Source organism: Triturus cristatus, chromosome 1_1 (genome assembly GCF_964204655.1).
Source record: "Triturus cristatus chromosome 1_1, aTriCri1.1, whole genome shotgun sequence".
NCBI lineage: Eukaryota > Metazoa > Chordata > Amphibia > Caudata > Salamandridae > Triturus > Triturus cristatus.
Genome location: NC_140579.1, coordinates 19,807,875 through 19,924,411, shown reverse-complemented (window position 1 = coordinate 19,924,411; position 116,537 = coordinate 19,807,875). Strand labels below are relative to the sequence as shown.

Here is a 116,537-nt window from a genome sequence, read left to right as displayed (position 1 = left end):
CTATCTAGAGAAACGATAGAGACTATCTACGAGGAGTGAAGTAGAGAGTACAGGGGATGGGCAAGAGTTCAAGTAGCTGAGAGGAATACTTTGGGGGTATTGAGAGATATATTGCTGGGATGATTCAGGCGAGAATGACATGAGCAGGTGCGTAGAAAAGAACATGAGGGATAGGCAAAAGGGAAAAGAACAGAAATGTGTGGTGGACAGAGCTCCTGGGCGATGGCGTCAATACCTTGAGTGAAGAAAGACCCTATAGGAATCCAGGGAGGGTGAAGAATGGGATTTAACGTCATGGTTAGACCTGGGCGAGTATCCGATATTTGAAAAAATATGGACATTTCTGTCATTAACGATAAATCACAAACTCGGTCGCTCACGGCGCCACACGTAAGACATGGAAGTCTCACACATAAACATGGTAATGGCACACCACAAGCTCGACAGCCCTAATGCAGGAATGGTGTTATTAATTCCAAGTTTACACCATTGTCTCTAAATAACAACAATGCCTCGACAGAGTAACGCCAATGTCAAATCATGGAAACATCTTCGATAAGAGCTCTTCTGTTTGCAGATGTAATATCGGCCGAACTCGACGCGGAGGTATCGGGGCGCTATCCGTGAGCACCGGTCACCTCACAGAAGGACACCCTGGTATTCTTTGTGGTAGGCACGGGGTGATTCACCGATATGCCCCGAAGGACAGAATGCTGCCGACGCTCGAACGTGGGCCCCAGCTCCAGCCGTAGGGCCACATCCTCTCGGTGCCACTGCAGACAGCAGCACATCCCGAGCCTGAATCTATTTAAATGAAAGATGAGAATTCCCGCCCTTCCACGCAGTTCTGTTGTGTTTCTTTACCCCACTTCTTAACAAGTTCCCATCCAGCCGTTAACAGAATCTGAACGATTCGAATCGTGGACCAGTTCGCAGAGACTTTTGGCGAGGGTTGCGTCGCTCTCACGTTCCCGTTGGGCGCCGAACAGCGCGTGCTGCTCATAGAGAGGGTTGAACCGCACGCGTCAGGCATGCGCAGACTTCATTTCCGTATTCATACTCTTGCCTCATTGATGACGTCAGGCTGCCTGTCAGTGTCACCTTTACTTCCGCGTCTTTTAACCGGCGGTCTGAGTGAGGTTCACGGCTGCCTCCTACCGCTCACCGCGGCTGTCCATGCCTGGAGGTCGAAAAAATCCCGACATTGACTGAGAGGGCGTCTCAGCAACAGCATTGGGTGACGATTATCTCTGTTCCTGGGTTAGCTGTGCACAACGAGCCTTGCGTTGCAGCAAATTAGTATTCCTGTATTTGGGGTAAAATAATAATGATCTCTTTTCCCAACTGTCAGAGTTCACAAAGAATCACATGTTTTTAAATATAGGAAAACATCACAGCGAGCGCCTACTGAATGCTAGGATAAACTCGTACAGATAACATGCTATTTTATTTTTCCAATATAAAATGTTAGAATCCTCTAACATGTAGAGGCTTTTGGGGCGCAGAGTTCTTTATTTTATTATTAGGACTGCAAGGAAATCCACGCGTCCTCTTCAATTATAGCTTAAGTTTGGGCAATTACAAAAAACGTATATACGAAGTAGGTAGTAACGTAAAACGTTATTTGTAGGTGTCAATTAACCTCCATCTAGTGAACCTTGGATTTACTCATCCCAACCCTTTCCTTGCCTAAGTATTTGAAAAGCCATTTGCCACGAGGTATCCGCCTCTGCTTTTGGGGACTGTCAGCTTTGTAAGCATGTCATTAGGTGTCAATCATCATTGTCGCCTGCTGTGCTTTGTAAGATGTCATTAGGTGTCGATCATACTTGTCGCCTGCTGTGCTTTGTAAGCATGTCGTTCGGTGTCGATCATACTTGTCGCCTGCTGTGCTTTGTAAGCATGTCATTAGGTGTCAATCATAATTGTCGCCTGCTGTGCTTTGTAAGCATGTCATTAGGTGTCAATCATAATTATCGCCTGCTGTGCAAGCATGTCATTGGGTGTCAATCATTATTGTCGCCTGCTGTGCTTTGTAAGCATGTCATTAGGTGTCAATCATAATTGTCGCCTGCTGTGCTTTGTAAGCATGTCATTAGGTGTCAATCATCATTGTCGCCTGCTGTGCTTTGTAAGTATGTTATTAGGTGTCAATCATCATTGTCGCCTGCTGTGCTTTGTAAGCATGTTATTAGGTGTCAATCATCATTGTCGCCTGCTGTGCTTTGTAAGCATGTCATTAGGCGTCATTCTTAATTGTCGCCTGCTGTGCTTTGTAAGCATGTCATTCGGTGTCGATCATACTTGTCGCCTGCTGTGCTTTGTAAGCATGTCATTAGGTGTCAGTCATAATTATCGCCTGCTGTGCTTTGTAAGCATGTCATTGGGTGTCAATCATTATTGTCGCCTACTGTGCTTTGTAAGCCTGTCATTTGGCGTCAATCATCATTGTCGCCTGCTGTGCTTTGTATGAATGTCATTAGGCGTCAATCATCCTTGTCGCCTGCTGTGCTTTGTAAGCATGCCATTCGGTGTCGATCATACTTGTCGCCTGCTGTGCTTTGTAAGCATGTCATTAGGTGTCAATCATAATTATCGCCTGCTGTGCTTTGTAAGCATGTCATTGGGGGTCAATCATTATTGTCGCCTACTGTGCTTTGTAAGCATGTCATTTGGCGTCAATCATCATTGTCGCCTGCTGTGCTTTGTATGAATGTCATTAGGCGTCAATCATCCTTGTCGCCTGCTGTGCTTTGTAAGCATGTCATTCGGTGTCGATCATACTTGTCGCCTGCTGTGCTTTGTAAGCATGTCATTCGGTGTCGATCATACTTGTCGCCTGCTATGCTTTGTAAGCATGTCATTAGGTGTCAATCATAATTATCGCCTGCTGTGCTTTGTAAGCATGTCATTGGGTGTCAATCATTATTGTCGCCTACTGTGCTTTGTAAGCATGTCATTTGGCGTCAATCATCATTGTCGCCTGCTGTGCTTTGTATGAATGTCATTAGGCGTCAATCATCCTTGTCGCCTGCTGTGCTTTGTAAGCATGTCATTAGGTGTCAATCATAATTGTCGCTTGCTGTGCTTTAGCATTCCCATGGAATCGTTGTGTGCATCATGAAGCCAGGCGGCGAGAAGTTGTCGACCTAAGGAGTAGGGCACTAGCCAGACCCTGCCGTGCAACACTTCTTGTACCTATGAGCACTCCTATATTAATAAGTGTTTACACGTTAACAGACGCAGATCTTGCAGGCCTGTTAATATTGCGAATCCCACTAATTCCAATAGGTGCAGCAGTCCTATACAAAAATGTCCAATATGGGGTTGATGAGGTAAAAGGGCTGGACATCAAACAAACTACGTCTTTACGTAGACGCTTGAAAGACAAACTGCTGCTTATTCGTTTAACACGGAGATTGGAGTTTACTTTTTTGTTTTCTGACTACAAAGTGACATGATTTAAAAAAAATAAAATAAACTATATGGCAACTTGCTGTGTGTAACACAAAAGGCTGTAGGAAGTCCTTTTTCCCTAACACAATCACATTTAGATACATGTAAATGTACAAACATTGCAAAATATACCAGCAGTTAAGAAATCACAAATGAAGCACTGTTTTTTGTAATTCTGAAGTGTAATGGAAGCAAAGATTTTGAATATGATAAAAACAAATCAAGGTAATTTTCTAGATGTGCAAATTAAAATTATTAGCAAAAAACCTGATTTCCACGCATTGTCGTTTTGTGTGCTGTCTAGTTTTAGCAGAAAAATTGCACATCTATGAACATTTAGTGGCCATTTCAATGAAAAATGTGCTGTCTGTAAATGACAGGGCACCACCACATCACGCGTTATTAATATATATGCAGCAGTTTGCTCCAAAATGCACCACTGATTCCATACCACTCACTTCCCACTTTCCTGCCGAATGGTCGTGACTCACTTGCTGCACTTGTTCTTTGTGTGGCGCTTGGATTCCTAGGACGTCTGTGATGTAACGTTGATGGCAGTACTCCCACCTGAACATTGTTCCAGCACCACTGGATCTTTACCTCTGATGCAGATTTTAAGAGCCAGAAACTGCTAAGCCAAAGTCTAAACTTACTCCTTCCTGCTTGCACGTTTTCTCAGGGCCTTTGTGTTCCAATGCAGAGCATGAAATTGCAATTTTGCTTTGCTAATCTATTTAATTGCCATAATTGAGGTATCGAGTCTCACCTGACCTAGTTCTGTGAGGGGAAATGCATAATGTTAACAAAAACAGCATGCCCTGCAGTTACTTTGTTCTAGAATGACTACGTTTATCTATCGATCGATTTATCTTCCATCTATCATTACATACATGTATGTTTAGATTCATTTAACGTGACGTGTTTAAAATAGTGTGTTTCTAATTTTAGCTTATGAAAAATATAGCACACGCCATTGCGTTTTGGTGTTAAACCGGACAGAGAAGTGGACATTCATGCAGTGGTTACATGCACAACGTATAACCAGCTATCCTGGGCTCAGGTGTCCGCTTTTCACTTTAACAACTTATTTTAATTTACTGGGCCCCACTTTTCATGACTGATCGATTAGAGTACCTTGAACTAAGTCAGTTCAGGATATGCAATATACAAAAGCCATAACTATATGTTATATCGGGCAATAATGTTGCTCCATGAATAATAACAACTGGGCATGTGTACAGTGCATATACGAAACTGACACAACCTGCTTCACTAATTGAAACTTCTTCAGGACATTTTAGGTGGGGCATTCTAGAATGTTTCCAGGATATGAAAACTATTACTTTTAATAAATGTAATTCGATGCAGTGGTACGATCTACTATACTAAAGTAAATCACACATGTTACAGAAATAACTTTTTAAAATATTTGAAACAGTCTTTCTTATTTTTACTTGACGTTTTTGGAATGACTTGCATGGAAGTTCTTATGATGGCTCAGCTCATACTTTTGGCCCTAGGGCTAAGCCACACCTCAGGATTACCGCAGTCTCAGCTCACTATGAATTTGCTGGTTTATACACCTGTGGAGTCAGTGCGCCACATCCAACTGGTATACATTTATTAAAACCTTAGGAAGGTATGCTGCCTTGCCCGGGCTTCACGAAGGTGCACCTCCTGTGAGTTATCGGATGCTGCTTGCTTCTCGTAGTCGGTGCTGCTTGATTTAAAGCTTTAGTATATTGTCTCTTGTAAGTCTCCAATTGTACCGCTTGCCTTATGTTGTCAGCAATGTTTATTGAAAGTAGACTGGCTGCATTAGGACCCCCTGCTACCAGCACATCACTTGCTATGGACTTTTTCACACCCACAGGCCCTCAACACGTTGCTTATTTTGGGTCCTCAGAACTACCACTTCTGCAAGTCATCAGTTGTACTGTTCGTTCTTGGTTCTGGTCACCAGTGCACCATTTATAGTAAATATTCATGGCGCTGCATGCAGTCACCAGAGTGTTGACAGTAGTCTGTGCAGGACAACAGATGAACAGACGAAAGATAGTGGGATGTGACCAGGGTGGCATGAGGGGACCGGGTGGAGGGATGGTGTGGCTATGAGAAGGGAGCCTCATAATGCCCATTCACGTGCCTCAATGCTTTATATTTGGGAGGATACAATGCCTACACTGTAAGCCTCTTTTGTTTTTGGTTTGTATTCTCTATTTCCTTGATTGATTTCATGTGAAAAATCGAATAAAAAGATTTTCCAGAAAGTAGTGCGTGCGCTGCATGCAGATGATCACAGTCACATAGCATGTGTGTTGTCTACTGGCTGATGGTTACAACTTTTCTCTGTTCGATTGTAGGTCCCATCATTCAAGGTCTTCCTGGAATTGCAAGTCCTCAATAAGCAACGTGCAACGGTCAAGAGCCTAACAACAACATGCCACGCATTGATAACGACATAAAGCTAGACTTCAAGGATGTGCTACTGCGACCTAAACGCAGCACTCTCAAGTCGCGTAGCGAGGTACATGTCCTTGACATTCTAAGCTTTTACTGAAGATTATATTGCACCTATTGTTGTACATGTATTGGATGGGCACTTCACTCAGCATCTGTGGCTTGTGCCCAAACCATTGATCTCTTTTAAGGACGTTCTGGGTTCATCTTTTTTATGATGGATCAGTAGGAAAGGTAATATACACAGTTGGGTCCTGGTATTGATGACACAAAAAACGTATTAAAGTTACTAGGCATATTTCCTTAGTAGTAGTAGTAGTAAAAGTCTAAGTTGTCTTTTTAATAAAAAAATAAAAAGTGATACACACGCAGCCTGAGTGAGACCAGAGTAAACCTTGAGTATTCAATCCCACTACTCACTGAAAGTCAAACCCTGAATTAAGGCCCGTGGCATTTTCGTGAGCTTGCAGCGTATCTTTCATTTTAAAGCTGACTGGGGAGAACCTTTATTTCTTTCCTAATATTGCATATTGCGTTTCAAAAATGGATTGCAAATTCATTATACCTTGAGTCTAGACGTATTTTTGTGAAGGGCTTATTGTGATTCATCTTGAACTCTCTGTGGTTTTTGATGTCTTATCCTACTCGTGAGAATATTCAGTTCTGATTGTAGCCATGCAGTCTGGCAGTGGTGGGTGTAATGATGGTGGTGGTAGTAGTAATGACGATGGTAATGGCTGGAGTAACAGTTATTGTAATGGAGGTTGTGGTTACGGTGGTGTTTATGATGGTTTTCATAACAATGGTGGGAGTGATAATGGTGGTGGTAATGATCTGAAAAGAAACCGGTGAAAGCACTTGGGTGGCTATCCATACGTCAGACTCCCGTGCAGGTACTGACCAGAACATTTAAAAAATCCATACAATGCATGTATGAGATAAAGAATTGAATGTGTAATGATTGCGTGTATTTTTCAGATCTACAATAGTTCCTCATACATTGCCATGTAAACACTTCGTATACGATAGAATGATATACAAAGCAGCCAATGGCCTGTGGTGAGAGGTAATAGTCTTCTTAGTGGAACTAAGGCCCACTCCATGTGTATTTGAAAGAATTGGTCACATTATGTATTGCATATAAAGTGCTATCAAGCCAGACCTTAACTGTCCAACAACTGGTCCAACATACATTTAAATGATAAATGGTAAGCCCCCTGGGCTACCAATAGTTGTTAACAGCCTCCACTGACATACGTCACCTCCACTCACGATCTATGGGGAACTTGACACATTTCAAACATGTCTTGCACTGTATTGGAAAATATAAATACAGATATAAATGTAACACTCGCCAGTGTATCCCATTTAAAAATCAAGGCACACAAGCCAGTCAAAAACCCTCATTTTAACCTCAACATGATAAAGCTCTCAATGGTGAGCCCCATGATACCATCAGAATATACAACACTCACCATTATATCATAATTACAATCTCAGGAATTTACAGTCATCAAAATCGTATCCACACTAAAACCCTGCGAACATTTGGCTCCAACCAATATATCCCAGTCGCAACTACAGGAAAGGTGGCAAAATATTCAGAGCTGCACTAGCAGTGGCATGTAATGACAGTATTTTTAACAGAGCTTGACGAGCCCCACATTCCAGGAAGCAGTACAGTGAAAAGTGCTGTTTGCCCCTGTACACATTCATTGCTGAGACCCCTTGAGGAGACAAAAGAAAACAAGGAGTCTCAGATGTTTCCCCCACCAGGGTCCGCAAACTGGCAAGGACCCTCCGGACCTGTGAATGCGGACATATCCTCTTGTAATCTGATATAGAAATAGGCGAGGGTGAAAGGCAGGCTGGATTGGGGACAATGGCTCAAGCAATGGTAATGTGCTGCTCTTATATTATTCAACAAGACTCACATCTGCTCCTTCATATAATGCTGATGTGAAATTTCAACCGCGTTGTCTTCTCAGCAGCGATTGTCTACCTCGGTCAGGAAAACCATTCCAGACTTCCGGTTCCGGTCTAAACTAAACATAAAACCAAGAACATGTAAATTCCGAATCATAACCGTATTTATGGAGTGCTGTGGAATATGTAGGCAGGCAATACCACAGGCTCACCTGTGAGCAACGCCTTGAATCGAGAAAGATATTCAAAGGTATATTTCAAGAGGCTTCAGGAAAATAAGTACAAATAAAATGACAAAAAATGAAAAACAGGAAAACCAGGCAAACAGTCCAGCGGTATTGGGGGGGGGTAGGACCAGGAATCTGCCAAACATTTTCTCGATTGTTCCTGTCCCTCTCTCTCTGTCTTTGCAAGTGCTTATCCACGCACTCTCCCGGAGTTGTGGAAACAGTATTGCCCAACCCCCCATCTCTGGATACAGAAGAAGCTGTTCACGTCCCTCTCTCTCTGTCTTTGCAAGTGCTTATCCATGCACTCTCCCGGAGTTGTGGAAACAGTATTGCCCATCCCCTCCATCTCTGGATACAGAAGGAGCTGTTCACGTCCCTCTCTCTCTTTCTTTGCAAGTGCTTATCCATGCACTCTCCCGCAGTTGTGGAAACAGTATTGCCCATCCCCCCCCATCTCTGGATATATTAGGAGCTGTTCATGTCCTCTCTCTCTCGATCTTTGCAAAGTGCTTATCCACGCACTCTCCCGGAGTTGTGAAAACAGTATTGCCCATCCCCCATCTCTGGATACATTAGGAGCTGTTCACGTCCCTCTCTCTCTGTCTTTGCAAGTGCTTATCCACGCACTCTCCCGGAGTTGTGGAAACAGTATTGCCCATCCCCCCCATCTCTGGATACAGAAGGAGCTGTTCACGTCCCTCTCTCTCTATCTTTGCAAGTGCTTATCCATGCACTCTCCCGGAGTTGTGAAAACAGTATTGCCCATACCCCCCATCTCTGGATACAGAAGGATCTGTTCATGCCCCTCTCTATCTTTGCAAGTGCTTATCCACGCACTCTCCCGGAGTTGTGGAAACAGTATTGCCCATCCCCCCATCTCTGGATACAGCAGCTGTTCATGTCCCTCTCTCTCCGTCTTTGAAAGTGCTCCATGCACTCTCCCAGAGTTGTGGAAACAGTATTGCCCATCCCCCCCATCTCTGGATACATAAGGAGCTGTTCACGTCCCTCTCTCTCTATCTTTGCAAGTGCTTATCCATGCACTCTCCCGGAGTTGTGGAAACAGTATTGCCCATCCCCCCCATCTCTGGATACAGAAGGATCTGTTCATGCCCCTCTCTATCTTTGCAAGTGCTTATCCACGCACTCTCCCGGAGTTGTGGAAACAGTATTGCCCATCCCCCATCTCTGGATACATAAGGAGCTGTTCACGTCCCTCTCTCTCTATCTTTGCAAGTGCTTATCCACGCACTCTCCCGGAGTTGTGGAAACAGTATTGCCCATCCCCCCCATCTCTGGATACAGAAGGATCTGTTCATGCCCCTCTCTATCTTTGCAAGTGCTTATCCACGCACTCTCCCGGAGTTGTGGAAACAGTATTGCCCATCCCCCATCTCTGGATACATAAGGAGCTGTTCACGTCCCTCTCTCTCTATCTTTGCAAGTGCTTATCCACGCACTCTCCCGGAGTTGTGGAAACAGTTTTGCCCATCCCCCCCATCTCTGGATACAGAAGGAGCTGTTCACGTCCCTCTCTGTCTTTGCAAGTGCTTATCCACGCACTCTCCCGGAGTTGTGGAAACAGTATTGCCCATCCCCCCATCTCTGGATACAGAAGGAGCTGTTCATGTCCCTCTCTCTCTGTCTTTGCAAGTGCTTATCCACGCACTCTCCCAGAGTTGTGAAAACAGTATTGCCCATCCCCCATCTCTGGATACAGAAGGAGCTGTTCATGTCCCTCTCTCTCTGTCTTTGCAAGTGCTTATCCACGCACTCTCCCGGAGTTGTGAAAACAGTATTGCCCATCCCCCATCTCTGGATACATTAGGAGCTGTTCATGTCCCTCTCTCTCTATCTTTGCAAGTGCTTATCCATGCACTCTCCCGGAGTTGTGGAAACAGTATTGCCCATCCCGCCCATCTCTGGATACAGAAGGAGCTGTTCACGTCCCTCTCTGTCTTTGCAAGTGCTTATCCACGCACTCTCCCGGAGTTGTGGAAACAGTATTGCCCATCCCCCCATCTCTGGATACAGAAGGAGCTGTTCATGTCCCTCTCTCTCTGTCTTTGCAAGTGCTTATCCACGCACTCTCCCGGAGTTGTGAAAACAGTATTGCCCATCCCCCATCTCTGGATACAGAAGGAGCTGTTCATGTCCCTCTCTCTCTGTCTTTGCAAGTGCTTATCCACGCACTCTCCCGGAGTTGTGAAAACAGTATTGCCCATCCCCCATCTCTGGATACAGAAGGAGCTGTTCATGTCCCTCTCTCTCTGTCTTTGCAAGTGCTTATCCACGCACTCTCCCGGAGTTGTGAAAACAGTATTGCCCATCCCCCCATCTCTGGATACATTAGGAGCTGTTCATGTCCCTCTCTCTCTATCTTTGCAAGTGCTTATCCACGCACTCTCCCGGAGTTGTGGAAACAGTATTGCCCATCCCCCCATCTCTGGATACAGAAGGAGCTGTTCATGTCCCTCTCTCTCTGTCTTTGCAAGTGCTTATCCACGCACTCTCCCGGAGTTGTGGAAACAGTATTGCCGATCCCCCCCCCATCTCTGGATACAGAAGGAGCTGTTCACGTCCCTCTCTCTCTGTCTTTGCAAGTGCTTATCCACGCACTCTCCCGGAGTTGTGGAAACAGTATTGCCCATCCCCCCCATCTCTGGATACAGAAGGAGCTGTTCACGTCCCTCTCTCTCTGTCTTTGCAAGTGCTTATCCACGCACTCTCCCGGAGTTGTGAAAACAGTATTGCCCATCCCCCCCATCTCTGGATACATAAGGAGCTGTTCCTGTCCCTCTCTCTCTGTCTTTGTAAGTGCTTATCCACGCACTCTCCCGGAGTTGTGGAAACAGTATTGCCCATCCCCCCATCTCTGGATACAGAAGGTGCTGTTCATGTCCCTCTCTCTCTATCTTTGCAAGTGCTTATCCACGCACTCTCCCGGAGTTGTGGAAACAGTATTTCCCATCCCCCCATCTCTGGATACATAAGGAGCTGTTCACGTCCCTCTCTCTCTCGATCTTTGCAAGTGCTTATCCATGCACTCTCCCGCAGTTGTGGAAACAGTATTGCCCATCCCCCCATCTCTGGATACAGAAGGATCTGTTCATGCCCCTCTCTGTCTTTGCAAGTGCTTATCCACGCACTCTCCCGGAGTTGTGGAAACAGTATTGCCCAACCCCCCATCTCTGGATACAGAAGAAGCTGTTCACGTCCCTCTCTCTCTGTCTTTGCAAGTGCTTATCCATGCACTCTCCCGGAGTTGTGGAAACAGTATTGCCCAACCCCCCATCTCTGGATACAGAAGAAGCTGTTCACGTCCCTCTCTCTCTGTCTTTGCAAGTGCTTATCCACGCACTCTCCCGGAGTTGTGGAAACAGTATTGCCCATCCCCCCCATCTCTGGATATATTAGGAGCTGTTCATGTCCTCTCTCTCTATCTTTGCAAGTGCTTATCCACGCACTCTCCCGGAGTTGTGGAAACAGTATTGCCCATCCCCCATCTCTGGTTACAGATGGAGCTGTTCATGCCCCTCTCTATCTTTGCAAGTGCTTATCCACGCACTCTCCCGGAGTTGTGAAAACAGTATTGCCCATCCCCCCATCTCTGGATACATAAGGAGCTGTTCACGTCCCTCTCTCTCTGTCTTTGCAAGTGCTTATCCACGCACTCTCCCGGAGTTGTGAAAACAGTATTGCCCATCCCCCCATCTCTGGATACAGAAGGAGCTGTTCATGTCCCTCTCTCTCTCGATCTTTGCAAGTGCTTATCCATGCACTCTCCCGCAGTTGTGGAAACAGTATTGCCCATCCCCCCCATCTCTGGATACATAAGGAGCTGTTCACGTCGCTCTCTCTCTGTCTTTGCAAGTGCTTATCCACGCACTCTCCCGTAGTTGTGGAAACAGTATTGCCCATCCCCCCATCTCTGGATACATTAGGAGCTGTTCATGTCCCTCTCTCTCTTTCTTTGCAAGTGCTTATCCATGCACTCTCCCGGAGTTGTGGAAACAGTATTGCCCATCCCCCCCATCTCTGGATACATAAGAAGCTGTTCACGTCCCTCTCTGTCTTTGCAAGTGCTTATCCACGCACTCTCCCGGAGTTGTGGAAACAGTATTGCCCATCCCCCCCCATCTCTGGATATATTAGGAGCTGTTCATGTCCTCTCTCTCTCTATCTTTGCAAGTGCTTATCCACGCACTCTCCCGGAGTTGTGGAAACAGTATTGCCCATCCCCCATCTCTGGTTACAGAAGGAGCTGTTCATGCCCCTCTCTATCTTTGCAAGTGCTTATCCACGCACTCTCCCGGAGTTGTGAAAACAGTATTGCCCATCCCCCCATCTCTGGATACATAAGGAGCTGTTCACGTCCCTCTCTCTCTGTCTTTGCAAGTGCTTATCCACGCACTCTCCCGGAGTTGTGGAAACAGTATTGCCCATCCCCCCATCTCTGGATACAGAAGGAGCTGTTCACGTCCCTCTCTCTCTTTCTTTGCAAGTGCTTATCCATGCACTCTCCCGCAGTTGTGGAAACAGTATTGCCCATCCCCCCCATTTCTGGATACAGAAGGAGCTGTTCATGTCCCTCTCTCTCTATCTTTGCAAGTGCTTATCCACGCACTCTCCCGGAGTTGTGGAAACAGTATTGCCCATCCCCCCCATCTCTGGATACAGAAGGATCTGTTCATGCCCCTCTCTATCTTTGCAAGTGCTTATCCACGCACTCTCCCGGAGTTGTGGAAACAGTATTGCCCATCCCCCCCATCTCTGGATACATTAGGAGCTGTTCATGTCCCTCTCTCTCTATCTTTGCAAGTGCTTATCCACGCACTCTCCCGTAGTTGTGGAAACAGTATTGCCCATCCCCCCATCTCTGGATACAGAAGGATCTGTTCATGCCCCTCTCTGTCTTTGCAAGTGCATATCCACGCACTCTCCCGGAGTTGTGGAAACAGTATTGCCCATCCCCCCATCTCTGGATACAGAAGGAGCTGTTCATGTCCCTCTCTCTGTCTTTGCAAGTGCTTATCCATGCACTCTCCCGGAGTTGTGAAAACAGTCATGTCCCTCTCTCTCTATCTTTGCAAGTGCTTATCCACGCACTCTCCCGGAGTTGTGGAAACCGTATTGCCCATCCCCCCATCTCTGGATACAGAAGGATCTGTTCATGCCCCTCTGTCTTTGCAAGTGCTTATCCACGCACTCTCCCGGAGTTGTGGAAACAGTATTGCCCATCCCCCCCCATCTCTGGATACATAAGAAGCTGTTCACGTCCCTCTGTCTTTGCAAGTGCTTATCCACGCACTCTCCCGGAGTTGTGGAAACAGTATTGCCCATCCCCCATCTCTGGATACAGAAGGAGCTGTTCATGTTCCTCTCTGTCTTTGCAAGTGCTTATCCACGCACTCTCCCGGAGTTGTGAAAACAGTATTGCCCATCCCCCATCTCTGGATACAGAAGGAGCTGTTCATGTCCCTCTCTCTCTGTCTTTGCAAGTGCTTATCCACACACTCTCCCAGAGTTGTGGAAACAGTATTGCCCATCCCCCCATCTCTGGATACAGAAGGATCTGTTCATGCCCCTCTCTATCTTTGCAAGTGCTTATCCACGCACTCTCCCAGAGTTGTGAAAACAGTATTGCCCATCCCCCCATCTCTGGATACAGAAGGAGCTGTTCATGTCCCTCTCTCTCTGTCTTTGCAAGTGCTTATCCATGCACTCTCCCGGAGTTGTGAAAACAGTATTGCCCATCCCCCCATCTCTGGATACAGCAGCTGTTCATGTCCCTCTCTCTCTGTCTTTGCAAGTGCTTATCCACGCACTCTCCCGGAGTTGTGGAAACAGTATTGCCCATCCCCTCCATCTCTGGATACAGAAGGAGCTGTTCATGTCCCTCTCTCTCTATCTTTGCAAGTGCTTATCCACGCACTCTCCCGGAGTTGTGGAAACAGTATTGCCCATCCCCCCCATCTCTGGATACAGAAGGATCTGTTCATGCCCCTCTGTCTTTGCAAGCGCTTATCCACGCACTCTCCCGGAGTTGTGGAAACAGTATTGCCCATCCCCCCCATCTCTGGATACAGAAGGAGCTGTTCATGTCCCTCTCTCTCTGTCTTTGCAAGGACTCATCCATGCACTCTCCCAGAGTTGTGAAAACAGTATTGCCCATCCCCCATCTCTGGATACAGAAGGAGCTGTTCATGTCCCTCTCTCTCCGTCTTTGAAAGTGCTTATCCACGCACTCTCCCGGAGTTGTGGAAACAGTATTGCCCATCCCCCCCCATCTCTGGATACATAAGGAGCTGTTCATGTCCCTCTCTCTCCGTCTTTGAAAGTGCTTATCCACGCACTCTCCCGGAGTTGTGGAAACAGTATTGCCCATCCCCCCCCATCTCTGGATACATAAGGAGCTGTTCATGTCCCTCTCTCTCTATCTTTGCAAGTGCTTATCCACGCACTCTCCCGGAGTTGTGGAAACAGTATTGCCCATCCCCCCCCCCCATCTCTGGATACAGAAGGAGCTGTTCATGTCCCTCTCTCTGTCTTTGCAAGTGCTTATCCATGCACTCTCCCAGAGTTGTGAAAACAGTATTGCCCATCCCCCATCTCTGGATACAGAAGGAGCTGTTCATGTCCCTCTCTCTCCGTCTTTGAAAGTGCTTATCCACGCACTCTCCTGGAGTTGTGAAAACAGTATTGCCCATCCCCCCATCTCTGGATACAGAAGGAGCTGTTCATGCCCCTCTCTATCTTTGCAAGTGCTTATCCACGCACTCTCCCGGAGTTTTGAAAACAGTATTGCCCAACCCCCCCCATCTCTGGATACATTACGAGCACCAGCTATTGTTGGTTCAGAGAATGGTGATTATTCTGGGTATGGGAAAGAGCCTGGTTACTAGATATTACTGGATCCAATATGGATTAATACTCAATAACCGTAGCAGACCAGGGAGCGAAGTACCTTGTGGTCCAGGGCCACTCTCCTAAAATATTTTGTAGCTAAAGTAATGTATATTATTTAATGTGTTCTATTTCAAGCCCATTGGGGCACCAGTATGCTCTGCAGCAATGCATAAAACAAATGTGGGCCTTAGTCTGTGCAAACACTGGCTGTCACTAATTAATGTACATTTGAACCCACCAGCAAAGCCATTGACTTACAGCTGTCAACACGAAATAACACTCACTCACTGATCTCACCCCAAAACACATTGAACATCTTATACTTGCATGAGTGTTGGGTGCCAAATACCAAGGGCTTTTAGCAAGAGCCCATCCCATCATCCCCAAAATAGTGACCTCCAGCCACCCCCAGGATGACTGGCCAGTGTCCACTAGATATTTGTGTCCCACTCCAGGATTGGCAGCAAGCAGCTTGCATATGGACCGTGCTCAGTGAAATATTTTTCTAAGATGGCAAGCAGCCTGGTACCCGCCACCGTGGCCACCTGATACCTGGCGTGCACACAAAGAAAGGTTTCAACTGGAGAGCACACTAGTGTCAGACATCGTTATTTGGCACAGGTTGACGGAGGGCAGGATCTGCTGATCTCGGTAACCAGTGGAAGGTGGATTGGCTTACTAGGTCATCAGGTTGCTTCATGAGCTTGCACGTCTTGAATGTTCCTAAATGTTCAGTTTCTGCTTTATATACCCCATCACAGGTGGAGCTTACCCGATCCTACACCTTCCTGAATTCAAAGCAGTCCTACAATGGTATACCCATCATAGCTGCCAACATGGACACAGTAGGCACATTCGAGATGGCAAAAGCCCTTTGCAAGGTAATGCATTGCCTCCTAGGACAGGATGCAGATAGAATGTTGGTCTCGTTTACGTACAGTCATTGGGTGCCAGGCAGCAGTGCCTTAAGATACCTCTGCTTTCTTTCCACAGTTCTCTCTGTTCACGGCAATTCACAAACATTACTCTGTTGAGCAGTGGAAGGAGTTTGCTGTCCAGAACCCTGACTGCCTGGAGGTGAGCGTCAAACTGAAGGTGTCCTGTAATCACTGAAGCAGATTTATTTTAAGCTATAGAGCTTGGCAGAACTCGCCTTTCTATACAAGAGACATCAAGGCCCTGGGATGGGATTGGAACAGGTGCGATTCTCTGACTTAACAGGTTCCAGAAATGGCTTTGAAAATATTAATAACAGTATAGATTGACTATCAGATCAGACGAGCCCCCTCCGCCCATTATTCCTCTTTAGGCCCCGCTGCAGCTTCAAGCTTGCCGTGTCTGACTGAATGCGTGTTTGTTTGTGAAGTGGCCTGCGCTGGCCGCTCCGATCTAGGCACGGCCCTTAACAACTACTAAAGCCTCTGAAATAATCCATTCATGATTCAACATAGAACAAGCACGCACTATAAATACGAGCAGCTAGCTTTGTAGCTCTAATTAAAATTAATCAGTGCTTCTAATTACATTTGCAGGTCAACAAACCGGCAAAAACATAATCCCAAAATTGGGAAGCGCACTCTGGATAAAGTTACTCTGGTGGAAGCATGGGAGGCAGGGCATGTTCCTTCCACTATTTAAATGTCCAGCTATATTTTAAAGAAAGTCCTTAATTCTGAAGAATGGACTTTAATAAAATTGCTCATTCATTCAGACAGATTCTAGAAGAGAACATGGGCATATTGTTAAAGTGATTTGTCCAAGAGCACACACTTAGGTTAGAGAAGCTGGAATCAGAACTGACTCCCCATTCAGCAATTTAGCCACCCAGACAATCTCAAGCCCGGTTTAGTCCTCGCACTCAACGGGTCCTCTGCTGCAGGGAGGGCTGGGCAAAGAGACTCTGCAGGCATTAGCTGCGAACGAATCCAAAACCAGCTAATCACATCATGGAATTAGCAAATAAATATTGCGTCAAACTAGCTATAGCTAGTTCCAAGTCATTATTTTACACGACCTTGTTAATTTAAGAAATGTTCTCTTCTCACCCGAGCCTTCCGCTGTGACTGCACACTGCACTGCAGTTATACTTTGCGCGCCAGTGCTTTCCCTCCTGAAGGACAAACATGAGCCAACACGAACCACTGCTGCATGCTCAATACCACAGATATGAATTCGGAGCTGCTGCTGTGTGGACAAACTCTTCCACAGCTCACTCCCTTAGCTTCCATTGCCCAATCAGGAGGCTTCAACATAAACAGAACGCAAACATGAAGGGAGTGCCTCAGTTGTTGTTGCCACCCACTTCACGTTGTCGATGTAGGCCAGCCCTGCCCCTTACCATTTAGTTCAACAGCGCTCTGCTGAAAAACGCCTGGGCTACAGCATAAGCGCCCAATTTGGAAGCTATCCATTGTTGCTTTTTACGGCCACTCCCATCATGGTGACATCACTCTCCTTGTGCGTGCCTTGAGGGCGAGCAATAGCCCTCGCCCCCGGCCAACACATGCGCAGGAGGACTCGTCTCACTCTGACCTCGTCCTCACCCCTTCCTTTACATAAAAAAAAACTAGAATTTGCACGAAGCAGTGAGAGCTGAGCGGAGCGCTTTAAAGCTGCTGCTCCACATGGTGTGCATTTCTCTCTCTTCTCCCGGCCACTGGTAGGGCAATGCCCCTTCGCCCATTAAAACCAGCCGCCACTGTACTGCATACTCCCCGCATCTTGTGTGTCTGAGAGTGCTGTGTACTCCTAGAAGCTGGTCTTCCTAACCATGGCTTTTCTCGTTACAGCATATTGCGGCCAGCTCCGGCACGGGACAGGCGGATTTTGAGCAGCTGGAACAGATCCTGGAGGCCATCCCACAGGTGCGATACATCTGCCTGGACGTGGCCAACGGCTACTCTGAGCACTTTGTGCAGCACGTGAAGGACGTCCGTGCAAGATTCCCGCACCACACCATCATGGTAAGTCTCTTCCCTCCCTCTCTGGGTGCACTGCGCCCTGTCATGACGAGCGCTTTCTTACACACCTCTGTCGAAATGATTTTCTTTTTCAATTAATTTTTCATTTTTTCTAAATGTCTATAGGAAGGCGTTTTTGCCTTGCCATCCAGGGCCGGACTGGGAACCAAAACCAGCCCTGGCTAACTGCTCGGCCAGCCCCCCTGTGGGGGAGGAGGGGTACGGCCGAGCTGTTTGCAACGGCTAGTTTCGGCCGATTTTGTTACAGGGAACCGATATTGCCGGCACCCGTTAACAAAACCCGCCCTCACCATAGCGGCCCACCGGAGAAATGCCCGGTGCCCGCTACGGCCTGTCCGGCCCTGATTAAATCCGTGAAGTGTCCTTGACACTGTAAGAACAGATGCCCACCACCATAATGGTGCCATAATATGTAACAACTCACCAATGCTATGTACAATAATTTATCTTAAGCCGCAGATCCAATTGCAACTGTTCTGTATTCAATTCCTCTAGTATCTGGTCATAGAGACAGATCATGTATAAATAACACATTAGGCACTAGACCAAATATTCTTATAGGAGTAACCAATTAACTAAATCATACCTATGTCTCCAAGCCATTCCACAACAGGAGTTAGTATAGTTAGGAAATCTGAAAACAAAGTAAATCCGCAATATCGGCGTGTGACCTGTAAGTAAATAACTGTGACAAACCCACATAATACTTTAAAGTGCTCAGTATATACAAGTCAATGAAAGGTCACAAAAGAGCGTACGTATAAAGCTACTCTGAGCAACTTAGTATACCATTGCTCTAAAGGGAAATTATTAAAAACCTCCCATATTCCATGGGGCCTCTATATTTGTGATCGTCAGGCTGCCAGACGTAGCACCAGAGATGCTCGAAAAGTATTCGAAGTAATCATACGTGCCACTCTGCGGAAATTTCACCAGATAATTCCTCATTCAAGTAATCTTCAGTTAGGCTAGCCCTTGCCAGGAATGCCTTAGCTATTGAAAATATCAAAATACAAACGGCAATGCCATATCTTTAACTAAAGTTAAGACAATTATAGGTGTGCAGCGCGTTTTAAGCAGAAAACAAATTGACGCAAAGTCATCAGATAACAGTGTCATCCCTATTTGCGTGACACACACCAGGGCGACCAGAGTCCTCCTGTATATTGGATGCATTAGAAGTACCTCACCTTACAAAGATGATGGAGAGTACTTCCATCAGCTTGTTGGCGTCCGCTAAGGGCTACGAAAACGTTTGTCCTAAATACCGGACCTAGATCAATCGGTAACTGCCCATACCAGCGGGCAGTCGGATACATTGGTTAGAGCATTCTGTACTATTCAAAGGCTACAATATTCCGTAAACGACTGTGTGCCATCTCTCCAAGGGAGAGGGTGTTAGCTCATGATCGTTAAAATGCTGGTCGCCATCTTGTAATGGAGACGCTCGATATTAGTATGTATGAATTAGATCGAACAGTCTGTGTTAATCAAGTGCTACATTATTCTGTCGGTGACCATGTGCCGTTTCTCTATAATAGGGGTATTAGCCCATCATCGATAAAAGACGGTCACCATCTTGTAATGGAGAGCCGTGATACCAGTATATTGGTCCAATCTTATCTACGGAAGAGAAACCTGATCAGTAACCACATAAACATAATCCTTTGGGTATAATCCGAAAACCTAATGCTTTGGGTATAGTAAAGTGTAGGGTGTAATTGGATGGTCTACATTCCATATCACAGATTTATAGGATCCCTTCATTGGCGAACTAGCAGAAGTACCATCTCCAATTAAGTCAGCAAACGATTAAATAGGAGTAATGGGACATTAGGAGATGAGAGTCTTCTGTACAGGGCAGCATCTTACATCAGCCAGGCTCTCGCAACTCCAGAGGGCACATTTATAAGGAAATGGCACAGAGCCGTGCTGCAGCAAATGTTGCAGAGCCCCACTGCATCGTTTCCAAAATGTAGGGATGCGCTGTACTTACAAGAATATGGCGCACCCCTGTGTTTTCCCTAGCTCTGGCGCTAAAAGTAGCTGCCTAATGCCAACACAGATACCCTTGCACCATAGTGCAAGGGTGCCTGTGTTGCAGAGATGATGGTTTGTGTGCAGGAAGGTGTCCTCTCCTGCACAAAACCAAACATTAATGGATTATTGCTCTTTCTATGTGTGCTGCAAAAACAATGAGAAATAAATGTATTTCTCCTCGTTGCGGCAGTCCAATGTCTGCTTTTGCATGTTGTTAGTTTTTGGAGCTGCCTCAGATTCACAGATCCTTGTAAATCTAGGGCAGCATTAAAAAGCAATAGATTTAGCTGCGGAACGCCAACAACAACACGCATTGCACGCCCCTTCCACGCAAATACCTGGGTGAAATGGTATCCTATTAACAAAGCAGTGTAAGCCATGCAAAGTGGTTTAACACCGCTTTGTAAATATGGTGCAGGGCATTGCGCCACTGGAAAGTAAAAAAAAGTGACGTTCCGGTGGCGCAATGCCCTTGCACATATGGCCCGAGTCTTCTTGGAGTACGTTGCTTCAGCATTCAACATTCAGGCCTTACTCAGTAGACCGGTCCAAATTATATACTATTTGTGGTTATCTAACTAACTAAACCTAATAAAACTCCTGCCCTTCCCACTCCTACCTTTTTCACTTAATGTTGCACTTTCTGTTCTAGGAATATGCTTTGTGGCATCAACATGTTTGAGTTCTGTGTTCAAGCTATTGACACCACGTTATTTGTGTACTGGGTCCTCTTCCCCCTCTAAACTCCCCCTTTCCCGCACAGTCCAGGTCCCTGCACTAGAGAGGGAAACCACTCCCATATCCAACACCTGTCCTAGGTCTGCCACAGGGACAGAGCACAGCAAGTCTCGGGGCCTTTTTCCCTGCAAGGACAAGAGTGTTGACGGAGCGTATTATTATTCAGTAACAAATGGACTCTTGCCAGGCGCCGCACTCATTCTGTGCATTGTGTCAGAGCTCCTTTGTAGTCGTTGCTGGAGAACTGGGCAGTGTTGATCTGTGAAATGTATGTGCTTTGAGTCAGAGTCAGTGTTGCAAGTGAAAGTACTGTAGCCTCGTGCAGCCCGAATATTTCTATGTATTATGAACAGACCAGATATCTGGAATTTAACTGTTCTTTTCACTCTGGGTTACTTCTACGCTGTGAATCGGTTTCCGATTGCATTTTCCAAACATTAAAGTTACACATTTAATGCCACATTACATTTTACATAGCAGTGGTGTTTGTTAACTGCAGCAGCAGATGCCAGGAAAACACGCAGCATCAAACCACCTGTTTTGATTAAAAATAGGTGAGATAAATTGTTTCTTCATTGCCCATTCTTACTCGTGGCATCTCTGAAACAAGCATTTGCAATGCAATAGGTCTCGCATTTATAAGAGTTTGAGCTATTGCATTGTAAAATTACAATGACTTTTATTTATGTTTTGGTTTTAAAACAAATAAAAGGCATTGTCATTTACAATGTCAGTAGCATAAACTCGCATAAAAGCAGTGTGCGGCGTGCAGCAGTGTGCGGCGTGCAGCAGTGTGCGGCGTGCAGCAGTGTGCGGCGTGCAGCAGTGTGTGGCGTGCAGCAGTGTGTGGCGTGCAGCAGTGTGTGGCGTGCAGCAGTGTGTGGCGTGCAGCAGTGTTTCGTGTAGCAGTGTGAGGCGTGCAGCACTGTGCGGCGTGCAGCACTGTGCGGGGTGCAGCAGTGTGCGCATGCAGCAGTGTGCGGCGTGCAGCAGTGTGTGGCGTGCAGCAGCATGCAGCAGTGTGTGGCGTGCAGCGGCATGCAGCAGTGTGCTGCGTGCAGCAGTGTGCTGCGTGCAGCAGTGTGCGGCGTGCAGCAGTGTGCGGCGTGCAGCAGTGTGTGGCATGCAGCAGTGTGTGGCGTGCAGCGGCATGCAGCAGTGTGTGGCGTGTAGCAGTGTGTGGCGTGTAGCAGTGTGTGGCGTGTAGCAGTGTGTGGCGTGCAGCAGTGTGTGGCGTGCAGCAGTGTGTGGCGTGCAGCAGTGTGCGGCGTGCATCAGTGTGCGGCGTGCAGCAGTGTGTGGCGTGCAGCGGCATGCAGCAGTGTGTGGTGTGCAGCGGCATGCAGCAGTGTGTGTAGCGTGTAGCAGTGTGTAGCGTGTAGCAGTGTGTGGCGTGTAGCAGTGTGTGGCGTGTAGCAGTGTGTGGCGTGTAGCAGTGTGTGGCGTACAGCAGTGTGTGGCGTGCGGCGTGCAGCAGTGTGTGGCGTGCAGCAGTGTGTGGCGTGCAGCAGTGTTTCGTGTAGCAGTGTGAGGCATGCAGCAGTGTGCAGCAGTGCGTGGCATGCAGCAGTGTGTGGCGTGTAGCAGTGTGTGGCGTGTAGCAGTGTGTGGTTTGTGGCGTGCAGCAGTGTGTGGCGTGCAGCAGTGTGTGGCGTGCAGCAGTGTGTGGCGTGCAGCAGTGTTTCGTGTAGCAGTGTGAGGCGTGCAGCAGTGTGTAATGCAGCAGTGTGCGCGGCAGTGTGCGGCGTGCGGCAGTGTGCGGCGTGCAGCAGTGTGCAGCGTGCAGCAGTGTGCGGCGTGCAGCAGTGTGTGGCGTGCAGCAGTGTGTGGCGTGGTTTGTAAACAACAAGAAAAGTGGACATCAAAGGAACGGTGGGAGGGAACGAGCATATGGGGTGTGAGTTATAACGAAAGGTAATTGTTGTAAGAGGGGATGCAGGAAGTGAGGCCGAGCGCGCGCTGGCGTAAGCAGACTGCTGGTTTCAAGTCCGATGCCAGATGGCAGCTTCGCGCTTGAATGCCTCAAATGCACTGGCCATAAACTGCATTCCTAAGGTCTTGTGCCCCTTACTAAATCTCTCTGAATGCGTGAGACGGCGCACGCACAGGAAGTAGCTGGTGGCAAATGGAATGCGCGTGGTTGTGCGTGTAACCGCCGCCTGGGAAGCCTTTGGGAGCATTTTCTGAAGCCCCTACATAAGTCTCGCTAAGCGATCGCTTACGCGATAGCCAGGCGAGACCTAAAAAGAGGGCTGTCAATAAGACGAGCAGTTGTGCAATTTAGCTATAAAGGATAAGCCTCTCTTTTCAGCCAATTTGGTAAGTTTCAGCCGTGGTAGAGGTCAAATTACCAGATGATTGGCAAAAATAAGACTGAGGATGCTGAATACATGGAATTCAGCCGAACCTTCTGTACTGTAAGAGGCAAATCACCTCACGCCTGTTTCTTTAAATTTAATACTGCACTCCTGACGAGTTGCAATCAAGAAACCGGTCCAATGCTACATCAGCTGTGCCCATGTATCGAGTTTCAGGATTGGTCTTTGCAGTACAGAGTGTGTTTTTGTTAACGATGATTGGTGTTACGGCAAGGCGGTATTTGCGCAACCTACATGTTTATTGTCTGCCCATGAGTTCCACCTGCTGCTCTCAGTTTCCAAAATACTTAGCGGAGACACACACACAAATTTGCACACTAAAATGTGGGGAACTATGTACAATATCCCTTGACCTTCCCGGGCAGCTCTGTACCCCCGCACACCTGCTCCCCTCCACTCTCAGTTTACTTTCCCTCCTAGCGCCGTGTGCAAGGTTTGCTTCACGCTGTGCGTTATTTAATACCTATATGAAGCGCCTACACTGCCTTCTGGGCGCACCTTGGCTAGGGTTACATGCTTTGGACTACGCTTGCTTGGTTTCTCTGCTTCTGAACAAATAGCACTCACCTGCGGGCAGCAGACGGGGGGAATTAAATTACATGGGGTGCCGTTGAGCTGCTCTCTTTCCCAGTCCCTGTCTCTCTGGCCTCTGAGATGCCTCAGCCTGCCTCGACCTCGCCTGCCCTCAGAGGAGTCACGCGCACTTTTTCCCAATGCGCATGAGCATCACTACCAGGCAGCAGACCCCAACCTAATAAAAACAGCGGCACGCAGACGCGGAGGCCGTGACATCTGCGCGCGCGTCTACATCATCATGGTCCGGTGACAGGTCAGGTGGTGTTTACAGTTTAATAAATTATAATGAGTAGGACGGCGGCCTGCCGCCTGATCATAGTAGCATGGCCTGCCTGTGCTTCCTTAAATGAAATTGATTTGAAATCGGCCGGCGGACACGCGTCGGACCACCAGCATGAGAATCGTTGTGCTCACCAGGCCTCAGTCAGGTTGACAGGCGGCCTGATTGTGCTTAATTTAGGTTTTGGTCACTGTGTTCTGTTGTTGGGGCCGATTTGGACCGACCGTGACTCGCGATCGGCCCCAACAACAGAACCGGCCCCCTGTCACACCAAACCGGCCCCACACCCCATCCAGCATACCGGGGGATTGCCCGGTGCCCGGAATGACCAGTCCGGCCCTGTTGCCATCACAATCCCACCGCAGACCACAATGGTGACTGTTCTCTGTTTTAGCTCTGACAGTCATTCAGTGTAACTTTCCACTCAGCATCTTTGTACCATGGCCGCCCCTTTGAACCCAGAGTGCCCCGTTCATCTTCTGCAGTTGTGTTTTTTGCGCAGATCAGGATGTTTTACAGACAAAAATAACACTTCAGAAATAGCGTAGTGTTGTAAAAACACTTAAAATAATGCAATCTATATTAAAATATCGAAATGTAGACAGCTCTAGGAAGAAATGAGAGATGCTGCATGCAATAAAATCAACTACAGGCCTTCTGCCATCATCATTTCACTGCATAATCCACAACCTCTGTCTTGGACTCTGCTGCCTTCTCCTCGGCATATGTCGAGCTCTGTTCTAGAACACTGAAAACGGCTGAGGAACCATCTATCTTCGTTGCATTCAAAGTCTTACGAGCTTTCGGGAAAGTCCCACAAATAGAAGAAGAGTAAGAAGTCGAAGAGGTCTTCGACTTAATTTCGTCTTTCGAAGTCATTCGTCGAGACGAGGGAGCATTGTCATTCAAGGCCTGGCTCCACGGTTGGGCCTGCACCTGGCTGTCTTCACACCTCCCCTAGTTTCCTGTAGCTGGGCGACCCCTGCCCATCTGTGCAAATTTTATGAGGCCATGCACCTCATACTTGGGCGGCCCATCCCCACTGGCATGCCTTCCGGCCCTTGTGGGTTTGGGAGGGGCCCACACTGATTCCCCGCTGATTGGACCTCCCTTGGTTCCAGTTGCGCCCCTCAGATCCACTGATGGATCTGGGCTTGTGCCAGTCGTACCACCTTGACCTTCCCCGCCACCGGTCTCCATGTCAACGGTCCAGGGGCCGCTGTCTCCATTCTTATCCCTGACTCCGACACAGAGCCGGATGGGCTTCTTCCGACGCGGACTCTGGTGCCAACTGGAACCATTCCCTCCAGGCTGGAGCCTGAGCCCTATTCCTATGAGCTACGACTTGGGGAAGATTGGGAGGGATCACTGGATCCTGAGGAATACCAACTCCTAGACCCTGACATTGACTTGTGTGCGGAATTGGCAGATACCAGCGGACTGTACACCTCTTCAGATACTGACTTGGTCTTTCCTGCTACGGTGGCAATGTAGGAGGGTGCCACATTTGCTATGGTGGTGAGGAGGGCAGCCGAGGTCCTGGACCTTCAGCTGCTCTTGGTGCTGGTCAAGACTAAAGTCTTGTTGGAAGAGTCACCCCGTGAGAGGCACTTCTCCCATTTAACAAAGCCCACATGGACGTCCTAATCAGGTCCTGGTCCAAGCCCCTGCATGCACAGGGGCTCCTTTGAACAGGATAATTGCCCACCGCCATCACTCCGTTACGCCCCAGAGGACTCTTCTTTCCTCACCCAACACCCCACCCCAGAGAACTTAGTGGTCCAAGCCTCCACTTCCCACATAAATCAGGAGTATTCCCTACCATTCCACCGGATGGGAAATTCAAGAGGCTGGACACCTTAGGCAAGAAATTGTTTTTTTCCGCCGGCCTGGCATTGTGGTTTGTTAACACAGCATACCTTTTAGGCTGTTACTCCCAGCCCAGGCCATACTCTATGGCTGATGGGAGGGATGCAGCTAAGTTCACAATCGTAAGAGGGCTGGATACGATCCGTTAGTTAGGGTGGTTTCTTCGGTGGCCTTCAGGCGCCGTGCCTGGCTGAGGACAACTGGCTTTTCACTGGATGTCCAAGCTTCGCTTATGGACATGTCCTTTTATGGCTCCCTTCTCTTCTGAGAAGAGGCGAAATCTCCATTGGAGAGCTTCACGGACATCAGGGCTATGGCCAGGTACTTGCACTTTTCCATGGGCCCCTGTCATGCTCAGTCCACCTTTTTATCCTTTCTTCGCCACTGTAGGGGCTTTCAGCCGCGCCTCTACCCGCCCAGCCACCAGAACCTGCAAGCTCCCACTTTCTGTGTGCCCGAGGATGTGGCACCCACAGACCTCGTGGGTCAGATAGCCAGAGGTCAGGCCAGCCCACCACCCCGCTGTCAGCCGCAGCTTACAACCGTCTTTAGTTTGCTCTCCAACCATCCTGGGCAACCAGTGATGGCATGATCTGCCATCACCTGCACCACTGGAGGTAAATAACATCAGACTGCTGGATTCTCCAGATTGTCCAGGTGGGGCAAGTCCCTACCCTTCGTGATTACTCCTCCCTCGATGACACCCTCTTATGACAGGCTGACCATCTAGCTTTACTTCACCAGGAAGCAGCAGCTGTCTTGGCCAAGAGAGTTCTAGAGAGGGTGCCATCATCAGAAGTAGTCATGGTTGCTATTCCCACTACTTTCTGGTGCCCAAGAAGGACGGAGGCCTTCGTCCTTTCCTAAACCTGCATCCTCTCAGTGGGACCTCAACCTAGTACGCCCCTTTCTGATGTGCACTCCTTTTGAGCCACGGCATAACTGTCCTCCAGGCTCCTTATTATCAAGACGGCCTTCCTAGTGGCAATCACATCTGCCCGTAGGGTCAGTGAGCTCCAGACTTTGTCATCTAAGTCTCCATACCTAAACATCTTCCCAGACAAGATGGTCATTCGCACTCGAGCTTTCTTTCTAACAAAAGTTGTCACTCCCTTCCAAGTACGCCAGTTCATCACTTTCCCTACCTTTTACACTCCGCCACATCCCTCTAAGGAAGAGGGGTGACTTCATTGTACCTGAAAAGAGTGTTGCTTTTCTACCATGTCTTTTCGAAAGGGTCCCGGGTGGAAAACCAACTCTTCGTGGGTTATGTCGGAGCAAAGAAGGGGAAGGCTGTATAGAAATGGACAATCTCCTGATGGGTCACGCTCTGCATTAAAATCTGCTATGCACTGGCCAAGAAGCAACCCCTGAGGGTTTAGCATGCTCATTCCACCAGAGGTAAGGCTGCGATCACTGAGTTAGCATGTGGAGTTCCGGTCCTGGACATCTGCCAGACAGCAGCGTGGGCTTCCCTGCCACGTTCACTACTGGCTGGACAGTCTGGTCCTTCAAGATCAACAGTTTGCTTGTTCGGCCCAGTAGGACTTTTAGTGAGAAACGGTTCTGCACACACACCTCCAGGGAGGTATTGCTTGGGTTTCTGTTGTAAGGGAAGGAATCTGCCACTAGAAGTCTCTATCAGATGAACAAATTACTTGCCTTCGGTAACTCCTTATCTGGTAGAGACTCTATCTAGCCGCAGATTCCTTAATCCTCATCGCTCTGCAATTGGATGATCGGGGCTCTAGTTTTCTACACCAGTGGTCCATGTTCTCCGTGGCTCCATGCTCCTAGAAAGTTGCAGAAAGAAACTGACATCAGCACGCTGGGGTGGTGACTATATAGGCACGGCGCACGTCACTTCCGGTGCAGATGACGCCGAATATGCACCGCAGAGCCGAGCGACGCCAACTACTGGCGCACAGGGGTACTGTTCATGAAACCTGTCCGGATCTAGTCTGATACCTGGAGATAATACTAAGGTAAGAATTCAGCAGCTAGTTAGTTTCTACCAGATAAGGAGTTACCGAAGGTAAATAACTTGTTCTTCACAAATCAGGTGGTGTGCAATTTGAGCATCTTGGTTTGCCAACTTACCTTGGTACGTCGGGCCCCATATTGCCAACTGTATACATTCATCAAATGGTCACAGAAAAGGACCTACGGGAAGACGAACCGATGACGCCAATGTGCGATTGAAGGACCGATACGCTTAAAAAGATGGGACACCACGAAGAATTTTAAAATCGTGTACCCGATTCGGGGTCCTTTCCAGATTTGGATACGGATGAAATAGGAATACCTTTGTGACCTTTATAAGATATAGTACTGAAAGATATATGGAATACTTCTGAATAAATACCGGATGTATTGTGGCTCTGTCTTACATCTAGAAGGACTTTAAGGTGTTTTCTGCGGGGTATCGTCACATAAGAAGAAACTGTGATTACTCCCTATAGCAATAACAGCAATTATTGTAAGTCAATATTATTCCTTCATATAGAAATCCCAGGTTTTGAGAACCTGCGATATGAGAAGTAGCGGGTCCTGATGAAGGTGGTCTCTACGTTTTCTTATGCCACCGAAACGCGTTGACCAAGTCTTTTTGGAAATCCTACAATTATTGTAGTAGCTCCCTCTTGGGGGTTATAAAGACTGTTTTACAACTAAAAAGCGCTAATTGGGACAACTATTGAGATCTATTTACAGGATGTGTATGGTATGTGGATGTATGAAAGAATAGTATGAATGTTCAGTGTTCTCTTCCTGGGTTCTGTTTTGGAAAAATAAATTTTGTATTAGGGAATTGACATAAATAATGTGTAAAATATAATGATGATGTCATAAATGAAGATTGATTTATACGTGGGAAAAAAATGATATTATAAAAAGAGGAAAATACAATAAACAGGAGTAAAAGAAATAAATTGAAGTGGTAAATTGGTGTTATTTGTTGGTAAGCCCATGTTGACTTAGATGTTCTATCAATATTTTGATTAAATATAAGAAATTAGAATACAGGTCTTGAGGGAGCATTACTTGTTAGGTTGTTTATTTCTTCCCCTCTTCTCCCTGACCTTTTGGAAAAGTATTTTGTTTAGAGGGGGTCCCAATATTTCTTGCATCACAGAAAAGGAGGAAGCCAAGTCCATGGATTATAAGGTAACAGGTTCCGGGTGTGGGCACATGCCCTCTGGCTTTTATGTTGCTTTGTGTTTGGCACAAATACACAATTCAATCCTTGTATCGGAGAGCCACATGGAAAGGAAGGTGGGAAGGGAGAAACATGAAAGAGAAACCTAACTGCCTTTCTTAACATCTGCTTTCTAGAATCAAGGAGTCCATGTGCAGGTTTACATATTTTATTAATTTTGCTCAGTAACAGCTGTGGTTCCATCCTCCACTGGGCATGATGTCCCATAAAGAAATAGATTGCCATTGATCTGAGAGGCTATTTCCCAGTGGTATTTGTGTAAGGAGAAGAGGGACATCTTACTACTAATAATTAGAAATAGGAAAGAAAAGTACTTGTAATTTCAAAGGATTATCATGTCAATCTCAGCCCCATATCCATACAAAAGGCCCCTGATCAAGCCACTTAGAAACAAATAATGCAAAGTATAAGAGGCACAAATCTTGCACCAGCAGATGAAAATTCTAACTAACAAGACAAAATAAGGAAAAGTAACCAGCAACTTGGAATTTGTACTAGTGCACATTCAGATCCTGTAACTAAAGGGCATTAATAAAGGCCAAAAACCGCTTGTAGAACTTCATCAAATGCATGCAAGAAACAAGAAATACCACCAGTCCAAAGGTTGCCAGAGAAAGAGCAAATCAAACAATAGGATATTTTAAGAAGTTGGATTATTATTTGATGTGGGTGACTACTCCCCTCAAGGAATAATCGCAACCCTTGTCATCGTGAACCCTCAAAGTCACTAAATCAACCGGCGCTCAGCTCCCTGGTAGCTATGGAATAGAGCAGCACCCAACGATAATGAAGTCAAGATGCAATACGATAAAAATCCCATACAGAATTAGAGGAAAAGAGTACAATTTATTAAACAAAATGACACCCAATGACAAAAATCCAATAATGGAATGCGGCAAAATGAATTAAAAAAACGATTTCAGTAGAAATAGTGTCTAAAAGCACAAAGCTCCAATGGTAGTCAGTGGTTGCAGTAGACTAGGATAAAGGCGCAATTTGAGGATGACTGATGGCGCATGGGTCTTACACACCAACTAGGTTCATCCTAGTCAAAGGATTTCCCTTTCAGCTTGGTGCGTTATGGCACAATCCGCCACAGGAGTACAATTCTAGGACCCTGTGGAGGTGCGTGGAGGCACACATGGTATCCGTCAGCTGCCACCAGCAGGGTGAAGTCCAGGTGCTGTGTCCTAAGGTCAGCCGGGCACTGCCAGGAAAAGGCTTCTTGTAACTTGTTGTTTCCCTGTAACTTGAACACAAGGTTAGCCTTAAGACCCTTACAACTGGGAGCATGTCCAGCCCTCCAGGCTCCTCTCCGGTGACAGACAGCAAGCCCGGTCCTCATCTTCCGCAGATCCAGACAATGTTCTGAAGTGGGTGCCTGGATGTGCCACCTTTAAGCCTGGCACTAGCTACTGGGTGGGAATGTCTCATGCAGGGGCGTAATCAAGGAAAGGGACCTCTGTAGATTTTAATAACGTAGTAAGAAGTGATCCAGAAATGGATTCCTCTTTTGTACTTCAGTATTTTACAGCTTTTAGCAATCCGGCAAATTTGCTTACCAACACTGTTCTAAAAATGAATCCAACTAAAGTATTGGAATTTTAAACCCACCTGACATCACGATGACATGATCAGTCTTAACAGTTCATCGTGACCCTGAGCTGCCAGACATCACCACTCTGCCACAAGCTGACGCTTGCTCTCCATGAAGTGTACGTTGATGTCCCATGTCCAGTGTTCAAATGAACAGTGAGCCTCTAACCCATCGACTCGTCTTCGGCTGCCTCTTACGATATGGATTTCCAGAGCACACACGTATATTGATGACATTGTACCATTGCCATGATTGCTCTCACACTGTCTCTTGGCACGCAGGCTGACGTTTAAGACGCCCTCCTTTCCTTCCTTTTTCCAGGCTGGCAATGTTGTGACAGGAGAGATGGTGGAGGAACTCCTGCTCTCGGGCGCTGACATCATCAAAGTGGGGATTGGCCCAGGTATGAGAGACCTTCCCTTGTGACACTCTTGTAAACTGTGTCCTGCTCTACCATCTTTGGCCCAGAGTCTCCACACCAAGATATATCCAATGTGACACTAATACACTTTTCTCTTTGTGCACAATTCACACTGTGACCTTTGCTTTTCTCATGTACAGGGTCCGTTTGCACCACACGTACAAAGACCGGCGTGGGCTACCCTCAGCTGAGTGCCGTGATTGAGTGCGCTGACGCCGCCCATGGATTGCAGGGCCACATCATCTCGGTAAGCGGTCAGGGCTTTGACACAAGGGACCTTCTTGGGTCTCGCATCTAAAGGTGTTTGATGCAATATCTACGCATCTTGGGGGTCTTCATTGAGATTCATAAATCTGGAATATCGCCCCCCTATTTACAGCGTGCTAATATAATTTTTTGAAAAGAGTAATTTCTGTTTTAAAAATAAAATCATTTTTTGAGCTAATACATTTTCTTGTTTAAAACCAAATGTTGACATATCTTCTATCCTATTTTAAAAGTGGAAGGAAACCTGGTGCTCACTCACCCAGATTGCAGTGTCAGCCGGGTTGCTTCGCCGGTTATGTTTGTTTTACTTGATGTCAGAAATTCCACCTTATAGGCCGCTTTTGAAGTACACATTAAACTTGCATGCTGTCTTCGAAACCTATTATTTGAATTGGCTCCTTAAGGCCGACATACAAGAAAAGCTCATATGATTTCAGGACTACTCTCCCTGTTGCAGAAAATGTGGACCATATAAGTACACAAAATAGGTACACCTGCCCCAGTATAAACCATTCCGTACTTGACACCTGTCCTAGACACCAAACAAGCAAGAATATATTCTTCATTGGAATACCATCCTCTCTGACCTAGAAGATTACAAAAAATGTCATCCAAGTAAACCCGGAGTGCCTTGCACATTTCTTCCCTGCTGGCTTTGAAAATGTCTTCTTTGCCCATCAAATGTGAGGCTCATCTCACCTCTCCAGGAAAGATTTTATTACCAATGGTCTCCGATTTGAAACTGGGAGATGTTGACACTGACTAAAACATTCGTACATTCTCTCTTGGGGAGTTCCCTTTCACAATTTTGCCACATTTCAGCCCATTCGGCCAAGATTTTACCAAGTTTAAAAAACATTTGAAAACCTAGTTTTTCTAGCTGTTGTGGTGTTTCTGTGCTGGCTCGGCGCCGAGATATATCTCCGGGTATGATTTGTTGCGCTATTACAAATAGAATTAACATAACATGACAGTGGATATCTCAATGGGATAGGGGGCTCACGTGAATCTAACAGTTCAAGTGACGTGGTTAAATAGAGCGAAGACTAGCCACATCACGGTGCTGCAACTGAGGGTCATCCATCTAGCCCGTATGATTCATACATGCAACACAACAGGCCATTATCTGAACAAGGAGGTTGTAACAAGAGTCATGACCCGCTTGAGGGAAGCTCTGCAAATCACAGCAGTTTACCCACAAAGCATGTGAGCTCAGCAGAACTTCCTTTACTGGTAAACAAATAGATCTGAAGTGACAGCCTGGTCACAGACATGTTCAGTAAGTGTGGTACTCACCAAATCGACCTCTTTGCTCTAGGAATTACCTTTAGATGACATTTATACTCCCAATGTTTTGATCAGCTTGTTCCTTTCATATGCATTCTCACCCTCCCTCTCAATCTGAAAGTTCCCATCAGATTCAAGCAGACCACGATAAGGCCGCTCCTCATAGCTCTGGACCTGCTTAGCTAGTAATGATGCCTGCATCTGTTTCAGCAAGGAGGAGCTCACAGGAGATCACCGTGATGTCCTCATCCTCTCCCCAGAGTTCCCTGTAAGTCCTCTCCTTAGCCCTTTTGTTGCTGAGCTTGCTTCTGAGTATATGCACTATGATTACCTGAACCTTTTTCCAGTATGGTTGAACATCCTGAAGATAACCAAACACTCAGATGAGAATACGTGCACGTAGAAGAGTTTATGTGGCCAAATGTGACTAATACATTTAGCAGCCTTAGCAGCATTTAGAAAATTCCCACCTTAAATGTCTCACTTTATCATTCTAGTGATCAAAGATTTTTTTTTTTTTAAGCGTTAAAGTTAGAATCTCCTCCAGTGAGAAGGCTACACCCATGCCATGCCTTTTTGGAAGATAATAACCGGTCAAAGTCAGTTTGACCTCCATTTTCATGTCTGTACAGATCAAGACTTTATCGTTTACTGTGATTGGAAAATAGTTTTTCTAGTAACTGTCACATAAGTCAGAAAGCTGAGTGAAATACAGGATCTGTAAATTTCTAAAGATAAGGAACCCCTACAATTATTTTTCTCCCTGTGTAATAAATCAGACGATTTGTCTTCCAGTGCATATCTTCAAATCCTACTTCTCCAGTCAAGAAATCACTTTACGCTTTTCATATTGAAACAGCTATTATGTGTTGGTTGACAAAGCGTCAGAAAAAACAAGACACCTATTTCCTAATACGACCTATTGGTGCAGGCTAAGTTATGTCTTAGTCATTCATTGCGATGCGTTACCACAAGCTGCTAGAACAGTCCGTGTATTTGCTACTGATTGCTTCTATTTCCTTACCACATTTGGCACACTAGTAGGTCAAGCCTACCTGCAAAACTGTTTTGTCACTTTATCTATTTTATTTTCACTGTTCCACTCTGTTCTTTTATTGTGACCCTCCACCATCTTGGATAGTGGGATTGCTATTCTATTTTGTGTTTATAAATATCAATGGAGATTCCATGATTCAGAAGTAAAAGTAACTTTTCCCATACTTCTATTTCACCGTTGCGTCTCTATTTACTGAATTAAGTAACCACTCCTTCCTCTTCCTCAATAAACCTAAAGAATTGCTATCAGGTCAGCGATTAAGATTCTTTTTTTTCTCTGGACTGACTGACTTGACACAGCACTAAACTCTGGGACAGCGAAGCACCTTAACTTTTTTATAGTAACCGTGTTAAAATTCCTCTTCGGCCAAGTGATTCCCATCTGCTACATTTCCTGCCTCTCCTCCCTTTCAAAACAAAAATGCAAGAAGGTGTTTCCGCCTGAGTTTAAATGCATCTCTTTTATTTTAATTTTGTTTCATTTTCAGTGAAAATACTGATAATTATCCAGTATTGGGGTATGTTTCATAGATTCACATGCCTGAATCATTCCCCATCGTCGTAGTGGGAGTCCCACAGTACATATAACAAAGTAGTAAATATTTTAAAACCATAGGCTATCATGGAGGTACCCATGCATTCCATAGCCTATTAGCCTCCTTTTACAAAAAGGGCCAAACTCAAAACACAACCAATCAGAAGCCGACACCCTCTAGAACCTTCCCAAGAGAGGCTGAATCCCTCAGATTTTCACTGCACGTCATGTGTAAGGGAGTCTTCCTGACCTCTGCTCAGTTTCTTCAACTTTTCCAGATAAGTTTATTCCTTAAACTTTTGATAAGAATGTCTGACAAAAAAGGATTGTTTAGAGCTTGCAAATCCTGTGGAAAGAAAAGGGTGCATGTGGATGATACCCACAAAGATTGCATTTATTGTCTCTATCCCAACCATGAGACAAGGCAATGTAAAATATGCCGCACTTTCTCTACAAAAACCTTAAGAGATCGAGAAGGAAATCTTCTATTGTGGCTAAAACTGTTGAGAGCAACACGTCCTCCAGATCTCATAAGAGGCCCAGGTCGCCTGAGAGTCAACCTGAGGAGAAAAAGCAGCATTCCAAAGGCTCTCACCTGACTATCGAATCTCAAAAGCAGGCGAAAAAGCCTAAGGTCTCCTCAGATTGGGGTCCCTCATTCTTCAGGGACATCAAAAGGAAAACAGGACTCTTCTAGTCATTCTAAAGGAAAAATCAGGCACAAATCTTCTTCGGCGTCAAATTCACCAGCGACGCCTATTACTTCATCAACGACGACGACAGTGACTTTATCGTCGTTGAGACCGTCGACGGCGTTGACTACATCTACCGCAAGTGTCCAGGGTTCCATTCCGTCGACTTTACCTCTATCGTCGACGATGACACCGTCAACGAAGACACCACAGATAGAGTTCATCGTCGACGAAAATCTCGTCGGTGGCAAAAACACCGACGACGACTCCATCGTCAACGACCCCTCCATCGTCGGCAGTCCCTCCGTCGTCGACGACCGCTGCATAGTCATCGACAATTCCACCGTCTACGGCTATATCGACGACGTCTCCGTGGACGACAATAATTCTACCGTCGACGACAGCTTCGTCGACGAAAACTAAAATTTTGTCTGAAGGTCCTTCAACTCCATACCTGCTATCTACGCAGCTGGAATTTAGGACACCAAGGATTTCACCATTACCTTCCAGTCATCTTTTGGATGTAGAGGATTCTGAGGAGGATGAGGGCCAGTTTGGGACTGCACATAGCCTTCTGAGCTCAACGACGATGACTATGACGATGAGGGTCAATATTATCAACACTAGCCAGTCCCTCCTGTAAAGTACCACCAATACAGATACTTTGAACACCACAGACAACCGCCTGCTCAGTTTCCACTGACACTTGTAGTAGACCTGCAAAACATGTTGGCGGATTATAAAAGGAGGTTTCCTCCTCAGTGTCAGTGCCCCCGCCTCCGCCTGTAACTCCTCCAACACCGCTACCACCGCCTCCTGCCACACCCAGGTTAACACCACGACCCGTGATTACTATGCCTCCCAGAGATGATCCTGCCTCCTCTGAGGAAGAGCCTGAGGAGGTAGAAATCCATGATCCTCCTCCGCCCACTGACGAATGGGACAATTATACAGCACCAACACCGTCCCCCCAAACTCATCGTCCTTCACACTCCTGTCCAGAGGATATTGGAGGTTTCCACAATATTATGGACAGAGCCACTACCAGATTCCACTTACCCACAATTGTAGAGCAATCAGACTGTTTTCTGTACGATTTTAAACAGAAATCTAGGAAGACAGTCTGGTCAATACCAATAATTGATCACATTTGGCAAGAGGGTGTCAATGTGATGAAAATGCCAGCTTCTGTGGTGCCCGCGCTTCCGAGACTTGATAAAAAATATAGGGCCCCAGAAGACTCCTGCATGTCTCACGGGTCATCCAAAGCCTGACTGTGATTTCACAGGCAGCCCAGAGGCGTTCATAGAATCCTTCTACTCTCATCACATCTCCACCGGATAAGAATGGTCGACGTCGCGACTCCATCAGAAAAAGTTTTTCCTCAATGACCGCAATCACTGCAAGAGCTTCTAACACTCTATCCATATTGGGACAATATGATAGACAAATGTGGTCCGATATGGGGACAATGAAAGACCATCTTCCGGATGAAAACAAAGACTAATTCAATAAGATACTGGTGGAGGGCGAAAGAGCAGCATCAGAAATAATAGGTATTGCAATGGACATTGCCTCTACCAGCTTCCGGCAGCTAGCGGGCGCGGCCGTCCTCGGGCGCCAAGGATGGCTAAGGGCAACAAGCGTCCGGCCAGAAGTACAGTCAAAAATTCTGGACCTGGCCTATGATGTCGACAGCCTCTATGGGGCTCACATAATGAGGCTCTTACCGCAATTAAAAAGGATACAGATACTGCCAAAGCGCTAGGTACACTTCTATACCGTAAGGTACCCTTTTGGAGAGCTTGAGGCTGTGGTTTTTCAGGATACAGGGCAAATTACCAACGCGCCCAGACTTGTCAGTCTTACCAGCCTCAGTATAAATAAGGAGATCAGCAGCAGTCTTACCGCCAATCTGCAACGGCTGGTTTCTCTAGACACGGCTCCAGATGAAAGACAGGGGCACAGGCCCGCGACTCCAATCGCAAGCAGTGATTTCAACAGGGTACCAGTTGCATCTCCCTTCTCCTTAACCGGTGCGAAAATGTCAAAGCATATTCAACAGTGGCGCAACATCACATCTGACAAGTGGGTCCTAGATCTAATCTCTTATGGGCACTCTTTGGAGTTTACCCAAATACCTCCCAATACATCTACACTCCCACCCCCCACCCACCCAGGGGATCGCACCCCCCTCGTCTTCACTTACGCAAAGATCATGCTCCAGAATGGGGTTTTAGAAAGGTCCCTTTTCCTCAAAGGAGGAAGGGTTTCTACTCCCGCTTTTTTCTTGTTCGCAAAAAATTAGTAGAGTGGAGGCCTATCATAGACCTCAGGAAACTAAACAAATTCATAAAAAGTCAAACATTCAGGATGGTCATGCTATCCGACATCCCACGATGCCTCAACAGCGGCGATTTCATGACTTCATTGGATCTAGAAGCCACATGTTTATTGTTCACAGTGGCTGGTACCCACTATCAATTCAGAGTCATTCCATTTGGCCTCAAATCAGCCCAGGAACTTTCACGAAGTTTCTGGCTCCGGTGGCAGCAGCTCTATGGAACAAAGGTCATCGGGTATTCCCATACCTAGAGGATTGGCTGCTGAAGGCCCCATCAGCTCGTCTAGTAAAAGCTGCAACAGACTATTCTTTAACCCTGTTCCAGAATCTAGGGCTCTCAATAAATTACCAAAAATCATCCTTTCACCCAAGTCGGATACTGACCTTTCTGGGAGCCAGTTTGAACACCGTTCAAAACAAGGCCTTCCTCTCTCAGGAAAGACAACAACGACTTCAAGCATTGGCACTCAAACTTTCCAGAGAAAAGTGCATTTCTGTGAGAGTGTTCAAGTCTCTGCTGAAATTATGCTCTCTTCATAATGAGATTTAGTGCCACTAGCTCGCTTACAAATGAGGACACTCCAAGAGGAATTACAACGCCAATGAATTCAAAAAACCAGATCGTTCGACGATGTGGTAAATATAACACCACATATGAAGGAGGCTTTCCAATGGTGGGCACAAGAAACCCATCTATCCCAAGGCCTATCCTTTCTCCCGCTTACTCCAGACTACATATTAACAACAGATGCCTCTTTGGAAGGCTGGGGAGGGCACTAACAAGACTTGCAAGTTCAAGGGAAGTGGTCCACTGCTCAACGCCAAATGCACATAAACAGGATGGACTTGGAAGCCTTTTTTCTCTCCCTTCAGGCTTTCCTGCCTCGAATCCAGGGATCATCGGTGTTGAGCTGCATGGACAACAACACAAGCATGTTCTCCCTCAACAAGCAGGGAGGCACCAAATGCCTATCTCTCTCACAGGATGCCCAACAGTTATGGAACTGGTTGACACTACACCAAATTTCCCTAACAGTGGGACATTTTCCAGGTCTCCGGAATACCTTGGCGGACGCTTTGAGCAGGACGAACAGCAGTTGCCACAAGTGGGAACTGGAATAGAGCCAACTGGACAGAATATTAGCACTCTTGGGAAAACCAGGGCTGGACCTGTTTGTGACCCAGATCAATTCAAAATGCCGATATAATTGCTAGATCCTGTGCTGACCGCACCAATAAGACTTACAGACTAAAATGGAAGCGTATTTGTCTTTGGTGCGAGCGTAATAACGTACATCCTTTCCTCTCTGCTGCAGAAGAGGTTTTGCCTTATTTGCTTTCCCTAGCGAAATCTGGATTGGCACACTCTTCAGCCAAAGTTCATCTCACTGCTCTATCTGGATCTGGACGATCACCTAAATCTCTGTCCTTATGGTCCTCAAGAATTGTGCAGCAATTTATGAAAGGACTGTTTCGAACTCCACCCCCAGAATGGCATTTAAATGTGGTATTATTTCAACTGCTAAAGCAACCCTTCAAGCCCATCCATAAGGCAGACATTAGGTACTTGACATGGAAAGTAGCCCATCTCTTGGCACTCGCGTCTGCAAGAAGGGTTAGCGAGATACAGGCTTTCACTATATCCCATCCTTTCCTGTACTTCACTGAGGAAATGGTCATTCTTAGAATGAACCCTAAGTTCATCCCTAAGATTCCCTCTCAGTTCCATTTGAATGAACCTGTCGTGTTGAGAAGTTTCTTTCCTAATCCTTCAACGCCTGCAGAAAGCGCGCTCCACACTCTGGACGTAAAGAGATGCCTTATGTTCTACTTGCAAAGGACTAAAGCTTTACGCAAGTAGGATCAGTTATTCGTAGCATTTGGACAAAGCTGCCAGGTTGTTGCAATTTCTAAAGCTACTTTCGCCAAATGGATAGCAAGCGCAATTCAATTTTGCCACGACAAGGCTGGTAAGCCTTTATCAAGACCTGTAAAGGCGCACTCCACTTGGGCAGTTTCCACATCAGCTGCGCTATTTGCCGGAGTGTCACTTGAAAAGATCTGTAGAGCTGCAACGTGGAAAACAATGCACACGTTTACGCAGCATTACTGCCTGGAGTCTTCACAGCGTGCCGAAACATCCGTGGGACAGGTGCTACGAAGCCTATTTCAATAAAGGTAAGCCTCCTTAAACGGAGGACTTATTAAAAAAGGATGTTGCAGATTGAGTTATATATGTATTTATGGTTTTTCTTAACTAATACCCGTAATTTATGCTCTGTTTAGTATTCAAGTTTTTGCGGTTAATATTAGCATTACTTTGAAGACTATTATAGAAAGTTGTATATGTATTCATACATACTCATATGCTTATGTGTGTGTATATGTGTGTGTGTGTGTATGTATGTATATATATATATATATATATATATATATATTATACACACGCAAAGTCCACAGTTACCCAAAGGTGCGGGGCACACTCTCCCATCAGCGCATTCAAATTCAGGCAAGGAACAGGAGCATCCAGCACCAGCAGCGCCTGGCGCGTTTCGGGCTACGTCCTTCTTCTGAGGCTTGCTGCTTACTCAATGTCTGCCAACAAAAGGACTCCAGAAATACTCCCATATTTATTCAGATATTGCACTCGGGTGAGCATAATAACCACAGAGCCTTCTGGGGATTGTGGTCCTTAACATAAAACCCCAGTGGGTCGCCAGTAGGTAGTTGTAGTTAGGACCTAGTTTCCATAGGAGAAGCGTTTTTTGTTTTCCTAATAACTTTGGCGCCGGTTAATGAATATTCGAGAAATTTTCAAAACTAGTGGCCCGCTCCGGTCAGCTTCTGTCTTGGAAGTTTCGGGGTGATTCGTCAAGCTGGGGCTGAGAAAAAAGGTGGGTCCCAAAACCCGTTTTCCCCATGTAAATTTCTATAGGAAACTTTAGATAAAGCTACAGCCCGAACTGCTGAACAGAATTACACCAAATTTGGCAAAAATGTAGATCTTGGTTCAGAAAGAACCCTTTTTTTTAAATGGTGTAAATCCGTTCAGTAGTTCCTGAAAAATTAGAAAAAGAAAAGGTTTGACATCTGTCCTCCATAGCAAACTTTAGACAAAGCTACAACCTGAACTGCTGAACGGAATTAGACCAAATTTGGCAAAAAGGTAGGTCTTGGTTAAGAAAAAGCCCTTTTTTTAGGTCTCGCCTGACCCAGCGCATGCGCTGGTCTGGCGAGACTTTTTGAGAGGGATCCAAAAAGTGCTACCAGGCCAGCCTAGAGCTACAGTGCATGTGCGCGCGCGCCGCGCTTGACCGCGATTAATTCCACTTTCGCAGCCGCACGGCGGCTTTGATGTTTGATCGCGATCACTTTCGCGGCCGCAGGGCCGCTTGGCATAGCCAATAGGTCTCGCTTTTGGGACCTTTATAAGCATTTAGTTATGCAACTGCTGCATGGCTAAACACTTTTAAGGTCCCAAAGGCGAGACCTATTGGCTATGCCAATGCTTGTTTTAAAATGGTGTAAATCCGTTCAGTAGTTCCTGAGAAATTAGAAAAGGAAAAGGTTTGATATCTGTTCTCCATAGGAAACTTTAGACAAAGCTACAGCCCGAACTGCTAAACAGAATTACACCAAATTCGGCAAAAATGTAGATCTTGGTTCAGAAAGAGCACTTTTTTTTAAATGGTGTAAATCCGTTCACTAGTTCCTGAGAAATTAGACAAAGTTTCGATATCTGAGCACCAAGGAGGGTTCGCAAACCCTCCCGGGCACGAGCGTCACTCTGATTGGCTGCCAACACTCCAAACCAGGAAGTGTTGGCAGCCATCTTGTGGCTTGGTAGAACCAAGTCACAAGAAAACAGTAAAACAAATATAAACAAGCATTTGCAATGCAATAGATCTTGCATTTGCGAGAGTTTAAGCTATTGGCATTGCAAATGACAATGCCTTTTTATTTCTGTTTTGAAAACCAACACGTAAATAAAAGGCATTGCCATTTACAATTCCAATAGCTCCGACTATCTCAACTGCGAGACCTATTGCATTGTAAATGCATTTTTAAATTATGTTTTGCAGTCCAGATAAAAACACGTCTACCAGTTAAAACTGGCCTCTAATAATGGATGTTTTTACTGCATATGTGGACACCTAAATACATATTTACGTGAAAAAAATAACTATCGGTGTGATGGTTAAATACAAATATCTATAACTATTAGACACTAATTTACCAGGTTCAAGATGCAAATAAAAGCGAGTGGAAATCATCCAATAACAGCATAGTACGATTTCAAGATACTCTAAATTCAGCAAGTGAGTCAAAAATAAACAATTTCAGCTATCAAACGACAATTGATAGCAGGAAGTGTAAATAATACACCAGTTGTCCTCCAGATGTGAGGGGTGAAAGGTCAAAACGTGACCCAAAAAAAATGGGACTTGCAAAAATAGACATGCAATAACACATTTAAACAAGAGTTGCAAATTAGATACTTTGAGTTAAAAGTGAAACACTGCTCATATGTAGGTCAATATCTTAGATTTAGAACAGACTGCATAAAGAGTGACTTTGTTGAAAAAAAGGATCAAATGAAGGATTAGAAGTAAAACAAGCGTGCGCCTCGTGCTGACAGTAAAAAAAAAAAAATGTTTTTAAAAAGTTGTGCAGGCTGCGGGAGAGAGAGGAAGAGGGGTGCACCCGCGAGTGGTGCGCATGCGCTGGGGAGAGCAGTCTGCTTTTATTCAAAACACATACTCGTGCTTGTGGCGCGCCGCTGCACACTCCCGCAAGGCGTATGCCGCCACAAGCACGAGTATGTGCTTTGAAAAAGAGCTGCACGATGGCTAAAGGTCTCCTATTCAGCGCATGCGCGCTGCGTAGGCGAGACCTAAAAGCAAGAAAAGGGGGCAGGGTATAAACACTCTGACCCCCTAGGCCTGCTCAGGGGGTCTCACAAGGACCCCCAGGGCCAAAAAAAGCATTTTTAAAAAATAATTTCAGCGGAATTTGCGTTGGAGTGGCGAATCCTGCCAAAATTATAAGAAAAATGAAGCCCCCGGGTGGGCCAGGTCCCGCGGGCATTGTCAATAAATAATAGAGAGGGCCCGCGGGGGCCCCTGCAGCCCCGGGGTCCGGCACCTCCCCGGGGTTATGTTGATTATGTGCGGGTGGCTCGCGACCCCCCCCGCAGCCCCATCCACTGCCACCTCTCTGGGGCTTGTTAAAAAAACTATTGCGTGGGGGGGTCCGCCACCTCCCCTCATTAAATAAGGGTGGGGGGGCCTTGCGAGCCCCCCCAAGCCCTGGGGACCGTCACCTCCCTGGGGCTGTCAAAATTAATTAGTGTTAGGGGCTTTGCAAACGTTGGAAGCCCCTCCTAGAGGCCTTGATAGCCCCGGGGACCGCCGCCCCCCCCCCCCCCATTACCAGTGTATTGTGGGCGCACGAGTTCTAGGTAGCTCAACTAACTATAACAGGCAAATTTCTCTGGTTTTATATGAGTCAAATGTCCAATTAACTATAGCGTCCCTGAAACCTATGGTTTTTTTCAGTGAATTTCTAAGGTTTTTTTAAATGCTAATTCCTGACTATAATGTCTGTAAAACCTATGGTTTTTTTCAGTGAATTTCAAAGGTTTTTTAAATGTTAATTTCATATGTTAATATTTATAAAACCTATATTTTTTCTGTAATATTTTGCAACTCTATTATCCTTCTTTTTTTATTTTTTATTTTAAAAAAATTACGTAATTTTTTATCTTTCAAAAAAAGTGTGTGTGTGTATGTGTGTGTATATATATATATATATATATATATATATATATATATATATATACATATATATCCAAACGCTAAGACACGGAAGTCTGGAGCTTCTGACGTGGCGGTCCTGGATGGGCTCCGTTACCCTTGTATCGCACACGCACACTTTCGCAGTTCCGAAAGTAATACCAGGACACTCAGGATTCTTTGAAAAGGATTTACTGGGCTGTGTAACGCCTCACCAACGCGTTTCGCTTGATAGCTTTTTCACGGTGAAAAAGCTATCAAGCGAAACGCGTTGGTAAGGCTATCTAAATAAGTTTAAAGTGTGTATGAGAGCAAGCGAACATCTAAAATATTTTCCACATTTTAAATATTTCTAACTGTAATAACCTTATGGTGAATATATTTTCTCAAAATCGCATCGGGTGCGGTCTCCTTGCGCGCTCGGTGCGCGCTTGCCATGTGACCTTAAAAAAAAAAAAAAAAAAAAAAAAAAAACTTGTGATTGGTTCATAACATTTCCCATTGTAACAGTTGGAGGACCCCACCCATTTTAGTCATTCTCTCTACAGCGTTTGATGAGACACCTCTTCTGCTTACAGAGCTTTTTTGAAAACTTTTTTACTGTGTACACATATCTTCTAGTACACACAACATGCAACGATCATCTTGAGCAATAATCATGCTCTGTACAGTAGCCTTCCACGTGTGATAGCCATGCATCTGAAACGTTACATCAAAAAACAAATGTGTGTTACACGATGCCCCTGGTGTGTGTGTGTGTGCGCATATTGTGATGCCTTTCGGCCTGGGTATTGGTGGCTTGAAGGGTTATCATCAGCCACGGGCAAAGTGCACATCCTAGATCACATGTGACAAACAGTAAAGAGTAATGTGTAGATTTGAGTTGCTGTATGCTCTGTTGTCAGGCTTTACCAATATAATAGTGTCATATGTGTGACTTTCAGATTAACGTTTGACATGCATTGCTTGACTTGAATGTGCGTTATCACTGTGTATGACGTAGCCTCACTACTGATCCTCCCTCCATCCGAGTACATTCACATGTGTGCGCTTCGCGATAGCAACACTTTCAATAATACCGCACACCATTGACATGCGTGTCTGCGCATATCCACAAGCTTCACAACGACATGTGATTGTCCATTCAATGTTTTCGGACAGCATCTCATTGGCTATAGTTGCCGCCCTCCCGGTACATGCTACATTAATGTAAATTGCGGATTGTGCGATGTCAAAACTGCAACAGGGACACACATGTACACTTCCTGCCCAGGCAGGAACTGAACAACGCCCAGGTCCCCGGAATAATTATTCACACCCCTACGCTGGCCTGGCGTACGCAAGCCCAGCCCACTTTGCGTATGTTTTAATAGGATAACGACTACGCCACCTGTCCCAGTTCTTCCACACTGCTTCAGATGATGTGGCCGCATCCACCTTGCATATCACAATGCGCAATTAACAAAAAAAGGGATCCATGAAGTGTACATCATCCTGGCAATCAAAACTACATCTGAATTGTGAACCCTACTGTCCCTCGTGTTTGGACACAAACCAATGACAGCAGGTGAGCAGTGGGGCTGGGTGCACAGGGGCTGCAATTGAGCGCGGTGCTGCGGAAGGGATGGGGTGCATCACCCTGGGTGCACAGGTGGAAACAAGCGATGTTGCCGTGCGTGCGTAATGATGTGATCTCTGACCTCATTCAGTCACACCTCTGTCTCATTGTAAGGACCTGCTGGACGTACTGTAGGCCTGAGCCAGCGGGCAGCGCTGCCCTACAGACACGTGGCATTGGCTTTTAGGACACTGTAGTGAGCTCCTTACTAAGTGTACATGCACACAGGCTCCCACCACTGCATTACACGCGCACATTATGCTTCTAGCATGCGCTCTGTTCATTTGTATGTGAACGGTGGCATAATATTATTATTATTCTCAGGCACTCCAACTCCTCTTTGAACCACGATTACCACTAACAGTTGGTAGATTGTACTTCAAGAAGGAAGGATGCACTCAACTGGTGTTCTCTCTTAAGCTTGAAATAAACCTTCATTTACCTTAAGACGTTTCCACCATTATATTATCTCTCCCTTTTCAGACACTGAGTTAGTTGCACGAAAAAGCACGCAGCAGGTGCTCAACCGGTGCTGATGCTCTGGCCTTTCTGACGCCTTCCATCGTGGTATCAAGACACCGTCCCAGACCGGAGACCTGCTGTGCCACCCTAAGAGCGGCACCCCGGAGTTGGAGCTTGCACCGGCACGTCGTTGGACACACCGGTTGTGGCAGGTGAGCAGTGAAGCCTCGGTACGCAGAAGCTGCAATTGAGCACAGTGCGGGGGAAGGGGCTATGGTGCAACAGCCTGGGTGCACAGGTGCAGACAAGCGATGTTGCCGTAGATAATAATATAATCTGTGACCTCATTCATATCTCCGTTTCATTTGAAAGACTTGCTGGACTACACTGTTTCTCGCGGACCCCAGCATCCCAGACACACAGGTGACGGCAGGTGAACAGTGAGGGCTGGGTGCAGTACGCCGACGCTCTGTCTCCTCCTCCCTCTGTTCTTTTGACTCTTCTTCCCTTACTCCCTTCCACCCACTCACTCTCTGTGCCATTCTCACTTTCTTCCTTTCATTCTGACTAACTTTCTTTTTAGGTCTCGCCTAGGCAGTGCGCATGCACTGCATAGGAGATCTTTAGTCGTCGTGCAGCTCTTTTTACAACGCACATACTCGTGCTTGTGGCGGCATGCGGCTTGCGGGAGCGCGCAGCCACGCGCCACAAGCACGAGTATGTGCTTTGAAAAAGAGCAGGATGCGCAATCACGCACCCGCTCATCGCCAGTGCACTCACTCAAGCGCCTTTGAGCACCACTCGCCTGCTTTCTTTTATTTTCTTTTAGCGCGCGCGCACACACACAACTCTCGGGCTTGTTATTTACAAATTCTGTTTATTTTGATGTTTTTAGAGCGCCTAGGTGGCCCCTTATGAGAACTTCAGGGCGCGTGCTGGTATTTCCTCTTTTCTGATGCCAGCTCATGAGCGCGGCTTAAGGCTGCCTCTGGTCTCATGGGGTGAGCCAATGGTGGTGAGTTTTAGGGATAGAAACCTCATACTGTGAGCAGGAGCCAGTGTCACTGGGCAGGGTGCCTTGGGTCAGAGGGCAAGGAGCCTTTAGTCTCGTGCAGAGGGTGCTTGCTTGAAACATACAGTGCACAGGGCTTTAAGTGGGCCGGATCCTTCCTGATTGTAGACCTGCCAGCAATTAACATGCATTTGCAATGCAATAGGTCTCGCATTTACGCGAGTTTGAGCTATTGACAATGCAAATAACCATGCCTTTTATTTTTGTTTTCGTTTTTTAAAACATCAATAAAAGGCATTGTCATTTACAATGCCAATAGCTTAAACTCGCGTTAATGCGAGACCTATTGCATTGCAAATGCTTGTTCTCTTGGACATGGCACACATACTTATGTTCCTTTTTTCTCTTGCAGGTTTTGTACGCTGCTTCCGGAGGAGTCCCAACCACTTCTTTCATGTTTTACTGTTGTTCGAATGAAGTTACGTTTCCATTTATTTGTGTTTTTGTAATAAACGTTTTTTTACCAATAAGTGAGTGTATGGGTCTTCTTTTTCTGACAACACTTGTCTGTAGTTTATTGTGAAAATCGGGGGTTGATAGGAGGTTATGAGGGAAAACATTTTTAATTTTGCGGTGCACCTACCAAAAATAAACCAACACACTATTACATAAATGAAGCCTGGGTAATTATACAATGGCAAGAGTTCTATGAGTGTATCACTTTATAACACCATGAGTACTGCCCGTGTGATTTCAGAACCAATAAGGCACTGCCTAGGGCCACAGAGGCTTCAAGGACTGGCGAGACCCACCCTGCGTATTTAAGTAAAGCCCCGGAGGTTGCCGATTCCCGGTCTTGACTTGGCCTCGAAGACCCCCGAACAATTCGTAAACAATACCCGGGGAGGTGTCGATCCCCTAGTCTGAGAAACCTCTTTGTGCCCTCCCGCGCCTAATTTACATATGGGATTAAGGTCTCCAGTGCTGCAGAGACCCCGCAATGTAATAATAGGATTGACCCCGGAACATTACCCACCAGTGGGCTCATTTAAATGAACGGGTGAGACCCCGCGTAATTTTTTTTCCCTCCATTTTTACCATCCAGATCCACTTTATTGAAGCGATACGAGGTTATCCTCCTCTTGCTTCAACGAGTTAAACAAGAATTTACTATCACAGGGTGGAAGCAGTGCTCCCGCCCTGTAATCGCAAACATAAATGTCTCGTGGATGCACACCCCGGGACATTGTATGACCTGCGCCTGGGAGGTGGCGCTCCATAGGGCCATGATGCATTGGTTAATGCGTAACTACAGAATTAGTATAAACGCATACTAACACTACTTGCCCACATGTAGTACAGCAACCAGAGTGTAGTGAAGAGGCAGAGGAAAACCAAAATCAAAAAATATAAGTCCTACCAGAGGTAGGTTCACATAGTTCGATCAGCTGACTACCCTGGGATGAGTCGAAATGGCTTCACCAATAAAACGTGTCTTCAGCAGAACGCAAGCAAGATCAAAATCTTGGTGAGTGCTGCCTTCTTTTTATCTTCTCCCGCTCGTCGCCATATTTATATAGTGAAGAGAAAGACAGCAGTGGGTCCGATAAGTAGATTTATTGCAGGAAAAGAAGACCGCTTAAACGGCCACCAACAGGACCAGACAGCAAGGCAACAGTCTTCTCCAGCACCGTGTACAAACTCCCCAAGATTCCCCTCATGACAGCCCTACATTCTAACATTACATACTTACATTATAGTATCATTACATACTAACATTCTACTGTGACTTACATTGGAATACTACACAGAGCACATGACTTTACAGCAATGAGCTCATGGTTTAATCCCCGAGTCTTCAGACCAGTAGGAGTGAGTAGTTTGCTTCCCACTCCCTGTATAGTATGAACGCATACTAACACTACTTACATAGTTATACTACAGCGGCCAGTATGCTACAGCGCCCACAGCCCATCACTTTACAAAAATCGGGTCGGTTTGATCCCCGAGTCTTCACACCGGTAGGCATGAGTACTTCGCTTACCATGTCCGGTATAGTATAAACGCACGGTAAAGGTCAGTAGTTCGCTTCCCACTCCCTGTATGATATAAACGCCAACTAACACTACTTCCACAGGTATCCTACAAACACCAGAGCACATCACTTTACAGCAATGACTTCACGGTTTAGGTTCTCGGTTTCATACCAGAGTGTAGCATCTCATCTCAGCACCATGTCACTCTGAGCAACACCGCACTTTCAGACCGGTATGAGTGACTACTTCGCTTCGCACTCCCCCACAGAGGTTACAGTGCTCCTATCCTCCTGTTTCCTACTCTTTTCACCCTTTTTCCCCCTTACACTAACAAAATGGCTGCCAACACTTCCTAGTTGCAACCGCTCGCACCGCTCGCAGCCAATAAGCCGTAACTCGTGCTTGTAACGCGTCAGCCAATCAGATAGCAGAATTCCCAAATATCGATATCTGTAAATTTCGATATTTCTCCAAAACTATTGAACGGATTTACACCAAATAAACAAAAGCGTACTTTTTAGACCAAGACCCTTCTCCCTGCCAAATTTGGGGTAATTCCGTTCACCCGCTCGACCTGTAGCCTTGTCTAAAGTTTCCTATGGAGAAAACACGTTTTGGGACCCCCCTTTTTTACTCGCCCCTCCATCCCTTGACGAATCACCCCCAAACTTTCAACATAGCAGCTGATATGAACAAAGAATTAGTTTGGAAAATTTCATGAAGATTCATCAAATGACGGCAAAGTTATAAGCAAAACAAAAAATGCTCTTCCTATGGAAACTTGGTCCTAACTGTAACTACCTACAGGCGACCGCCAGTAGGTAATGTATACATGGACGAGACGGCTTACTATCCTGATTCAGGCATGTGAATCTATGAAAGAAACCCCAATACTGGATAAGAAGTAAGTTACTTACCTGTACCTGCAGTTATCCAGTATTGGTATCTTTTATAGATTCACATGCAACCCACCCTCCTCCCCGTTGAGACTCCTCTGTATTACAGTACTAATCACACTTGTACTGGAAAATCTGAGGGATTCAGCCTCTCTTGGGAAGGTTCTAGAGGGTGCAGGCTTCTGATTGGTTGTGTTTTGAGTTTGGTCCTTTTTGTGAAAGGAGGCTAATAGGCAATGGAATGCATGGTTACCTCCATGATAGCCTATGGTTTTTTTTACTATTTACTACTTTGTTATATGTACCGTGGGACTCCCACTACGACGACGGGGAATGATTCAGGCATGTGAATCTATGAAAGATACCAATACTGGATAACTGCAGTAACAGGTAAGTAACTTAATTCTTATGCCCTTTAGAATGACTTTGGTCTGTACATCAAAGAAAACATTCTATATTTAGGAATTTAACAAACATAACTACAATAGAAATCTTAAGATTACAAGTGGCAGCATTTAAATTTTTTACATTAATGTTTTTGTGAGAAAAATGTGCATACTCCTCCAGTCCTTTCTCTTTCTCCCTTAAGTAGAAACTCGCGCAACACTTCTAAAGAAACATGAAGAAAAGCACATTGTACATACATATCATTGTAGAAATGCCAAATTAAGTCTCTCCTCTTGTCAGTTCCAATGCAAAATCAACTGCTGTGTGAAAAGTTATAAGCTTTCATAAACTACATCGCTTGCCATGCCCATTAAAAATCAACTCTATCGCCATGTGCTCAGTCCCATGAATATGTGAAGATTGAGCGCTGGTTGTGCCGCTATTCTGATTTTAGGACTTTGTCTGTGCACTGCATTGATTTGCATGTGTGCTTGTGAAATTTCTATTAGGCAAACCGGGTGTGTGGGAGGAGGTGGGTGGTAGTTGTGGGGAAACAGGGAAGGAATGTTACTCTGCAATAACCACATGTGCCAAAGTCTTGCACGGGTGCATGTCTAACCCTTGCAAGGCATCCTGAGTTCACCTTCAGGGGAGAACTGCATGAACAAACTATTGCGTTACTGGCTGCAGGCTTTGTTGGTGAAAGGTTGTCCCGCATGCTCTAGCATGATCCTCATATACAGCTGTGTAACATGATCTCATGTCGTTGTCTCCCATAACTGGCATTCCAAAACCGCTACAACCATCTCATAATAGTGAGCTAGAAGCAGTCTAACCCGTATCCTCTTTGTCCCGCTCTCTTAGGATGGTGGTTGCTGCTGTCCAGGAGATGTCTCCAAAGCTTTTGGTAAGGTGTCCTGCTCTTTAATTGTGGCACCTGTGCACGACATCCGCAATAGTTAGATATCCTGAGATTGGAGAAAGCTGCCTCCTCCACTCAAATTGTAATCGTGTGTGTTGATCTCTAATACGTCTCATGTAGCTTTTAAAGGAGTCGTTTGTGTAGGGTATTGTGCTCTCCCTGTACTGCGTTGTGGTCTTCATTGATCTTAATGCCCACCTGCGGCAGCTCTGCCCATGTGTGTATATTGGCTCCCCGTGCTGTCCTGTGTTCTCCACTAATCTTCTTGTCTCCTAGAAAAGAGATTTTCATGTCAAATAACTGAGTGCGTGCTGTTCTATTTTCTCCTCAGTCTTTGTGCTTTCCTGGGGCAGTACTGTCTATGTATGTGATGTTGGCTCTCCTTATACTGTTCTGTTATCTATGCTGTTCTCCCTCAGGCGATCTCTATTGATGTCTGTAAGCCCTGGAAAGTCCAGCCTACGTGCAGGGATCCCGGAGTACTTTTTCCAAAGTCACATTTTGTTTAATATCTTCGCCTTACTTTGGAAAGGTCAGGAAGTACATGTGACACAAATGTATAATGTGGCAGCCTAAAAGGCTGTATTGCCAATCCCATTAATTTACTTTAAAGGCGGAGAAAGATACATAAAGCTTGAAAAGGAAGAAAAGTGATATTTTTAAAAGCGTCCTTCACAAACCCTTTTGATTTTCTTTGAAAGCGAATGAATGGGAAGGGCATGGCAATGTAGCACTACTAGAGGCTGCAGCTATGTGCAGGATGACAATGGACACAGCATCTTTAAGGGCAACTTTAAGGTCAGTGTCCCATCATGCCCTGTAGGTGAGAGTTAACTAAATTCTTTTTTCTGGCTCCTGCTGACAGGATCTTGGAGCACTGAACTTGGCCTTTGTGATGCCTTTTTCCTCACAAGAACACCTTTTAAAAATTGGCTCACTCGACGTCCTTTAGGACTTAAAGTATTTTTCTTGAGAGAAAATGGACACAAAAAAATAATAAAATACATCTCTTTTTTTGCGAAAATGCTCAGGATGTGGCAGAAAAATTCCTTTAATAGATCCCCACCGGATCTGTAGCTGATGTCTGCCAGAATGTTATGATCCCCGGAGGATGTCATCACTGCAATTCCCTCTCCAGGTTCATCTTGAGAGACCATGAGAAGATCTGCTTGCATCTCCAAGAAAAAAGGCAAACAAGTCTGGAATCCCTTTCTGGGGAAAGATCTGAGGGGGGTGAGGAGAGGCTCTTTTTACCAGTGCTCCGGTCTTGTTCTCTGAGGGACTTTCGCAGAGAGCTATCCAAACGGAGAAGTCAGGGTGAGAAACAACGTCTGAAAACCATCATCTCCAGTCAGCATCCAGGACATCGATATCAAGAAAAGGTACACTGCCTATATGCTCTCTGTCGAAGGTTGGGTCGATGTCGAGGACACATGCAACCCGAAGAAGACCATCGACATTAAAGGGTTCATCGACGTTGAGACATCATTTGATTTCGATCCATGCTTTGCTGCGGTAGAGAGGACAGTGGAGTGGCTTTCAACGATGAAGGCACAAAAACATCCCTCTGAGTCAGACTTTGAGTATTCCAGGGTGTATTCACTTTTTAGACTGGTTTCTCCCGTCCTCATACTGGACTCGCCTTCTCCTCTCCCATTATGATCACCTTCTCCACCTCCACAGGCAACTATTATGACTCCATCACTGCTGCCACTGGTAATTCATGCTGAATTTACTCCAAACATGGCATCTTCAAGGGTTACACAAAGCGTGCAGCTTGCATATTCTTCTGTAGGACCCTTGCCATGATGTCCCAGATCTCCATCCCAACATTCCAGCCATTGTTTTAGGTCTGGGTCTGAGCAAATGGACATCCACAGTTGCGACGTACGCGGGATTTCACATCCCGATCGTGATCGTCAAGGAATTGCCACATGTCAACATCTCTGTGAAGATTCTCTACTACATTAAGTGACTCTTCTCCCGAGAGGATATTACCTGTGAATGACATCAATCCTTTTCAAGAACTCTTCATAAGAGGGGCAAACAAACTAAATACCCCTCTTCCAGCTACAACATCCTCCGCACCTATTATTATTGCGACATTGGACCAAGCTTGTTTCTCAAGGCTTTTACTACCATTGGTTCTGGGTCTCATTGAACCTGCCATGGAACTGGTTTTGACACTAGCCTTTAAAGGCAGTGCCTTCTCATTTTCAAAAGAAGTGCACCACTAAACCGGGATCCATTGCCCCTGGATACTCCTTTCGATTCTGTCATTGTATCAGCCGCTCGTAAACTTCACGCCACTTCTCCTTTCTCCACAGTACCTCCAGACAACGAAAGCAAAAAGCTGGATTCGGTGTTAAGGAAGGTATGTGGCACTTCTGACACTACTGTGAATTGAGTTAGCATCACGGCCCTCCTAGGACCATATGATTGGTTGCTCTGAGACTCACTTCGACAGTTCATGGACAACGTTCCAAGACTCGGACGTGAAAACGTCAACGAAGTTCTAAACAAAGGTACAGAGTTATCCAATTAAGTAATAGCACTGCTGCGGATATATCTCACCTCTCACCCGATGGCCTTGCTTTTACGTTGTTCTTCCTGGCTAAAACTCATGGGTCTCAAACTTGACGCACAGTATTTTGAATCTCCCTTTTTCGGGGAACATATTATTTGGGGCAGACAAAGCAAACCCAAGGAGATGATGGACGGAGCGCTGAAACTTTTCAAACTTGCTTTGTTCGGCATAAGTTGGCAGGGTATGCCCAGACGTGGGTCCCTTGCTCACTTTGGCACTGGATTCAAGGTAGCCTGGCTGATGAGGGCTGTTAGCCCGCAACCAGTCCCAGGATGCTTGTTTCTGGTCCAGGGAAGACATGGCTTGGCAGTTCGGGCTGGACTGTTCCCATGAGGCACAGGGCCAAGACTGATTTGCGTATAGCTGTGTCTGAACTGGGGTGGCGAAGTGAGCTAGAGAACGATGATGGATTCAACCCAGATCTGTGACTGGGGGTGAGTGTCTGAAAAGTTTCAGCGCTCCGTCCATCATCTCCTTGTGTTAACATATTATTTGGGTAATAAGGCAATAATAAGATGTCTGGGATGAAATCTGAATTTGTCACTCTGCTAGTAGTCAGTTTGGAGAAAAGAAAGGAATATAGAAAACACCCCTACAAACCATATGAATGTCGATATCACTCTCCAAAGCTTCAAACCCCTCAATGGCATCAAGATCAACAACAATACCACCAGAGGCATGATCAGCAGAGAAGTTAGTCCAGAGGCAGAGGACGTCGCCAGCAATCTGCTCTAGCCACTAACCCTACCACTGGTGGCAAACAATGAGTTCCTACTTTCTCTCTTCCGTTACTCACTCCTGTAGGGGGAAGCACATCTTAACAGTAGAAATACATAACCAGCAACAAATGGGTTGTGAATATTGTGCAAAATGGATACTGTCTCGGGTTCAACTATCCTCCAACAGCAATTCCACAAAAGAAGTCGTCCACTTTTCATCAGGAACCCTTCAGCAAGAAGGCTCCATCCTCTTGCGTAAACAGGCTGTGGAGAAGGTCCTGCTTCTCACAGAAATGGGAATTAATTCCCATTCTTTTCTAGTGAAGAGAAAAGGGCCAAAGAACACATTCAGATCCAATCTAGATCTCAACATGGCAAGTAAGTGGATTTATAAAGAAAAGTTCTGAATGTTGTCTCTGCATCGGATCCACTCCCAACCCATTAGGGAGATTAGCTGTGCTCGATTATCTCCAAGATACCTATTTTCATATACGAATAGCCAAAACACATTGTAAGTTCCTGAGGTTTACAGGTGAGGCTCACATTACAAGTACAGAGTCCTGTCTTTCGGGCGAAAGTCTCCACCCAGGACCTTTTTCAAAATGTGTGGTGGTTGATGCAGCACGTCTCTAAAAAGTGAAGGTTTTTGTCTATCCCTACCTGGACGGTGGCCTGATCAAGGCTTCAAAATATCAGTAAGTGTGCCATCATTACAAGATTGCGGTCGTCCCCCTCAACCAATTCAGTCTACACGTCATTCACGAAACATTTATTTCCATCCAGTACAATCTCATCATTACCTCAGGGCAATTTAGGTACTGTAAACACAAATGTATTTCTATCTGTGTATCTATCGATCCTTCAGAAAGTTTGCAATCTGAGGAAAACAGCCTATCCAAGAGCGAGGCAAATATCTCCTCGAGGTTCATTGACATCCTGCATCTTCCTAGTACCACATGCACGGCTGAATGAGTCCTCTGCAAAAATGTCTGGAGGATCAATTCTTTGGCAAATGGGGAGACAAAGTAAACCTAACACATGCGTAGCAATTACACAGTTGGTGATGACTTGAAATCTGCTCAAGGGCATGTGTTTTCTTCAAGACATCTGAATGCAGACGAAAGTAACGGATGCCTCCTTATCAGATTGAGGAGCTCACATGGACCCTCCTCAGATTCAAGGCACCTGGTCTACGAAGAACAGATCCCTCTCCTAGAGCTGAGAGTAGCACACCTAGCACTGAAGATTTTTCTTGCATCTTTTGAGACAAATTCCATTTTGTGTCAAGACTATACAACGACCATATGTTATCCGAACAAGCAGGGAGAGACTAGATCCAGAACCTTGTCCCTGGAGGCTCGGACAGTCTAGAAATGGCTAATATCTAGAAGTCTCTGCTGTTCATCTGCCATGCACCCAGAATGTGTAAGCAGGTTCTCTGAGAAGAAGTGCTCAAGAGAACCACAAATCAACGATGCTGTTTTGCAAGTCTTCTTTTGCAGTTCGGTTTCCCTCAAATAGACCTTTTTGCAAACGGAGAAAACAAGAATGCCTAAACTTTGCCTCAGGGTTTTACCAACAAGGCATGTTTGGGAATGCCCTATGGATCAACTGGTCAGGTAAATGTCTCTGTGCCTTTCTTCCTGTGCCCCTATTGCCAACAGTAATTATCAAGCTGACTTATTTGAAGGCAAGAATGATTCTTATTACTGCGGACTGACTCTGTTAGTGTTGGTTCACAGATCTTTATCTATCTGAACAGCCAAATGGGAGGCGGCTGTGCAGGCCGGACCTTCTGCACTGGTTTGGAGGCCAGATACTGCACCCCAACCATCAATCCTTGAACCGGGCAGCCTGGCTCCTAAACTCATACAATATAGCCATTTGAAGCTCTTTCAGGAGTGCATGAACTAGTTGAAGGAAGCCAGAAGACAAGAGCTTCTTAGGCATTTAAGTGGACATTTTATTGCATCTGGTGTGCACAGAACAATATTGGCCCCATCTCCTTCCAAGAGGAGGCAGTGCTTCCATTTCTATGTTGGCAAAACTGCAATTTTCCTCGATTACAGCAATTCCTGCCCACAACAAATGTCCTTCACAGATTTTCGGTTTTAAAATTCCTGTAGTTAAGAATTTTTTTATGGCATTAAGAACGTTTTCCCCCCTTTACGCAGACCTCCCACACGGGATTTGAATATTGCCATTTCACATCTCATGGACCCACTCTTTGAGCATATACATAAAGCTTTCTTACAACTTCTTTCCTGGCTGCCAGTACATGTGCATGCAGGGTTAGTGAGATACAAACTCTATGTTCCCACAAACGTTACACAGTTTTTCGTACTAATAGGGTAGTAATGAGAGCTCACTCCAAGTTCCTCCGTAAGATGGACTCTGATTTTCATGTTAATCAAATCATTACTTAACCAACATTAAAAAAATAAAATAAATCCCTAGTCTCTGACAGGGAGGTCCCTCCACACACTTGATGTGAGAAGAGTATTAAAGTTGTATCTAGCCAAAACCAATGATTTAAGAAAGTCCAAACAGTTGTTGGTCAACTATGGCCCATTATGGACAGGGTTTGGGAAACAATAGCTAGGTGGGTAGTCTCTTGCATCCTCCTTCACTATCAGAAAGCTAACCGAACTTTACCAGGTACACTAAAAGTCCATTTAATTAGAGGGAAAGTGGCTACTTTAGTCTGAGGCAAATTTCTGGTAGAATTCCGCCGGGTAGCCATTGGGACTCGGTGCCTTTCCTGTAGGCATACTCTGTGCGGCCGAGAGCAGCTCCTCTGCTGGGACTGTAGCTTCCAGTGTGGTCCTATTCTCTTTCGAGAGCTTGAGGACTATCAAGTCACAATCATTATAGGGTGATTTAGGTGGGCGAAATTTCTATAGGGATTCGTAATAAAATGTGAAGGCATTCGTAAGGCATTTTGCCATTAGCTGCCCTCTGGCTTGGCACTAGTCTGGAGGCTGCCAACCAATAAATGAGCTTCCTCGACTTATCTCCAAATTAATATACACAATGTTCTGTCGTCATCAGTGCCACCCATGAGCTTTCCATTACTTTCTGTTTTAGTGCAAGTGACGGAATAGTTCTTACCTGTAATCCTAGTTCTCCATCACAGGAATCTCCATTAATCATATCCACTAAATAGTGCCTCTCACAAGCTGGGATCCTGGCTGGAGCACTTTTTCCAACGATCAAGCTAGTGCAACAGGCAATCTGCCAAAGCTGTAAGGATCAAGAACCTGTCGCAATTGGACATAAGGTAGGTATTTTCCAGATGATCCAGATTCCACTTCATCTAGAATTTCACAGAGTCAGGCCAGAGTTTTTTCTCCATGTGTCACAGAGGCAGCATGGATCCACGGACCCCAAGAATCTTGACCGCTACAAGCGTAGTGGATAGCCTGATGGCTCCAAGAGGGAGTGCACCAGGAAAAAAGAAAAAACTGAAAATAGAAAAGTCACTGCAAAATTGCACATGTGCAAAAGTAAAAAATTGTTAAAGTAACTAAACTGGCACTACCTCTCAGATTTGTGACCACCTTCCTCCTGCATCGACTTACCAAAGAGTTGAGCTAGGTCGTGGTTGATGGTTTGTTGGGTGTCACATCAGTGTCGGTCATTGCTATTGGTTGCTCTTTATTGTTCCCTGAGCACTGTTAAATTCAATTCAATTCAAATAGACTTTATTTGGATTTCAAAAACCATCCATAAAAGCACAGAACCAAAATTTAAAATACACAGTTTATCACTACAATTTTAAGCCGCAAATTAAAATAGCACATAAAATATAACTTGAAAAACCAACAATTGAAATACAATTATACAGTCTTACTAAACTGTACATTAAGCCATCATGCGTGCAATATATAAAAATATACAAAAATGTAACCACTATCTTTGTAGAGGTAAGGCAAATACGATGCATTCAATTTGTACAAAATTGGCTTTAAAGTGCGTGATGCATATGTAAACTAACATTGAGTTCGTGCAAATTGGCTTTAAAGTGCAAAATGCATATGTAAACTGACATTAAGTTTGTGAAAAATAGGCTTCAAAGTACAAAATACATATGTAAACAAAATCACTAAATTTTCAGAGACCTGCGTGAACATACAATTGCTTTGAGAAAGCCACTAACTCTAAAAATTAGTTCGTCCGATCCAAGCGTTAAAAATTGGCTATAAGCATGATTGTGGTCAATCAAATCATGTTTCCTGCAGTAGGGGGATTAGGTAATGTTTTGTATATTTCCTATAAAAACCACAGCCAAAAATAAAATGGAGCATACTCTGGGTTCCACCAAGATCACAAGGACAATGTAATTTTTCCAAATTTTTAGTGTAACCCAGTGGAAAACAAATAAGGTTTACAATGCTCCTGTCTCTAAATCTAAATAGTAAACTCCTGTTCCACCTGCCCAATTTTTTACATAAATAGGGCTGGGGTAGCGTCGGAGGTACAATATGTGACTCCCGGATCATTAAATAATTTATTGTGGATAGTTTCAGTGAGTCCACTCTTTCCCTCTCATTATAAAAGTATTGATAGAGTGCCCTTCTCACCAGGTTTTTATGGGAGCGGTCAATCTGTTCGGGATCTGTGAAAAGGTGACCATAGTTAACACTCACAAGGCTCCTTTCCACCGCATTTATCCAGGGGATTAAACTCGAGTTCTCACTTTTCAAGCAATCCATAATGATCTCACGGGAAAGGGAAGCTGCTGGGTTTTGCCAAATCCTTAACCAAAATAATGCAGGTCTGGCCCTTATAAAATCCTCGATGTAATGTAATTTTAGTTCTTTATGACATACGAAGGTCGGTGCACTGATAACCCCCCCCAGGATCTTCCAACAGAATCTATTCTCTTCTCTTTGTAATTCTGAGCAGTTCGAGAACCCCCAGACTTCTGCTCCATACGTTCCAGTTGGGAGACATTGAGTCCGGTAGATTTGTAATAGACTGGAAACCACATCTGCCCGACGTGGTTGACGAAGTGAGGTAACAGAATTGATAGATTTAGAAAGTTTGTTCCTCCCCATTGCAACATGTGTTTGCCATGAACCGCTATTAGAGAATAGCAGACCCAAATAAGGGAAAGTGCAAGTGCTTTTTAAAGTGTTTTGACCTATTGTAATCTTTGAGATTTTATAATTTTTAGGGCCGCAGGTCATTATAAAAGATTTGCTAAAATTAGTGCACAAACCTAGATCAGACATATAGTTAACAAATCCCGATATTAAAATGCGCAGAGCATTCGGGGTGCGGCCCATGAGGACCGCATCATCTGCGTAAAGTAACGCCGGGATGGGTCTCTGATTAATGATAGGGACGTCCTTTGTCAGGTTACATAAAGAGTTAGTTAATTCATTGATGTATAGTATAAAAAGCAAGGGGGCCAAGACGCAGCCTTGTCTCACCCCCTTGCCAATTAAAATATCATTTGAAACCTCACCTTCATTATTTATTCGTACTCTAGCTTTTAAATTACGATGGAGGTTGGCTAAAAAGTGGACTAGAGGTTCATCTAAACCATAATTTAAAAGAATAGACCATAAGCGAGAACGGTTTACAAAATCAAAAGCTGAACTTAAATCCATAAAGCCAAAATATAAGGAGGATTGTTTGGCTCTTGTATATTTAGCCATTAGGAGATTGAGATTCAGGCATTGTTCCACTGTACCAAGTTTACCCCTAAAGCCCAATTGGCAACGATGGATGATAGAGTTCTCATCTGCCCAAGTACTAATTTTATTAAATAGAACCCTTCCAAGGACCTTCAGGGTGTTATCAATCAAAGATATTGGTCGATAACACCCCGGGTCCATCCTATTTCCTTTTTTAAAAATGGGTACGATGGTACTGTTGGACCATGTCGAGGGGATGGATTTCTTACTCAAGTTATTAAAAAGATTACAGAGTAAGGGGGCCCAGAAACAGATGTTAGATTTTATTTGGTCAATGGACAAGCCATCAGGGCCAGGAGCCTTATTGCCGGCACTATTGTTGATGGCTTCCTCCACCTCCTCTAATGTTATAACTATGGTACTATCAGGGAAAGTGTCCTCGGTTGGATCTCCAACCGCGGCATAAAGCTTAGAAAAATGATTAACCCATGAATCACCTGTGATATTGCAGTTTATCGGGGTAATATTACTACCCAGGGCTCTCAAATCCTTTACTTCACTCCAAAACCCTGTTGAGTCTTTTAGAACAGCAGTTTTAGTTAGATTGTCCCAGTGGCTTATTAACAACTCCTCAGATCTAGCTTTTAGTGTATGTTTATATTTAAGACGTAATGATCTGACGAGGGACACATCTCAGGGATTAGCTTCCAAGGCCCTTCTGAGCTCTCTATTAGCCCTCGAACAATTGGTGTCAAACCATCTATGGTTGTTTATGTTGTTCTCTTTTATGGGTTTGGAGATTGACCTTTTTATAACTGCACATAAATCGCAAAAGGACTTGATTATAACAGTGCCGCCAAATGTTAAACAGTTAGCAATCAATAGAGGGTGATTCTTAATCACATTAACTAAAATCCCTTGGTTATCAATCCCTCTCCATACAATCCTTAGCCTATCTGTAGATGTAGTAATGTTTGAGGCCCTAATCTCATGTGGGCCTATAGGTTTTTTAATGGATTTAAGGTGAATTACTATTGGCAGATGATCACTATATGAACTGCTGACAACCTCAGATTTGAGTAACACACTACTGAGGAGGGAGGAAGTAAATATATAGTCAATAGTTGTTGAACTACCTCGGCCAATGTAGGTGGGAACCGGTGCTTTTTCCTCAGCAATTCCACCGTAGCCCATTACATCATCTAAATCCCTGCTATATAATAAGTCCAATAGTTTGGATCCTCGTCTACAAGGCGGGGATATAGAATGGATGTGAGCATTGAAATCTCCACCTACACAAATACCATCAAATTGGCCATACTTTTCACCATTAGCAATTTCATCAATGAAATTAAACAGTTCTAAAAAAATAGGATTGGGATGGTTAACGAAATCATTGTTATAAAAATTTATAAAACATATCTTTAACCTTGCAGCATATTTCACGGCTATCAAGTGTTTACTGACCACATTTAATTGTTCAATCTTCACATCCTTAGAAATTTTTGCCCAGATAGATAGACCACCACTGGGTCGCCCCATAGCAGGAGATGGTACAATAAGGTTATGACAGAAAAAGCCCTCCAATAATTGAGCACAAGTGCACCAAGTTTCTTGCAACATTACCACATCAAAATTACTTATCCAGGTAACCCATTCTTTAATTTTAATCTTTCCTGGGAGCCCAGCGATGTTCCAACTAATGATACTCAAGGTATCAATCGGTAAAATAATGGGCGAAGAAGGAAGGGCAATGGGAAGATCGGGGCATACTACATGAGGAGGTACTAATCTACCTGGGCGTATCTTATCGATGCATGTGAGATTTGGTTCTTCCAGAGGGACAGTACTAGTAACCTCATTGGATATGCTAGAGGATGTTGGTGGTAGTCAATCTAGGCTTCCTAAATCAGATAGGGCGGAAAATCTATTAAATAAAGGGAAAATAGTAGGGGCTGTTTGAAGTGGTCTATGGGGAGGCCTATAGAAATAACCCAGTGGAAGGAGAGTTATTGCAGTGGCGAAACTGACGTGAGTGTTATGATTATCCATAAAAAAATCTAACTGAGTTTGGGTGTCTAAAATTAATCACTATACAGTCCCCACTAATATTTTTGTACTGTGGACCCACCCAACACACCCGACGGGTTGATATAATTTCATTTGAGATGTCCCATCTTGCCCCTTTATGTTTGGTCAACCAATCGATACATTTGTTGTGTAATTGAGCCCATGACTCATTTTGACCTTCTTTAAGGGCAGGGACACCTGCTAAAACTAAAACATATGGGCTGGCTTCTGGGGGTAAGTGAAGTGGTGGCCCTTGATTATTAGTGGGTCTATTTTTTACAGGTACACCTCCACTGTTACTTGCACCATCCATGGTGATGCCTGTCCTGACTAGTGAGGTGGCTAATGGAATAGTAATAGCCTTGACATTTGAACTTACAGTTTTGGCCGTTGCAGTTCCTGCTACTTCAGAGGGGTCATAAGTTGGACCAATGTTCCGTACGGGTGGGGTATTAACTAGGCTACAGTTAGAGGAAGCATTTTTAGAAATAGTTGGGCCTTTGATGTTACTAGACCCAGGGTCAGCAATAACGGCCGGACCCCCCTCCCTCATACCATTGCATAATAATTCTAACTCCTTCATAAATTTCTCGCCCGAAGAGCATCTAAACTGATGATGCCTTTCCTTTTAGTTTCCTCTTTTTTGACAAGGTTTTCGATTTTATCTAGTCTCTTAAAAATAGTATTAAACTATTTAGCTATTTGAATTTCAACTTTTTTAAAAACGGTATCTGCAGTAGTTTCAATCAAGTTGCCATTGGGTTTAGATTGAGTATTTCGGTCGGAGAACTCAGTCTGCGTACAGGCAGAGTTGTCAATTCCCTCAAACGGCAACATGTAATCCCCACAATTGCCTTTGTCCGAAGCTGGAGGCTGTAGTCTGCATGCAGAAACAGGGAGTCTCTCAGAGCCTTTGTCCAATAATGATAGTGGAGGCAGTAAATCCTCAGTGTCAATTGGTGTTACTATTTCACAATCTTTATCTTTGTGCCACATACTCTGTGGGGTGGGTTGATTTCTGCAGCGGCTTGGTTGTTTCCTTTTATTTACAAAATTTTTGGCAGGGCCTCTCTTACGTTTTTCCCCTGCTGCTTTGTTAGTAGATGGCGTTGTATCTGTTTCAGGTTCCAATGAAATAACAGTGACAGGAACACTCGCCAAACTGGTAGCTCCAGGAATGGGGGCTAATATGTCAACTTGGACAGTTGGTTTGGTGACAACTACAGCAGGGGAGAGTGGAAGGCCATGATTAGAAGTAGCCTTTAAAGATTGAGAACATGGGGGAGTAATAGTAGATTGTCCAATGGACATCCTTCTTTCGGTGTCTGCTATCTCATTGGTAACCATAGTGAGGGCGTTGGTCAACAGTGTATCAAACGATATAGGCAACTCAATGGGGACAGCAGGAGCTACAGGTACGATCGTGTTAGTGCGTTTCCCCATAGTATGTTTAGTTACCTTCGCAGCCTGTTGTCGAAAGAGGGATGGCCCGCCCGACCGCTGGTGACCACTGAGGGCCACAGAGGGCCCGCCCTTTGCCCGGGCTTAGCCCGGCACGTCCCGCCCGCGTCCCGCGAAGCGGGTCTCGGCGGGTCTTAAATGCGCCTCCGGGCGCTGTGGTATCGTCAGCAGGGTGCGTCGCCGCCGCTGGGGACCTTGGGAACTGTGGTCCGGTGGCGGCAGCGCAAGTGGCAGAGGCTGAGGCAGGGGCTCCTGTCGTGACCAGCGCGATTCTCGGACTCCTGGCGGTGTCGGCGGTAGGAAACTTCCCCTTGTAATGTGCGATTGACTGGAATGGGTCAACAATCTGGTTACAATCTCCACCTGAGGGGAATACGAAATAGGACAACGGGGAAATGGCGACACTCAACGAGACAGGTCTCCCAAAACGGGAGTCCAGACCGGACCGCACCAGGGCGAAGGACATGAACGAAGAACCAAATGGGGAGGAAATCAATCCATCTCTTGACCATCGTTTCGTTTTCACCTTAACTCTGAAAATATACCTGTTCCATTTGTTGTCTGTGGAAATCCTGTTAAGGTTGCCCCAGTCTCTGGTCTAAGAAGGAAACACTATAAGAACCAGTTTGTAAATTTAAGGATTTTCATTGAAGCTTATAAATGCTAGAATATGGGCATCCCAGAGCAATGTATTTTGATGTAACAGAAAGCTTCTAAGTGTGCCTCTGGCCTTATAAAATTCTGTTAACAACATCATCATTTAAAAAATGTTTTGGTGCCCATTGCATGAAAATAATAGTACTCCAAACAACCTTGCAGAATAAAGCCTAATTTTGTTACATAGAAAATCATAGAAATCCTGCAGAAAATGTGGGGCAGCTTAACCAGAAACACACTCAAGCACAGAAGGCATCTACCTTAAAGGAAAGCTGGAGTCCCTCAAGTGCCAGAGGTGACAGGATGACCGTTCTTGCCCCATCCTCCAAAAGTCTCCTTCACAGGGAGGTAGAAAGAATGAAAATGGCACAGGAACCATAAGCACTTTTGTCATTGCCTCTCCTAGTCAGACCGGGACTGCTCCAACCTGCTAACATTTGTAAATGACCCTAGAGTGACTCCATGCCAAAGCATGAATTGGGGTTTAACAACTCTCCATTGTCAGTTCATGAGATGGTGAAGCATTTGATGTTGCATCACTCGGTCGTCTCACAGATCTTCGGCTTCAGTGCAGGAAATGTTACCTTCATTGTAATGCAGGTCATTCTCTTCACTTCCATTTATGCCACCATTAAGTACATCAGAAATTTGGAGGTAGTAAGTATGATACTTAATGTAATTAAACCACACTCTTCTGATGACATATATTCAGTTTCTTTCCTTCAATTCTGTGCGTTGGTGCCTGGCTCCTTATCACCTTAATCACTCCCCTGCATCTCTCTTCAGGATTATATCCTACTGAATGGAAGACTGGTGTAATTATTCCTTTATTAAAAAAGGGCACCTTGAATAGGACAGTAATAGAACATTACAGGACCATCAAGTCGCTGCCATGCCTGGGTAAATGTACGGAGAGCATTGTAGCAAAACAACTATCACAATACCTTGAATATAGTAAATATGTTCATTCTTGGCAGTTAGGATTTTGTCCTGCTCCTAGTGCAGAAACGGTACTTGCACTGGCCCTCGAAAAATTACGGCTAATTTGCTATCGGGATTACTCAGCAGCCATCCTCTTTCTTGACATCTCAGTGGCCTTTGATACAGAAAGATGAAATGAAAATTGGATTTATAGAGCACACAGCTACTCAAAAGGAGTTTCCCAGTGCTATTCACAATTAGAAGGGAAAAAGTCGGGTATTAAGTTTCTTTCTGAATAGCCCCTTGCCGACAGTTTGACGCAGGTCTAATGGAGGCTTTTTCCAGGCATGAGAGCCCAAAAAGGCCAAATACCAGCCTCCAGCTTTAGAGAGGGGGACACTTGGGACGATGATCTGGGCTGGATGATCACTAGAAGAACGCTAATTTCTTTTGGGGCTGTAGCGGACAATCCTGGTAGACCGATAACTAGTGCCAGGGTGATAGGCGCTCTCTAATTTCCTCAGTAGATACTGCGGGAGACCTGCGTACAAAGCATCGGCCTAATCCATGCTGGACATGACCAAGGCCAGGACTACAGTTTTCCTTGCAGGGACAGAGCGAAAACAGGTTTTTCACAGCTTCAGCTTGCAGGTTGGGAAGACAGGCCCCTTCTGGCCAGTACATTTTCAAGTTTAGGTTGTGGTTGTGTCCAAAGCTAAGAACCTCTGTCTTTTCTGTGTCGCACTTGAGGTGGTTGGAGCGCTTCTATTGAAATACTGCAGAAAAGCAGGGTTTAATGGCATCAGGGGCTGTTACTTTTCCTTTCTTAAAAGAAAAGAAAATCTGCGTGTCATTGGCATAGGAAATATTCTTGGCCCCAAAGGACTCAACCAATGGCGCTAGCGGGGTCATATAGATGTTGAACATCGTTGGGCTAAGGAGCGAGCCTTGGGGCACTCCTACAGAGACTTCCCTAATAAACGAGAAATAGGGGGGGAACACAACTTCCTGCCCCCTAACTTCCAGAAAAAATTTCATCCATTTCCATACATTACCGCCAATGCCTATACCATGTAAGTTAGAGAGCAGACTGGAGTTTGGGATCGTGTCAAACGCTGCTGACAGGTCAAATATTACCAAGACAGCCTTTCCTCCTGCATCCAAAGTGTTTCTGATCAGTTGTGAACTTTCCAGGAGAGCTGTCTCCGTGAAGAATTTCGGCCAGAAACCAGACTGGCTGGGGGGTTAGTAACTCCAAGTCAATGTAGTACGACAGCTGCCTGTTAACAAACCTTTCCAATTGTTTGGAGGGCTCTGGCAACAGGGAAATAGGCTTGTAGTTACTCCAGTATTGGAACTTTCATAGATTCCCATGCTTGAATCATTCCCCGTCATCGAGATGGGAGTCCCTGGTATGTATAAAACAGCAGAAGAAACCCGGCCTAGGCCCATTCTAGTTTTGTAACCTATCATCCTTTTTTTGTAAAGAGACCAAATAAAATGAACAACCAATCAGATTAGCCTCACCCTGTAGAACCTTCCTGAGAGAACCTCAGACCCTCCGATTATCTACCGCACGTTGTGCAAGGGAGTCTCCACTGTGCCCTGCTCAGTTTTTTCCTGTTAACCTTACTTCTACAGTTTTTTCACCTGTGTTTTCTTCAAAACCTGCTTGGACTTCGTGTCAAGATGTCTGATTTTTTTTTTGTAAACATGTTTTTATTGCAGCATTATAAACAAAACATCCATTAGGGCAACCGGTACCCGCGTATAATCTCAGATCACACCCCTCGGTATAGCAATGCACACAGCCGTTTAGCCCACATCCCGGGGGCCGGGCGGCGTGGTAAGACAGTGATTCATGTGATCATAACGATCTCCTCATAGCAAAGCCCGGTCCATGTCCTATTATAGCCTCTGCATTTATTCGTATCAGATTCTAACTCCCCCCCACCCACCCCACCCACCCAACTGCTGCTGACGCGGGCCCTACCAGTGGATCCTAACATTAATGCGCGCTAGTCATCGGGGTTTGCATATAGTCTCCCCAGCCTCAAGGAACTCCGCCCTCCGAACATTCGCGCTCCGCACGCTCCAGCCAGTGGTCCTGCAGAGCTTGTACGATCATCTCCCAAGCCCTTACCCACTCCAACCCCTTCTCGTTATCCGCCTTGGTGGCCTGCCACCTTCTAAGCACACTCTCGCATCTAGACCATTTCAGCAGCTCGGATATCCATCGCCCGACTGATGGGCCCTCCCGGGATTTCCAGTGCCATGTAATTTCCCTCTGGGCCAACATGAGACCTAAATCAATGAATTTGCTCGTCACTTTCGTCTTTGCCGTGTGAGGGAACCAAAGCAGTAAACATGCCGCCATGTCAAACTCCACCTCCCGGTCAGTTACTGCATTCAAAAGCTCCCCCACCTCAGCCCAGTACGTCCCAAGCTTCGGGCACCCCCACAGTAAGTGGTCTAGTTCGGCCCCTAGCGCTAAGCATCTCGGGCAAGCCGCATCCCGCACCTTAAAGTATCGTTTAATCTTTCCCGGGGTCAGATATGCCCTATGGAGGACGAAGAAATGCACCTGCTGAAAACTGGCATTCCCACTACCCTTCCAGGTCCTCCGCATGATGTGGCTCCAGACCGTGTCCGGAATGGGTTTGCCTATGCTTTCCTCCCACCGCTCCTTCAATGCCGTGAGCGGCTCCAGCCCCTCCTGCAACAGTCTAGAATGGAGGCAGGTCACCGCCTTAATCGTCCCCGCCGCCATCACCACGTACTGGCAGGTCAGGTTCGCGGTATGTTCCGCCAACCCTTCCCTCCAATGTTTTTGTATCGCCGCACTCACCGCTGCATGCAGGAGGTAACTCCCATCCGGGAGGCCAAACTGCCCCTGCAAAACCTCGAAGGGGGCCAGCGCCCCGTCGACGTAGAGGTCCCCCACCATCTGCAGCCCCAGCTCTTCCCACTCCGCCAACGGGGACCAGTCACCGCCATGCGGCAACGCCGTCAGCATCCCCAAAGGAATCTCCGGTGCATAAGGTCGCGCCGCTTTCGCTCTCTTCATGCTCCTTTGCCAGCATAATCGAAGAGTTCTCTCCTCAATGGATAAGCCTCTCAGGTCTAGTTTCTGTTGCATGACTAGGTAGGATAGAACGTGCCTCTGGATGCCGGTCCCCCGTTCCAGTCCCGGGCCTCTGAACACTTTCGCAACGTTCTGTGTCAGCACTTGTAGCTGTGCCGCCAGGTAGTATAATTCAAAATCAGGGACCGCTAGTCCTCCCTCGATTTTAGGCCGCATCAGAGCAGCCAAGGCCACCCTCCGCCGTCCGGTCCCCCACAGGAAGCCAATAACCTGTGTTTTCAGGTCTTTGAAAGTCCACTGTGGGATCCAGATCGGCAGGGTGCGGAAGTAATAGAGCAGTCGGGGCAGAGCCACCATCTTCAATAGCGCGACCCGGCCCAGCACCGAGAGCGGGAGGGAGGTGTCAAGATGTCTGATAAGGTGAAGAAAGCCCTCTTTAAAGCTTGTGCAACTTGTGCTAAGAAGAGGTTGTATGTGGAGGACAAGCACAAGGATTGTATATACTGTCTGAACCCAGACCATAAGGCAGCAGACTGTAAAATATGTCGCACTTTTTCTACTAAGACTTTGCGAGACTGTGAGGTGCGTCTCTTGACCTGGCTCCAAAAACTCAAGTCAAGGAAGGAACCAGTCTCCAGTGACAGTGACGAGGCATCCTCTGCTACATCTTCCAGAAGGTCTGTAAAAAGGGATAGAGCTTCTCCTTCGCCTTCTGAAGAAGGTCCTGGTAAGGCCTTGAAAAAGACCTCTCATAGGTCTGAAGGGCGTAGTCCTAGCGAATCTCCTCACCGAGGTGTAAAGGAGAGGGAAGGACTGTCAGCAGGAGTGATATCTGAGAGGAAATCCAGCTCTGTTCCTCCATCTTCTCCTCCAGCGGCTCCAAAAGCTTTTAAAAAGCCCTCATCTCTCTCTTCTGAGGTAAAATCTGGGACAAAAGTTCACTCGTCGACGAAGTGGTCAACGACTCCGTCGACGAAATCGTCAAAGCTACAGTCTGTCTTCTCCTTCAAGTCTGGAACCTTAGGATTTCTGTTGGGATTTTTGTGGAGAGGTACGATTTTAGCCTGTTTCCAACAGGAAGGAACTATGGCGGTTGCCAAACACTCACTTAGCAGTGAATTAATCACTGGGTTAATGACGTCCACTCCCAGAGCTAAGAGAGAGGGGTGGGCCTGGATCTGAGGGGGAGCCTGTGTTTTGGCTTAAAATGGCAGGCTTGGTGTTTTCCAAAGAAATCAAATAGAAGGAAGATAAAGAGGAAGACACAATATTTGGGCTCATGACTAAAATATAGCAGCCTACTGCCGAAATCCCTGTCATAAGGCTGGTTTAGATATTGTGGATTTTAGTATGAAAGAAGGTGGCCAGTTGTTCACACCACTTGCTGAAGGAATTTTGCTTCTATGGTAGGCAATCGGATCTGAGAAATATTTTACGATTTTAAAAATGTCTTTGCATTTGTTCTCTGCACCCTCAATCCTGCCCTCTTAGAATTCCCCTTTAATGGAATTGACCAGTGCCTCATATTGACCAGGGCCTCATATTTCTTAAGTGCCTGTTTGTACTTTGCCCTTTCCTCGATGCAATAGCTTATGCATAGTTTTATCTCTTGCTCATAGTTGAACCAGAGACCCGGAATCTTATTTCTTCCTGGCATGCGTCCGGATAAGGGAGTCAGCCTTTCTACCGCGGAAAAGCATATCAGTGATGTGCCAGCAGGTGCTCAGCGCTGTTCTAAACAGGCAGTGGATCAAAAATACACCTCTTGATTGCTTGACAGATCTGAGATGCGTCCAGGTTAGTTCTTTTTAGGATTGGGATGATTTTGCCAGATTTGATTGAGTCAGGGAATACTTCTTAGGTAGACGGTGAGCTGCTCATGGAGAACCAAACTAGGGTGAAGATATCCTCATAATGCTGCTGGCCAGAAGGTTGTTTTTGGTAGTAGTTAGTAAGTTTGAGGTGTTCAATGACTGGAGCCATTGCCTTTCTGTCTACCGTGGAAAAAGAGAGACAGATTTTGTTGGTTTTAGGTAGCTGAGATTATTCTGGTTGGAACTGGATATGATTTTTGTCCTGCTTCTGTTGTTGGGGGCTGCCTGGGACCCTGACTTAAGGCTCCAGCCTGCACCTTGCCTAGAGGTGCCGCCTGCAACACCTGGTTTCGTGCTCATAAGCGCTGTTTCGGTCTTGCAGCGTGGGACGCTTCTGTTGTTGGGTGCTGCCTGGGACTTGGACTTCAGGTTCCAGCCCGCACCGCGCATGGGGTCGCCACCTACAGCACATGATTTCACTCTCATAAGTGCTGTTTCAATCCTGCAGCGTGGGACAATGAACAATTTCCTAGCTATCGTAAAGGAAAGTTTCAATTCTATTAAGGAAATGGAGGTGAGGATTAGATGGTTCTTTAACCACTTTATTTTCACCAGCAGCCATTAGGAATACAAAACAGAACAACTACATTTCCCATGAGTCCTCGGGAAATTAAACAATTTTCAACATCACCAATGTCCGATCAGGGTGCTGGACCTCCAATTACTTCCCTCGAGGACGCTCAATCCTCCTCTTTCTTCCTGCGAACATTGCCGGAAATTGTCCATCTCACTCCTGTTTAGCCAAGTCTGTCCCTGTAACACAAATCAGCGATGCAAAAACTTAACCACACCTGCCTTGATCAACAAATCTACAAGCACCACAAGATAACACGAGAATCAAAGTGAACCGTGGCAACCATTGGTTGATAGTTACCAACAGATAAAAACTTTACTTACATGCATCCGTAGTGAGTTGCCATACCAGGGTGGGCTAATCCTCGCCTCCGAATCCTTAATAGAATTTTAACTTTACTTTACGATAGCTAGGACATTTTTCATTCTATGTCAGGACCGGAGGCTCAGATTAGGCTAGTTTAAAGCTTGTCTACCACCACGGATGCCAGATTTGCCTCCGGCTTAAAGTAGAACCATTTAAAGGTTGAGTCCGAAGACCAGTCTGCGGCGTTCAGGATGTCCTCTAACTGCATGCCCAGGCAGGACGCCTTCGATGCCATCGCCCCTCGTACCGAGTGGACTCCGAAATAGAAAGTATCTATCCCTGCCTCTTGCATGATCCAACTAGCTATAGTTGGGGATGTGACTGCCTTGTGTGGTTTAGTAAGGGCAATGAATAACTGCTTCCCTTCCCTTGATCGCACACAGCTTTGAAACATCCGGGAAGGCTGGATAAGATACTAATCACGAATTACATTTTGTCCTTCTTGATATATGAAAATTGAGCCCCCTCCTTGGTATATACTCTACCTGTCCGGTCCAGCGCTATGTCTGAGACTCTTCGACTGGAAATCAAATAGAGGAGGGTTGCCAGCTTTGCAGACATCTGTTTCCTGGACAGATATTTATTAGAAGGTCATGACCGAAAGAGGTTGAAAACCTTGTTCACATCCCAAAGGATGGAGTACCTGGGCTCCGGGGGAGTGGAGAGCCGAATACCTCGCTAGAGCTTGCCTACCAGCGTATGCTCTCCCACTGGATGACCATCCACCGGGACATGCCCCACCGATATGGTCAAACTGAACGTGTTAATTGATCTATGAGCCAGGCCTTCCGTAGCCAACGAGGCCCAAAAATTCAAGAAATTGACAACTGCGGCCCCCATCGGATCCACCTGTCTATGACACCAACTCCCCCATCTTGGCCAGGCGGAGAGGTATGGATAGTTCTTATTACCTAGGTGCTATGTAATCTAGATTTTCATTGAGCTAGCTATTGACAGGTACAACATGGTTGCAAATGTTCTATTGTTTTTGTCAATCTTTCTGTTTTTAATAGTATACTCTTCTGCCATTCCGACCCAAATAGTTATTCTCTCACATGTCATTTAATGTGCAACTAGCCAGGTGAAATTGGGTGTTTGAGCTGTAAAGCTACAGGGACGAGCAGAAGGCTTATGAATCTTATATCTGTATGACAGTAGCAGAAGTCGCGGTTCTGCTGATGTCTTTCGTTTTTGGAAAGGGCCAAAGAGAATGCAGAATGCATTTGAGATAATTTAATGGCTCTTTGAATTGAATAATGGTTCGGGTTGCAACTTTTTATTTTTTAGCAATGACAATCTGCAGTTTCAAATTGGTGACAACAGTAAAACATCTGAAAACGTGCACAAAACTATTAAAGTGCAACATAAAGAAAAATAAAATAAAAAAAACACACGAGTGGTGCGCGCACGCACAGGGAGAGCGAGAGGAAAGCCAGATGGCGCCTCTGCGCTGAGAAAGTGATCGCGATGCACCTAATGACCCGTGAAAGACAGATGGTGGCTGCACGCTCGCATGAACGCAAGCGCTAGGCCAGCCAAAGCGTGGCGTAGCACTTTGAAAACCCACCTACTAAATGTCTTGCAGAGCAGCGCGTGTGCTGGCTCAGGCAAGACCTAAAAAAGGACCAGTGCTGTTACGGGGAGAGCGCGTCATCGGCTGCCGTCTAGCCTGGACGGCGCCGCAACGAAGAGCAGGTGCAGACAGTACAGGGAAGTGTTAAGTAAACCACGTAAGCAGAAGTGGATGAACAGAAGTCGTTTATTCACGAAAGTACAGCACCACCAAGTAGCATCCAGTTCCTTCAGTATCCCACCTCCAACTGACCCTCAGAGCACGGCATGGACCTAAGACTGGCCTATCGCTGGAGGGGACAGATAACCTTGTGCTGAAGATTACCACCCCTGACTCGACAATTGCGTGTGTCCTACTGTATAGACCCCCGACCCTGATGCCATCATTTCCTATGAATCTGGCCGACCAACTTGCAAACTTAGCGCTCGAACACCCCAAAATCTTTCTGATAGGAGACCTAAACTACTGGTATAAAGATCCCCTGGAAGGCCCTCACTCAGCCGAACTGTCGGACCTCCTATCTAACCTAAACTTTAACCAACTAGTTCCCTCCGCCACTCACTGCAAGGGCCACATCCTTGACCAGTTGTGGTCTAACACCACCTGCACAACTGCTCCATCCATATTACCATGCATCTGGTCTGACCATGCACTCCTTCAATTTAATCTTTGCATCACCCCTGCGACTTTCACCGCACCAGCCGGAGTCGGGTTAGCCAGGAATTGGAATTCATTCAATAAAACAGCTTTTTTAGAGTTACTAGCCAATACCGTCCCTCCTCCCCAACATGAGATCAATTCCTCAGTCTCCTCGCTTACCAACTGGCTAAACATGGCCAGGGATTCTCATGCCCCTCTTAAGGAAATCAAATTGGCAAGATGTGCCGACGCCAACCGGTGGTTTTCCACTGATTTAAAAGCCAGGAAACTGGCCTTACGGCAATTAGAACGTCAGTGGCGCCGAAATTACGACCCTGACTTAAAAAGGACCTTCACTAAAGCTAGGAAAGAATACATGACTGCCATTTTGGCGGCGAAAGCGTCCTACTTTTCCTCTAAAATTCTGGAATCTACAAATGAATCCAAGGACATTTTTTCTATCCTCAATGACCTTACTAATCTAGATACGGTTCGACCCAAGATCATCCCCACTCAGTCCCTATGCGACTCACTTAATGTCTATTTTATTGACAAAATACTGGACATCAAAGCCAGCATTCCTCGACCGGTGTCCCCCCTTACATCTGGTATGATAATCAAGCCGAATCATTACACCCTGAGTAGTTTCCCACCCATCACCCAGGACCAATTTCGGGAATTACTGTCAAGAGTAAAATCCGGTGCACCTTCAGATAGTTGCCCGCCCCACATCTTAAAAGAGTGCTTCCTGACTCACCCAGCCCCTGCCCTCACACTCCTGAACAACTCCCTGACTCTTGGACTAGTCCCCGCAGCTTTTAAAGAAGCTATAGTTATTCCGCTTCTAAAAAAACCAGGGGCAGATCCTGCCTGTAAAGCCAATTTTCGACCTATCTCGCTGCTGCCTTACTTGGCAAAAGTCCTGGAGGCACACGTGGCCAAATGCCTATCTAACTTCCTTGAGGAATCCTCCTGCTTCGATCCCCATCAGGCAGGCTTTCGGCCTGCACATTCGACTGAAGCAGTAGTCACGACAGTCCTGGACACCCTGTGTGACTGTGCCGACAGACGCTCTCCACAAGCCCTGGTGCTCCTGGATCTCTCGGCCGCTTTTGACACGGTCGACCACAACATCTTGGTCGACCGTGTCGAACAAGCTGGCATCCGGGACCTAGCAGCCGGCTGGCTGAGATCCTTCCTGACAGTCCGTAACCAAACTCTACGTCTTGGTGACTTAATGGGCGTCAAACAGGCTATCACTTGCGGAGTACCACAGGGCTCCTCCCTGTCTCCCCACCTATTTAATCTGTATATACTTCCCCTGATTCAGACCTTAAGAGACAACCAGGTGAGAGTCTTCAACTATGCAGACGATTTACAACTGCTCTTTACCATCGACAACACCGAAGACTCCATAAGGCACTTCCAGTCTACCATGAGCTTCATTAAAACCTGGATGGACCAGAACCAGCTCAAATTAAACCCGGGTAAAACCGAGCTAGTCCTGACCGGCGAAAGCGGCAAGTACTGGGGCCCGCACTACTGGCCCTCTGAATTGGGCCAAGCTCCAACGCCCTCCTTGTCAGCTAAAACACTTGGAGTCACGGTGGACTGCGACTTATCTCTTAAAACACAAGTAGGTCAGGTGGTCTCCAAGTGCTTCTTCCAACTGAAAAAAATCCGGAAGGTACGTCGCCTGCTCACACCCGAGGCTATCACCCAGGTGGTGATCTCTACGGTTCTATCCCATCTGGACTACGCAAATGCCATCTACCTAGGTCTTTCCAACTACCTGGTTAAGCGACTCCAGATGGTACAGAACCATGCCGCAAGGCTAATCCTGAACCAACCAAGGCGTCAGGCAGCCACCCCCCTCTTAAGGAAACTACACTGGCTTCCAGTAGCCCAGCGCTGCGCCTTCAAGACTGGCTGCATAATCTTCAAGTCTCTATACTGCAAAAGTCCATCTTTCATTAACAACCTGATTTCTAAATACACCCCTTCCCGCAACCTACGCTCACTCCACCAGAGCCTCCTGCAGACGCCTTCCTTCAAACTAAAGCGCGCAGGAGGTCGTAGGTTTGCCACCCTCGCTTCCTGCTTGTGGAATTCTCTCCCTGTGGAGACCCGGAATTGTCAAGACCTCCTATCCTTCCGGAAAGCCTTGAAGACCTGGCTCTTCAGACAAGCATTCTCATAAACACTCTCCCCTCTATGTTCATGTTACTGCTGATCTTAGCGCCAAGCAACCAATCGGTGATAGTGCGCTCTAGAAATATTTTAATAACATAAAATGGCATAAGAATGAAAGGTCTGTGTCGAGAACATGGTTGACAAGTAAGAGAAACACAGCAACCATGTACACAACACATCTTCCCCCTTCAACAAAAACAAAAAATGAAGAGAAAAAAAACCCCTAAAAATAAATGAAATAAAAACATATTAAAAAAAAACTCATGGATACAACTTCTCTAATGCCAGTAACGAAATCAGAAAGCCAAACAGGTTTTGAGCACAAACACTTCGTTTCAAGTAGCTGAGGAATAGATGCATCCTCTTTCTCGTGAGAAATGTTGGGGTCAATGGAGACCCTGGGAGCAGGAGAATTGACAATCCCCGTACCCTGTTCACCACTGTGGTGATTGTTACCAAAATCCATGGCACTACTTTCTGCAATGTCCTCAGTATCGAAATCGTGCCTGGGTGCAATGCGTTCCTCACTATACAAGTTCTTATTTCCTTCAAGTACAGAAATCCTGCTAAGATTCCATGCGTTACCATTTGAAAGTCTAACTGAGTATTTTAAAACGTCCTTCACAGTAAGCGGTCCTATAAATTGACTTTCATTCTTGGGTACTCACCAAGGTTTTATGACTTTGACAAACATACTGACCTGGACAATGGGCTCGTTCTTGGAATCTTTTTAAAATCAAATCTGTGTTTATTGACAATATGAGTTTTTTTCAATTCTTTTCTTAACTAACTTAAAATCGATATGGCTCTTAGTAGAGGTAACCAACCAAGATAGACTACTTTTGGTTCTTGGTAATCTTCCCCTCATGATTTCGAAAGGTGAACAATCTGTCATATCATTAGGGGTAGTCCTGTACTTCCACATGGTTTTCACCACTTGAAATTCCCACTTTTTCATCCTCAACCCCAGTGATTTGTATGGTGCCCTTAAGCACCCTGTTGACTCTCTCAATATTTCCATTGCCACTCGGGTTACATAAAGAAGTAGTGCAATGTATGACCTTTATTGTATGATTATTTAAAATCTTTTACAAAAACGACAAAAGTGCAAGTTGAAAACATAAAATCTGATTAAAACGGCATGTGTAAAAAGCAGAAATGCAATACAGTGACTAAAAACAGTCCATTTAGTGGGAGCATGTGCAAAATGTGACATGGGTTGTGCAGAGTTCAAATATCGGAGGTGCTGAGACATAGTTTATTCAGCTGACTCTTCTCTGGCTGTTCGTATGAGCATTTCAGCAGCCGCATAAAACTTCCCAATTAATGCCAGCTCCATCGGGACTGTGGTGGTGTAGATATGCCTTAAGGCCTCCTTGCATGATCTAACGCTGTGATGTATGAGCATGGTTCTTAGATACAAGCGCCTTGGGGAAAGCAAGACTGGGCAACAACAAATAACATGCTCCGCAGATTCTGTGTGATATTGACACAGGCAGCAGCCGGAGCCACTTGATGACCAGTTTTTCCAGTGGGCTCTATAATCTTGTATTGGCAAGGTTAAGAGCCTCACTCTCATAACATTTTGTAGGGCTTTTCTTCCAAGGCCGGCTTTTAAGTAAGGCTGGTATGTGGTACTTTCATGTGAGTTGGCAAGGCCTTCTGCACCTGGGGCCAATCTGATCCGTTCAAGGTCCTGTTGCCTCGAGATGTTCTTACCACACTTTTTTAGCAGGATCTTTACTCTACACTTTGTTAATGGTATATCTGTAGGAGGTTCAATTGATGGACCCAGTGTTTGTTTGGCAATCAAGAGATACCTCGCCCAACGACTGTTATAGTCTGTGAAGACCACCTGTAGCACTGCCCTAATAGAGCCCGGACATGCATTGGTCACGTTGTGTTGGAGTTTGACTATGTCTTTTTTACATTCAATGTCCATTGTTGTAATATTGAACTCTAGTCTGATCAAAGAACGCCTGGTCGTATGGGGTAGCTTGAAAACTTTTTCATACGCCATTGTGTATAGGCCCTCCAGTTTTTTTGTCAAGAGACCAGGAAAGACAAGGTGGCCATAGCTGAGAGTTGGTAGTAGCTTTGCTTGCATGACTCGTCGGATCCCCTCCGTCGAGTGACTTACGAGTTTTTGGTGTAGTTTGCACAAACCGTATGTTAGTTTTGCTGCTTTTGCCTCCAATGCTTCAACCTGCAGGGCAGGTTTGCCGGTATCTGCAAATTGTACTCCTAGATAGGTGTACTTGTTGGTCGTGCTTATCTTTAGAGGACCCAGCTGCCAAGTCAGTGATTGTTTTTTAGGCTTGTGACCAAATATCAGCACTTTGGTCTTAGATGCATTGGCTACAAGCTTGTTTTCCATGTTATAGTTATGTAGCGTCTCTAATGCACTTTTCATGCCAATACTTGTATAGTCCAACAGGACGAGATCATCTGCATACTGCATGATTGGCAATCTGAGGTGGCCCAATTTAGGGGGAAAGATGTTAGTTTTTAACAGTGCTTCTCCCAGAGCAGCAGTGTATAAATTAAACAGGGTGGGGCCATCACGCAGCCCTGTTTTAACCCCCGGTTTGTGAAGATCCTGGCAGTTGCGCATGTACTAGTGAGCTTTACTCGCACCCACTTGCCGGTATAGAATGATAGACTTGCCGTGAACAATTTCTGTGGTATGCCCCACTTAGCCAATTTTGCCCACAGAATGTTTCGATCGACTCCATCAAAGGCTGCGCTATAGTCCACAAAGCATGCATATAGTGGTGGGGAGACGGGTCAAGTTGCCTTCGTTGCCAGATATGAAAGTGCAATGGCATTATCCATGGTCGACGAGTTCGGCCGAAAGCCAGTCTGATAATGCGGGATTACTTGTTTTTTCGTGATCCATGTCTCTAGTTCTTTCAAGAGCCTTTTTGCAAATGCCTTTCCTTCCACATACAGTAGTGCAATCAGTCTATAATTTCCTGGATCTGATGCATCCCCCTTTTTCTAAATGGGATGTAGAATGGAACCTTTCCATGAGTGCGGAACAACAGAAAAATTGTAACAGTGATTGAATAAGGTTTGAATGTGGGGTGCCCAGAATTCGCGATCTTCCCTAAAAATATTCCCAGGCAGCCCGTTGGGCCCTGGCGCCCCATCCTTCCTGATGCCCTGGAGGATGGTTAATATTTCCCTTTCTGTTTCATGTAGATCCACCGCATTGCTCTCCTCATGTTGGTGATCTTCTTCTTTGGCGATGCATTCCATAGGTGTTTTCTGGTCGACGTATGGGTTGGTGGCGTGAACAGCCCATTTGTTGGGGGGGCACGGCATTGTGAATGTGATGGCCACCATGTAGGCCATTAATATAGCTCCAAAATTCCTTGCTTTTGTTGGGTGCTAGTAATGTATAAATGAGTCTCCGTTTTTCCTCTCTATTGGATCGTTTTAGTTGCCAAACAATTTTTTGTGCTTTTTTTTTTTTTTTTGCTGTCTTCAATTGTCTTTCCGTATGGATAGACCTTTCCTTCCTATACTTTGATTCTGCCAACCGGCAGCTCTTTTTGCTCTGTATGAAGATTTGATTGTCCGTGTAGTTAAATTTCCCTAATTGCATGTGTTTATTATTATGAGTAGATTGCTTTCCTGGAGTAAATGCATGGAATAGCGAGATCATGATTTCTGCCCAACTGGTCTGTGGGCCATTTATGCATGTGTTCTGCTTCCATTTAATATACTTTGTCCGGCTTTTAGGCTCCCATTTGATATGTTTAATTGAGGCTGTTTCATTATCTAGACTGAGCATGTTGCCTACAGCTAGATATTCCTGATGCCTCAAACTGCTAATGTTGACCAAAGCAGAGATTGGTTGATGATCCCTTCTGGAAGTGGATAATACCTTATACTCTACGCATCTCCTCAACAAATTCTTACTCAGGAAAATATAGTCAAGCGTGGAGGTATTCTTAAATGTAGGTTGTGGAGTCGTTGTCAGCTGGCATATGTTATTCGCAGATCCCAGGTTGAATTAGTTAATGCAGGCTTCCATAAGCTGGCGACTGCGGTCCTCGTGATATTGTTCCGGGGCACATAAGTCTCTGATGTTAAAGTCCCCGGTAATGATGCATTCATGTCCAGGGTTCTCGCGGAGGTATGCTCTAACTGTCCTAATGATCCTTCTGATGTTTATGTTTTTATCCTTTTTTTTGGGTTGACATATAGGTTAATTACTCCAAGTTTGAACGGAGTGCCCTCTACTCTAAGCTCATTTATTGTTATAATCTGGACATCTGGTGCATATGTGGGCAAATCCTCGAATTGTAGTTGCAGATTTAATTTTGCAAATATCGAGATCCCTCCGCTAGGTCTTCCAAAGATGCTTTTTTTGCTTGCCATTGTATGGAAGGCCTGGTAGCCTTTAATGTAGTTGGCTGTTTCCATCCAAGTTTCCTGCAAGCATTGAATGTCTCCAGACATCAGTAGTTTCATGGCTTCATTATTGGTCGTGATCGACTTAAACCCTGCCACGTTCCAGCTAATTAGCCTAAACTTAGTGTTTAATGTCTCCATTTTAGTGCCTCTATGATTGTCTATTTTAAGCCTCCCTGCAGGGCCGCATTTATATAAACCATACAAGTTTGATGTGTCCCTTGTACTAGGAGTTTCCCCAATCCTTGGAATGCAATGCAACGAATCTTCCTGTTTGTTGGCCTGGGAGATGTTCACCTCCTTGCAGAGTCTGGTGGTAGTGCCTTTATGTAGCTCAACTTTAATGTCGTTGTTAAATGACTGGCTTAAAATTGTCTTGGTACCCCTTAATGTGCTACTCTGTGTGCGAGGCGCTACTAGTGCAATGTATGACACTCACCTTTTGAAAGTAATCTTTGGGTTTGTTAGAAATGAACTGCACCCCATTATCAGTAATAACCTGAATGGGTAATCCTTCTTCGGTAAAAGCTGTATCAAGGAATAACAACACAGGATCAGTATTTACTCTCTCCACAACTTTTATGATCGGCCATTTTGAAAATATATCTATAGCAGCTACAATGAATTTGTTCTTGGGGCCAATGGGACCCATAATATCCACTGCAATAGTCTCCCAGGGTCCATTGGGAACGTAGCGTTCACCCATATTGGGTTTGAGTGTTCTTAAGGACTTATCAGCATTAGCTCAGGTGATACAATCTCTAGCGGTGCGTTCCACAAAAATGTCTAATCTCTGGCCACCAAAACGACTTTATTACTGATTGTTTGGTTCTTACTATGCGGTTGTGGCCCTCATGTCCGTGACGGACAATGGTATGTCTCATTCCAGTCGGAGGTACAGCTCTGTCTCCCCTCCAAATGGTACCATCTGTGAATTCATTTCTCACCTCCCAAAAGCTCTTAAGTTCGGGGTTGAAATCTTTCTTGGGAGGCCAACCTTCAAGAATACATTTCTGAACTTTTTGCAATGTCTGGTCTCTCAGGTACTAAGTAGGCCAGTTTTCATTCTTAATGGGCAAAGGACCTTCATCAAGTACTAAAGCGATCTGAAAATCGTCCCATGGGTTATGGACATTCTCCTTAAGGGATAATGGGAGTCTGGATAACAAATCAGCAGTAATGTACTCTCTGCCAGGCACATACACTATTAAGTCTTGCAGTCTCATGGACATTCTGGCAATTCTTGCGGAAGCATTTATTATACCTTCAGTAGTGAGCAGACGTAGTAAGGGTTTATGATCGCAGCAGATCTCACCTTCCTTGCCCCAAACAAACACCCTAAAATGCTCCAAAGCCCACACACAGGCCTAGGTTTCCCTTTCAATGGTCGAGTATTTCTCTTCAGAAGGGGTAAGTGTTCTTGAAGCGTAAGCAATAATAGTTTCACCGCCCTTCTCCTGTTTTTGTGTTAGTACAGCTCCCAAGCCTTTTGAGCTCGCATCAGTGGTTATAACACAAGAGAGACGAGGGTCAAAACTATTCAGGGCGGTGGCATTTTCAATGGCAGATTTTACATCTTTGAACTCTTTTTCACAATCCAGGGTCCATGTTAATTTACTTTTTCTCTTTAATAGCTGCCTAATATTAAATACTCAGCACAAAATATTGGGAATGTATTAAGAGTAGAATTCAGTTAAGCCTAGGAATGATCTTACATCATCTTTTGAATTGGTAGAGGGTGCGAACCGAATGGCTTCAACAAGATCGGGTTTGGGTCTAATGCCGTCTTCACAAAGCCCATGACATAAATACGTCACTGAGGTAAAACCAAACGTACATTTTGCATGTTTCACAGTCAAACCGTTAGTAGATAATCATCTTAGGACCATATCCAAAGCGTGGTCATGATCAAGTTTGTTGTTGGCAAACATAAGAATATCGTCTTGAAAACACACCGCATTTTTACAATCCCCAAAGATGTTGTGCATGGTGCGCTGAAAAACAGCTGCTGCTGACACAAGGCCAAAGGGCATTCTTTTAAATTGGAAACACCCAAAGGGTGTAATAAATGTGATATATTTTTTACAATTGTCATCAAGGACGATTTGATGGTAGGTGGCAGAAAGATCAATAAAAGAAAAGAACTTTGCTGTACCAACCAATGCTAACATTTGAGAAATGCGAGGTAAAGGGAATTGGTCAAGTACAATGTTACTATTAAGGTGGCGCGAATCTATCCATAATCTAATGTTACCTTTGGTGCTTCTGGCAACAACAATGCTGGAAACCCATTCCGAAGACTCAATCGTCTCAATAATATTGCTCTCCACTAATTTGTAAAGTTATTTTTCAACCTCATTTCTTACCACTTTGGGAATATTCCTTGCCTTAAAATCTTTAGGACAGGCATTGTCTTTCAAAACTATTTTGTGTTTGAATTTTGTTAATTCACCAATGTCATCCCTGAAGACCTCGAGGAAATTTGTTTAGCAAGGTCTTACTGTGCTCCTCAGACTCTCCAACAGCCATGACAGGATCAGGATTGTTAGGGTTAAGGATGATGTCTAGCTTTCCCTGTTCAAACCATCCTAAGACAGACGGTCCCTGTTTGGAGACATATAATCTTGCCACACATTCACGGTCCTTGAATCTGAAAATACGTGAACGAGACACAATAATTTCTATCCTCTCTCCTGAATACCCTTCGGAATTAATGTCGGGAGGATCTATTTAGATCCAAGTTTTTCTGCAAATTTGGACTTCCAAGTGTTTTCATTTACAATGGAATATGGAGAGCCAGAATCAGCGTAAATTTGTATTTCAACTCCCCTAATAGACATGTTGCAAATAGGTTTCTTTTTGACTACAGTATTGTCAATGTTTAAAATAATGGAGGAGGGGTCTCTAATATTTAATAAGTATGACCTTTCAAAGTCAGTATCCCTGTTGTCATTGTCACCTTCAACTGGCTCACACTCATCTACACTACCACTTTTCGCTTTTCTGCACACCTTAGCAAAAATGTCCAACGACGACGCAGACAGAAAATTTCTGTTTAAAGGCAGGACAGTTTTTGTTGTTGGCTAAATGTAATTTACTGTCGCACCTATAGCATCTAAATTTGTCCCCGTCAGGGACAGTAAAGCATTCCTTTGAAGTACCCTGTTTTTAGTATTAAGATTATGACTAGTATTTCCCAACTTTGGCTACTACACTGTTAGCCTTATCACTGTCTTCTACCCTGACCTCTTTCGCACTTCTGCACGACATCTCTGCTTTTCTCACAATAGCTAAAACATCTTCCAATTTAGTATCGCCATTGACCCACAATCTATCTTGGCTAGAGGAGTCTCTAACATGCATGACTACTTGGTCCCTTTTAAAATCTTCCTGTAAGCTCCCAAATTGACAATCAAGGGAAAGGGCTCTTAAAGTGGTAACGTAGCTGTCAACTGACTCATCTGCATTTTGCAGCAGTAAAAACATTTTGGTCACTCCCCCCCCTTCCCCCCCCACCAACTCTTATTATTTGATTGGAAGCTTTAAGCCCTTCAGGCCCTACGGAGTGTAAGAAAATTCATTTTTCATGAGCAGGAGACATTTTTCCTAAATAAAGAGTGTCAATGTAATTAAGAAAGTATGCTGTCCATCCCGGCCACTTCATGCTAGGAGAAGTACCAGTAGGCCAGAAACACTAAGGAGGAGCTAAATTATAATGTTGCGTAGATATCTTGAAGCAGAATAATAAAAGTCAGGTAAAGGGAATTGTTCGCTGAACAATAGGTAAAACAACGTCCAAACTTCACCCTTTAGTGTTGAATAAATTCGAAATTCCACATGACATCCGAATAAAGGAGCTCAAAGTATAAACCAGCCACGGATCCAGAAAATGAAGTCGAATGCAAGAGTATAAACTTGTGGTAAAGAAAGTAGAAATAACTTTTAAATATAAGTAGACGTTACCACAAGTCCGGAAAGTGAAGCTGGATGCTCAGCTACTTGGTAAATGGACAGCAAAGCGCTCGTATTCCCAGACGGTAATAAAAGAAATTAGAGCAGAGCGCAGCGTACGAGCTTAAGCTCAATAGAGGTTGCTAGGATACGTTCCAAACAAAATGGCGGCACGTTATTGTAGAAGTTACCTTGCAGGGCAATGATGGCAGGGACACACAGGTAGGTGTTAACAGGGCTCACTTTATTTGGTGGATGAGCCTAAATATACATGGGAGGGAGAGCGCCGGGGGCCGTCTTGCCGGTGCACAGACTCGGCGATAATGCCTCTCAAAATGGCCGCTGCGCGCCTACGTCATAGCGTAGGCGCAACGACTAGACTGTAACTCTACATATCTCCCTTTTTTCCTTATACATAAAAGCAAGAAAATTATTACTTGCGGGCATACTCTCCCTTCTCTCCTTACACAACAATAACAGAAAAATATTACTTGCGTGTGTTCCCCATCAGTCCTCCATCTCAAAGTCTCTGAACCTCGTAGGTTTTACCACTGTCCTTCCACTCCGGGTACACCTCACCGGAGTGCCTGAGGAGGGGACGGCGTTCTCCCGGGAGTTTCTCTGATCTTCATTCCCGATGTTCGGGATCACTCCTTCCCCTGGAGATCTGCTACCACTTCCCCAAGGGTCCGAGGTACCCCGACCTTCATCATCATTTCCGTCCGCTTCCTCTCGGGCTGCTTGATATGTTGTCTGTCAGCCTTGACTCAGTCCCTTGGGCCCGGGACGGTATCCCTTGTCCATTGTCCCGTCCGTTCCACTGCATGATCTTGTTACACTTGGACATTCGGTCCTGTGACCACACCTTCCCGTCGCTGAGTAGGGCAGAACGGTTGTACACTTCTTCCACTTGCATCGGTGCGCTGAATTTGCTGTCCCCCTTCCTTCGCAATTGGGCCAGCTTAACCCGCACCCACTCTCCCTTCTCGAGTTCCGTCTCTTTGACGCTTCTCCTTTTGTTGTAGTGTTCCGCATATATCCTTTGGGCTCTCTCCAGGTTGTGACGAACGACAGCAGGCGACCACTTGCTCGTGATGGTCCGCTCCTTCCAAGCCACATTGTCCCTCGTAAAGGGGTCTCTGCCCCTCAAGATCTGGAAGGGGCTGTACCCCGTGCTGGTAGGTGTGATCCTATACGCCCACACCATGCTCTTTAGTTCCTTTTCCCAGTCTTTTCCGCTCGCGATAGCCGCCTGCACCGACCCCATGATGACACGGTTGAATCTTTCGGCTCGACCATTCCCCGCGGGGTGGTATATCGACGTGTGTTTCATCCTAATGCCGTTCCTCGCCATGTACGTGTTCCATTTGTCGGACATGAATTGAGGCCCATTGTCGCTTAGGATGGAGCGAGGGATGCCTTCCCTGAGAAATACCACCGTCAGGAACTTCAGTATCTTGTCTGTGTCCATATCTTCTTGCACGTCCACTTCCGGCCACTTGGAGTACTTGTCCACAAGAACCAACGCATATTTCTGGATGCCTTCCTTGTCCAGTATCGGCCGAAGTATGTCTATAGCTAGGTCTTCCCAAGGATTCACCGGGTTGTCAAACTTTCCCAGGGGTGGGCGCAGTAGGCTCATGGATTTGTCAGCCCCTTGGCACTGGTGACACTTCCGCACATGCCTCTCTATCTGGTTGTCCATCGCCGGCCACCAATACACCTGTTTCGCTCTCAATTTTGTCTTGACGATACCCAGGTGGCCCTCGTGGATGAGAGTCAGCAGGTGTGGTATCAACTTGTTCGGGGGGACCACTTTTTCCCCTCTCCTCAGGAAAATCCCTTGGTCGCAGACAGACAACTCCTCTCTCACTTCGAAGAACTTCCTAAGCATTGCTCCCAAATGTTTTTTCTCCGGCCACCCCCTTTGGACACATTGCTTGACTGCTTCCAAGTCCGCGTCTGTCTCGTACGCTTCCCTCCATTCGTGCATGCTTATCACTTGCTCGTGATCGTTCATGAAGGCTACTTTACAGTCCTCCTCTTCCGATGTCTTGGGGGCTTCCTCCATGGCCGCTGCTCGACTAAGGTAGTCGGCTACTTTGTTCTTTTGCCCTGGGATGTGCTCCACATCGTATCTGTAGTCCAACAGCTTCAGCGTCATCTTCGCGATGCGGGGAGTCGCGGTGGCGTGCCCTGTCGATGTTAGCACTTTGATCAAGGGCTTGTGGTCTGTCCTCAATTGGAATCTCGTGCCCCATAAGAACTGGCGGAACTTGCCCATGGCCCAAACTACTGCCAGCATCTCCTTTTCTATGACACTGTACTTTTGTTCCGTGGGAGACAGCGATCGGGACACGAAGCTGAGGGTGGCTACATCTCCGCCTTCCAATTCCTGCATAAGGACCACTCCCAGACCCCAGTCGCTGGCATCCGTCGTCAGGATTGTCCCGGCTCGGGGATCATACCCGCTCAGCGGGACGGCTGTGCCGATGTCCGCTTTTATCCTGCTGAACTCCTCTTGTGTCTCCTTAGTCCACTCAAATTTGGTTTTGTTCCTTATTAGCTGTCTCAAGTGGTGCGTCTTGGTGGTGAAGTGCGGAACAAATTTGCTATAGAACTCCGCCATGCCAAGGAACGATCTTACATCCTCCTTCGATCTGGGTGGTGGAGCATCACATATCGCCTTGGTGTTGGACTGCTTGGGGGCGATCCCCTGGTCGCTGATCACATGCCCCAGGTACGTGACTGACGTCATCCCAAACCGGCACTTCTCCCACTCCGCCGTGAGTCCATTGCGTTCCAACACATGGAGGACGGTGGACAACTTGTTGTCGTGGTCCGCCTTGTCCTTCCCCATGATCAGGATGCCGTCTTGGAAGTATTGCACACCCTTGATCTTGCAAAATAGATTGTGCATTAGTTTTTGGAATACGGCTGCTGCCGACGCGAGCCCGAACGGCATACAGCGGAATTGGTAACACCCAAAGGGAGTTATAAAGGACGTCAGCTTCTTACTGGAGTGGTGCAGCGCAATCTGGTGGTAGGCTGACGTGAGATCGATTGTCGAAAACCACTTTACTCCTTTGGTGTTGGCCAGCATCCCATCTATCCGTGGCAAGGGGAACCTTTCAACAATGATGTTTTTGTTCAGCTCCCTCAAGTCCACACACAACCTTATTTTCCCATTCGGCTTCATGGCGACCACCAACGGGGCCAACCACTCTGCACTCGTGATCGGTTCTATGATGCCGTTTTCTTCCAATCTGTGGAGCTCCTGTTGCACTTGGTCTCGGACTGCCAGGGGGATGTTCCTCACTTTATGACATACCGGTCGGGCGTCCCCTCTGAGCTCAATCCTGTGCGTGAATTTTGTCAACCTTCCTACTTTGCCGCCAAATACGTTGGGAAATTCTGCTTTGAGCCTCCCCACTTCAGGTCGTTGTTCGTCGCTGGTCATTAAGACTTGGGTGGTGCCGCTTGGGTTCAACTGTATTCCAAGGTCGCCTTGGTCTACCCAACCTAGGACCGATGGACCTTTCTCCGCGACGTACAGCTTGCAATTGGCGTGCCGTTCCTTAAATTCAAACTCCAGGAGCCGGTATCCCACCATCGGAATGGGTTCTCCCGTAAAGTTGACAGGGCGGATGTCTGGGGGCTCCAGGTGGTCTCCAATGTGGTCCTTAAACTGTTCTTCCCAGACGCTGCGTTGTATGATGGTAAAGGGGGAACCGGAGTCGGCTACCATCTGAATTTGTACCCCTCCAATCACCAGGTCACACTGCGGTTTCTTCGATCGGCTGCAGTTTATCCCCATCACTTGTTCATCTATGCATAGCACACTGTCATCATCATCTTCATTCCTGTCGTCTTCCTCCACTTCTTGTGCGACGTATTTGACTGCTCTCATCTTCAGCTTGCGGCGACACACTTTCTCGTAATGTCCAATTAGTCCACAGAACAAGCACTTAGCGTTAAACGCCGGACAGCGCTTGTCGTGTGCTGGGTGCGACCTGCTGCCGCATCTGTAGCACATGCCCTTGCTTTCCGTGACTGGTTTCTTCCCCTGAGACGGCCTGGGTGACCACTTGGCTTGTATCCTCGTGTCTCCTGTCGCTCCCTTGCCTCTCTCTGGCGGTTCAGCCTCTGTGACTTTGTTCACCATGGGTTTCGGGGTGGCTTCCTTCTTTGCCGCTTCCGCGCACCTCTTCGATAGCTCCGCCTTCTTCACCATGGCTATCACTTCCTTTAACGTCGCATCGCCATTGACCCACAATTTATCTTGTATCGCCGAGTTGGTGGTGTGCATGACAATTTGGTCTTTTATAAATTCGTCGTGCAATGTGCCGAACTTGCAGGTGATGGCTAACTTCCTCAATGCCGCCACATATTCATCTGTTGGCTCTCCTTCCGCTTGTTTCCTTTGCTGGAAGTTGTATCTATCAATAGAGGTGCATACCGCTGGTCTGTAGTGCTTGTTTAAGTCGTCAATCGCGTTTTGGAAGACCTCATCGTCCGCTGCTTGCCGCGGCGTGGGGGCAATGTTCTGAAACACCCTGATTCCTTCTGGGCCCAGGTTGTGCAACAGGATCCTTCTTTTCCTTTTGCTGGGGAATGCTTCCCCCGCTTCGTCCTCCAGGGCTTCTATGTAATTCATGAAGTATTCCCTCCAATCCTCCCATTTCATTGACGTTTCTCCTGGTCTGGGCAGGAATGGAATTGGCGTCGTGAGTGAGGACGGTTGGGCACACATTGCCGCTCTTCGCTCCGGCGACTCGTCTTCTTCTCTTGGGCTGCCTGGTGCACTCCGCCTCTGCTGGCGTGGTGGGCTTTGGTGTGCGGCTGCTTCAGCGCCGCTGCTGCGCTCTGCCTGATCCGCCAGGGCCTCCCCCAGTGCTGCTCGTGTTGTCCCAGTACGTGCTTGTGGTCGTCGCGTGTTGGGCGCCTCCTGCATGTGACTTGTAAGGGTCTGCGCCTCCCGCAGCGGCCTTAGGGGTTCACTGACCTCCCTTCCCCTGCTTGTCTCGCGGGTGGCACTCCCTGCGATTCCGGCACTCACGCCGCCTTCCTCTTCTGCGCCTTCCCCTTGGACTTTGGGTTCTTGGTGGCTCTGGGGATTCCCTGCGCAGTCCGACTTGTGTGCTGCCCTGGGCGGTGCTCAAACCCCCTTCGGTTTCCCCTCTGCCGCGCTCTCCCGCCGGCGTACCTGTTTTTCTCCTGGTGCTGCCACGTGTGCTCCTGTGCAGGCTATGGGCTCTCCTCGCATCGTTCGTCGATCCCAGCCCTCGTCGCCATTTGGAGAAGTTACCTTGCAGGGCAATGATGGCAGGGACACACAGGTAGGTGTTAACCGGGCTCACTTTATTTGGTGGATGAGCCTAAATATACATGGGAGGGAGAGCGCCGGGGGCCGTCTTGCCGGTGCACAGACTCGGCGGTAATGCCTCTCAAAATGGCCGCTGCGCGCCTACGTCATAGCGTAGGCGCAACGACTAGACCGCAACTCTACAGTTATGTAAGGAGACGTAGCGCGTAACACCATAGAGTCGGGAGAGGGAATGCCAAGAATGCCTACTTTGCTGACGTCATAGCGAGTCTAGCGGAAGGTGATGTAACGCGGAATGCGTTCTGACGTTGGAGCACAAAAGGCTCATCAAGTAGATCACGATGCACATAGTCGTCGCTCAGGATTCTTTGGCTGCTGGAATGTTGAAGGCCTGGAACTTCTCTGATAATGGTGAGTTAAAATGTGGAGTAGGTAGCTGCAAGGAATGTGTGGAAATAAAATAGCCCAAAACAAACAAAAAACAATCCAAGCGTAGTTTCCACAAATGTAGCAGCTTCCAATGCAGGCATACATCCGATACATCCTCCAAGTCGTAGAAATGGCACGCCAAACAAGACAAAGAAATTCCAATAGAAGGATAGGAGTCGCACGCGTAAGGTCCGTATGGTGGTGCTGTTCTGTGACCCTCAGTCACCAAATTGTTAAGTAAACCACGTAAGCAGAAGTGGATGAACAGAAGTAGTTTATTCACGAAAGTACAGCACCACCAAGGAGCTTCCAGTTCCTTCAGTATGCCACCTCCAACTGACCCTCAGAGCATGGCACGGACCTAAGACTCTAGAGTGGCATAAGAATGAAAGGTCCGTGCCGAGAACATGGTTGCCAAGTAAGAGAAACACAGCAAGCATGTACACAACAGGAAGCTTTGCCTGCATAGGAGACCGTGACTGACGCCAGTAAGACTGCAGCGCTGCTTACGGTTGCCCACTTTGTACCAAACCCCTGTTTCTTGCAGAGGAATGATCTTATCACACACTGGAAATCAGAATTAAACGGGGTGAATATTTTCACACAAAAAGATGGCATCTGCAATTTTTGTCTGCTGAACGGATTACAGTTGATGCAGCGAAGTTTACCAGCTCTAGTCACACACATGCACACAACTCTCGCTTTGGGCCCATATACATTCATACATTCAATGAGCTAGCATATCTCCGCTGATGATCAATTTTGATTTACCTTAGAGACCTGTTACATCAATATCATTACCATTCCCAGTCTCCTTAAGGAAATGTACTTTTGTCGATAGATCTAGTTGTAAACTAGAATAGGGAGGAAATGATAACACTATTAACCTTTATTTTAAAGAACCACTGACTCAGTAGGAGTTTTAAAGTTTTATCTAAATTGATCATTTTGTGAGTCAATTCAGAATACACGTAGATACACCAAAATTCTCCATCAGGGAAAATAGTACAGTTAACTTATAATCAATTCACAAAATTTGAATTCTTGTGATGACAATACCTGAGGGGAGAGAGAAACAGAGAGCAAATACGGAGCATTACCCCACATAATTATATTTACCTAGAATGCTGTGAGTGCCTGGACATCTGAGCATAAAAGATTCAAAACAGATTCAGGACTGGGATGGTGACCTCTTCTAGTGAAACGCCAGTGTTGCACCCCTCTCTGGTGCTACTCTCTCAGGCTCGAGCTCGTCCGGACCCCTTTCTAGATGTGCCTCCTCGATTCTTCTGCGATTCTTCCCTAGTGTTGGATTCTTCAATCAGCTTCCAGAAATTCGGGCAGCATCGCAGCATAATATTAGCGTCAAGTGGTATCTAACTCCTAAGCTTACCTCTGTTATACCAATTCAAATGTATTATCCACCCCCAAATGTTTCAATTTTATGTATACCCCTCAATTTGATTGGGCCAGGCAGTGGGGCGTGGAGATTACACCATACTAAGTGCAATAGCCTTCTTTAGTTCTATTGTCTAATTCCCCACCCCTTAATTTTAATACCCTCAAGCTTTATTCCCATAAGTATTTTATATGTGGATCGATAAATTTGAAGTACAATGTTGCGGCTTCTTCCTTTCGCAGGTTCAAGAGTTTAGCTTCCCATGTCCTTGCTGGGCATATGTTCTTGGCAGAAGTTCAATGGCATAATTGGTCTCAGGACAAGGATGCAGTGCGCATGTGTAGTTGTCGCAAAGGGATAGAGACGTTGGTCACCCTCCAAGGCCCAAATATGAGCTATTAATAAATTCAGAGAAAAACATGTTAGAATATTAAATTAAATGAATTCACTGTATACCACTTATTTCTACTCTAACCCCATTTACTCAATATCTCTTTTGCCTTAATGGCTTAGTAAAACTTGCATGGGTTAGTTTCAGCACGGCATGTGCATTAATTCGAGGGTTTCAAGCAGCCATTTTAAAAGATATTGCGCAGCTGCAAAGATTTCCACCAAGCGACAGACGTCATTACTACATTGATGCATGCGCAGAAGAGTTCCTGTGTTTTCTGCAGCCATTTTAAGGACACTCTGGTTACTGGTTAGTAAAGCACACAGAATAGCTTCCCCTAGATACAGAATTTAAAATGTGGTGCAACGTTGGTTCTCACGAACATGTTGGTTATAGTATTACAGGTTATTCAAGAGGATTGCATACAAGCAAGTTTCTTTTTATACGAAACCTTGCTCCATCACAGTAAAAAGGCAAAAACAAAGTAACAGGTGCCAGGGTTAGACTATTCTGATGGGCTGCTGGGGGCCTATTTACAATTCCCTCATCAATGTCCATACATCTTGTCGAAGGCTTTCTGAGATGGGATGGACCATTGTGTAATCTCACAGCAGGTTGTGAATTGATGCTAGATACCGATAAACTGTTTATGCTTTTTTCCACTGCACAGTAAACGGAAACAGGTCATAGACAATGCTATTCATTCCTTGAATTGCCCTTAATTTATGACTGGGAGCATGTATTTATACGGCTCGGTATCACCAGGGTATCTCGCTGCTATGACAGCTGCTGGGATGAAAATTAAGAGGCAAGTTTTTAATAGTTTTTTTTATTTTTGTTTTAAGCGGGTTGCTTTCAGTGTGAAGAGACTCAGGAAGGGAATGTCATAATTTGGCCGCTGCCACCTGAAATATGCTATATCCCCCATCCTGGCCGTTTTGGTTTTTAGAATCTTGATGTTGACTGCATTGTATATTTCGGGGTGGAACATGCCATTGAAATGTATCTGTTAACAATTAAGGGGAGCCCAGGTACATGGTGCGATCTACTTGGACCGCAGCTTTACAAAGAATTCTATCTTTTATCGGTAACCAATGTAGCCTGCAGAGAACTGCAGGAATTAGTTTCCTTGCATTTTTTAAATTAAGTGTGCAGTAGAATTTAGACCAAGTAGTACTTGTTTTATCAACGCTTTGGAAGAGGCTAACTACACTGTAGTACCATAAGTCCGGCCTAGATTGCGTTATTGCATCTACGACTGGGACACGAAGATTCCGATTCCTAGATTGCTTACTTGAGTTTGCAGAGGTGTAAGGCAATCCCATCTCAGGTGGCCAGTCAAATGAATTAAGGTTTTGTGGATTATTGGGGACTGGCCAAAGCTTTGTTAGAGAAAAGTATCATTTAAAAAAAACAGATCACAGACATTCACCATCTTGTATAACAAACAAGATGCCTGACCTGAACGTTTGTTCAGTACAAATACAAATTGTGTGTTATCTGTACACATAGAGAAATTGGCCTCAATATAATGGAGGGTCTGTGCTAAGGGGCATAAATAGATATTTAGGAGTAATGGAGAAATAATTTAACCCGAGGCATATCATGTTTCAGACTGCTGTCATTGACATAAGAGGACAGGCTTACCACAACTTGAATTTATGTGTGGAGGACGGATTGATTCCATTTCAGTGCTGTGCCACAAATACTTATTTCTCCTAGTCGGAAATCAGAATGGCATGGTCAGTAGTACTGGAAGCAACAGAAAGATCAAGAAGGATTAGGGCACCAACCTTGCTCTTAACCACCACTCTCCTGGGATCATCAAAGCCAGATGCTTCCATCATCTCTGTGCTTCCGCTAGATTTGAATCCTATCTGTTTAAAATCAAAAAATGTATGTTCTTCAGCATATTTCAGCACTTGAAAATAGACCCATTTTTGATCAATTCTTCTAACCGAAGAGTCATCTCCTCAGAATACTCTCCAGACTAGATCCGTAAACTTTTCTTCAGCAGGGCTCCTGCATTCAGCTAGGTGGTGCCATGCAGCTCCAATATGGCTCAATACCACCCTGGAAGTGATGGAGCAGAGCCACATAAAAACGCCACTCCTGCCTGTTGACATCAGTTCCTTTCTTTCTGCGCCTTCAGTCACAGATTCAAAACTCTGCTCCCAATTTTGTAAATCCTCCAACAATCTCTAAATTGAATTCCAGTCTGTTAGAAAACAATGTTCCAACCAAAAAATACAGGTTTCAAACCATGCAGTAGCTGCAAAAAACAATTGTTGGAAATGAACCCACAGGAGGTGCGTCTCTCGTGTCTGGGCTTGGGCCTTGACTTGCAGTTGTGCGATAAATGTGCTCTAATGCAAATGAAGGCGATCTTGGACTGGGAGGCAAAGCTGTATGTAGCAGAACACAAGTAGTCCGGGCCTTATAGTAAGTATTGTTCTAAGTTACGGGTGTGTTCCTGCCACCGGTCAATCTCGCGCTTAATGTACTTAATGTACTTTGGTAAGTCAAAGTCGAAGCCCAAGCTCAAACATAAAAAAGCAAAGTGGGACTCTTTTTTCTAAGAGTTAAACTCACTTTAAGAATCAATCAAGGTCTTGTATAGCGCTGCTACTCACCCATGAGGGTCTCAAGGCGCTTGAGGAGGTGGGCTGCTGGTCGGACTGGGTGGAGGATCATTCAAAGAGCCAGGTAGGTCTTGAGGTCCTCCCTGAATTGCGTCAGCGATGCAGATTGCCTGAGGTGGAGGGGCAGGGTGTACCAGGTCTTGGCGGTGAGGCAGGAGAAACCAGTTCTGGTCTTGTGGATCCTGGGGATGGAGGCGAGTTGGGAGGATCGGAGTTGTCTGGCGGGTACATGGAATGTGAGGCGGTGGTTCAGGTATGCTGGTCCTCATTGTGTAGAGTTTTTTAAGCATGAGTGAGGAGCTTGAAAGTGATTCTCTTGTTGACTGGGAGCCAGTAGAGTTGTTGGAGGTGATGTGGATGCAGCGAGGGATGTCGAGGACCAGTCTGGCTGTGGCGTTTTGGACGTTCTGTATTTTCTTGAGCTGTTTCTGGGAGACAACGGTGTAGAGTGCATTCCCGTAGTCGAGTCAGCTGGTGATGAGTGCGTGGGTGACCGTCTTTCTGGATTCTGTGTGGATCCATCTGAATGTCTTTGGAAGCAGGCGGAGCGTGTGAAAGCAGGCTGAGGAAACTGCGTTGATTTGGCAGTTCATAGTGAGCGATGAGTCCAGTATGATGCCGAGGTTGCGTGTGTGGTCTGTTGAGGTGGGGGAGATCCCAAAGCGGCTGGCCACCAGGAGTCCTCCCAAGCTGACGGGGTGGGTCTCAGGATAAAAAGCATCTCAGACGCTCTAGGCCGCGTAACCTTGGTGCCGTTGCCTGTTTCCTTGATTTGGTCCTCATACTGGCTAAGAAGACGATCGCATCTTGCTGGAAGTCACCCATCCCCGACCCCTGCTCAGTGGTTGGCACTGTTTAGCCGATGGGCTAAGGCAGAGGATTGCATGGGGAGGATGCCAGAGGTCTTGATTGACGCCCATTGGCCCCGAGCTGGGAGGCACTGCTCTCTCAATTGATTGACCCACAGTCGAGTCTTCCTCGGACTCCTCCCCTCCTCTTGAGGACTGTTGCATGTCTTTATTGGCCTTCACCCCACTTCTATTGCGCCCCCTCCCTCCCATCAAGACCCGCAAGTCTTTTGGATGCCGGAGGCACACCTCCTAACCTTCCTCCCCTCTCCCCCATAGTATACTACCTCTGCTTGTTTCCCCTAGCTAGTAATGTGAGCCTTGCCCTGTGGACTTCTAATGTTTCATATACCAGGGTGCGTGGAACCCCAGGAGCCGTACCCAGTGATAGGCTTGACCTTCATACATGTCTGCTTTACATGGTTTGCCATTTCTTGTCATATACCAGGGTGCGTGGAACACCAGGAGCCGTTCCCAGTGATAGGCTTGACCTTCATACATGTCTGCTTTACATGGTTTGCCATTTCTTGTCATATACCAGTTCAAAAAACCTCAATAAAAAGACATATTTAAAAAAAAAAAAAGAAGGATCTCAGACATAGGCGGACAGATTCTCCGTTTTATGACAGTTTTTTCACTCAAATGTTTTTCTTTTGTTATCTGCAAAAGGCCTAACTAACCTTTTGGAACTGGTCAAACCAAAGGTTGCACCCCACAACAGTTGACAGGAATGCACAAGGTCCATCAACAGTCACAACACAGTACTAATAGAAATGTTACCATTTTAGCAAGTAGCAATTGTGTCTTAAACCGTATGCAGTTTATACATTTGTAATGAAGGGATGTGGTACAGGGTGGTAGTAAATTGGTGAAGAAGAGAAGAAAGGAAGGGAAAGCAATCCTTCAAAGGAATCAAGTGGAGTTCGGAAACCTGCGGCATTCTTAAGTCCCTTTTGTGAGGAAATGGGATCTATTATGTGGTGTGGTTGTGCAACTTCACAGTTTAATACACTTACGAATGCCTTAGGGACCGGTTTTTGTTTGTCAAACCTTCAGCTCAGCCCTGGGTAGCAGTGGCTCTTAGCTGAAAGGCTCACACAAAGGAACAAGTGTAAGCATTTAAATGACACCAAATCTATTGAAGAAGAAATCGGCAAGACAGGAAGAAATCCAAAACCAATGTATTAAAAATAGACTATTTTTAGACACAAAAAAAGATCCACTCAAGGTGTATAATTTACAAGGTATAGTAAACTGGAGCTTTTCACTCTACCGCGAATAAGCATTCACAAAGTCAACTAATTTTACACTTAGACCAACGATTTAGAGAAAAAGTTTCTATTTATATTGCTGTCATTTAGTCACTTTAGGCAACCAACTCCAGAGTCTGTCAGGGGTACCAACAAGGTCCTCAGAAATAGTCACATCAAAGGCAATTCTCTTTCCGCTCCAGGCACTTATATCTGTTGCAGTGGTTTGTAATGGAAGTGGTCCTGATGCAAGGGATGAAGGATGCTGCAGATGCTCAAAGAGGCTGTGGATGTAATGCAGTCGATGGCAATCTTCCTGCGGCTACTCCTTGGTCCACGAAGGGGGGTAGGTGATCTTAATCACAGGATAGACGTCCCACAAAGTGAGTCTGTGTCGGGGATGTCAGTGGCACAAGATAGAGAAGAACAAGCCACTAACCTTACTCAGCAGCCAGCGGGGACGACTTCAAGCAGAAAGGCCCCCCTATTCTCCAGGATACACTTCCCCACAGCGTAATGGACACAACTCTGGGAAAGAGCACCCACGAGAACAGGGAAGTGAAAGCACTAAGGTGGTAGTGCTGAGGGTCTTGCTCTCGAGCAGGGGAATGCAGCAGTATAGGCACCTCCTAACAACGTCCTGCACAAATGACAAATGACAGAGGTTAGTTCATCTATCAGTGTTAGCGGTATTGCACTATACAACCCCCGCTCCCCCCACGCTTAACCCTTCCGGTACTCACAGGTTTAGGTAGGAGTAGATGTACCTTCCTTGGTACTGTGTTCACCCCCTTGCTTAGGATACAAGTCATAAACAATAGTATCTGTACGTAATCCGCCTGCCTGTTAATCTCACAGACAGCGGTTCGGAAATGATTCCCTGCGAGAATAATGTGTAATATTTCAGGGTGACGAGATACTTGTTACCTGTCACGGCGTGGTCTCGTATCTTCGACCTTGAGGCGGGTAGGAAAGCGTCCGCCCTCAAGGTACCATACTCACTCCAAGGCGGGAAGGAAAGCGTCCGCGCTCGGAGCTCCTCAGTATAGTCACAGGATCCGCGGAGTCAGGAACGGCGCACCACGGCGTCCGGCGGGTAGGAAAGCGTCCGCTCTTAAGGCAGAAGACTTACTCCGAGGCGGGAAGGAAAGCGTCCGCCCTCGGAGCTCCAATCTGTGGTCTCGGGTTCCTCTGGGTCAGGGATGGCGCGCGAGGGCGCCCGGCAGGTTTAACGGGACGGAAACTCCAAGCGGGAAGGCAAGCGTCCGCGAGTTTCCAGCTTGACGGGATTACAGGATTCAGAATACGCGAGGGGAACTGGAAGTGTTCCCTCGCCGTCGGCTTCCATGAATGATTGTCAAGCACCGTCTCCTCACTGAGGCGGTGCTTATATAGGGTAGGCCGTTCCCCCTCGTGAGCTGAGGTTACGTAAGTCCTGCCCCGTTGCCTCCTGGGAGTTGTAGTCCCTTCGGGTCTCGGACTGCCTACCTCGTTTCCCACAGCTGCCTGAGGGCTTGCGGGGGTGTGTGCGGCCAGGCCCATGCCTGCTACAGCCGATGACCGTCACAGTCTGGCAGAAGTCAAGTCGCCACTGGGCTACTAGTCAATCGGTATCGTGGTCACAGCCAAATCCTTCTCTAGGCAACCAAGCTGCACTTCGACAACTCTCCTGGGCGCAGCGAACTTTGCAACTTCGAGCATCGGGTCCTGGTATCTGGTGTTGCACTACAATGGTTGGCGGCTTTCTTAAGATTCTGGGCTACCAATTTGCCCCAGCAGACTTCCCAGCTGTTGTGGCCCTCTGCTGTGAACAAGCGGTCAGCCAACTGACAATTGAGTCTCTTGACTTTGGCTGGGCTCTGGAGACGACTTTCGCATAAGCAGGACCCAGCTGGCACATTCCCTACCCTTTGCGCGCCACCAGGTTCAGCAAGTGCAGTCCTTGCCAGTGCAGCCTCTCTTTGCCGGTTTCACAGTGCAGCAGGGCAGTCCTTCTTAGAGTCCAGATAAGATCTGAATTCGCTATGTTTAAAAAAGTGCCCTCAGGGTAGACACAGTCATTTCCAACATGGCTGAACCCCTCTGTCGGCGTCCAGAGCTCACTAGCTCAACCCAGAAGTGTGGCTACCAAGAGGGCTACATGCCTAGGAAAAAACGGTTTGACGACAAGTTTCCCGTCTCTTTCTCAGGTGCCAGCTAGTCTGCCTAAACAATGGGGCTGCCCCTCTCTCAAGTGTTCCCCATTTGCTCTTCAGAGGCGACTTCATCTTTGAAGCTCTCCTTTTCGGTCATCACCTGTGTGGCTTCCTGCAGGAGGGAGGTAACACCTCTCTCCAGTGGTCTCCTTTCTTGGGAGTCGTTAGCAGGTCTCCCTAGCAGGGCAGAAAGTTCCTAGGGTTCTAGCTATTTGTTCAACTGTTAAGGGTACAGGAGATTGAAGGCAACAAAGTGGGATCTTTGTCAAAGTTGAAACACTAACTCGTTACATTAATTTCGACCTGAGATTTGTTGGGAGAGCGCTGACTCCAGCCCAATGTTACTCTCCTTGTGTTCCGCACTATGATGCAATTTGAAAGGAGGTGCCCAACTTCTAGACACTGGGTGCCATCTTAAAGCATGTCTGCCATCTTAAAAGGGAGAAGGGTGAAGTACCCGTTTTTATCATTTTGTGCTTTAATCGTTATACTTATTATAATTCTGCTTTTATTTACCAGTAGTTTTCCCTCCAAGGGCAGCCTGGTGAGAGAACCGGGGTTGCTGGACACTGGTTTTATTTTTATTTTCTCCCTTACATACTCTTCTTTCACGCTTCGTAAAGCACGGGCATTCTGGGCTACGCACACCGTTCCTCGAGGGTATTTAATGTGGCTCATAGTGTGTCTGCGCAGTTCGTTGGGAGAGAACTGACTCCAGCCCAATTTTACTCTTATTGTATTCTGCACTCTGATGCAATTTGAAAGGAGGTGTCTGGCTCCTTGACACTGGGCGCCATCTTTAATGGGTGAAGTACCCTTTTTAATCATTTTTATGCTTTAATCGTTATACTTGTTATTTTATTTTTGCTTTTATTTACCAGTTTTAACTCTCCCAGGGTTGCTTGACCCTGGTTTTATTTTCTCCCTTACCTATTTTCCTTTCGTGCTCTGTAAAGCGTGGGCATTCTGTGCTACGCACACTGATCCTCGAGGGGATTTAATGTATCTCATAGCGCGTCCACGCTGCGGGTGTGCCGCCCGTGCTCAGACCGTACTCAGCTCCAGCCTCTCCTGCCTGTTTCAGCCCTTACCCCCCCCCCCCCCACCGACCTGGACTTAGGAGAGGTGCTTCTTGGGCTAAATGGCCATGGTAAGACCCAGGGCTGTTTGTGTCTTGAACCCTATTTAGATACCAAAGATAAAATAATTTCCTGCTTGAACCGTGGGGAATATATCACTTGGATAAACACTAGGTGTAATGAATACATCCGGCCTGTGATTAGTGGTTGTACGTCTTCCCACACCAATGTTATTAAATCCGCGCCTATAAATGCCATATCGCTCATAAAACATCACATTGAGTTTCGGGAATTCATGGAAAGGCACCATCTAGATATCGCCTGGGTCACTGAAACCTAGGCTGATCAATCGTCAATTCCTGATTTAGCGGCAGCCCCCCCGCCCCCAATTTTGTACTTCATCATGTAGCTAGACCTCTAAAACGAGGAGGAGGCCTTGCCCTGTTACTCTGAGATAATGTTTGCAGTCGGCAAACAAGTACATACATCCGCATGTGAAGCTTTTCAGTTAATGGTCCATCTCTCTAATAACCAGTCTTTTTGGGGCGAAATAGTTTATCGCTCCCCCGGGTCCCAGGAGCACATTTATACAACACATAGGTACCCTTCTAGAGGAAGGATTGACCAACAATTATTTAACTCTGTTAAGAGATTCTAACTTTAACTTTTAACACTTGAAGGGTTAGGATGGCCTCAACTAGTGAAGAATCCCACTCACATAGCTTGCCACACATTACATGGAGTGTTCTCGAAGAACCCTTCTGTGATTATGAAACACCTGTTTCCGCTAACTTGGTCCGACCACCACGCAGTCCTGTTTGACATAGAGGTCAGAAATCCAGTTCTGGAAAAATTCTTAATCAAATGACTAATACCCATTCTTGAAACAAAGTTCAAGGTGAGACCCTGAAAAAAATGTTATTAAAGACTATGCCCCTCCCCCCCCCATGCCCCCGCCGCCCCCCCCAGGTATTTAGATCACAGTGCAGCGCCTTGACACTAAGTGGATTCATTCGGCCACAGCTATCACCATACATTTGAAAACTTATAATGCTAGCAGGAATTCTCCTTCTGCCCCCTGGTTCACTGAGAACGTTAGGCTCCAGAAACAGGCATGTAGAAGACATAAAGGAAGGCATATGACCTTGCAGAAAAAGAAATATTAAATCTGATAAAGTAACTATAAAGCTCTCTTGCTCAAAGAAAAAACATCTTATTTCACGCAAAAGATAGCAGCTGCTGACAGCTCATCTGAAGAGCTCTTCAGGGTGGTATCCAACTTGATATTACCTTCCAGGAGGACTAGTGCAAATAATAGCCAAACATTTTGTAAGACCCTGGCTAATTCCTTCTTGGATTACAATTCAGGCTGCAGAAACAGTGGCAGCATAGCTAACCATCATTTTCATGAGTTTCTTCCTCAATATGGAAAGAAGCTTCCATACTGCCCTAGTTGAAAACGTCTAATCTGAATCCTACTGATCCAAATAATTATCGACCGATCTCCCGCTTCCAGCTAATAGAAAAGGCCATTAACCTTCAGATAACCGAATTCCTGTCTGACTACCAACTCCTTGACACCATCCCATTTGGATTTAGAAGCAGTCATAGTACTGAAACTGCTTTAATCAAAACAACTGAGGTGGGAACGCGGCCCTAATACTCCTTGATTTGTTGACAGCCTTTGACACGGTTGACCATAAAGTCTTGGTCTAGTGTCTCCGTGCTGTCGGGATCGATTGGCTCGCACTTAAACTCCTAGAATCTTTCTTGTCTGCGAGATCTTAAGTGGTAGCCCTGGATCCATTTTTGTCCAAACCTTTTTCGCTTACGCACTGAGCCCTACTTTATTTAACATCTACGTCAAGCCCTTGGCCTCACTTATTCGTCATTTGGGTTGGATCTTATCTCTTATGCAGACGACACTGAAATCGCGATGGCTCAGTGTGCTTCAAGCCACGTTCCATCTTTCATGACTACAGTAGGAAATTAGATGACCTTGAATTGCTTAAAACTAAACTCTGGAAAAACCGATGCCATCTTGTTTGGAGACTCCCCTTTCCTATAGACGCCGTCCTGTTGTCCAAAACAACTGAGCTTCCTTCCTACACCTGTGTGCATTGCCAGAAATGTTTGAGTGATCATGGATAACAAGTTGAAATTTGGATTGCAGGTCAATGTTGTCACATCGTCAACGTTTCATATTTTGAGGATGCTTAAAAAGTTCTTTCCTTTTATTCTGGGAAAATGCACCAAAGACTGTGATCACGGCTGTCACACTTTCCAAAATTGACTACTACAATGCATTATATCTTAGCATGCAGCAGCAACACCTCAATAAGCTTCAGGTTCTACAAAATGCAGTGGCAAGATTGCTTATCGGAATCCCTAGACATCAGTCGGTCACACAAGCTGTTAAACATCTCCATTGGCTGCCTGTCAGGCAGCGTTTCAAATTTAAAGCTCTTTGCCTTGCCCACAAAGCTCTCCATGGAGCTGGCTCGGAGTTCCTTAAACACTAATTTCAATGGAATATTCCAGGAAGAAGCTTGAGGTCCACGGACACCCGAAAACTAGTTGTCAATAAGGTTCAAATGATCGAACTGGGGAAGAAGAGGCTTCGTAAGCTCCACTGCTAAGGGATGGTAACACACTCCTGTTTTTATCTATTGGCTCAATTCCAAACCTGCTTCTGTTCAGAAAGAACCTAAAAACGTGGCTCATCCCTAAATAAATCGTAGTACTTGTTGTCTTGCTCCCACTGTGCAGTGCCTAGACACCTTCGGGTAATTGTTTGCGCTCAGTAAATTACTATAACATAACATAGCAATCAAGTGGGGCTTAAGGTAACGAGTTGTTTGATACCTCGGAGTATCAGCTTTGGTCGCACTGTTCAGGATTCAGCACAGCTGAGCGTATAAGTCTGCACTCGCCAAAGGGGCAACCGAGTCTTTCCACAGTAAACACAACAGTTTCATGTTTTTATTACCACAAAACGCAAAATGCATGTTCTGCCCATGAAATGTGCTGCACCCTGCCTGTGGACTTGGTAGGCCTTCCATAGGGGGGACTTACACATGTTTCAGGGGGAGATTTGAGTTTGCCGTGGCTTTAAATGGTAAAGTTGGGCTAGCGGTTCGAAACTGTTCTTCCAGTCTGCAGTGGCGGACTGGGAGTCTCATCGTATCTTTGTCACACCAAGGGTGACCCAACCAGTGCTGCAATTATAGGGTGACTCTCTAACTTACAGGCCTTGGGTATATCCTAGGTAGTACACCATATACCAGGGACCTATGCCAATTGGGTATAGCCAATATGACATGCATGTTTCGAGGTCACGGCACTGAGGGCTAGTTAGCAGACCTCCGTGCACTCGAAAACACAGCAGCATCAGTCAAAAAACCTGGCAGTGACCGTACAAAAAGAGACCTTTCCTTGCACCTTTGTTCAATGGTTTGATACCATTTAGACAATCGTGTGACTTCACTGTCCATGATAAAGTGCAATACTTCAAAAGGAGTTGGATTCCACAATGATGATGAGCCCCCAAGTTTAAAAGTGAATTCTTGAATGTCGTTAGGTCCTTGTTCTTGGCTTGCGTGCCAACACTGAGGTCAGGGAATATCATTTGATTTCTCTTTACCTGCAAGTCTTCTTTCAAAGTTGCTGGCTCCATTTTTTGCCCACTCAGCCATCCATTTGTCATTACCTTTTGAGTTCTCAGTTGCAATCAACGAGTTTATGCCGACCACTTCAGCTTCGTTACAAGCTTCCAATGCTGTCAGCCATTTCCCTACCTTGTTCAGCTTCTTCATGATTGCTATAAGCACAGTCATCATTTCTTTTTGGTCCTGCACCAAATTCCCAGCTGCCACCTCACAGCCAACCTCCTCAGGGCCCTTCTGGGCATGGGGTTTAAAGAACCTCTGTCTCTCTTTTCTGCTGTTTCTCAAACATTCTCCTGTGGTTTCCTGAACTCTCCTGCCTTAGAGTGGCTGGGCTCGTCTGAACCCGAAGGAGTCTGCCACTTGTCTGACTGAGTGCTTTCCTGTGTGCCTCCTGCCTGCCACTGACACTACCTGAGCTGTGTTACACCATGTCCGCCCCAGCGCAGTCAGTGCTCACTTCACTGCTGGATGTGACCTTCCACTCACTAGCGTTGTGCCGCGGATCAATCAAACCTGAACCCACAGCCAACCTCCCTCATTTAGGCACCATGGCCTGGGCACATCTTCTGACAACCAACCACCATGTATTTGTCACAGGTACTTTATGTTGTCACTGCAACACACCATTTGTGGAAGTGTGACACCTTCGCCTCTCTATGGTTTGTATTTCTAGTCGATCACACCCCATTGCTGTTAGAGCTGGTGCACGACTCCCAGAAGCTAATAACCGGGAGACTCACTCAGAGCTTAGAAGTGAACAGTAATTGTGTTCGTCACCAGTCTCTGTCTGATTCATGTTTTATGAATTTAATAAATATACTGCAGATAGAGAATTGACATTACGAGTAATCTCTTCATCATTTTGTCTTCCTTAGACAAGTGGTTTTGTTTATGTAGGCTGTGGCTCTTCCTGTGGTGTTCATGGATGTGATAACTGTTTCTTTAAGTGGATGTGGGCGTAGGAAAGTAGGATCTTACTGGCATAGTTGCACCCACTTTGTGGCTGGTGTCAATGTGTTTTGACTGGTATGTTACTAATCAGGGCCCCAGTGTCTGAGCTCCCTCGCCTCAATTCATTGGTAAGTACTTCGTACACCCCACAATTGATATACCTCTGTAAGTCCATAGTATATGGTACTAAGGTATCTAGTGCATTGTTACACCAGGGGTCCCCCATGGGCTTCAGCATGTATTGTGCCACCCATGGGAGCCCATGCAAACTATGTCTGCCATTGCAGCCTGCGTGAAATGGTGCATGCACCTTTCACTTCAGATGCTTGTTGGTGGTCCTGCCAGCCACCAACCTTCCTGCATCTTGTCAACCGACGTGGGACAGCACTTGGACGTCTCCTGAGCCTCTGCAACGTCACCTGGGCTCCACAGCTGCAGCTTCAAGACCTCCGTGCTATAGTAAAGTACCTCTGACAAGGGCAGGCCCATTGTGCTCCTTCTGCTCTTGGACACCTCCGAGTGGTTTGGACTCAGTCCCCTCTTTTGCAGGTACTCGTCGTGCAGAATCCACATCTGGGTTCCACTGACCTGGTCCGCGAGACTCTGTAGCTGCTAGACATCTGAGGATCCCCATTGCGTCAACACGCGGTTCCGACACTACTTCGCACCTATGCACCCGGGCTTTCTGGTGTAGGTCTCCTGGTTCTCTGGGTATCCATGGGTGGGTGTACCCTCCAACCACCCTGGAACCAATGGGTTTCCTCAGGGTCATCCCGGAAGGGTCCTGAAACAGTAAAACTCCAACCGTGACTTCCCCACATTATCCTATAGACACTGAGCCGGGGTATCACCTCTGCACACGTGCGTCTAGCAACTCTTAGGTACTGACCTGTGGTGGTTCCGTGATCCCCTGGTCCTTAGTTCCTTGGGTGTTATTCTTGGTTCGGTACTCACCTATCGTTCCATTTACTTACTATATGGTTTTCCTCCCCTCCCCCCCCCCCATAGGGGCCCATGTGTTTTATGTGCTTTACATGCCCGTTTTGAAGTATATTTTATTGTGTATTGATATCTTCGAGTTTGAGATTTACCAAAGTAGTTTTACTGTGGCTTTTCTCTATCACTGATGTGGTTCTTTCTCGTGTGTAAGATTCACTGATTGCCTGTGCGGTGATGTACTCGCTTTCCACCCTTCTGGATAAGCTTTAGCTGCTCTCCATAGCGGTCTCTTGAGAGCTTTGGTTATCAGGGACCTCTTCTACTATCAGTAAAGGTTGCCTGGCCTTCGTGTACTTGCCTCACCAATAGGTGTACACCGTATACTGAGCCGGCCTCCTACATTGGTGGCAGCGGTGGGATAAAGACTTGCATTGCTTTACCACTTTGGCATCAGTGAGGTTTCCACAAGAAACCACTACTAACTTAGGAATACACTATATTGGATAGTTAGTATATTTTGGTAAACCTTTGGGTTGAGTGCCAGGGGTCTAGCATAGCCCTTTCTCCAAACCCTTGGAAGTTTAGAATACTAGGTAGGTTAGATACACTACACTAGTACAATATCCACTGTTGGGGGAATCTAGCTGGACTCGGGGGGAGGGTCTGGGTACAATGCCCTTGGGTTCCAGGAACTTAGGGGCCTGTGTAAGACTAGAAAACTCAAGATAGGTAGTAATCCTACTATTGCTTATCTTTTTAGAGATACTCTGTCAAGATGACCTCCAGAATCCTGGGAGACACTTCGATCATGGAGACCTTGGTAGGGGGATAAACCCTACAGGACAAGAGCAAGAGGTACTTAGTACTTCTGGCTCTGTCTCTGGACATGGTTATGAGAAGTCATAAGAGACTCTTACAGACAACCCTACACCTGTAGAGGGAGGTACTGGTAGTACAGAAGGGGGTTCCCAGCAGTAGGCCACTTTTCTCTCCGCCTGGGTTGGTGCAGAGGATTCCCAGGAAGAACAGGTCCTCGTCCTCCTCATCCTCATCCTCACTCTTCTCAGCATCTCATGCTGGGTCCATCCACCCTAACATAGAGGAGGAAGCTTTACATAGAGGGTACATCATGCTCAGATTTGAGACTGCAAAGCTCAAATTGATGAGGGAGCAGCTGGCTCTTGATAAGGAATCCCTAGAGGTGGTGAGAGAAAGGAAGAATTTGGGGTTAGATCCCCATGGGGGCAGCACTAGAGACTCAAGAGTCAGGAGGAACACTTTGGCACTAGGACTCTTAGCAGAATAGTTCCTTCTTACAAAACTGGGGCTGTCATCCTCAAGTGGGTTACTGCACTGGAGAAGGCCTGTTAAGTCAAAAATGTCAACCAGAGGCAGTGGGCAGCTATCCCGGGGCTCTCCTTTGCAGACAAAGGCAGAGGCAAGCTTTTGGCAGTTAGAAAAGAGAATGCAGCCAACTACCAGATCTCGAAAGAGGCACTCCTTGAAGGGGTTAGGGCTTACCTGTGATGAATACAGTATTAAATTCAGAGATACTTAGAAAGCCACTTCACAAGCCTGGGTTGATTTTATAGACTGTGCAGTTAAGGCTCTGGAAGGCTGGTTACGTGTAGTAATGTACAGAACTATAAAGAGCTTTACAATGTGGTTACAAGAGATCACATCCTTAATAACTGTCTGAAAAACTACACCAATATCTGGTGGACTCTGATCTGACCTCTCCCCAAGAATTGGGAAGAAAGGCAGACAAATCGGTTCGCACCAGAGTGACCAATACGTCTCATAGTGGGGGTGACCAAAAGCAAAAGGATGTCAAGTCCCAAGAGAAAGATAGGGACAAACCTAAAGATAACAAGAAAGAATCTTCTTAAGGTCCACAAACCTGTTCCTCTGGGGTTGGGTCCAAATCCTCCTCTTCCTCTAATAATAATAAGAAAAAGAAACCTTGGTGCTTTGTTTGTAAAACTAAGAGACATAAGTCACCTGATGCTATATGTCAGGAGAAAGGCACAAATACTGCTACTGCTTCCCCTAGTGCCACTAGCAGTAGCACTAGTAGCAGTACTGCCTCCAAGGGTGTAGCTGGGTTTACCTTGGGTACTACAGCGGGCTCTGGCCTAGTCAAGAGTGATCACTGAGGCTGTCCTGATATCAGACGGTGGCATTGATCATACCGCTTTGGCTGCCTGGCTTCCTAATATGAGGAAATACAGGCAGCACCCCCTCATTAATGGGACTGAAGAAAAGGCTTACAGGGACACAGGTGCCAGTGTCACCTGAACAGATCTTACTTGGGCACACTTACCAAGTAACCAGTGCTGATAATATCACAGCGTGCCACCTCATGGCAGTGATTAACCTTTGCTGTTAGGGAATGGGGGGGTTACTGCCCCTAAAAAGGTTTTGGTATCCTCAAACATTACTTTAGAGTGTCTCATGGGCAACAATTTGGAGACTTCATCATGGGCTAAAGTGGAGCTATGGACTCAGGCAAATACTTGGTATCTCTGAAAGTGTTTTTGTAGCCACTAGAGAACCGGTCACCACTTCGCACCTATGCACCCGGGCTCCCTGGTGTAGGTATCCTGGTTCTCTGGGTATCCACGAGTGGGGGTGCCATCCATCGTTCCTGGGTCCAACGGGTTTCCTTGGGGTCCTCCTGGAAGGGTCCTGAAACAGTAAAACTCCAACCGCAACTTCCCCATGTTATCCTATGGACACTGAGCCGGGGTATCCCCTCTGCACTCGGGCGCCTACCAACTCTTAGTTACTTACCTGTGGTGGTTCCATGCTCCCCTGGCCCCTAGTTCCTTGGGTGTTAGTCTTGGTTTGGTACTCACCTCACATTCCGTTTACTTAGTAAATGGTTTGGCCCCTCCATAGGGGCCCATGTGTTTTATGTGCTTTACTTACCTGTTTTGAAGTATATTTTATTGTGTATTGATATCTTCAGTTAGGACATATACCAAAGTAGTTTAGTGTTGGTGTATAATAAATAGAAGGTATTTTTCTGACACTGGTGTGGCTTTACTGACTCACTGTGTGGTACTGTACCCACTTTACACCCACCTGGATAAGCCTTAGCTGCTCTCCACAGTTACCCCTTGAGAGCCTTGGTCATCAGGTACCACTATCACCAAGGGTTGCCTGGACTCATGCAGGGTGCCTCACCAAAAGGTGTACACCACATACTGAGCCAGCCTCCTACAGTGGGGTTTTCTTGAGCTGCATATGTGGACTTTCCCATAGCGCTCATCGTTTCTCAGTATTAGGCAGCCTGATCAACCTTCTTTCCCCAAATAAATCAGTTGGTGTTTTTGGCTGTCACAGTTCTGCTCTCATATTTCTGTTTAATAAGTGTGTCCATTCTGTAGGAGCAAGGTTCCCCTATATTGACTGACCTCTGTGTGTTCATCTCTTCCAGGAGCTGGTGCCGACTTTGTGATGCTGGGAGGCATGTTTGCTGGGCACACGGAGTGCGGGGGAGAAACCATTGAGAAGAATGGGAAAAAATACAAGCTTTTCTACGGGATGAGCTCGGAGACGGCCATGAGACGCCATGCTGGAGGCATTGCAGACTACAGGTAATCAGCATGAAATCGCCAGATGGGCGTACATTGACAGACTTCATTCACTGGGATCAACACACAACCATAGTGCGTTGGGCAGAACTTGAGTACAGTTGTGGCTCTGAAAACAAAACTTCACATAGCAAGAATACTGCACAAATAGGGCCATATATGTTGAGCCTTGGATACAGATTGATATATGTAGCCCTCAGTGCCATCGGATAAATATTGATGAGTCTGACAAAGCCAAAGCTCAGAAGCTTAGAACTAGCGCAACACTGGAATAGGCCTGGGGCTTTTAATAAACGGGATATTTTGGCCATAAACAACATGTATAAATAGACAAGATAACCACTGTGGCCATTGATAGAACATCAGTTGTGGCCTTATTGTGGAGAATCACATAAATTTACAGTAAAGTTCACAAAATGTAGTCATTTTAAAGCACATAAGCTGTGTTCATTGTCACTGCACAGTTTAATTTTTTTTCAAATACTTTATATGTGAATAGATAGTGCTTGTAACAGCACATTTTTTTACTGTGATCGAAATGAACACATATAATGCACTCTGGTGTTAGAGAGAAAGTATATATTGCTTTGCAGCAGATAATAGGTGTTAGGTAATTTAGGGTGGAGGAGCCTCAGAATAATCGGTGTCAGAGGGCATGGGGCAAACGGGTTACATCTGTGGAAGTTGGTTTTAGTGGTGGTGGGGTCGTCAGTGAGGGAGAGGATGAGTTTGGTGTCATCTGCATAGGAAATTGTATTGCGACCATGGGATCTGACAACGTTGGCCAGCAGAGTCATATATGCATTGAAGACCATGGGGCTGCTCTCTGGGGGACACCGCAGGTGATCTCCTTGGGTTCGGAGGTGAAATGTGGGAGATGGATCCTCTGGGCTCTTCCGGTAAGGAAGGAGGTAATTATCTGAGTGTGTACCCTTGGATGCCGATGTAATGGAGTCTTTCGATGAGCGTGTGGTGGTATATGGTGTCCAAGGCTGCCGAGCCTGTCGAGGAGGATCAGAGCTGCTGTTCCTCCTCAGTTGAGAAGGGTTCAGATGTTGTCACGGCTACGGTCAGGGCGGTTTCAGTGCTGTGATTGCTGCGGAAGCCGGACTGGGAGGCGTCGAGTAGCTGATTTTGCTCAGGTGTGTCATGAGTTGCTTATTGAATATCGTTTTCAATACCTTCATTGGGAGTGGGTGCAAGGAGACTGGCTGGTAGTTTTTGAGTTTGTTGGGGTCGGCGGAGGCTTTTTTGAGTAGTGGTCTGAATTTGGCGTGTTTCCAGGCATTAGGAAATGTTGCAGTGGTGTTTGAGGTGTTGAGCAGGGTGGTGAGTTCCTGGCTGATCCTTTGGTTTCCGAGGTTGAAGATGTGGTGTGGGCATGGGTCCGAGGGAGCTCTTGTGTGGATGGGTTTCATGGTGGAGGTGGTGTCCTGGGTGGAGAGGCGGTTCCAGGTGGTCAATCTGTGGTTCGTGTCGGGTTCAGTGGTGGCATATCTGTCAAGGAAGTCCGGAGGTGTGGGTTGGGGTTCAAAGTTTCTGTATATGGTTGTGATCTTGCCATGGAAAAAGTCAACGAGTTTGTCGCACAGGTCCTATGAGGATGGGATGTTTTTGCTGGCAGCTTGAGGGAGAATTCCTTAACAATAGTGAAAAAGTTCCTTGGTGTTTATGAAGCTGGTTTCAATGTGTGCGGCTAGGGCTGTCTTCTTTGATGCGCTCAGCAGGCGGCGATAGAGGTTGAGGGAGGTCATGAAGGCTGCCTGTCGGAGGTGTCCATGTGGACGCGGCATCTCCTCTCCAGCTGTGTGCTGTCTTGTTTCATTGTTCTGAGTTCTTGGGTGTAGCAGCTGGCCTTTTTGGAGGATTTTCTCCGGATGTTTCTTTTGATGGAGACGATGTTGTCGGAGCAATGGGTGATCCTGGCGTTGAAGTTTTTTTACTCCCTGTTCAAGGTTGGTGGCGGTAGCGGGGTTGGATGTGTTGAGGGCATCCGTCCAGCTGATCTCTGAGATTTTGTTCCACCTTTGGTGGGGAGCTCTGATCGTCTTGGGGGTGGCAGTGTGGAGGGTGGAGATGCTGAAGTGGACAATGGAGTGATCGGTACCTGCGAGTTCTGTGACATGGCTGTATTTGACATGGTTGCTGGAGGTCCAGCGCATGTCCAGTGGTGTGTGTAGGTTCGTGGATGATTTGGGTCAATCCGAGGCTGCTCATACTGTCGATGTGTGCGGTGGAGTTCTCATTGGAGTCATAGATGTGGAAATGTAGGTTGCCAGGAAGATATAGTCATTGGAGTCTAAGGCTAGGGGGGCTGGAGCATGGACCTGGGGGCCGTTATGCGAGGGTGCCACTGATGGTTGTCCTATTTCTCTTGTGAAGCTTGAAGCTGAGATGTACCATGGGGGTGTTGGTGTTGTCTGCGAGGGTGATACTCAGTATGGTTTCTTTGTATATGATGGCTGCTCCTCCTTGCGGCTTGTGGGTGCGGTCCTGGTGAGTGATTTTATATCCGTAGGGGATCGCTGTGGGATTTTCTGGGGTGGATGTGGGGTTGAGCCAGGTCTCTGTAAGGAAGACTATGTCGGCTGCTAAGTAACTGGGCTAAGTTCCTCTTCTACACTTGACTATCAGGGTAAGAGTGAGCAGTCCATGGCTGCCTCAGGAAGAAGTGTGGACGGGGGAGTGAACACAGGCTCACAACTCACAATGCACACAGCAGCAGCAGCAATAAATCATTGTCCAGTCAAATAGTCACTTTTATGAAAAAAGACAAGTATTTTATTTTGTACCTCTGCCAACACAAAGGAGAAACAGGACATTCACAAACAATTACACAACCTCAAAGCAGTTTTCTTTACGGTGGTCCCTCCTGGCCTATGGGGTTGCAGACTCAACCACTACACATGAGCTCTGGCCCAATCGGTGCAGCACATGGCTCAATTCACAGCGGCCCTTTCCTGGCGTACGGGGGTCACCGACTGTCCTGCACACAGTCAACTGTGATTTCAGTGCAGCAGTTGTTTCCTCACACCGTGCAGAGGGAGTCCAGTTGACCAGGCTCCCCACTGGACTCTGCTTCCTCCAATAAAATAGGCTTTGCACGAGCTTATCTCCGTTACAGGCTTGCTGGCAAAGTCAGTGAGCCACACTACTACGTGGAATGATGGACACATTCGGTGATCCCCAGTAGGTGGTGCAAAAGTGCTTCTCGTTAAGGAGATGGATGGGTGTGTGGGCAGCTGCAGGTGAGCTATTGGTCACTGAGAGAATGGCCCTCATTGGCTGCGGGGGCCGTGAGGCTGGCGTCTGAACGCTGGGTGCAGAGGAGCTGGAAGTCCAGGTGTAGAAGTTCTGAAGGCTTTGGGTGTGAGCCCTGCTAGAGAAAGGAATAAGCCGACTCTGTGGGATGCTGAGGGCATAGTGTCGGAGCTGTGTTTGTGAGGAGCCGTGTAGGTGTTATAGAAGTGAAGAGCTGCAAGTACTGCCTCATCAATGTTAACCCTTCCTCTCTCTTTCTTTTTCTGCTCCAGGGCCTCGGAAGGAAAGACTGTTGAGGTCGTGTACAAGGGTGACGTCGAGAGCACAGTGAAGGACATCCTTGGTGGCCTTCGCTCTTCCTGTACGTACGTGGGTGCAGGCAAGCTGAAAGAACTCAGTCGGAGGACCACATTCATTCGGGTTACCCAGCAAGTTAACCAAATCTTCGGGCCGAGCACCAACGCATGAGGGCTCATGGAAAGTTCTAGTAGGGCCAAAACACATCTTCACAATCATTTCCTAACTTATGGCACTGGCGTTCGCTGTAGTCTCCTCAATCTTACTCTTACCACACGCTGCGCACACCAGTGAGGGGCTGCGTTGCATCTTGTATCTGACAAACACCTTTTATAGCTGTAAATCAGCCAGATTAGCACCAAACGCATTAGAGCAACCAAGAGCCGCGTGGAAGCGCCTAGGACCATCCATTGCTTGTCCCTCGGCAGCTGGCGCGCATGCGCCACCCATCCTATTCCCCCGTCCGTCCGTGCCATCGAGCCAGTTGGGGTCACTGCAACTCTGACCGTCAGACTGATCCCCTTTCTTTTCGAATCCAAGAAAATAAGTGCCAATAAGTTTGGGAAGAGTCATACCCGTCATTTACGTGTATAAGAAACAACACTTCTGACTTCACACACGTTTAAAACATCGTGTGTGCTGAAGGAATCGAGACGAGAAACTGGAAAATAATGAACAAGCATTGGCATAGCCAATAGGTCTCACTTTTGGGACCTTATAAGAATTTAGTTATGCAGCACAATATCCTTGGTGCAACAACATCAACTGTTGCATGGCTAAACACTTATAAGGTCCCAAAGGCGAGAACTATTGGCTATGCCAATGCTTGTTTTATTTACAAGAGATTTCGCAAGCAAAACCTAAAAATGGCAACAACAGGCAAATGCAACAGTTGTGCTGTCATGCCAGACCTAAGGAAGATTAGCTTAAACATGCCGGTATATGTTCTCCTGAGGTTAGTACACCGAAGTGTTTTTGTGAGATACAAGGCTTACTGCAATGCCATCCTCCCCAAAATGGACACATAAGATCACATTGAGAGCTTAGGTTCTCACAATGCATTTTACAAACGCGCTTTGAAACGAAATTAAACATCACTCTGTAAGAAAAACGGGGTGGCAAATTTGAAGATTGTACAATCTCAGTTTGCATGAATAACGCATTTATTTTATTCCAGACACATACATATATGCGTTCATGTGCATGTATAACAGTACCATTGTTTTATTTTTGCACCACCTCAAGTCTACTCTATTGTGTTTCAGTGGCAACTCCTGAGGGGGGATAGGTTGAGACTGGAATTAACTAATTTATTAATGACTCTTGTTTCTGAAAGCCGAAGGATGAAAATGCGCCCACAATGTTTTTAAATAAATTTTTCATTCTGATTACACTATAAACAAGAACGACCAGTTTACAGACTACAATGCAAACAGGTGTGTCCAGTCCAAGTTCTTAATGATATCTGAGGGCTAAAAAGAAAAATAAGCATTTGAGAATGGTTCTACGCGAAAGGATTTAAAAAAAAAATGTTGCCCATTGACGGCAAGGCGTAAGTAATTGCTTCAGCGGCAGCAATAGTGCGGGATGCACTGGAGTGGAGCATAGGCTGTCCATGAAAAAGACAGAACCTGCCGACCAACAGGGCGAAATCGGATACAGCGAGTTGCCAAGCTAAACGGTTCACCTTGCCTGACACCTTAATTCACATATTAACATTCCTAACATGGCAGCCCGCTGTTTCGGTGACAGGCGCATTCCGTGGAACAGGAGACGTGAAATAAACAGCCATAGGGAAAAATTCCGGAGGACACAAAAGAAGAAACAACAAGCATTGGCCACGCGGCCGTGAAAGTGATCACGATCAAGCGTGGCAGAGGAAAGACAGATGGCGGCTGCGTGGGTGCACGCTCGCGTGCACGCAAGCTTTAGGCCACCAAAGCCTGTGGCAGCACTTCGAAAACCCGTACACTAAATGTCTTCCAGAGCAGCGCATGTGCTGGCTCAGCGAGACCTAAAAAAGTCTCGACTCGTGATGGGGGTGGGGGTAACGTGTACCACATGTGAGGGATCCATGTGATTTGGACAACGCCCTATGCGATGACACACAAGGGGACGGATTAATCCAATACAGCCGCTCCCGCAGAGAGCTGGGACGGAGACACTTCTGCACAGCTTTGAAACCTCTCATTGACACGTCAGTGAACTCCGTTAATCCACTGAGGCCCAGATCTCATCACTGAGCGTCACAGGAATTGTATCCCTCTGGAATATGAGAGCTTGCACTGCACTGACGAAAGAAACATTCCACGCTGCAGCAGTTGGTCACTGTGGTGCCAGTGCTCACTAAGAACATTCCTTCAAAGTATGAAGCCCCAGCACATGCTCCTGTGCAGCAGCAGAGCCCAGCCTCTGCCCAACGAGGACCAAGAGCTTCCCCGGAGAGAAGTAGGCCCTGCAGGAGGAGTATGAGGGCCGGGTGTCTAGTCTTCTGTAGTATTAGAGCCAAGCGCAGCTCTACAAACTGTTTGGACCCAGCCGTTCGCCATGACAAACAAGGACATTTTCCAGAACATAAACTTTTAGGACAAGAGCCCAGCACATCATGACAGTGTATAGCACACACTACCTTCATACTGCAGTAGGAGGGCCAAACTATTTCCTCTCAGAGGTTTAGAGGCCCAACACAGCCTTCTCTGCAGTACAAGCTCAACACATTACTCTTACACAGAATACTCCCTCCTCTATAGTATAACGCCTCAGCGCACCCTCTACAGAAGGGCCAATTAAAAGCCCCTCTGGGGAACTTGGGCCCCGTTGTTTATTCCTCTGTAGTATTACGCTTGTCACTTAGCCTCTTTAAAGAGTAAACTCTCAAAGTGTCCGTCTGAGAAACTAGCTTGAGAACTAGAGGGGTTGGGAGGGAGAGATACTGGGTGGGAGACAAGGGTATTCAGTGAGTCCCCCCTTGTCTCCCACCAGCCAGAAGCAAAGAATCTCCTGTGGTCGCCCTGGTGGGAATCAAAAGCCAAGCTGGCGAATCCAATGAGTCTTCTGCCTCCATCCCTTTATTATAGCAGTGTTCCAACTTTCAAGGGGATGTAAAGTCTATTTTATTGTGGTAACCTAGCAGTGATGGCGATGTGTCTTGAGCCTATCTCACTGACCCTTCCACAGCATTACAGTAAACACTCTGATCCCTCCTTTGGGGTAACCCAGCCTAATCAGTAGCCTCCTCATTACTTGGAAGTCGCTATGTGCAAGAAGCCAGGATCACGCAATTGATACGAATCTCCTCAGCCCTGGACAAGGAGTGCAAGGTCATTGTGCTAATCTGCCCACCACTCTCACAGCAAAGCGCATCAAGTCCTATAGTGTGGTCCGTGGTGTGCCGTACTGCCCATTAAATCCCTCACTCATGTAGTATAAATGTCCCTCCTCTTGAGAAATCATACTTGAGATATTATTACTACAAATCTAAGTTCACCAATTAATTAGATTCACACTTTTTGAGCAAGGTCTCCATGATTGCCGCAAACTGCACACACAGAAGTTTGCAAAATTCCTTCTGGTAGCTGTGTTAGGCAACTGAGCCTTTCACCTGGAAGCCATTATTGCATTTGACTTATTTAAGATTATATTTAGGCCATACATTCAAAAATTGGCTTTATTTTGACATTTTAATCAACTATGCCTAAGACTTCATATGACATAGCCACCATGTTTTGCATATGTTTACCACAGGCTTACCTAAGGTCAAACAGTTGTTTGGACATTATAGGGGTAGAACATGTGCAGCGGAGGCTGTTTAGAAGTCGCCCACAACCCAGATTCAAAATAAGCCTGCCTTCCAATCCTAGAAAACAAACAATTCTGGTGAGACCATACAAAAACACAAATTTCCCGACAGTCCCTCTCCGCAGTGCAAGCCTTACACGATCCTCTGAAGTATTGGGGACTTGCAGGTTCCTCTTGCAGTACAAGAACCCTACAAAAATGGTGGACCCACCATCCACACGTCCTTAAGTTGTACCAGGACTAATAATGTCTTATCATACATTAGAGGTGCCACTATGCTGCAGAGGTGTAAGTGCCTGGCACATCCTTTTGTGCAGCATGAGGGCGAAGTTTGTCCCTCCTGACAGTACTAGTATCCCGGCAGTCCAAGCGCAGTAGAAGGGGCTAGCGTCCCACCCTCTACCGTAACAAGGCGCAGTAATGCAGCATGTGACTGCAGTTCTTTTAGAGTACACGTGCCCAGTGCGTCTCTCAGCAGTTCCAGGGCCCACTCCTCTTCCAGAATGAGGGGCAGCTCTTCTCACTGTGCGATAGGACCTAGCGCAGACTTCTGCAGTCAGATCATGCACAGGGATATGAAGACTGTTCAGTAGGAGTCTGCAGATAGGTCAGGGTGTGGGGTGACATGGGCTCTTCCGTCGTATTCCATTCACGCGGGGTCTCACCCATTGCTGCAATAAGTAGGTAATTTTGGGTGGGGGGGTCAGTTAAATGTCATGCATGGGGAGTTAGGAAGGATTGGAGTCATTTCGGAGGTGGGCACGGTGTCATGCAGTGTGGGGGTTCTTCAGCTCTATTCCATGCACGGTGAAACACTGTTATGTTCTTCAGCGACATTCCTTGATCGTGAACAATTAATTCTTCAGTTTCGTTCAACGCACTCTTGCCACTCATTCCATGCATGGGAGTTGGTTTCAGTCTCATTCCTTTCACACATTCCCTGATTCTTTTTCACTTTACCTTTTGCCTTCAGACTTGAAGAATAACTGCCCAGTGAATCAAGGTGTAACAAATGTCCATTTATGAAATAGAATACAAATAAAATACATCTAGAAAAGACAGTCTTTGTCCATCTTTAAGTACCTTGTTTAAGGGTTGGGCAAGGTTCCCTGGAGGAGGATCCTTTTGGAGAGGAGACATGGTGACAACAATCAAAGCAAGCCCTTGTGGCCTGACGGCAAGACCACCGTCCCGATAGAGGAGTAGGGAGCTTACTCTATTCTCCTAGATCACACACATACTCACCTACGTCAGCAGGGCTATCCTCAAGATGACAGGATGACAGGACTGTGTTCAGAGAAGGGATGCAAGATTTTACCAAGTCGCCTCAGACAGAGTGAA

General features: G+C 46.1%; 1 protein-coding gene across 3 annotated transcripts; it reads left to right on the top strand.

The window, feature by feature from the left end:
- Positions 1-1,086: 1,086 nt before the first annotated feature.
- LOC146869171 (GMP reductase 2) lies at positions 1,087-116,253 on the top strand. Of its 3 annotated transcripts, none has more exons than XM_085641113.1 (10): positions 1,087-1,316; positions 5,820-5,983; positions 15,743-15,862; positions 15,975-16,058; positions 17,771-17,944; positions 30,979-31,060; positions 31,219-31,325; positions 50,330-50,372; positions 107,684-107,843; positions 111,374-116,253. In XM_085641113.1, the coding sequence occupies exons 2-10, from the start codon at positions 5,897-5,899 to the stop codon at positions 111,567-111,569; spliced, it is 1,053 nt and encodes a 350-aa protein (XP_085497239.1). In that variant the 5' UTR covers positions 1,087-1,316; positions 5,820-5,896; the 3' UTR covers positions 111,570-116,253. The 3 variants fall into 3 exon arrangements, with proteins under 3 accessions (XP_085497239.1, XP_085497313.1, XP_085497397.1); XM_085641187.1 differs by having other exon boundaries at positions 1,094-1,237; XM_085641271.1 differs by having other exon boundaries at positions 1,116-1,260.
- Positions 116,254-116,537: the final 284 nt, after the last annotated feature.

Excerpts from the sequence above, each read along its gene's own strand:
- LOC146869171 (XM_085641113.1), top strand. The coding sequence starts at position 5,897 with ATGCCACGCATTGATAACGACATAAAGCTAGACTTCAAGGATGTGCTA. Across the intron at positions 5,984-15,742 it reads CTCTCAAGTCGCGTAGCGAG|GTGGAGCTTACCCGATCCTA; the intron begins GTACATGTCCTT and ends ACCCCATCACAG. Across the intron at positions 17,945-30,978 it reads TCCCGCACCACACCATCATG|GCTGGCAATGTTGTGACAGG; the intron begins GTAAGTCTCTTC and ends TCCTTTTTCCAG.